At 36.7% G+C, this 144,179-nt stretch overlaps 3 protein-coding genes and 1 pseudogene across 4 annotated transcripts; 2 read left to right on the top strand and 2 right to left on the bottom strand.

Annotated features, from left to right (window-relative positions):
- Window positions 1-74,051: 74,051 nt before the first annotated feature.
- On the bottom strand, window positions 74,052-112,455 carry LOC134804957 (alpha-1,2-mannosyltransferase ALG9). Of its 2 annotated transcripts, XR_010146214.1 has the most exons (10): window positions 112,199-112,455; window positions 111,539-111,705; window positions 111,059-111,245; window positions 109,785-109,984; window positions 102,730-103,007; window positions 101,841-101,998; window positions 100,698-100,882; window positions 78,276-78,506; window positions 74,269-77,889; window positions 74,052-74,099 (listed from the first exon to the last, which is right to left on the bottom strand). XR_010146214.1 is itself a non-coding variant. In XM_063778251.1 (9 exons), exons 1-9 carry the CDS (start codon window positions 112,294-112,296, stop codon window positions 77,597-77,599), a joined length of 1,797 nt encoding a protein of 598 aa, XP_063634321.1. In that variant the 5' UTR covers window positions 112,297-112,455; the 3' UTR covers window positions 74,115-77,596. The 2 variants fall into 2 exon arrangements, 1 of the variants encoding a protein (XP_063634321.1); XM_063778251.1 differs by lacking the exon at window positions 74,052-74,099 and having other exon boundaries at window positions 74,115-77,889.
- LOC134805081 (putative nuclease HARBI1) lies at window positions 86,048-92,472 on the top strand (annotated as a pseudogene).
- A 7,799-nt stretch (window positions 112,456-120,254) lies between the features above and the next one.
- Window positions 120,255-126,287, top strand: LOC134804896 (pre-rRNA-processing protein TSR2 homolog). The gene is made up of 4 exons (XM_063778209.1): window positions 120,255-120,403; window positions 120,501-120,636; window positions 125,525-125,664; window positions 126,093-126,287. Exons 1-4 carry the CDS (start codon window positions 120,299-120,301, stop codon window positions 126,264-126,266), a joined length of 555 nt encoding a protein of 184 aa, XP_063634279.1. The 5' UTR covers window positions 120,255-120,298; the 3' UTR covers window positions 126,267-126,287.
- Window positions 126,288-128,100: 1,813 nt separating this feature from the next.
- On the bottom strand, window positions 128,101-137,672 carry LOC134804877 (uncharacterized). The gene is made up of 4 exons (XM_063778184.1): window positions 137,483-137,672; window positions 135,867-136,048; window positions 128,451-128,608; window positions 128,101-128,372 (listed from the first exon to the last, which is right to left on the bottom strand). Exons 1-4 carry the CDS (start codon window positions 137,649-137,651, stop codon window positions 128,177-128,179), a joined length of 705 nt encoding a protein of 234 aa, XP_063634254.1. The 5' UTR covers window positions 137,652-137,672; the 3' UTR covers window positions 128,101-128,176.
- Window positions 137,673-144,179: the final 6,507 nt, after the last annotated feature.

Below are 144,179 nucleotides of genomic sequence, written 5' to 3'. Positions count from 1 at the left end.
AAATTAAATAATCGGTTAATCCGATCAATCAAGAGATAAGCGGGGGGAGCGCCTGTACACCCGCTCTCCGCCCCGCCCGTGCCCCTCTCGCGGCGTGTGCCACCGTGCGAGCGAGCAGTCGAGTCTCAGTAGCATGCAGTTGCGTTAAGCTCATTCAATTACTTATTCCTCTGGAAAAACCTGGTGTGTACAAAGTTGAGTGCAGATGTGGTAGTTCGCACATTGGGCAGACCAAACGCACTATTGCCTGCAGAATTAAAGAACACATCGCTGCGGTCAAGAACAATGACGCTCGCAAGTCAGCTATTGCCCAGCGTCTCCTTGAGTCGGGTACAATAATCACTGGATTGAGTTGCATAGTCCCAAGGTCATTTCGACACCACTATATACCAAGATTGGTAAGAGAAGCCATTGAAATTCACAAATATAAAAATTTCAATCGTGAAGATCGGGTTTTAAACTGTCAAATGTGTGGAATCTTGTGATTTGTTTGTCTAAAAATAACCAGTGAAATCCGAATCAAACTCGCGTAGTGACACTGTGAGTGTAGTGTACTTTCAAAATGTTTAAATTAATAAATAACATCTTATTATAATATTTTTTTGTTTTATTTATTTACCCCCTTTTCATAAAACTTTACGGGCCTGATTTAGTTTAATTATGTTTTATCCCTTTCTTTGTTGTTATATTTTATTAACTACTTATTCGTTTAAATTTGATAAATTTCCTTTGTGCTAGTTTTTATACGCGCCGTGCTGAATAAATGCTGGTCCTCGTACTCGTATTATACTCAAGGCATTAGTCTTAAATACTAAGTAGGTAATACAGATTACAGATTTATTTCAGATTTTTTTGAGGATCGGCCTAGACCGGTATGGCTTCACATTTCACAAGCACGCCTCCTCCCGTGTTTGTAAAGCTAAACCGGTCTAGGCCGATCGCCAAAAAGATCTGAAATAAATGTATATCTTAGTATTTAAAACTAATGCCTTGAGTATAATAACGAGGACCATCAGCATTATTCAGCACGGCGCGTATAAAAACTAGAGATCTGAAAGAAATGTATTAGCATGTATTAGTAAATGAGACAAAGTAAGTCATAGTACAATTGAACAAGAATGGTATTGTACTAAACAAGCTTCATAGTTGAAATGATTAAACAATTAAGATTCAAATTGAACAATATCTTAGTTCAGGCTAATAACATGCATAAGTCGGTGTAATCATGTTCTTAGTTGATCTTATTTGGGTCAAATAGTTAATACAGTAATTCTTCATGTTAACATTGATTTATATCTTAGTTGAAATGATTAAACAATAGACTCAAATTGACCAATATCTTAGTTCAGGCTAATAAGGTGCATAAGTCGGTGTAATCATGTTCTTAGTTGAACTTATTTGGGTCAAATAGTTAATACAGTAATTCTTCATGTTAACATTGATTTACTTCTTAGTTAAACTAACTTGTTTGTTTTAGTTGGTACAGTTACGTATCATGATTATAATTATCAAGCCCTTAGTTAGTATAATTATTTTTCATGTAAATATTGAACAAGATCTTAATTGGTTCAGTTACATAACAATAGTAATAGCAATCAGAATGACCTTGTTTGATGTGTCTAAGTTCTTGTTAGGCTCGTATGGAATCAAGATGCTTGATTACGACTATCAAGATATTGATTGGGCCAACCAAATTTTTTTTAGAGTGCAGTCCATCCGTCCGACCGTCCGTCCATCAGTCGGTCCGTCCGCCTTTCTGTCAAGTCAAGACCCTTTATACTCAGGTCTACAGATTCTTGAAGCTGTGAAAAATCAAACTTCTAGGTTAACGTAAAATAAATACGGCCGTTTATGCTGAACAAAACGTATATTTTTTTACTCTCAAGGGAATCAAAATTTATAGGGTAGGTACTTCCCGTTGACCTAGAACTATAAAATTTGGCACGTAACATTGTCTTACACTACAAGTACAGGCAAAAATCTGAAATCTAGAAATCTTACACAAATCTTGCAAAATTACCCATAAAGAATGACTCACGCTAGACCGGGCTGGGGCCGGACCGAATCTTCAAGCGCTTCATTTTCTATGGAAAGAACCACATGATCACCGATCAGCCGTCATAGAAAATGACACGTCGGACGCCTCGGCACGGGCCCGTCCCGATCTAGCGTGAGTCATCCTTAAATGATCATATGGAGTCGACTTGTTGGCACTGCGAGCTTATTTATACTATGTTCTGACCCTTTTTTAGGTCTACTGTCTTGAAAGTTGCTTGAAATATACCTAAATGGCCATTTTTAATAGATTTGACCTGTAAAAAGAGACGGCTTACTATCCATAGGCGATTGTTCTCCTGTTATTCTACATTAAAACTCCAGATTATTTCTCAGCTTCTTGCTTGTTGTTAAGTTATTTTTTGTATAAAATCAACTGCGGAATGGAATATCGAGACAAACCTTCCTGGTTTAACGATACTTTTGTAATTAGGTTTAGATATTGTGTTCTAATTACCTAAATAAATGAAAAAAAAAACGGGGATTTAAACTTAACTTTGTTTTCTATTAGACCTCAGTGCCCAAAAGAATAAGTTAGAGTCAAGTTTTCGTATTTATGGGACTTAGGTACCTACATTTGCTCGGTTTTTACTTTACACAATTCTTTTTCAGTGAGGCTTTGTACCTGACTTAATAGATATAGGGTCCGAGGAAAGCCAATACGTCTCGTTTAAACGCGAACAGTATTAACGGCTCTGCCCTCCCTTCAACAAGGATATACAGAGCCATTACATTAGCCGGGCCGTTTACAGAGCAAGTTAAAAAGAAAATGTTGTGGTACATATAAATCCCTGTTTACCACGGTGCGGCGCGCTGAGCAGGGCACATCCTATGGCTTGATAAGCTACTAAAAAAGGGAACCTTTCCAAATTATCTTAGAAAGCATCTTAGAAAGTATAAAACACATGATATATATTTTTGGAAATAAAAATAAAATACTCAAATATTTAGGGCCACTCTTTCACACGACCAAGCCCCAAAACTAAGCAAAGCTTGGACTATGGGTGACAATATGCACACTTATATAGATAAATACATACTAAGATACAGGAACAAAATTAAACATTCGTGATAAATAACAGTAGGTATAGGGCGTGGTTAACTACTATTTTGTAATCTAACTAGACTACAAGTAGTTATGATGACTTGTAATCTAACTACAATAATCAACCACTCGTCACTATTTCTTTAATATATGACATTTATTTCAGTTTACAATAATCAAGTTACATAAAGTAATCGTTATTGTGATTGCTGTAATCGAGTAGTGATTACTTTAGTTCTAAGAAAATCTTGTTTTGTGACTAAAACGATTATTTAAAATTTAGATATAAAAATAACTTTAAAAATTTGAATAATCACAGGAATTTACAGGTATAATAATTAGGTACTAAACAATTCGTCCAAGCAAAATTATACAAATGATTTTGATTATGACTTTGTCACTTGTCAGATTATTTTTTTTTTTTATTTTACTTTATTAGGTACACTAAACAGACATCGTACAATATCATGGGTAAGTAATACAATTGCACATTATGGCTTAAATCTAGCACGAGATCCAAAACAAGTGTACACAGCATGTTTTACAATTGAGCGGAAATATTACAAACTAATTAACACCATATTCCTATAGCTACAGTGAAAAATATCAGAGAAGAAATAACTATCTAAACATTACAATATAACGAGTAACGAACTTTACATTATAAAGACTATTAAACATCACTGAAACAAACTTAGAGGATTAAGGCAGATGTCATCAGTTAAGTGGGAGAAGAGGGGAAGAGGACGCCAGCCAAGCACTTCCTAAACCTAGCGATGTGAGGGTCAAAAATATCAATATCAGTATCAGTGCCCCTACCGCGATGATCCCCGGCTATTAAATCGTTATATTGGCGGCACATTCTTGTGATTGGATTATAGAATGAAGTGTTGTTTTTGTACACTCTAAGTGCGAAAAGTTTAGTGTTACGACCTCTAAATCTAGGCGTGTTAAAGGTAATGGATGATAATAGTGCAGGAGAGTCAATTTTTGAGTGTACAATTTTATATAAATTCAAAAAGTCAAACATCTTACGACGAGCCTCTAGTGTGGGGATATTGAACTTGATTAGTCGACTAGTATACGATCTGTATGTACGTCCCAGTTTAAATCTACACGCAAGAACTTTCAAAAATTGCTTCTGTACCGCTTCTATAGCGATGCTATGTACAGAGTAATGCGGGGTCCATATAGGGGAACCATACTCCAGTACACTCCTCACCAGGCTGAAAAACAATACAAGCATACTATCTGGGTTCCTGAAGCCCTTGGTTATTCTGCAGATAAAACCCAACAATTGCCTGCCCCTACTAGCTATATAATCATAGTGTGGCCGAAAACTTAGTTGATCATCAAACAGTATTCCAAGATCCTTGACGACTGATTTCCTGTCAAGACTCTGTCCCGATAGCTCATAGTCATAAATGAGTTTACACTTCTTATTCGAGAATGAGATTACATGACATTTGCTAACATTTAGATACATATGATTTCGATGACACCAGTCTGATATCTGTGTAAGATCTTTTTGTAACATTAAACAGTCGCTCATATCATTAATAGATTTAAAAATTTTAAGATCGTCTGCATACAGTAAGCAGGGGCATGTTAAACAATCAGCAAGATCGTTTATAAATAGGACAAACAACAACGGGCCCAGGTGAGACCCTTGAGGAACGCCCGAAGTTATGGGGAGCTCAGGAGAAAGGAACCCGTTGATGGCGACTAGCTGACTTCTGTTTTGAAGGTAAGAATGAACCCAGCGAAGAAGGCTACCATGAATGCCATAATAGGCCTCAATCTTGTGACAGAGAATATTATGATCAACCTTATCAAACGCCTTCGAAAAGTCTGTGTATATGGAGTCTACCTGACCTCGTGTTGCGAAAACGTTGCACAAATAGTGCTTATACTCTAAAAGGTTAGTAACTGTGGACCTACTACTAACGAAACCATGCTGCTGATCAGCTAAGAATGGCTTGACATGGTTAAACAGGAATGTGTGTACCATAGATTCAAGTAGTTTAGCTATACAGGACAATATGCTTATAGGCCTGTAGTTTTCACAAGACGAATTGTCACCAGATTTGAATATCGGCACTATATGCGCGATCTTCCATGGATTAGGGAATACACCAGTGCAAAGGGATTTATTAAATAAAATATAGAGAGGAGCACTCAACTCCTCACCACACTCCCTGATAAACGAGGCAGGTATCCCGTCCGGACCGGCTCCCTTACCAACATCTAGAGATTTAATTTTTTTCAATATGTCAGTTCGGCTAATAGAGATGTCTGACAGGATGGGTCTATTCAAATCAAGGGGAAGAGAAGTCAAACCGGCTAAGTCAGCAGGGCTGTGATGTTCGAAGACAGAACCAAAGTACTCAGAAAAAAGATTACAAATGCCCTGACCATCGGAGGACGTACTATGGCCATATTTCATGGTCTGCGGAATAGATGTACTACCCTTTTTAGATTTAACAAGACGCCAAAATGATTTAATATCAACCTTAAGACCATTCTCAACTGATAACAAAAACGATTTATGACATTGTTCGATAAGGCTCTTACATCTAGCACGTAACAGGGAGAAGGAATCATAATCTCTAGGATTACCATACAACTTGTATAGTTTGGGGTCATCCATTAATTACATCACACGTTTAGGGGGTGGGAGGGGGTCAAGAAAATGTGACATTGTGACTTGGGGGAGGGGGGAGACACAAACTTTGTGACGTCACTTTAAATTCATCACTTCATCAGTAACCGAAAATTTATTTAAATTATTTTATTCGCTGTACATTTAAATAACAAGTTTTTAAAACGATAATCGTTTTTATTCGTATAATTTTCTTTCCTAAGCAGTTTTGGGTTATAAAATTACTAATATTTATATCGTCAAAAATATTTTGATAAAATATTAATAATACTTAGGTACTTACTTAATTCGATTTGGCGATTTCGTAGAAAAAATGTGACGTCACACTAGGGGGGAGGGGTTTGCCAAATGTGAGCAAATGTGACAAGGAGGGGGGGAGGGGTCAAAAAACCTAGAAATTCGTGTGACGTAATTAATGGATCACCCCTTTATGATATTTGTTTTTTTCTTTAAGACTACGCTTTAATGATTTAGTGTACCACGAAGGAAATTTTGCAACATTTTTTATTCTTAGCAGTGGCGTATGCTTCTTTATAATTAGATTTAATTTTTTATAGAATACACGAACACACTCATTGACGTCGTCTGAGCACAATAATGCTGACCAGTCAGTCGAACCTAGCTCCATCTTGATCTCCCTAAAATTGCATTTATTAAAGTTAAGGCGCTCAACATGACAAGTATCCATAACCTTTCCATGTGCAGTGAAATTTACATCAATCACAATAGAAGGATGATGCACATCCAGCCTACTCATTGGTGCAGCACCATAAACCTTGACTAAATCAACATTGGATAAAACAAGATCCAAAAATCTATTATTATGATTAGGCACATTGTTATATTGTGACAAACAGCACAGTGATATAGTTTCAAAAAGTAGTTTTGCTTTAGCATCTAATGGATCTTGTCACTGATCTTGTGGTATAAAATTACTAGAGTTGTTTGATCGTACCCATGTGATGCAGGGAGTATTGAAATCGCCTATAAAAATAAATTTGTCACCGGCCTTAGCATTTAAGAAAATATTTTGAATGTTATGGTAAAAAAGTTGTAGTTCATTAATGGGCAGGTCAGGTGGCAAATAGCAGACACACACATGCCAATAGTCCCCCCTGGCATCATTTGGTAAAATACTTAGCCAAACATCCTCCACCCTACTCTCCCAAGAAACCTGACGGATGACATTATAATGTTTTTTAACAGCTATTAAGACACCTCCACCTTCTGTTTTATTTATACAAGTACTATCACGATCTCTCCTGTACAGCTTATAGCGCATATCAAATACTTCAGCATCAAAGACACCTTTATTTAAGTTTGTCTCAGAAAGACATACAAAGTCATAGTTAGAATTTAATATAGAGACATAAAATTCTGGCAGCTTTGACCTAATTCTGTTAACATTTTGATAATAAAAATAGGGCATGTCTAAAGAAGCATATCCATAACTATGAAAAACAAAGAAAGAAAGTAAGTTAAGAAAAGTAAGTGGTTAGTTACAATTTTACTGTATGTATTGCAACCAGTCCAAACTTACTGGGAGGGACATTAATTAAAGTCAACAAAGGAAAAGGTAAAAAACCACATTAAATATCTAGAGATGCACAGCCAAATTAATCGAATTATAATTTTAGGTAAGTATGTACTTATATTATATGTTAAACAGAGATTGATTACAACGGCACAACAGCTCGTTAACCACAGTCAGAAAACAAAGAATAAACCCCTGGTATGTAATAGAAGGAACATGTTTAATTATTGTGACTAGGTACTTGAGGAAACAGTTCACATTACTATGGGTATTGTAAATAACAAGTTAAATGTAATTATTTATCCAGTAAGGTAAATACCTAAAATTAGATTTTCACACCCTAAATTACAATAAATTGTCTCATGAACACACTTTCATATTTATGATCAGCGAATATTACACTCTGAGAAGAAAAAGATATAATTATATTATGCTAGAAATAACAACAATAAACACACATCATACTCATAGACCTGCATGACAATCACATGGCTACATGAAATTCAGTTATTATTATAGCCCTATCAAATAATTGTACATAATCACCTAAAGCTAAAAATGTCTACACAGCATGTAATATGTAGGTACTGATAGTTATCATGACATATTCCAAAAAAAAAAAACACACACACTAGTAACAAGTTGGCACTAATCCTGAGACTCTGAAAAAACAACATTTATAAACGTTAAGGACACATGTACTGTACCTTAGCACACTAATGCTCAGTTCAGGCAACATCAATAATTTAAAAACAAAAAGATAATACAATGAAAACAGTTTTAATAGACAACAGGAAAATTCACATTGTGCGATAGGTACTTACTCTCCATTATCTGACAAAAAATATATGTATTTGTATTATTGCATTTATGTTTGCTCATTTACAATGTAGACCCTATAACAACATACCTTATTCCCAGTGAGCACCATTACTCAATAGTTTATTCATATATTCATTGTTACATAGCATCAATCAGACCACAAAGAACAGCTAAATAATAACTTAAGTATCAAAATTAAGAAAAAAGTCATTAGTCAGTGTAAGGCTAGGTATATACTGGGTAAGCAGGTCAACTGAGTAGAAGTAGCAAAAAAATAATAATAATAATAATATTGTTATAGGTAAGTATTATCAAGTATTGAGTAGAACTTAAATCTAATTTTAGCATTATAAACAACTAACTGTTAACTATATAAGCATTGCTTGATCCAACTCAACAAAATCAATTCAAATAGGTACCAGGCAGTTTTACCACCAAGAGCAAGGCTTCACGAGCAATGGGGACAAACTAAGAGTGACAGTATACTCAAAAACATTTGTAGATGTAAATCATACCTGCTTATCACTACTGTCAAAGTTATTAAATGACTTTTCATCCCTAATATGTACAGCATTACTGTTGTCACATTTTCTAATGTAAACCTGGCTGTTCCTGACCCACACATATTTGAATCCCCTGTCTTTAGCAAAGCTCCGGGCTGCTGCATGTAATTTTTTGCATTCTGGCGATAGGTGCTCGGCAACATAAATTCTGGAATGATCACCCTGAAGACCCATGTGAGTGGTGCCGAGTTTGACAGATGAGTTAGCTTTGTTGAATCTATGTGCAGCAGATAGCAAGGTATCACGCAGTCGGGGTGAGGCCAATGTCACAATTATGTTGCGGGGTCTGGGTGAGGAAGGATTGATTTTCGCTACACGACGGCAGGCTCGCACATCATTGTCTGCTATTTGTAAACCTAGGCTGGCGCACAGGGTGTTAAACAGTTCAAGCAAGTTTTCATGACGACCCTCAGGTACCGCCTGAATTTCCACATTTAAGTTCCTTGACATATGTTCCATAGTTTTGAGGCGAGACTGAAGGGCCGCCATGTCATTTTGTAGCGACTGGTATTTATTTTCGAGGCACTTGAATTCTTTCACCTTAGCAGTCAATGAGGCCTGCAAGTCGCTTTGACATGCAGATATGTGATCTGTGGTTACCGTAAATTCGTTCTTTAATGTCTGAACAGATTTGTTAACCACAAAGGTAAGCATTTCTTTAAAGTCGGCCCGGAAGGACTCACGCAAATTGATCATTAAAGTAGAAGATGGCGCAAGTTTCTGGTCGAGCAGGCGGCTGATACTGTCAAGGGTGACGGCTTGGGCATTATTATTTGTTTTATCACTCATAGCGCCATTCGAGGGGCTCAGATTGCCTGGTCTGCGTCTCGTGACGTTCGTACAGGAAGGGCACTGAAGGGAGGCCAGTGACCCTTTGCTCAACGAGGAGGCCATTTCTTGCGGAACATTGAGGCACTCGCAGCAAAACGACGAATGGCAAGCATTGCATTTGAGGGACCGGGACCCATCAATCTTAACGAAGCAGCCGGCACAGCTCATTTTGCACTTTGCACCTCCCAGAAGTCCGGACTGTGGTACTGACAGGACTTTAGCACGACATAAAAGTCACCAAGTACCGTTAGGGCACGCGAACAATTACAACGATCACTGACACAAAGCGAAGAGATATTATTATGTAATTCACGAAAGATTAACACTTTTATAACGTGTGATAACTAATAATCGTCAATTTATAGTCGAAAAGCTTATTTATTTAATTAAAATGTAAGCTATAGATAATCCGCTTGCGCTCGCGGCAAGTGTTGCCAGCCGAAAAAAAGATTTGATTTATATATGGAGTGTAGGAGTACACTCTACCTTCCATAGATTTATATATCCTTGCCAAATTGCAGCTTTACGGAACCCTAAAAAGACCGTGTCACGTTTATCAATTTTACAAATGAAAAGGTTAGCTGGTACCAGTAAGTAACAGCCAGGAATAAGGCCACGACCAATAAAAATTTAGCCGAAATTTAAGTACCTACATATAAAAATACCGTTACGCTTTTAAGCTTTCTCTTATATTTGTTGATCTAGTTGAAGTTAATAAAAGAGGTTGGGCACTTCCCTGCGTAGAAAATGGGTCGAAGGATGGTGTAGCGCGTCAGCACAGTAGGCACCTCCCACGCTCGGGCTGATGACGGAGCTGTATTTATACCAGAAGAACTAAGCCATGTTGTGTTATGCGCCTTAGTCCTCGTCCTCATACATACGCAATAGTAAAATGCTTCCCGAAAGGAAAAACTTCGGACGAAGGGAAAGGCCAGATTAAAGTAATTATCTCTTTGAAGGAAGTGAAAATAAATAAAATAATGAAGATCAATCAGACTTACTCGCGACAAAAAGCGGTTTTCCCAATTTATCGACCGACGTAATAGTTATTTGTTTTACAAGAGGGCAAAGTTGTTGTTTAACCGCTCGTGCTAATATTGATACCCGAGCAAGCGAAAGAATCCAAAATTGAACCACGAGCGTAGCGAGTGGTTCGAAAAATGGAATCTTGAGCGGTGCGAGGGTTTCAAAACACGAGATTAAACGAAATTTGCCCCCGAGTGAAACACAAAATTTTTCACCACACCAACCCAAAGAAAATAAACTGTAAAGATCAAATCCAAGTGAATGTTATTTAATATTTATCATTCAAAATCATGATTTAAAAGTCAATTCTACCAGCAAACATAAGAAAACAACTCGAAATTAGCATTTGATTACTTTGCCTCACATGTGAATAAAATGCTACTTTACTATCAGTTTTTGAACAATCAAGAGAGCCTTTATCAGTTGGTCTGGTGAAAAAACTTTTGTTATCATTACAACATCGTTAGGTACTCGAACACCGATGGGCAAAATTAATTTTAATCGGTGAAAAACCTCGAAAATATAAACAAAATATTTTTTACTTGAATCGTTCGTCGCTTTTATTTTCTTTGGCATTAGTCAAACCGGTCAAACCCAACCGGCGACATTAAGAGTCCGCAGCAAGCTCGGTTCTACATACAAACGTAGTTACGCTCCCATTTTAAAACTACTAACTAGATTGCTCTGAAATTTTGTACCTACTTACATTAGGATAAAGTATATCTATGCCTGTAATTAATTTACGAGTAACTATGTAGCTTCAGATACCATAGTTAAAAAAATACAGCGCATTTAAGAATTTCATAAAAAAATATTTTTGCTCTATTTCGTTTGTTTTATAAGCTGGAGTTACATATATAAACTAATTACAGGCATAGACATACCTCATGTTCATGTAATTGTGAGTGCAAAATTACATTACAAACCAACACGTAGTTTTAAAATGAGGACAAAACTACGTTTGTATGGGAAGATGAAATTCGGCCAAGCTTGCTGCGGACTCTTAAACTTGCAAAGGTTTCTACTGAAGCGTAATGCTGCAGACCATATAATAGAATAACATTACTTAGGCTGTATTGTGAGTTTATTGATAAAATAATTCGATAAAGAATTATTACCACCAGTTTGACACTGACATATTCGCTAGCGTGTGCGTAACTTACTTTCGCTCATCGCATCTCGCTCGTACTAGCATATTAGTGCGAGCGAGATGTATAGACATATCAGTTAGACACAGCTAAGGCAGTCGTGATAAGGTTACTGTTCTGAGCCGAGACAGCTATGTCGGTTTGCCCTCTAGTTTTCTTGGCAAGTTTTCGTTGCAAGAAAACAAGTCACCTCTTTAATCGTAATATACATACTTTAATTTCGTAAATTTACCGACACTTAAGTATTATTATAGTTTATACCCTCACTCATTCAGCCTCAACACAAGCCTCACTTATTTACCTTGTATAATAGTATTATGTTAGGTACTTAATATTATCCAGTCCGATCGCCTCAACAACTTATTTAAAGGTGTTTAGAGGACGAAAATTTAATAAAAAACCTGCAAAATTCTTTCCGTTCTAAGCCAAAGTCCCTTAGAAAACTTTCACAATTAAGGCTTGTAGCTGGTTTGGGCTTTAGCGTGGCTTTTATTAAATTTTATTCGCAATATTTTGCTTGCGTATTTTTCTCGTCAAACTTTGGCGGTAAACAATAAACAGGTTAAATTAATTTAACTTTCGTCGAACACGAGTTAGTATAATTAAGAAATAAAACTTGGCTGCCGTCACGATAATACTGAGGGCCTCTCTTTATCTCAAGACATGTTATACTCGTAACTAATATTGAAGCTGAATTGTGACAAATGTACAAGTTGCCTTTAATCGCACCTGGGCAAGCGGAAAATGTGCACGTGCTAACGAGCTCCCACTCACCACAAGAGACACAATATAAAAATCCACGCGAACAAAGTCGTGGACAACTGCTAGTTGATTTATATCCATGCCAAATTGCAGCTTTCTAGCACTAACATCACAGAGCAAAGCCGCGGACGGATAGACACACGGACATGGCAACCCTAAAAATGGAGTTGTTTATATAAACATTCATGTTTTTTCGTAATGTACTTAACAACGTAAAATGCAAGAAAAAAATACTCCAATGCGAGATAAATTACAGCATCTATCTTATCATTCATAGGAAAACTTATTTGGGAAACTTCGTATGCTCGCAGCTTGATATATTTCACGTTCTCGTCCATTACGAGTAGATCATTCGTTTTCTCAAAATAATAGTTTAACTTGCCGCGAATTTCCATTTTAAATAACGTATGATTCTTCGCCCATAAATCCCATCTATAGGTAATGCTATAATCGTTGTTTTATGCATTTTTAACCCAGTTACGTAGCTGCATTCTCTTAGGATTTGCCATAGTATTTTTTTCTCTATGGATTTGCGGAGACGATGGGAGCTTTTCTATAACGCCTGTTGATGCCCATGTTTTTAAGATACTTACGTTTTAACAATTTTGCCGTCACATTTGAATTTCCTCCTGAGCTCTCTATAAGATTTTGCAGATTGGCCGGCAGATAACTGGCTTAAGCGGGGAATATTTCCCTGAATCAGGCTTAATTAGCAGCTTTCTTAGTTGTATGTAGGTATATGTAAAAGTACCTAGGTATACATTAAATAGCACAAATGATTTGAGCATCCTTGATTTACACGAAAATTATACCAAACTTGACCACATAACAAACCTTAGCCTTGAAGGCAGAATTTTGCATCAACAATTCGATCGGCACTCCTTCCCGAACAGTCAGAGTCCAAAGGACCAACTCGGCAAAAGGAAGTTCCATCAATATAATAGGGATGATGACATTGATGACACATGTTGAGTTTTATAACAAAATCTAGTAAAATAGATAGCAAATGAGCAATTTATCAGTGATAAATTATCACAGTAATGTGAATATTAAAATAATATATAGAAATACTACAAAAATACAGGACCTGAATGTTTTCAAAATTTAATTATTTTAACTTCAAAAAAAGTAATAAATAGGGATACCATTCGATTCCTTACATTTTATCCAAAAAAATATTGTATAGCAACTAACACATAAACGCAATATTTTACCGAAAAAACGCATTTTTCTTGTTTTGTCCATACGTCAAGATGGACTCTCAGTGACCTTGACGTCACGTTCACTTATCGTTTTGTTAGGAGCGTTTCGCGAGTGAAGTATGACTGTCGGACTTTGATTATCATTTCTGACTTTTGTATTGCTTTAATGCAATGGGTCCGATATAGACATTTGATCCTAAAAACAAACCTGATCGATTGATATCATAAATGAAAAGGCCATAGTCGGTTTTCCATAGTAAGTTGGCCCTTAAATCAATTTGAAGTGAAGGATATTTTTGCTGAGTATCAACATCCTACTAGTGACAGTTTTTGACTTATGATTTTTTATTTTTTTTTCTTTAATGTATTGTTTTTCGGGATGTATTCAAGCGATTTGCTTAAATTTTTTAAATAGTGTTCTTTATTTAGGTATGCATCGATACTCAAAAAACGAATACCAGTTGTCATATAAAAAAGAAGAAAAAAAAGGTTAAAAAAAATAAAACATTTTTTTATGTCGCGGTGAAGTAGTGACACCTCTAATTTTTTTTTTTAGTTGTAGGCCAGTCATTGGCTTGCTACTTGCCTAAATATCAAAATTTTCCAAACGGTACTTCCTGTCAAAAATTAGCAATGTGTGTGGTCAAGTTCTGTACTCAATCGGTGTTTTTCAATGTAATAGACAAACTCTTCGATTATGGTTGCGTTTTCTCATCAGGTTGTCGTATTTAAGAGTAAAATGCTAATGACAACTTGATGTCATTTTGATGCAAGCTGTTTTTCTATTTAATTATTTATCGCCGTTTATGATTTTAACTAGCGTAATTCATAATATTTAACTTCAATGAATCTGTTTCATGAAATATTATTACAAAAATCGCGTATTTCTGGAATATGTATCAAATAAAGTCAATGTAAACACCAATTATTTATTTAATTAAAATAACAAACATAACATTTGCACACCTCCGGCAAAAAAAAAACGGATAATGGTTGTACATCTGATGTCCAAAACTGTAGCCTCGAAGTAGATAAGGCCATATCAAATTGATGGCTATTGCCGCAACTGGTGCAATTTTCAACTAAAAGTATATTTTCTTCATCGTCAACATATGCATTTATGTCAGGAAGTGAGTCAATAATATTTTTATTACAACATCCTTCGGAAGTTGTGAAGACATCAATGGTATGTTATTGGCAATTTTTAAGAGCTTAAACAAAAATATACATTATCGCATCGGTTGTTGTATGTTATGAAAAAATAGAAACATTTCCTTGAGTTTTACCTTATCTGATAGAAAATCTCTGTCGTCGTTTAAACATAAATTATAAAAATCTTGCAATTCTTGGACAATGACTTGAGTTGCTAAATTATATAATGTTTTTACTTTATGCTTACGACGCCACACTTGTTCAAATCGCCACATTTTATTTTTTACAAATATTGCAAATCACAGCTTCGCTAATGCTCAGGAATTTGGTCCAAAGGAATTAAACAAATGATACTTGACATTTAACTTATTCTTATTTTCTATGAGATTGTAAAATACTTTTAATAAAGAGGCTGTACAGGTGCCGTAAGATATAAAATAAGAGAGGATTTAAAGCTATGGATAATACTTTTATTAGAAAAATATTAAGTAGTATCTTTATGTAATGTGGTGAGATTTTAGTCATCATCGCTATGTTCATTAATGGTTACAGTTAGTTCCATATTTTTGAACATATTGGTTAAGATCATCGATGGCTTTGGCAGTGTCGACAAAAAACGTCCATATGCTAGGTAGTATATTACGGCTGCGACATGAGAACAACATCCGACAGTACGCAGGCCATTAGCACATTCGCAGTAGTAGTGTTGAATACCATTAACTTTCACCACCGTATGGTGTGTACTGCAAAAAGCATTTGTACATTTTTCTGGCTACGTGTCTTGATTGAACCTGGATTTTTAATATGTTGGTGTTTTCTTTCACGTACTGCATATTAATTGAGCCGTCATCGTTCACCATTTCCGCTAAATATGATATATAGCTTGTCCCAACTGATACGTTCCCCTAAACAATAATTTCATGTAATTTTCTGTTAATCGTGGAAAATCTATTATCTCATCAGACATTACAGGTTTGAATGGAAGTTTTTTCCGAACCCATCCATTTTCTTCGACTTTTCGGGCTAGAATGTTGTCTAAACCCCTTTTCTCATACATCATTATTAATATTTCTTCAGAATTATTTTGGTCTGAAGTTAATCTTTTGCCAAAAAGGTTATTTAAATATGAAGCAATCCGGTAATAACTCTTGACTTTAGGTAACATTTTGTTGTCTAGTATGTGATCAAGAAGTCTGATTTTTTTTAAGAATCCCATGTATAGCTTCTACAACCCAACGTACCTTGGTTATGAATCGAGAGTTATTAGCTTCTTCTGTTTTTAATTCATGGCATGCATGTATCGTATCGTGGCATCATAACTTTATAACCTTTTGCTTCTAAATACCCGACCACATCACGGAATCCTCTGTCGACAACAAATATGTCACCTGGCCGCAATAATTTGCTTAGACCATTTGGGTCGCTTAGAACGATCTCCATTATTTTAGCATCATTTAAATTAGCTTCAAATGGCCCAAACATGTCTATAATATAACCATTAGTCGTGCACACTGTGAAAGGTTTACATAGCGGTACCTTTTTCTGACCTGAGTATAATTTTCTTTGATACTTGTTGTTCGAACTCTTTTGATGGCGTGCGTAGGTTCCATCACAAATCAAAATCAATTGCTCTTCTACTCTATAAAGAGTCCTTGCAAATTCTGAAGTTTCATTTGTTATAAGCCATTCTTTTGTGTGTGCGTTTACACCAAACTGTGTTGGTAAAATATTTCTTTCAAACAAATCAATTACCCTCGTTGACCATTCACATACGACTTGTTCTCGAGGGAGTTGAAGCATGGTACTAATTAGTGTGTTAGAATTACCTGTTCGTAATTTGACTAAAAAAACAAGAAGTTCTGCTGTAATTGAACAATTATTTAACGATGTCAAATTTGATTCCAATTCTGTTATATCTGCCCAACTTAATCCAGTAAGAAATCCAAGTCTCTTTTCAGACAGAGTTTTGGTTTTAATTTTCTGAAGCACGTTCATATTACATTCTTCTGATATAGCATCGAAAAAATTAACAATTTCTTTGGAATTTATTGTGGACGTACTCAAAGAAACCTGAATATTATGCAAGTCAATCTCAGAAAAGCGATTATTTTTTTGAATGTGGTTCGAACAACATTTGTTATTAGGCGGTATATAAATTGTTCTTTCAACATATGCCTGTATCCTTGCTTCCTGTTTGATGACTTGCAAATGGTTTGTACCTCCACAAACACAACAATAACCATGCGTTGCTACGGTTCTCTGGATCGGTAACTCCACCACATCATCAGTATTATCAGATGTCAAAACTTTAGGTGGTTCATACGAGCAATCACTGTTGTCGCTTTCCGTGTCCCGTTCATGGTGACGTACGATTTTATTGCGTATTGCTTTAACTCTGCATGATGAGCATATTACATCGTCAACCGACATAGATGTTGTCAATAATACACTGAACAAGTTTGCTTCACTAAGAGACCTGAGTATTTTTTTCTTACCCTTATCTTTTCTTAAATATTTGCTGCAGCTCTTGCACTTTTTATTGATATTTCCATGAAACGGATTCATTGCATGAAATATTATCGAATTACGCTCTAGTTAAAACTATTAAATATTATTAATAAACTCCTGGCATCTAGGTGACATTAAGTTGTCATTGGCATAATCGAAGAGTTTGTATACTACATTGAAAAACACCGATTGAGTACAGAACTTGACCACAGAGACACACATTGCTAATTTTTGATAGGAAGTACCGTTTGGAAAATTTTGATATTTAGGCAGGCCAACGTCCGGCTTACAACTAGAAAAAAAAATTAGAGGTGTCACTACTTCACCACGACATAAAAAGAAATGTTTTATATTTTTTTACCTTTTTTCTTTTTTTTTATATAACAACTGATATTCATTTTTTGAGTAAGTATATCTATTTAAAAAAATTAAGCAAATCGCTTGAATACATCCCGAAAAACAATACATTAAAGAAAAATTTAATAAAATCATAAGTCAAAAAGGATAGTAGGATGTTGATACTCAGCAAAAATTTCTTCACCATAAGAGGTACTCACAAAAAAAACCCGAATCAAATTGGTTTAAGGGCCAACTTACTATGGAAAACCGACTATGGCCTTTGTCATCTAGCCTATTAAGTGCACACACAGACTACTACAACTACTACTGTTATAGCATTCATTTATAGCCCTCTATAGCCCGCTGCACAGACACCGATCATATGAGAAATCGTATACAAGGAATGCGCTATCACTTCCTTTAAGGCAGTGACAATCAGTGGCGTCACTAAAAGGTACCTTTTTCTTGTTTATCCAGCTAACGATAATCCACCAAACAAATCATGATTCATAATAAGAATAAAATATCCACGGTAGTCAGGCAGTGGGGACAATGCCCGCCCTTTCATAAGACCGCGTCCATCACCAGGGATAAAAATAATACTTCATAATAATTTTCATCATCTTCCGTCTTCTAAGTCGGTTGGTGTGCGGGCGCGCGTGTCGCGACTGCATAAACAACAGTCGCGGAGATGGAACCAAATTCTGGGAGCGTATTTAGAAAAATAAAACCTAATGTTCAGATTTTATTATTTTTACATATTAAATTAATCAAATTTAAATAAAAATAAATTATTTATAATAGATTTTAATTTATTAACGCATGAATTATTATTTTACTTTTATTTTAATCAATTATTATTTATGGAAATGAATTAATTATTATTTATACAATTTTATTCATCAACTTTATATTTACAGTAATCGTCTTATTCTACTTTACTATTGTAAAGTATTATAATTAATAGGTATAAATAATCAAATAATTATAATAGGTAAGTATTGTATGTATCACTTTATTCGTACGGACTGTACTCGCGACCGGTCCATTGATTGACGTCATGGAAGGATCGAGAAGCGGCTGCGCGCGCGCTTGTCCCCTCCCGTTGACCACTGGCCATCGAGTCCGCGCCACCTCGCCGTCGTATACGGTTGTGCCGTTGCGCACACGGGGGAACCCGTGTCGTCTAGCGCGCGGTACTAATATATTTTATTAAGGTGTGCGCGGACACCTTTCTTTGAAATTTAATTAATGATTCGCGACGTATTCGTACTTTAAAGATTCCCCGCACCCACGTATTGGGTGCGTCGTGATCCTTTGCGTCGTTCTATTTTAAAAATCGCCGTCGGCCGACCTAGCAACAGCGCACCTTCACCACCATCTCGACGGCAGGGTTGGAGCCATAGCCGTTCGCCCGCCGTCGCCCCTGCTCCTCTTCAGTGCTGACGAGTGTCACCCACCTGCTGCGGACCCTCGACCAGCCAGGGCAGTACCGGATCTCGGGCGTAAATCTAGACGGGCCTTGACCACCCACGACCCTATTTAAAATTTAGTTTCTTTTTAATAAATAATTTATTTTTGCTAACGAGTTGGTAGTACTTATTTACTTCCCCTACCAACAAGGGACGTAGTCTCCCCTTTAACGTTACATTGGCGGTTACATTTAACGTAACGTTACAATGTGTTTTGAACTATAAGGTGTCGACATATTTAACCTTTTCGACGCCGTGTCAAACACAAAAGCTGTCACGCGGACGCCACGTCACCGAAGTGTCAAAACTGAAATTGAACTTTATGCATATGCACGTAGGTCTATGTTGCTCTGTGGTTTGTGACCGATTAATCAGTCTTAGGCGTTGAACCTGCGATGCTGATATATCGGTCATTGGCGTCCAAAAGGTTAAGTATAGTGTTTGACAAACTTATTCCAAGTTGATTTCCTGCCTGTCACGTCTAGGGTTAGACCAAGAAAAGTCTGCAGCGATTTTGATAGCCCGCGCAGTACAAGTGTCATCTTAAACGTCAAACTTCTATGAAATTATGACGTATAAATAACACTTGCACTGCGTGGGCTATCAAAATCGCTGCAGACTTTTCTTGGTCTAACTCTATTACAAGTAAACAATAGGACAGTGCCACAACCTGCTTCATTTATTTTACTCATAATAAAATTAGAAAATATAGTCTGACAAATTTGTCAGTAAATAAGAACAAAAAAACTATACTCATCCTTTTCTTTTGGGTGCTAGTACTAGTGTAAGACAAAGATAGTATGATTCTCTCTATGTTTGAAATGAGACAGTCCTTTGACAAACTATAACTATCATTTATATTATACATTTTAGAGATAACTATCGAGTGTCTGAAAAACATACCGATGAAAGTTATCAGCAAAATACTAAAATATAAATTAAATTTTAATAAGTACCTAGTTACTTAAATAATTTTGTCATAAACGCTGTTTCTCAATCCAATACCATGTTGTTATTGAAGGACTGATTGTGCGGATAGCTCCTGGTCTTCTAACTCTGCGTTGTGATCTCTGCCCCATTAATCTGGCTATGCGTGCAATATTTCTTACCAACAGATGTTTAACTCACTACCTACAATGAGATATATTAGGTACTTCCTCTGCTTAGAGCAAGAAAAAATCTTAGCGGCTTGTCTTTATTTAGAGATGAGTAAGTAAATGTCTGTAATAGAATCGTGCAACTTATTTATCAAACGCAAGAGGTTTACAGAACAAGATTAATTAAGATGGACAAAGCTAATTTTGCAGAGATCGATAAAAAAGTAGGTAGGGTCTGTGCGGAAAGAGAAGAGTCGTGAAATGTAGGGGAGCCCATACATTCTACGACTCTTCTCTTTCCGCACTGACTCTATTTTTGTAAATCAGTAGGGGAGCGTGGGGCTTGTTGTATTAACAGGCCTCTAGCTACTATAGGTAAACTATACACGACAAAATACCAACTTTAAGGTTATAACAGAGCTATGCTAACGAATAGCCACCGCACACGGGTTGTGGCAAATAGGTGCAAACATCATTCGGACTTTGTTGTTGATTTTTGACCGACTACTTGGTTTGTCATGGGCGGTACTATCATTTAGATTGCAGCGGTCGGCAACCTTTTCGCAGTCAAGGGCCACATAGTAGTTAAAGGAGATGACGCGGGCCGTACTTTGTTAATATTTTTGACTTTATGAGACATTGTTGTTTGTCACTATTACATACAAAATAGCCAAGGCGCCTCTCGGGCCGCAAGTGACAGTTTCGCGAGCCGCATGCGGCCCGCGGGCCGCAGGTTGCCGACCGCAGATTTAGAGTCTCAAGCAAACAAACAAAACCAAGTATTTGGTCAACAACAAAGTCGGAATTTTATTATGGCGTGCTATGGGCCACTAGTTGCCTGAAATAAAGCTTTCATTCATTCGAGAGTAAGACAGGTATTGCTATCGCAGTACATAAGTTTTTGGTATTGCTTCATAAATATAAAATACACAATGGGTTGTTATCAAAGTGGGCACAATGAGACCAACTACGTACCTACTACCTTGTGATTAAGAACGACGTATTCCATAGGTACGTAGTTGAGATGTTAACCTTAGTCCCATTAAATGGCCCAAATACCTAATCTGCGATTAAACATTACTTTTTATAGCTAAGAACAAAGATCGTTAACAAAAATAAAACCATTTTTTTAATTAAGAGAGTATTTACTATGTTCTAAGTGTATTCTAAAACATTGTTTGCACAATATCTAATAAATAAAAATATATTTCATTGTGGACACTGTGGGTCACTTTTTTTTAAGTGAACATATTGCCCAAAATCAAACTCCATCTTTTTTGAATATAGTATACCTAAATCATGGTGACAAATATTCAATTCAATTTATTTGTTATCAGACATACTTAGTCCATAGAATTAAGTATGTTAGTAACAAACAAACCCTTATTTTCCTACGTTAGCCTAATACTTAGTGACAAGTAGGTATATAAGTAGGTACGAACATACACATTTTCTTTCTCCTTCATGTGAATGTCACATGGATGGAGTCTAGAAAAAATGTATAAGTAAGTTCATACTTAATTCCATTGAATTCCAGTGCCTCCAGACCCTTCCGTCGCTAAAGATCATATTCGCAAAACATGATAATCTCAAAACATCATAATCGCGAAACACCATAATCGCAAAACATCATAATCGCAAAACATGATAATCTCAAAACATGACAATCTCAAAACATGATAATCTCAAATATATCTGGCCCCACCACACCACAGCGACAATTGTCGCAATTACTAAATTTTATGTTATATAATATAAATAAAATATAATATAATATAAATCTATCTAATAATTATACATTATACATTAAATATTAGGTCGCCAACCCATCTGCCAAGCGTGGTGACTATGGCACGTTGTTGGGGGAGGCCTATGTCCAGCAGTCGACGTTTTATGGCTGAAACGATGATGATGATGATATAATTATATGATTTAGGAATTAAGAAAATATATCATATATGTCACAATTACTAAAAATATTTCCTCTTTAATACTAAGCTATTCAACAGGCTGGCTATACTTCCTTCTATTTATGAAATAATAAATATAAGTCATTATTTACTTGTAACAGTTGTGACGGTGAGTAAAAAAATGGATAAAAGTGAAATCAAGTTCATAAAAAGCCAAAAAAATAAAACTCCTATTGCACGGAGGCTATAGGTATAATTTTTACTTAAAAAACAAGTCAGGTACGTCAAATTGGCGATGTTCTAAGCAGCAAGTTTGCCGTACATCTTTAACTTTAAATAATAAAAATCAAATTGCACGACCTGCAAAGCATACTTGTGGCCCTCCTGATTATACGCGAAATCGAATAAGTGCAATTGTCGACACCTGCAAAAAACAGGTCTGCGAAAATTTTGAGTCGGTACGAAAAAATTATGAGACGAATATTCACAGTCATAACTTAGAAGACCATGAAATTCCAAAATTTTAATCGGTGAAAGACGGTCTTCATAGAGCCCGAAACAGATATTTAAAAATTGTAAATTCCAAAGGGACAGACTCGAAACATATCAAATTGCCACAAAATTTAGTGGAAGAATTCTTTCTGTATGACGAATGCGATTCATCTGACAGAATACTCATTTTTTCAACCCTGCCTCGGAAAGACATAAAAGAGTATTTTCAAGAAATAAATACCTTTTACGGTGATGGTACATTTAAAGTCGTCCCTGCACCATTTTATCAAATGTACACGCTGCATGCGGACGTTGCTCGAAACGAAGACACAGTCAATTTTATACCGTTAATTTATGGTCTCCTTCCAAATAAGAAACAAACCACATATAGAAGGTTCTTTACGATACTTAAAGAACAGTTCGGTTTAAATTTGGTTTCTTATAAATGTGATTATGAATTGGCTGTAGTGAAAGCTGTAAAGAAAGTGTTTCCGTCTATACATGTCACCGGATGTTACTACCATTTCTGTAATGCTGTTTTCAATATGAGCGAACAATTGAAAATTGATGATAATGCAGAATGCTGCAAAATCACAGAATTTTGCACTTTCTTACCTTTGTTGCCTCCAAAATTGATTCCCGATGCCTTTTTTTCCATTATTGAAATGGCTCCGCCTTTAGCCAATAAATTCCTGGACTATTTCAATAGGCAATGGATGAGAAATATCACAACCGACATTTTAAGTTGTTATAATCAAAAAAACAGAACTACCAACGCTATCGAGGGCTGGCATCACCGCATAAACACAAAAATTCAAGCAAAACCATCTTTATTTCTGTTTATATCACTGCTTAAAAAAGAAGCCAAGATTCAAAAAAATAAATTGAACAGAAACGCTCTTCACTTTCCCGACACCAAAAGAAGTAGGAAAACAATACAGAAAAATATACAAATACACAATATAGTCGCGGATTACGTAAAGCGTAAAATAAGCATTCAAGTTTGCCTGAAACGTTTGTTGTTATTAAGACACCTTTAATAATTGAACTTTAATAATAAACGTGTTAGTAGCGTCTACGTAGCAAAATGTGCATTTAACATAACGTAACGTCTAGTACCTAACGTCAATTTGCCACATAGACGATTTGGTAGTTACCCATAAAATGGAGACATTGTTTTATATATGAAGCTGTATTATTTTAAGTTATGTCTTTATCGAGTTTATAATTATGAGATTAAATTGCTTAAAAAAATTACTGCCTCATTTTTATTTTCACCACGCCAATGCAACTTAAAAACCTGGTATACTATGGTCGATAGCTGTAAAGCAATATCTTAAGTTATACTGTACTAGCTATGGTCAATCTTGGAAATTGGATTCTCCATATCATTCCCGTGATGTTTTGCTAATATGATGTTTCGCGATTATGATGTTTCGCGATTATGATGTTTCGCGATTATGATGTTTCGCGATTATGATGTTTCGCGATTATGATGTTTCGCGATTATGATGTTTCGCGATTATGATGTTTTGCTATTATCATGTTTTGAGAATATGATCTTTAGCGACGGAAGGCTCCAGACTGTACTGTCCCGGATACTGTGACAACAGATTCATGAGACTGCTGGTGCCCTGGAGCACGCGGCGCATCAGGTAAAGCGGTTCTCTTGCGTATTATTGACATAAAGCTGTCCACGCGTGTTCAGTGCTTCAGCAAACATACCCGATGCGCTGCAAAATTATGGTACAGTAACGGTTGTTATACCTACTAGACGCGCAGAGCATATCGTAGATGTATTTTGGTACAAATCTATGTAAGTATATGTATTTATTAAGGGTTAAAGAAAAGGTGCACATAACTTGAAATAACTTTAAATAAAAAGGAAAATACCAGTGATATGTATTTATTAGCGGGTGCCACTGTCGTACAAGCCCTCCAGAAACCCACGTTAATAGTATTTGCAATATTTCCACCATTGCACGATGTAGGTACCTACATCCACTACATACTACATACATGCATACTACATAGTGGATTTATTTACATTTATCAACTGAACTTGGCTCGAGTTTATGAAATAAACTAACTAGAAACACAATAAACAACTACGGTCACATATTTACCAGATAAAACGATCGCTCAGCTTCTAGCTAGCAGCATATGACCAAAGCCACTCTATTAAAAGTTGCGCCGCGTCGAGAGCCAAGCGCACACACTGGCTTATTTTGCATACGAACTGTTGTGGGCAAGTTTAATGAATTGGTCACGAAAGGTTTAAGTGTCTGGACCATGGAGTTAAAATAATTATTGGTCTGGACATTTAGATACAATTTAGGAAGAATATCAATAAGTATTTAACGTTAATATTTATTTAGTTTAGTCTATTCATTGTTACACAGCGAAGATAGACATATAGAAAATGTAATTTAAAAAAAAAACAAATTCGCATTCTTCTTCTTTAATAAAAATAAATAGTTTTGGTATCACCTGTTTTAGTTTTTAGGGTTCCGTACAGGGTAAAACGGGACCCTATTACTAAGACTTCGCTGTCCGTCCGTCCGTCCGTCCGTCCGTCCGTCCGTCTGTCACCAGGCTGTATCTCACGAACCGTGATAGCTAGACAGTTGAAATTTTCACAGATGATGTATTTCTGTTGCCGCTATAACAACAAATACTAAAAACAGAATAAAATAAAGATTTAAATGGGGCTCCCATACAACAAACGTGATTTTTGACCAAAGTTAAGCAACGTCGGGAGTGGTCAGTACTTGGATGGGTCACCGTTTTTTTTTTTCGTTTTTTTTTTGCATTATGGTACGGAACCCTTCGTGCGCGAGTCCGACTCGCACTTGCCCGGTTTTTATAATCAAATGTTGAAATCGGAAATCTGCCGCTGGACATCCTGTATATTGATTCTGATTGATTGTACCTTATCGACTTTTCTCTCCTCTTGTTTCTCTAAGCTGTTCTCGAAATCTCTAAAACAAGATTATGCTAAGAGTAGGTATGTACATTTTAAGTACCTATATAAGTAAACTTGTATGTTTTTACTTTCTCAAAACAGTAGATTCGATATTTCTATTATTTGAATTCTCCTCCAAATTAAAATACACTTCAGTCGTTCTTAATTCCTTCCCGACACTTCAATTATATCTCGAATAAATTAGGAGCAGGCGAATGTGAAATGAAAATCGAATAATCGTTGCTCCAATAAAGGAATCCAATTTCTATTCTGTGGAATTAATAAGTACGTGATCCGGCGGCGAGGCGCGGCGGGGTTGGCGCAGGTGCTTGAGGTACAGGTTGTATACATACGCTACGCTCATTTTCACATTATTGCCGATAATTGATTTTTACTGCCACTCCGTTTTGGTACCTACTGTACCTATGCTAGAAATTCATTTCGCCGTAATTACAAAATACGGCTCTGTATTTTTATACTAAGAGAATAAATCAAGGTTATCAAACATACTATGTAAAAAAAAACACAGATTTCGCACTACTCGCAACTATCGGATAACATTGAAAATGAACAACAAAAATAAAAAGTAGGTACTTAGTATCTATACAGCCCTCTACTCTACTCGTCCATTGAAATCGGAGTTACTTTTTATTTAATTTTGTTTCATAGCCCCTAGATCCTGTCCTGGACCCTAGCTAAGGTCTAAAAGAATGTTTGAGTGGCAGAGAACGCCTTATGTCCGCTTCTGTATATTAATTTTGTATCGTGCATAAAAGTTTAAATAAATAATTTTTGTTCTGATTCTTGGACTGTAAATGAGTTATTGCGATGTATATGACATTCATACATACTTGATTTCAAATTACAATTTCTATAACACCCATGAAACACCCTGTTTCTGTGGAGCGTCGAAAACTGGAATAGTATTTGATCTCGAAATGGAAATGGGAGTCGTGTTGAGCGGAAACGTCGCGAAATCAAACCCTGCCGACCCGACTAGAATTGGGTTCTAAAAATGATACTTGCAACATAGGTATTTAATATATTCTATGAGTCTCACAAAAACACTACAAAACAATAAGTTTATTTGATTTTTATCACATTTTTTTATTTTGTTAAACAAACCACTACATTATTACGATTATTGTCTTACCTTTATTCGTCTTTATTCTCTAGGTTAGTTTTTTAGAACATGAATATAAAAGTAAAATATAAAATAAGATACAAAAACAATACAAAATATACCTATACATATAAAGTTATAAATACATTATAAACAATCTAAGCTAGGGTGCCGCCTAGGGTTGCCAACAGTACTATATTATATAGTAATGTACTATATTTTGGCTCTCTGTACTATATACTTTTGGAAAAATATATAGTACGCTAAAATACTATATTTCCGATTAAACGTATATTACACTCATGTTTAGTATTTTATCTAAAAGTACTATATTTTTTTGAAATGTACTATATTTTTGATGCCTTATTCTGGAAAATACTATATTCCACCAAAAAAAAGTTGGCAACCCTCTGTCGCCAGCAGCAGGGCAGGGCCTAAGCTGCCGGTGGTCAGAGCCGCAGGCTGAGGAACCGACTCTACCTACCGTGTCCAAGCTACTACTGCGCCAACCGCGGAACACTATATTTCTTCCGGCATTAATGACTATTCCAGTATTAAATTAAACGGACTTAATTAAAATCAAGACTCGGGCCTGCAAATTGCATTAATTTCCGCCAATAATGCACTATTATTTTGACTTAAAACAAACTGGTTAAATTGTTCCAACAATATAATTAATGGAGTTAAGCACATCCAAATTGCGAAGTACTACTTACTAATTTTACTACAAATAAAATATACTTTATTTTTATAACTAGATAATTCTCATAGTCATTACTCGTCGTAGACCAACCCAACATTTAAGTCATAATAAGAGTGCGCTAACGGTGTTATTAAGTAAAATTAATGCAGCAAAGTTCCTTCAGTCTACGGATGTACAGTAGGTAATAAAACTACATACACCAGACAGTTAGGTATGTCTTCTAGTTCGCCGTTACATAGAAGTTATATAGTACCTAAATAGTTTTGTTCTTTATATACTACTAGCTGAGGAACCCGGCTTCGCTCCGGGAGCTGACATGAGAATTGTGTGGTGGTTGTAATAAAAGGATAAACTTTAAAATATATTTTGGTTTAGTACAATACCTATACCTACCTACTTCTATGTACATTTTTTTTATTTCCAACTCGAGAGCAACCTACGCATAACTATGCGTAGGTTGCTCTCCGTGACCGTGAGAAAAGCATAGGGAATATAATAACTGGAAGTGTTTGTAGAAAATCTCCTGAGAGTATGAAGGCTTCGAATAGTCCACAATGTTCTAGAATATTCCACAACATTTGAGTGTGTTCTGGAATACTCCACAATGAACTGGGATCCTGGATTCTAGGCTATATTTACGAATATTCGATAACATTCCACAATATTCCGGAATATACTCGAACATTCGAACCTAACAACTGTCTTGCTTTAAATATATACCCCTGCCAATGGGTAGCTCCAACTCTATAAAAAAAAGGCTTCGAATGGTCCAGAATACTCCACATTTGAAAGTGTTCCGGAATGTTCCACAATGATCTAGAATGTTCTCGAATACTCGACAACATTCCAGAATGTTCTGTAGCTACCCATACAAAAAAGGCTTCGAATGGGCCACAATGTTTAGAATATTCCACAACATTCGAGAGTGTTTTGGAATATTCCATAATGATCTGGAATGTTCTCAAACATTCGACAACATTCCAGAAAGTTCTGAAATGTTGTAGAATGATCTCGAATACTCTCGAATGCTCTTGACTGTTCTAGAAATGTCTAGAGGGTAAAATTATCTTCAAAAGCACGCCTTTCAGGTAAAAACGGGAATCTTCTGCGTGGAAAGACAAAAAAGGCTTCAAATAGGCCACAATGTTCTAGAACATTCCACGACATTTGAGTGTGTTCTGGAACGTTCCTCAATGATCTGGTATCCTGGATTCTAGGCTATTTCCGAATATTCGACATCATTCCAGAATATTCCGGAATGTTCTTGAACATTCGAACCTCACGACGTTACCACAATAGGTAGTTATGATCCTACAAAAAACCTTCAAAGGGTCCAGAATATTCCATAACATTCGAAAGTATTCTGGAATATTCCACAGTGATCTGGAATGTTCTCGAATATTCGACAACATTTTAGAATGTTCTGAAATGCTGTGGGATCCTCTCCAATATTTTCGAATGTTCTGGACTGTTTTAGAAAAGTCTAGCCTCCGAGACCCGAGACGACTTCGAATGTTCCAGAATATTCCACAACATTCGAAAGTGTATTGGAATATTTCACAATGATATAAAATGTTCTCGAATATTCGACAACATTCCAGAATGCTGTGGAATGCTCTCGAATGCTCTCGAATGGTCTGGAATGTTCCAGAAATGTCTAGCCTCCGAGACGCCATCGAATGTTCCAGAATATTCCACAATATTCGAAAGTGTTCTGGAATGTTCAGAATGATCTCGAATGTCCTCGAATATTCGCCAACATTCCAGAATGTTCTGATATGCTGTGGAATGCTCTCGAATACACTCGAATGTTCTAGAAATATACTCCGAGACCCGAGACACCTCACCAGATACAAATTTTTGTAGATATATATTTCACGATCTATTCTGAACTTTCCTTCATTAAGTTAAGGTTCAAAATTTAAAAACAAAAACAACTGCTTCTGGGTCTCAGAGGGCGAAACTTTCAGCCCTTATATCTTCAAAAGCACACCCTTCAGGTAAAAACGGGAAACTTCTTCATGGACGGGGGATAGAGGGCTACCACCCCATATAGCTTCCTTGATAGTATTGGGACTCATTTCTGAGTTTTAGCGGCACGCACATTGTACACTTTCTTTTATTATATATGTTACTGTAAAAGCCCGAAGTACGGCAAAACCTAGGTTTTACCGGTAAATCGTAGTTTTTACCGATGCCGATCGGTAAAAGCCCGAAATGTTAAATCTTACTAGTTTACTTCGGGCTTTTACCAACACCAATATGGTAAATCCTAGGTCTTACCACGGCGACCGGTAAAGTTTGAATCATGCACTGATTCTTGAGATTATTAGATGATAATTTTTAAGAAAAAAAAACACACTTCTAAGGGGTCCGATGAAAGATTATGGTAGGTGGTGCACTATGTAGAAAAGGAGGTAAAACCACCCACTTTTCTAGTAGCATTTCGTTTCTGTAAGGCTCGCAGTTCTAACCTATCCTAACCCACTTTTGTTCGGTTCTGTGAGGATCGCAGTTCAAACCTAACCTAACCCACTTACCGGCGCATGCGGTGCGGTGTACGGGGGTTTGAGCGGGAGGGGTTGAGAATCAGTGCATGATTCAAACTTTACCGGTCGCCGTGGTAAGACCTAGGATTTACCATGTCGGTGTTGGTAAAAGCCCGAAGTAAACTAGTAAGATTTAAAATTTCGGGCTTTTACCGATCGGCATCGGTAAAACATAGGTTTTACCGGTAAATCCTAGGTTTTGCCGAACTTCGGGCTTTTACAGTGACATATATATTGATTAAATAACGTAAGTATTTAATATTGCCCCTTGTCTCAAAACAGTTTAAGAGGCTTTCGTACGGTTATTAAATTACCTTTTCACCACACCAGCCAAGACTTACTTTGCACTTCAAAAACGGATAGCAAAGTTGCACTTTGCTATCAGTAATTCACATGTGAGGCAAAGTAATCAAATGCAAATTTTGAGTTGTTTTCTTGTGTTTGCTGGTAGAATCGACTTTTATAAATGATGATTTTGGATGATAAATATTTAATAACATTAATTTGAATTTGATTTGGTTTGATTTTGTTTGATATTTTATATTTAACATTTGCTTCGGGTTGGTGTGGTGAAAAATTTTGTGTTTCACTCGGGGGCAAATTTTGTTTAACCCTCGTGCTTTGAAACCCTCGCAACGCTCAAGATTCCATTTTTCGAACCACTCGCTACGCTCGTGGTTCAATTTTGGAATCTTTCGCTTGCTTAACCGCGAACCGCTCGTGCTAATATTGATACCCAATATTAGCACGAGCGGTTAAACAACAACTTTGCCCCCTTGTAAAACAAATAACTATTTTTCTTTGATATCACAACACTATGTTTTTTAACTCCGTTAATTTCAAGGGTACATTAAATTTCTGAGAGTAGGTAAAGCCTGACAACAGTTTATTTGACCCTCGCCATTTTGCGGATTTTCAATGGTACTAATTTCTTTTACTGGCAACAAGTACTCTTTGACAACGAACGTTGGATGTCATCGAATGTCACCGATGTAAACAAACTGAAAATATCTACGAATATATTCAAATATAAACGGTTTTATTACAAAAATGCCAAAAAAAATTACCAAAGATGCGAAAAAATTGTAGTGAATGCAATCAAATACTTACAGCTTAAAAAAGACGAAGGATTACATAGCATTCCAATAAACAATGTTTTGAAGTTGGTTGTTGACATGACCGGTATTGACATATTATAGTGCGGTTTTATTGAACTGGTTAGTTGTTTGGTTTAAACTTTAATATTTCATTTAAGGTTTATGTAGATCGACGATAAAAATCCTATAATCGAATTGGAGACTGAACGTTTTATAATCGAGGTTGGTGGTCCTGAAAGCGACACAACATCTGATGAAAATCAGTGAAAATCAGACTTCGTCAAGAGTCAGAAAACGAAGAATATATTAATATTGAATATTTAGAATCAGATTTTGACGAATAGTTAAATTGAAAGAACCGAATTCTCTGTAAGCAATGTTTCTGACATTATACGAGTATCAACATGAAGCCAATGCCCACTACCCCGACTATACATGACGTACGCACATTATTGCCATACGTAAGCTGTTTGCAGCGACACTATCTCAGGGTTAAATAAACTGTTGTCAGGCTATACCTACATACATATGTTAATACCGTCGGACTTGCTTCCCCTTCTTTGCTCCTCTTGCTTTCCCCTTCTTATTTCCAGACAAAGTGATTAATTTATTGTCTAGCTAGATAATTAAGTCATTATATGTCATAACCGGTCATTATGTAACCTACGTAATAATTATTTCAGAGAAAGTAATAAATCTGGTTAATATATATCCCCCACAGTTAGCATCTGCGACCCCCGCAGAAACAAACTGTTGCCAGAAAAGCAGGTTAGGTTAGGTTAGGTTAGAACTGCGACCCCCGCAGAGACAAACTGTTGCTAGAAAAGTAGGTTAGGTTAGGTTAGAACTGCGACCACCGCAGAAACAAACTGTTGCTAGAAAAGTAGGTTAGGTTAGAACTGCAACCCCTGCGGAAACAAACTGTTGCCAGAAAAGTAGGTTAGATTAGAACTGCGACCCCCGCAGAAACAAACTGTTGCTAGAAAAGTAGGTTAAGGATTTAATTTTTGACAAAGTAAGTATTGAGTTACTGAGCCTTCTATGAAATGAAAATATTAAGTTTAATAAAATGTGAAACAAAATTCTATGAATATGCAGGCTTGGAAACAAGTTTTATATAAACTTAATATTATAAGGAATAATAATATGTGACCTGAAATTTTATGACATGAATTTCGAAACATTAATTTTCTGAAATATAAAAAATCTACAAGTACGGCTTCTACAATGTAAGTGCACTGGAAGTTGATCATTGTATGAAATGATAATATGAGAAACATTTTCTATGAAGCACAATTCTACGAAAATGTAGTATATGAAACAACGAACAACCATAGTACCTACCTAACCATTATTAGGTATGTATATATCTCCTCAATTTAGACAAAGTGATAATCTTCACCAATATTGTATTATTACTTTATCCAACTCATCCAAGATATTATATAAAAGTCGAGTAGGTACCTAGTTAATTTAATTCATGGTAAGTATGTCAATTTTCGTTTAAACTGAGTAAATAGGTATTGTAATATAATCCTCATGGTGGGATAGTATATACAGTATAGTAAAATATCTGGATTTATTACTTTCATTGTAATATCTACTCTCGGCAATTTTGTCGTTTGATATCGTCCTTGTCACGTTCGATTCAAGATCACAGGGAATTTGTTAAGCAATTGTAGATTCATAGTATATCACCCGTGTGTAGTATTGATTGATTGGGATTTAAAAAAGGCTCTGGTTTCCCTTAAAACGATAACCAACATGTAAACGAGCACAAAAGATAATGCTGTATTGTAATACAGTATTCGGAGCGGAGTGCGGCGACCCTGCGTCATTAGAGCCAGCGGGGCTCAGCCGGGAATCTACAAAAAGTTTGCTTTCAAAAAACAGCGCCAGCCGTGGAGAATATTGTATTCAAATTATTTTTCTTTTTTTATAATTGTGCCACATAATGTGTTAAACGTTTTGTTCATGTGATTTGATATGTAATGTAACGTAGTCTAGGATATCGATGCTACCAATTATTATGTGTATACTCTACATCCTCTACACTGTAGAGTCGAACCAAGATAACTCAATTGTAATTACAGTGTGACAATGTCATCGTTAAAGTCAAATTTCTATGAAAATGTGTCTTCACTCTACACTACTTCACTCTGTCCTAATCGGTGCTAAGTTAGCTAAGACGGGGACTCTACATGACTTTATTTCCATAAATAAGGTCGTCTGCACATTTTTTGGTAAGGTTAATAATGGTTTTTAGGTACCTATAACTGTATTGTTATGAATCATCGCTTTTTGAATTGTAGGTACGCTACTGTCGTCTATAGACCGGGTAGTAGATTTATCACTTAAAAAAGTAAAATATTTTGCAACTACAGAATAAAAATAATAATGTGATGAGAGAGAAATAATAATTGAATTTTCTTAAAAATGGACGGCTAGGATGTCTTTTCCGGTTTGAAATTAGAATTCTAATTGCTTTGTAATTTAAGAATTAAAAATATTGCAAGTTCGATTTTCGCGACAGCAATGTTGCTTACAAATTCATTTAGCTAGGTAGGTATTTGGCGCGAGTCTAATTACAAAGACGTAGTTATAGTGTTTTAAGTACAAAATTACATAATTTTATTTCATGAGTTAACTATCGCGGTAACCGAAGACTACCTACAAAATTACACTTCTTATTAAGGTATGTTGGGGTAATACTATCACCGGGGTAAGACTATCCCTTGTATGGTATCCTCCTACTGTTTGACTTCCCCCAGCAAAAGAAACTACATATTTTAGTCTTAAAGGGCCCACAGATTACCAGTTGGCTGGACGATATCAGTCTGTCAGTTAAACGCAAAAGGTGACAGTTCCGAACAACTGACAGGCTGATATCGTCCGGCCAACTGGTAATCTGTGGGCCCCTTTACTCCACCTTAAGTACCTATACCTTATGCGAATTTACGTTACATGTTAAAGCTGACAGAACTAAAAAAAGAGGGAACATTAGCACTGAATTATGTGGGGAACAAAAAAGGAAAAACCGATCATACGTAGCAACCTATAAATTACTTGTATTTAATAATAATAATAATTTTGGCGTAGGGATGTGACGACCCCATCGCCCGCTGGTTTTACCAGTGCAATCAGTCAACGCTGGGCAGCTTGTGGCGAGCTGTTGGGGACTAGCGACCTCACGTACCCGAGTGCTCCTAGGGAGTTCTGTTACCCGCAAGGAGGGTGGGTGGGACAGGATTCTCTGCCTCTGGCTTGCCTTAGCCGGCCGGCCAGAGTGGAGTCGTTAGAGCTATAAGCTCCAGGGGAGGAAGTGAAATATGCATAAGACGCGAGTTGGCACAGTGGCTGTTAATAGCCACTGGGTAGAAAGCGGCGCACACCTCTCGACACCCCTGAGCCGCTCACACCGGTGTTGCCCTTGAGCCATCCTAGATGTCGCTTTTTGTGGAGGCCCATCTTGTGAGGGCGAGTCACCGTCTGCCGGAAATAAAATTGCATACCGTTTTATTAGGCAGGCGTCCGGTTTTTTACCCTATAGCTCAGTACTTAGTCCATCGCTTTCACCCAATATCCTAGTTCATTTTAGATACCATCAACTCTCAATAGCCCTTACACCTTGGCGGGTGCTGCCTCTGCGTGCGTCCCATGACACGGGCAAGGGCAGCATCCGCTCGGTGTACCCCTTACATTTCATTAAAGTGTCAAAAGGGCCTCTACGTGTTGGCTTCGGCTCCGCGCACGCCTCCCAAAGGTCCGGAACACCATTGTTCCGTGATGGGAAAGACATACATAATAATTTTAACAATTTATTTTTATTTTTGCAACTTTGACAAGAGCCTCCGTTTAATATTATCACTCAAGCCTGCACATTTGCAACTGGGTGTACTATTCCAAGCCGTTGTCAATAATAATAATAAAAATAGAAACTGCTCCTTGCCATTTTATGATCGCGAAACAAACGCTTTCATTTCAGCAGGTTTTCGCTCGCTGTCGAAACTTATTTGCATAAGTAAAACTGGGAAATGGACCGAAAAATGTTCGGGATCCAACTGATTCATTTGTAGCACCACCGTCGCCAGCTTTAGTAATCCTATTGTAAATTTGCTCCTTATTAATTCAATTCTGATCAGTCATATTGAGCGAGTTTTAAAATTCTTTCTTCGTGACTTGGGAATAAGTTATTTTGTCGCTGAATAACTTACTTCTGGTATTTGACTCTTAATGCGCTATTTTTAATTAGCATGTAGTTTCATTGTTTCAACAAAATAATATATGTTAAGTACGATCTAACTCCTAATGATATAGTTACATACGTACATATGGCTACAAGAACAGACGATGATGATCCACTTAATATAAATGACCAAATATACCATTTTCTCTATTCTGCTCCCACTTGTACTTACACTAATTCAGGTTTTAGGGTGAGACACATTCAGAGATTGCTTAGAAAAAACCGGCCAAGCGCGAGTCGGATTCGCGTCCCACGGGTTTCGTAATCACACTTTTTTTAATAATATCGCCTCACGCCTGTCCTGTGTCATATAGGTTTTCTAGTAGGTAATAGTAATGAACTATGTAGGTACCATCTACTTTTTTTTAATTTTGGGCACAGTAAGTAGTTTCGGCAAAAATTAGGTATAATAAAAATATATTTGAAATTCTCTCAACAAGCTCTTTCATTGATATGTCTTAATGTATAGTTACCAGAACTTTTTAAATTCTCTTCAGTGATTAGGTTACAGCTCACAGCGTATGTGTACCAAATTTCAACTTAAGCAATTCGGAGCAAATAGGTTCGGAACCCTAAAAATGGAAAAAATTAAATGAAGGGGGAACAGTTGTAGTACTTGTAGTTAACTGTTAGAATGGTCAAAAGAGGTTTGGCGCCAGAGTACTGGCCGCATTTTGTATTCTGTAATTTCATATTAAATCGTATTTGAAAATACTATTCTATCAAGTGTCATGCTGCGTAACTGTCTGTGTTTTTTGTTCTTTGTTGATGTTTTAATTTTACATAATAAATTAGTACTAATTTATTATTTAATATCTATTTTATTCACAAGGGACTCTGCGTTACAAGTAGTGATAATATTATGTGTAATAATATCAGGTTAAGGGCCGTCGCGCAACCATAACTGCGTTATGCCCATAGTGTGAATAATTTAGAAGATAGTGTTGGCAAAATGAGTGAAAATGCAACTTCGAGTAGTAGCAACAGTGGAAATGCAACTTCGAGTAGTAGCATCAGTGGTTTGCCATCTATAGAAAAACTGGATGGTAATTCCAATTACGCAACATGGAAGTTTATGATGGAACTGTATTTGGTCCACGAGGATTTGTGGGAATACACGAGTGCTACTCCTGCAGCCACCGACGTTTCAGGTACGAAACGGGACCAAAGAGCGCGTGCAAAGATTTGTCTTATGGTCCGACCCCATTGTCTAGTGCATGTCCGTAAAGCAAAATCTGCTAAGGAAGCTTGGGAAGCATTAAAGAATGCATTTGAAGACAAAGGTCTGAACAATCGCTGCCGCCTATTGTCAAAGCTAGTGAGCTTGAGGCTGGAACAATTCTCGTCGGTTCGAGATTATGTGACATCTGTCATGGCGACGTCACAAGAGCTGTTAGATTTAGGGAAGGAGATTGATGATGAGCTACTAGCAGCTTTACTTCTTCAAGGCCTTACCCCAGAGTTTCAACCGATGAGGTTGGCCATAGAGAACAGCAACATTAGCTTAACTACCGATTATGTGAAAACCAAGCTGTTTCAAATGGAAGATACCTTCGCAGCAGGCTCCAGCGAGAAACAACCAACATCTGCGCTGCTAACAAAGAAGCATAAGGGCAAGAGTGCACCTAAATGGAAGACCAAAGGAAAGGTCAAATGCTTCATTTGTGAAGGACCTCATAAGGCACAGGAATGTCCAGAGAATCCGAAAACGAGGAAGGAGGCACTGCAAGCCTATGCGTTTGGTACAGCGATGAATCCACACGCAGATGACTGGATCATAGACTCGGGAGCGTCTTCAAATATGACTCATCGGAAATCTTGGTTCAAAAACTTAAAAGACTCTAAGAAACCCTTGAGAGTGACATGTGCAAATGGTAATGAGGTACTTGGCGAAAGTGAAGGTACGGTAGTTTGTGAATCTATAGATTTGACTATAAGCAATGTAACTTATGTCCCTGAATTAGCCTCTAATTTATTGAGAGTCGCGAAAAAGGGACACGTGGTAGTATTTACTGAAAAAGGGTGTGACATCTTTAAGAGTGATGAATGCGAGATTAGAGGTAAGGCTGTAGTGAAAGGTGTGGAAGAACGAGGCATTTATAAAATAAAGTGCTGTTCACAGGGTTCTGCGCTTTCATCTGCAACTGCAAGTGACCAGCTGATGCAGTGGCATCGGAGGATGGGGCATCTTGGTATGAAAAACCTCAAATTACTCAGAGATAAGATGGCAACAGGGGTAAGTTTTCCTAACACTTTATCTAAACTTGAGTGTATACCCTGCATCATGGGAAAACAGACAAAACAACCCTTTATAAAAAAAAATAAAGCGACGCGAAGCACTGAGGTGCTAGGTCTGGTACATTCAGACGTCTGCGGACCTATGGAGGTTCCTTCAGTCAGTAAGGCCCGATATTTTTTAACGTTTATTGATGATTTCACTCGAAAAACTTTTGTATATTTTCTAAAACAAAAAAGTGAAGTGTTTGAAAAATTTATGGAGTTTAAAGAGTTTGCTGAGAATCAAAGTGGGAAGAAACTGAAGATCCTTCGCACAGATAACGGCTCAGAGTTTGTCAATAAACAGATGGACAACTACTTGAAAAAGTTCGGGATACAGCATCAACTGACAGTTGACTACACGCCAGAACAAAATGGCGTCGCCGAGCGCGCAAACAGGACGATATGCGAAAAAGCAAGAAGCATGCTGCATGACTCCGGTTTGGCTAAACGTTTTTGGGCAGAAGCAGTCCGTCATGCCGTTTTCTTAAAAAACAGGTCACCAACGCTAGCGGTGAAGAATATGACACCTGAAGAAAAGTGGTCACGGCGGAAATGTGACCTCAGCAATGTGAAAATCTTCGGATGTAAAGCATTTATGCATATCCCTAAACAAAAAAGGAGAAAGTGGGATCCCAAAAGTAAAGAACTGATCTATATAGGCTTCTGTGACAACTCCAAAGCTTATAGATTAGTGAACCCCACTACAGGCGAACTGCATAAGGCAAGAGATGTGATATTCTTCGAAAATGAAATACATCATCAGCGTTCGGAAACAAATAAGCATCCGGAGGAGATACTTAATATGTCTGAAGAAAGTGTCAAGGCGACACCCCATCAGAACATCGTTGAACCTGAGAAAAGGCTAGCAACGTCACATGAGTGTGATGAAATAGAAATTCCCCTTGGAGTGGAAAATGAGGTTCCTAGAATTCAAGGCGGTACACCTAGAGAGGATGTCGAAATTCCTAGAGTGGAGGACGTCATTCCTAGAGAGGAAAGACCGGAAAGTGGTATCAACAGTCCTAGAGTCGAACATGAGCCAAACATAGAATCTGATCTGGCTGAGTCGGACTGTGGATCATTTTTAAGTATCGATGAAGAACCTCAGGAGGAACAGGAACGGAGGTACCCCCTTCGAACAAGGAAACCAACTGAGTTTCCGGATTATGTACTGTATCAAGCCATAGAATCGGAACAGGAACCCAGAACGATTCGGGAAGCACTGTCAAGAGATGACAGCAAAGAGTGGAAAGTCGCCATTCAGGAGGAGTTGAATGCGATAAAGAAAAATAAGACATGGGTCTTAGTCAAACGACCAGAGCGATGCAACGTCGTTGATTCAAAGTGGATCTTTAAAATCAAAGACGAGGGGGAGGGAAGAAAAAGGTACAAGGCTCGGCTCGTGGCTCGTGGTTTCAGCCAGAGTTATGGCATTGATTATGAGGAAACCTTCTCCCCGGTCGTTAGACACAGCTCGCTAAGGACGCTTCTGGCATTGGCAGCTGATTATCGCCTTCACATTGACCAGATGGATGTCAAAACGGCATTCCTAAATGGAGACTTATCTGAAACCGTGTATATGAAGCAACCAGAAGGTTTTGAAGAAGGGAGTTCGGACTACGTATGCTTACTCAAACGTTCCCTGTACGGGTTAAAACAAGCCCCTAGAGCATGGAACACGAAACTGAACAATGAGTTGCTACAATTAGGTTTTACGAGGTCTAAGAACGAACCATGCGTTTATATAAAATCTAGTAACAAAAAGATTACTATACTCGCAGTGTATGTGGATGACATTCTTATCTTGTGGAATGATAAAAAGGAGCTGAACTCTGTCAAAACCGATCTCATGAAAAAGTTTGAGATGAAGGATCTTGGTCGTGCGAAATTTATCTTGGGAATTCGGATTACCCAAACTGATACTTCGATCAAAATCGACCAAGAGAGTTATGTGGATAAAATATTGAAAACCTTTGGTATGGTTGACTGCAAGATCGCATCAACGCCTGCAGTGCCTGGACAAAAGCTTGAGAAGCCAGGAGAAACACACAAAACTGATGAGGGCATACCATATCAGAATCTCATAGGGTCACTTATGTATCTGGCGGTCTGCACGAGGCCGGACATAGCACATACTGTGACTTATCTAAGCCAATTTAACACGTGCTATACTGACGAGCACTGGATCGCAGCGAAGCGAGTGCTTAGATACCTAAAGGGTACAAAGAGTCAAGGACTCAAGTACAAAAAGTCGGACAAGATGAAAGGCCTAGTCGGTTATGCGGATGCTAGCCATGCTACATCCTACGACAGGAAATCGTTTACTGGTTTGGTCTTCCTATGGAAAGGAGGAGCTGTTTGCTGGGAGAGCAAAAAACAGAAAACGATTGCCCTTTCAACTGCGGAAGCCGAGTATGTTGCCATCTCAGAAGCAGCCAGAGAGGCAATATTTATAAAACGATTTGTTGCTGAGATCACTGGAGAACGAGAAAAGCAGTTAACTATCTTCAGTGATAGCCAGTCAGCAGTTGCCATCGCGCAGAATCCTGTGCACCATCAACGCACAAAGCACATTGATGTGCGCCACCACTATGTGAGAGAAGCGGTTGAGAATGGGCATATCCAGTTAGTGTACTTGGAGACAGAACGAATGGTGGCGGACGTACTTACGAAAGCCTTATTGAAGGGTAAGTTTGTGTTGTGTGCAAGAGGCATGGGTCTAGACCTCTAGAGGTATGAAATTAAGGAGGAGTGTTAGAATGGTCAAAAGAGGTTTGGCGCCAGAGTACTGGCCGCATTTTGTATTCTGTAATTTCATATTAAATCGTATTTGAAAATACTATTCTATCAAGTGTCATGCTGCGTAACTGTCTGTGTTTTTTGTTCTTTGTTGATGTTTTAATTTTACATAATAAATTAGTACTAATTTATTATTTAATATCTATTTTATTCACAAGGGACTCTGCGTTACAAGTAGTGATAATATTATGTGTAATAATATCATTAACATACATCTAATCGCGTAAAAATATTTTTATCCAAAGAGGAAAATCAGGACTAAGTATGTTTGTATCGAGAAGCGGTCGTCCCCTTTCGTCTTAATATATTACTTTGATCATCATCATTCTAGCCTTCAGTCGCCCACTGCTGAGTATAGGCCTCTCTTCGTGTACGCCTACGCCTCTTATTCCGGTCCTGGGCCAGTCTCATCCAAAAGTGCCCTGCGATTTTCCGAATGTCATCCACCCAACGAGCCAACGGACGTCAGGCGCTTCTTTCGTAGTGATTTACCTAATTCTCTTTTCTTCTTTCATCCGAAAGCGTCAACATTTTAGTCCACCTGCCATCACTCTGCCTAGCAACATGTCCCGCCCAACTCCATTTAAGCTTGGTAATGACTTCATCCATATTATTACTTTAGGTCTCTTTATACAGGGTGTCCCATAATATAAGTGACACGTCACAGTGACACAAGTTTTACAAGACGGTGCCAAGCGTGCAGACGAGCTGGGGTAAAACAATTCAAGCACCCATTGTAAAATAAAATTATTTTAATAAATTGATTAAACTACAACCTGCAGTATTTTATTTTCTTTGAACCTTTATCAAATCAATGATATCCTTAAAAAGGGAGATAACCATTTTCCATCTCTTTCTTTTAGGCATTTGGCAAATACTAAATAGGCGTTTTTTATTTCTGTATCCAGAATTAGATATCTTAACATAAATCGTTATTTTTACCAAGTAGCAACGGATTGCAAATCTCCTAGTTTTAACTTATTTTTTATGAGGCTTTCGAAAGATGATAATAATTCCTATTTTATTGCAGGAAGGTACATGTGTCATACCATTTTTGAATCTGCATAAGATGCTCAATAGCTTGACGTTACTTTTTTTCACGACAGGTGGTCAAAGTCGAAACTAACGTTTCGCAAAAAAATTAATTCAAGATTAAACCAGTACTTTTTTGCATTTTACATTGTTTATTGATAAAATACCTATTCTGTTATCTTAGTTAACTATTCATGATGCCGTACACATAAAAAAAAATAACTTCGAGACCTTTCCGAGTGCACACTGGCACTAACAATGTTAAAAACGGTCAAAATTCATGAAAAACGTTAATTTGGCAATAACTCGAAAACCGTGCTACTTTTACTGAGGTCATGTTAAGTTGGTTTGGGTCCTCTTGGCCTGGTCTACCTCCAGTGTTGCTGTGACGTGTCACTTATGGGACATCCTGTATGTACTTAATGTTTCAGTCTTTATTGTATTTTTAATTCTATTCTTTGTTGTTATTTTGAAATATTTCTTAAAAACTTTAGTAGGTAAGTGCTTAATATTAAAATATAACTAATTTGCTACATACCTACACCCTGTCAGGGTTCATGTTTCACATATATGTTACTTTGTAGTTACTTACTCGTAATATGTTTTACATGAATGCAATAAAGAAATATTTCTTTTATGATTATAAACATACCGAATTTATTTACACCATAGCTACCTATTTTATAGAAAACACATTTCATGTCTTCATAGAGTATGCACAAAGGGCACCCAGTCTTAATTACACCATAAGATACGAGTAGGTAGGTAATATATGCGCGGGGTGTTTGCCTTACCATTTGCATAAGGCAACAAATGCCGCGACTGTATACATATTACTTACTCAAATTAGGTACTAATACCGCGTTTAGTTGAGTTATTTCTTTTTATGCTTATGGGAATTCAACTTTGTATACCTAATACGAGGACTGCCTTTTAAGTTCTGTAGTTTGTAAAATCTAAAGACAATTTAAACCTCAAGTACTATTTATTGTTTCTTTAAGAACTTGCTGTGATATTTAATACACTTTTTCATTTGGTCGATTCAGTTTTGAAACCACTTATTCCACTCCGTATTGTATACGTCAACCACCTCTTCTTGTGTTCGGTACCATTAACCACGAAGACATTGCTTGATTTTAGGGAAAGTAAAGAAATCATTAGGGCTCAAGTCAGGGCTGTACGGCGGGTGGTCGAGAATTTCGACATTTTGCTCTAGTAAAATCGCAATTGTTTGCCGGAAGGAGTGTGAGCTTGCATTGTCATAGCTCAGTACCATACGATGTTTTCGGTTGATTTTTCGGAATTCTTAAACTGTAATATCCTCGTCAGGGTTAACTGTTTTGTGATCTTCTAACACGATGGTGGCAACGTGTCCACTTTTGGCGACAAACGAGGCGACTATTTTTTTAAGTACTACTAGAGCGTACCTATGACTTATTTGGTCGGTTTCGGCTCGTTTTAGAACACTCAGACAGTGGATTGCTGTTTGGAATCTGGATCATAAGCATAAATCCAAGATTGATCACCACTCACAATGTCATAAACGAATTTTGTATCTCCTTGATCGAATTGCTGTAGAGTTTTGCGGCACCACATAGTGCGAGCCGTTTTTCGGTCGGCAGTAAGCAAATGTGGTGTCCTTGAGGGTGATAGCGATTGTTGCACATGGCGATTTATTGTAAAGTGGATTACCCTAAAATCCGCTGTGTGTCATATGTCGTGCTACGTTACTTTGGCAACAAATCGCTATGTGAAACTTCACACATGACGATTTTAAGTGAACCAAATTTAAGTCGCTATGTAGCAAAATTCTGGTTAAATAATTAATATTGTAAAAATTTACGAAAAAAACTGTTCTTCACAACCATTGATCTATTAGAAAAAAATACAGGTGCAACAATTATATTTACAAACAGGAAAATAAGCAGTTCTATTTGTCTCCTGAAAAGTAGCTTAAAAATACATGGCGATTTTTTTATTCGCACCGAAGATATGTGATTTAGTAAGTAGATGGTTTTATTTTGAGACAAATATGTATACCTACAGGTACATGTCATATATACATATTTAAAGCCTTCAAGACGGCTGAAGAGAAGCAATGATTAAAAATAAAACGATTATTTATAAACTATTGAATAAGATACAAAAAAATTCACAGATTTCGTGCCTCACACGACTATCGAGCACATTGGAAATGAATCTACGGAATTCGAAAAAATATTGTCGCTGAGCGACGAGAAAGTCTGGATAAGGAAAAAGTTACAAAATAAAACTACAACGTTGAATGATAATTATTTTATTCTTAGACTAACACAAGTATCCTGGACATAACGCATGTGAACAAACAATTTGAAAAATTTCCACACGCGTATCCAAGTTTGAATAATTGTCGCCGTGGCGCATAAGTATAGGTACATATTTCATTTTTCGATTAATAAGCAGGATATATTAATGTTCAAAGTACAAGAAAATTATTACACGGCAAATCCGTAGTCAACTCGAGAAGTGGTGATCGGCAGCGGCCCATTTGCTGCAAGATATGAAATTTTCTTGACAGCAGTTTGACGCGACGAGAGATGACCATAACAGCGTTTGTGTATGTTGCACCAAACCTGAGTTCCAATAGGTACTACCAGGGTTCAGCATCAGCTATCTTGGGTAATGCTCATCATGACGAATCGGGTGTCCAAAACAGCGTGTGCCTATGTTGCAACAAACCTGAGTTCCTTTAGGTACAGCCAGGGTTCAGCATCAGCTCTATCTTGGGTACTACTGTCCTAAGTGCTCATCGAGACGAGTCCGATGACCAAAACAGCGTGTGTTTATGTTGTATTAAACCCGAGCTCCACTAGGTACTGCCAGGGTTCAGCATCAGCTATCTGCTAGCAGCCGCCAGCAACATGCTGAGGTGAGACCATTTCGTGGCACTTTTTCTTTTTTATGTTTCTCTGTATAAGTTTTTATTTTCTCCCTCTCCCTCTCCCTCTCCCTCTCCCTCTCCCTCTCCCTCTCCCTCTCCCTCTCCCTCTCCCTCTCCCTCTCCCTCTCCCTCTCCCTCTCCCTCTCCCTCTCCCTCTCCCTCTCCCTCTCCCTCTCCCTCTCCCTCTCCCTCTCCCTCTCCCTCTCCCTCTCCCTCTCCCTCTCCCTCTCCCTCTCCCTCTCCCCCTCCCCCTCCCCTCGCCTCTATCTCTATTTCTATTTCCACCACAAGAATGCATAGATTGTCGAATAGTGCGTTATCTACGCCCGTCTCAAACAGGATAGATAGAGTTAGACCAAGAAAAATCTGCAGCGATTTTGAAAGCCCACGCAGTGCAAGTGTTATTCTGCCGTCATAATCCCGATAATTCACAACAAACACCGATAACGAACTCTGCGAAACATGAAGTCATAAATGTCCTGTGAAAAATGTCGTTCTGACTTTTTGACTATTTTAAGGTTAGGCTACAGGGCAAACCCTTAACCCGATCGTCTTTGTTTTAGGCTCAAATTGTAGCTGACTAAATTGTCCAGAGCCGTTTTTCTCAAATTTTTGATATCATTCTTCGTTTCCAAATTATCGAGCACCAAAATCAAAAATTCGGAAAAAATTGAATTTTATTTTCACTATTTCGACCATAACTTTTTTTGTTTTTGACTTTCTCGAATAATTATTTTTGCACCTTACAGCTCTCGTGATTATGCGTCTCTTGAGCCTATTTTTTAATATCATATCTTCACAACTTTCCGAGATATAAGGGGATCGCACTTTTTCGTGAAATCGGACCGTATACTGGAGCGAACGAAAAGACATTTCCAATGTCAAAATGTTACTACTAATAAAATGGGTTTTAGGGTTCCGTACCCAAAGAGTAAAAACGGAACCCTATTACTAAGACTCCGCTGTCCGTCCGTCCGTCTGTCACCAGGCTGTATCTCATGAACCATGATAGCTAGGCAGTTGAAATTTTCAGACGATGTATTTCTGTTGTAAATACTAAAAACATAATAAAATAAAGATTTAAGTGGGGCTCCCATACAACAAACGTGATTTTTGACCGAATTTAAGCAACGTCGGGCGGGGTCAGTACTTGGATGGGTGACCGTTTTTATAGATAATGGTACCTACGGAACCCTTCGTGTGTGTGCGAGTCCGACTCGCACTTGGCCGGTTTTTTTTGTCTTTTATTCTATGCGAATTCACCTTTTATAGCATCACACACATCTTATAAAACAAAGTCCCCCGCCGCGTCTGTCTGCCCACAATAAACTTAAAAACTACTGAACATATTTTCATGCGGTATTCACCTATCAATAGAGTGATTCTTGAGGAAGGTTTAGGTGTATAATTTCAAATAATTTGTTGAGGTTTACCCGTGCGAAGCCGGGGCGGGTCGCTAGTACCTCAATAAAATTGAAGCAATGAACCGCGAGAAAAATCATTGTTTAAGGCTCTGTGATATAGATGTATTCTGTTCACATGGAAATCTGAACATAAAGTCGTTTTGCATAAGGAAAATAGTTTGAAGACTTCTATCCTCGAACATGCAATAAATTTGTGTAAGACGGTAGCGTGGAATGAAGACATTAAAGCAAGCTGCGCGGCGCGTGCCGGCCGCCTGCTAATGAGTCTGTCTAGTAACTGCGTCGAGTCGCCGCTGTCACTCGTTCAAACATTCAAGATTTAAATACAAGGAGCAGATAAACGTAAACAGTGCAAAATTTTCCTCACATTTTCACTGGTTCCAAATATGATAAATTACAGATCTCTAAAAGATCGAGAACAAAGCAGGTAAACAGGATACAACTGTTTTGTCAACACCTTTATAGTCTCGTCATTCTTCTTTCCTTCATTTCTGGAAATGAAGACGAATAGAATGTAATCATAAATACTAATACTGTTGATAGTGGTAGTGGTCGCCACAGTGGTAGGTATAACTACTATTAGACTAGATGCTTGCGTAAAAAAAACTTGTGAATTGTGATCCACATCGTGTATAAATATATATCTGGAAATAAGTTGAGCTTTAATAAATGTTTGCATGTTCTTTTTTATGAGTTTATTTACAACTAGGGTGACTGCTACAGTTATTGGCCTGTATATAATAATTGGCCACTCTTAATAATAAGGTTTCAATTGGCTTGTATCTTTCTTTTAAGGAGTGGCCAATTACTATAGAGGTACTGGCCAATAAGTCACCCTAGCACTTTTTCAAAATTACTGATGGGGGATGGGGATAGTGGGAAAAAACCGGGCTAGAGCAATCGGTTTCGCTTATCATTTTATAAAACAATTTTGGGCATTTACTTGTGTGATGAGCACAAATATTTATTCCTGAGTCATGGGTGTTTTCTATGTATTCATGTATTTGTATATTACATATATATATCGTTGTCTGAGAACACAAGCCTTCTTGGGCTTACTATGGGGCTTAGTCGATTTGTGTAAAGATGTCCTATAATATTATCAACAAAGGCAAAGGTCACAACTTACAGAAAGCATTAAATAGTTTTGTGTAGGAGCATTAATAATTATAAAACATAATATGGCTACATAAATTAAATACGAGTATTACCTAGACAAGTCAAGCTATTGTAACTATTCTAACAAGAACTACGAGATCTACTATCTGAGATTTCTTACTGTTTTTGTGCTTGTCGTTAGTTTAGAAATGAAACCACATATAAATATAATAAATAAAAAACTAAAATTCATACATTAAATTAAAATTCAACGTGCCGTATGTAAAACTAAACTGTTATTGGGGTTTGAAAGTCTGTTTTATCCCAACTCCCATTTTACGGTACCTAATTAATTTATTATATATAAATGTACCTAGTCGCTTTAAATGTCGAATAAACTAATTATATGTGACTGTTGTGGCATTAATAAAAACTGTTTTTCCTTAACAGATTTGAAGATTAATATAAAAGTAACAACTTAAGAAAATAACAACATGTCTGAGAAAGAAATATTTCTCATCATATTTACATTAATTGGACGTAAGTAATTCTTGTGCCGTATCTTTATTATTTTACAGCAGCGACCGTGTCTATTTGTAACATACATACCTATAGTTCATATAGAATTGGTACGCACTAGAAAATTTATATGTAGGTAATGTATGTAGGATGCGAGGATTGGAACGTAAGGAGTGAACGAGTGTGTGTGAAAGTGATAGCAAGTGTTTGTGTTCGCCCTACCCACATGTATTTAGCTTTTAAATATGTATAAATAAAAAGAAACTGCTATGTAAATAATTACGATTTTTTTTCGTAATGGACCCCCATCATCTTCTGCACTACACTTTTGTCGACATTTTTGGCGTGTTGATTTCATGTAGAGTCCTACGAATTGATATCCTGAATAATTTTACTAGTCTCGTTTTTTTTTATGATTTTGCCGTAGTTCTCGATAGATCGAAATTGGGGACAATTCGGAGGATTCATCTCGCGGGGTATGTAATCAACTTGATTATTAGCATACCATGCCAAAACTTTTTTGATTAGTGGCAACTGGCTAAATCCAGCCTAAATTTCACGTCACCGTTATGGGATTCTAATAAATGGCAAAACTCATTTCTCTGTTCGACTCCATTGTTGACGATGTAATAAAACCTTTCGTCTTTCGGCCGCAACTTCAAATTTCTTGCCTTATCATATGTTTATTGCATACTTGTCAAGTTTTACAAACTTATATTTTTCGGGTACATTTTTGTCAACTATCGCCCATATAAAACTTCGAACCGAGTAATTGATTAAAATCAAGTTTTCCATACGTCTTGTCGTCCAACAACAAGCAATAACCTTCGTATTTTGTCAAAACTCGGTGGTACAATAGTTGAGCTCGTGTTTTAGCTTGTCAGTTCTGTTTAACGGTCCGATTTGGCTGTTTAATTGCTCGATAGCTCTTAATAGCTACCTCTGAGGCGAATCATCTTTTTTATAGCACTACGACATTTTGTGAATTTTCGGATGAATTGTAACCAGACAGTCTTGGATTTTCTTTGACTGACTTTAGGACTTTTTTTTCCAAAATCTTATTACTTGTGCCAGATCTCCGATTAGTTTGTATCTTCCTGTCGGCGGATAGAGTCTCCTTGTAGCGTTTTATGACCCTACAAACACTAGTTTTGCATCTTAAGTGACTTAGCTGTCTTCGTCCCAGACCGATAAATATTTTCGAGGTAGGTATTAGTGCACAATCAATCTCCTTTTCTCAATTTCCGTTGTCGAAAACTTTAAATGCATAAAGCTAGAAAAATAATATTTTCACCATGAATACTTTGAAGGTTGGTGATTGAACTGTAATTGTCTATTTTTTTACCGCCATGAAAAAAAATTTAAACCACAGCAAATTAAGTGCCAATTCTATATGAACTAAGCTTTACTCGTACCTACGTAACATTTTTTAAAATACGTAAAATGTTTTTAACCTTGTATTTATTCCTATATGTTTTACAGAGTCATTTTGTCAGTACCTCAATCAACTAACTATAAATGATAAATCTACTATTTGCGAAGGATCGAGAGACGCTAAATTAGTAGAAAATTTTTTCAACTTAATTTTCGCCGAATTTCACAACACGCCGCCACTATGCACATGTGTGCAAATGTGCATCGACCAACCGGTTTACTGTTATCCAAGCGGATGCATGCGAACAATTTCTAAGAAACCTATAAGCACATACATCCAAAAAGAGGATAGACGAGTAACATTAGTATTGAAAGATAAAAATGCTGCTTTCTTTTCAAATTTGTTTGAAGACAAAGACCATGTCAACACCGGTATGTTTTTATTATTGGTAAACAAGTAGATAATCATCTAAGAACGATTCCAACCGAACGGGCGGAGTCGGCGCACAATTCACAGTTTATACTACCGCAAGCCGGTCGGGTTCCATCGCTTCTGCCATACATAAACTACAGTCCAACCGGTCGGTGGGAATCTTACACAAGAAACATGTAGGGCGGATCAAATATTTCTGTTTGTTATTCTGCCCCGCTAGCAAGAAGGCATTATTAGGAAGTTTGTTAGTAATGGCAACATAATTATGTAAGTATGAGAAAAGTTGATCAATCCATTTAGAATTTTTATATAGTATGGCAAACCAACATTGTCAGTAAGAAAAAGGCGGAAAAATTTTAAATGCAGGCGCGAACGTAAGATCTTCCGTGCAATTAAAATTTCGCGTTATTTTTCTACTGCGAAATGGGTTTGCCGAGCTATATCATATAATAATTACTTAAGGTGCGTTGGGGCAAGATGAAAATAATTTCTAATGAGATTAGCAGAGTTGCATCGGAAGCTAGATAGTTTTCAGAACCTTAATAACTCAACACTCAACAGACTACCGTGTGAACCGTCCTTGGAATGTTGCCAGCTCTAAAAATATTACACTTGATTCGGAGTTCTGGAGGACTTTTATCTTACCCTTACCCCGTTAATAAACTTAATCCAACGCACCTTACCGTTCAACCTTCACGTGCATTTGTTAGTAACTGAATTGGTAGTGGTCCGAGAGCTGGTAGAATAGGTATTTGAAGCAAGCTGAAAATTTGTCTTCTCCGTACCCCAACTCAGAACTGCAGACCTAGCTGGGAGGTAGCGGGTCTGAATCAACCCTTATACATTTAAAGTCGTAAATAATGTTTTTGGGGCAATCTGTAACAACCTGTAATTTTTACAAGTTAAAATAGGGTGTAGGCTAATCAAATTAGGTCCAAAAAAGCGTTTGGAGGAATTAATTCCCAGCAAGCTCGAAATCGTTTTAATACCTTCATTTGGTCCTAAATGCGTGTAATCTGAGTTTGCTCAATCCTAGGAGGTCTGCATATATTTTGGGAGCCAGTGTGAGGGGGCAGCTGATGGAGCCTCACATGGGATGATGGTAAATCAAAGGCAGGATACCAGGGCGATGATGGGTATTTATTATTTAAATAAAAAGGCACCTGTAGCAATACAGGTCAAGGGTTAGCCCTGCGATGCAGTTACACATATGTACAAAAACACTTTCGTATATTACTTAGATATAACTAAAAACTTACAATTAATGTGCCTTTAGGATGTGGGTATAAATCTGGAGTTGCGCTTGGGTATAGGTAATCGTGCACACTATTCACTGCACTTTATTTATATCACGTTTACATTAAAATTAAATATAGAAAGTACAGTCCGTTAAAATAAAAATATGTTCATCGATCGAAGTTTTGGATCGAACTGAAAATAAAAATCAAGGAATGGAATTTGAAGAAGGATTTGAATTTAAAAAGGGAATTTAGAATTTGGATGTGCCAGTAGCAATAGGAAAGGTGGTAGTGTAACATTTCGTTACACGCACCGTTACACTACCGGGGTCGCCCTGGAAGGGAAAATCCTAGGGAGATGCATTTTTCCTTGGATTGTCAAACCACTCAATGTAGAAGGAACCTACCATCAATTGCAATGGCACTACCAGCAAGATTTTGTGGATCAGACATTGGTGAAAAGGAGTTTAGTTTATTAACCTTTTGGCCGCCGGACCTAGTCCGCAAAGACGCTCACTCACACGCCAGAGCAAATTTTAAGTAAACAACGAATAAAAAGTTTAGGGATTGCAAATAGTGATATCGATATTTATAATTTATGGTAAAAATCTTTTCAATTTAGCTTTGTTCTTATCCAGCTTTAATTTATTTCCAAATTGCCAAAATTAAACATATGTTTTACACCCGAAATTGTTTAAAATACAGGGATTTATCATAAAAAATCCACAGATCTCGTGCCTCTCACGACCTTCGGGTACATTGAAAATGAATTAAAAAAAATCAGTTTTTCACATTTATATTTATTAAAAATTCTTAACAAATAAAATTATACGATACTCGAAAAGAAAAATAGTAAAGAAGTAACTACCACGTATGTGCTCCTAAATAACACAAGAAAAATTGTAAAGAAATATACGATGCACTATAAGTGTACAAATTATTTTAGATAGCAAATTGTATAGATATAATAAAAAACAAAAAAAAACAGAGCCACATAGATGTAACAAAACTACCACACGTGGGCTCCTAAATGACACACTTAAACTTACTTATATTTTTATTCGAAATCACTTTTTTATTTATTGAAAAATCTTTACAATTAAAATTCAAAGATACTCAAAATAAGGAAAGAAATATATAATATGCGCTATAAGTGTACAAATTATTTGAGTTTAAGCAATAGTTATTTGTACAACAAGAGATCAAAGTTTGATATTTCTTCGAGTGCTTATTTTGAGTCCCGTGCAAGCAAAATATTCTATAATGTAATTTAGTATCTTGAGCGTAGAAAGGGACTCAAAAGCACACGAGATGTATATAACTTTGATCTCGTGTTGTACACACCAATTTTCACTTCAGAAGTGGTGAGAACGTAAATATTAGACATCCTGAACCTGAAAAATTTAGGCAATCCTTCTTCATCACACAGTAGAACACGAGATCAAAGTTATTTACATCTCGTGCGCTTTTGAGTCCCTTACTACGCTCAAGATTCTATAATAGATACACTCGCTACGCTCGTGAATCTATTATAGAATCTTTTACTTGCACGGGACTCAAAATAAGCACTCGAAGAAATATCAAACTTTGCTCTCTTGGTGTACAAATAAATATTTCACGTTTTTTTTGTGTGTGCAAAATTAGTTACGGACCACGTTAGGTCCCTAAGACGCCACACGGGTTAAATCGAATATCGGTTTTTTTATTAATTAAAGAAAAGATAGTTGTGTTAGAAAGATAGGTATACCTTTCAACTTTACAACTATCTTTTCTTTCATTAATCCTGTAAAAATTAAATCTGCAGAAATTGTTTTGTTGTGAGTTTTGCAGAGTAAAGTAACGCAAGTCTTATCGTTTGTTTACATTGGGGAATATTTTGTTGTTATAATCAGGCAAGAATTCTTATCACTGGGGTTTCAAGTTGCAGTTATCAATGACTGTAATGTTGTTGTATTTCGAGGTAACTTTAAGTGCTTCATTCATAGTATTCATACCCACTTATATGGGTATGGGCGGTGTGAATATGAAAAGTAATAACGCGAGTATTTTTTGAATTTGGCTGAATAAGGTTGAATGACTTTAGATTTGAAACAAATACCGGATTATATCGCGTATAGTATTTAGGTTGTCCACGTATGAATTCTGAGCTGTTGCAATTATTATTAAATTTAGCGCGTTACCGATGCTCGTTTTATGTTGACGCAAATTGCAATGCACACCACTAACGCATTTTGAGAGTGCATTGGATTCTAAGAATTTGTGACTGCCCTTTTTTTGAGCGATCTTTCAAAGTGATTCGACGTAGTGTAGTCAAGGGGTTATTGCTTGCACGTGTAGGGGCGCTCGGTCTGTGCTTTTTTCCCTTGCCTGCCCGACAACAAAAAAATTGTGCTCCTGTGTGTTGCGCCAACAATGCTGAGTCAAATAAACTTACAACTTAGTTACAGAAGCTATCATAGATTCGTAGATAATTGTTGTTAGTTATCTTTGATTTCGAACATCACTACATTTTAATTCTTCCATCAATTGCGAACGAATGTTCCTTCCTTGTTTTCTAAGGCGAACCCTCTTGACGTCTGACGTCTATCCGAATTTTCTAGACGTATGTACCTATAAACTAAATTGTTTTAGACACTAGTCCCACTAAACAGATCTCACACATAATTGAATCACCACTCTCCAACACCACTAATCACTGATCACCAACACAGTAAACAAATGTTGAAATCACTCTTACCTGCACTGCACTCACGAGCACACTTAGCGCCACTTGCACCATTCCACTAGCCCGGGGTTAACCGGTTAAACTTGGAGTTACCATGGTTACCCGTACAATTTGACACTGGGTAAACGGTTTAACCGATTAACCCCGGGATAGTGGAATGGTGCAAGTGGGCCTTACATATTAAACCATCTAAATAATTTTTCGCGCACACCTCATGCGGTATCCTGACATATCGCTACATAAAGGATAAGCCATAGCCTAGACCGTAAGAGATAGAGAGGTCCGGTTTTTTCAAAATGTAGCCTAACTTAATACCCCTAGGGCATTTTTTGCATTTTTTCGATATCGCTTTTCTTTTTCATAAATTGACGGTTTAGTGCGAAAAGACACCGAAAAAAAGGAGTAATTTTTCTACATTTTTGAGATTTCCGAAAAGAGTTTTTAGTTTTTTCAAAATATTTTTTCACCATATTGTAGCCCTTGTTTTAAGACAAATCTTTTGAGACCTGAATCATTCACGAGCCCTAAAACTCACGAGACCAGGGCGATGTCTCACTCTGGCTGAAATTGGAGGGCTATACTGATGCGATCGAAAAAACATTTTCAATGTTAAAACAACCAGTAAACAATGTCGATTCAAGACGTAATATCGCCGCACTAGGCTGTACGAGAAGTCTTTTATACAATACAACGGTGCTCATGGATTGACCGGAGTGCAGACCGACAAGGACCGTTTCCGCGCGGATTAAGTAATAATAGTCTCTAGGTCAACGGCGTAAGCGCTTGTCGGTACGTAAACTTTATTAGCGTAACGTTAAAGCCGCGCATCATGTGTCGATAACGTCAATTGTACCGGAACTGTTTTGGTGAAAATTACACGTGGGTTGAATTTTCAATGAGTGAAGAAATTATTCCGGAATTAGAATAATTCATTATAATTTCACTTTGGTATACATTAATCTACTAAACTCTTATCAAATTAACGTTCAACGACTTGTTATAAAAAAAATCACATTACTTTCAATGTTATAACAAAAAACTAAAGTCTGATAAATAGGTATGTCCATCTGTACCACTCTTGTGCGAAGCGGTCGCTGCGGTGTATCCCTTCCCACTACGCTATCATCTCAAAATAATAGTACATTGTAGGAGGACGGAAAACCGCCAAAAGATGGACGAGTGAGTTTGAGGGCCGACACGTTAGTGGAGGCCCTCAAATAATACGAGTCCATCTTTAGCGTTTCCGGCCGAGGCATTACATAGTGTTTTTCACGACTACTGCGACGAAATAAGAAAACATTTGCATAACTATAAGTACTAGCCCGCGATTTCTCTGGTAGCAAATTACTAGCCACTGCCTGTGCTGTCTCTTGAATTTCGGTAGGCGTCAGCGTAAGAATATCATTTTATTCATTAGAAGAACTCATTTTTATAGCGAGCGTAGATACGTGTTTCTTGTATTTTTTAGTCCAACACAATTTACACTATCCAATTCAGTGAGTATTTTCCGATCCCGCCTTTTTTACTTTTTTTATCACTTTTAAGAGGCGTTTTTCTGTTGTTTGCTTCAAACCGACTCTAAACTTAGAAGCGTTTTTGCTAAAAAACCACAAACAGCTACAAAAGTAAAAAACGCCTTAAGCGTGAATCGAATGAACTGACTGAATGAATGAATGGTTTTGACATTTCTTTTTTTTTAAACAAGGAATTGGTCCTATAAATAACCTAATTTTATTATTGAAGGAAAAAGTTGCGCCAAAAAAGACCTTTTATTGATTTTTATGTTTTAAATTATACTCATTGCTGTAGCGAACCGTCATCAATGACAGATGATGATAACAATGAAACATTGTAGTAGTGGTGGTTCAGGTGCTACAGCTATTGCCTATTTTCCAACTTGGTTTTAGACCATCTATTGCCACATTTCCGAACAGTGGCGTGAAAAATTATATTTTTTATCTCTTCTGAATTAGTCCACTATCCATTAGGGCAAATTTACTTGTCTGACCCTACTTTTTACAGCTAAAGAAGCTGCCTGAACTTTACATATAATTATGCCTATCTGACTCTCGTTTTACGTATTCTAGTAAGTAGTTACCTACTCGTTACCAACAATTGGCGATTAACAAGTGTTCAAATACTTAAATAAAAACATGTTTCTATATTTTATATTTACTTACTGACTTTATATTTACTTTGAAAATTCCCATATCGTGTTAACATTCCCATCCCTAGCTGTCTTTTATACAAGACAACGGCGACGAGGGACATGAAAAACGTTGAGATATGGAGTATTTTTTTTAAATGCCTTATTATAAAAGAATACTTAGCTGAATATATCTGTTTAAAAAGCAAATAAATGAAAAAACACAGACCTAAAATATGAACAAAAGTGTAAAAGAAATTGCAATTCTTATTATTTTCACATTAACTGAGTGGGTGAAATTGTGTCTTGTATACAAGACGACGGCGCCAGACAAATTCAAAACGGTGGCCATTTTTTACTAGTTGCTTAAAAAATAGTTGACAGTTAGTTGCAAAATGTATGAACGCCTCCTGGGATTGCGCAAACCTGTTTTACACGCATTTAGGGCCAAATAATGTTATATTAAAACGAGTTCAACCTTGTTGCGTAATATAATTTAAAAAAATGTACCTACGCGTTTTGGCCTAATGCACAAAACACGTTATTACATTTTAATTGGCTACTGCCTATGCTCAAAAAGCCATGTTTATTTAACAGAGTAAGTATAGCCCGGACCCCACTTTACGTGTAAGATAAGTCCAATGAAACTGATGATTCTTTGCTGAATAACTCTTGAACCATTAACGTTTTTAAAATAATTTTACTATTTATAGGAATACAAGAAGATGGAGCTGAAAACAATTATTTACCAAGCATACTTGAAGACAGTTATAAGAGCTCATTTCAATATAAAAAGACGCCTAAAGTTGAACTTAGATATAATTTTCGACAACACGTAAATACTAAAAAGTCTGTAATGTCTAATATTGGAAATGCCGTTGTTTCGAAAACAAGATGGCCACATCGCGAAAATATTTTCATTGAAAAGGCCAAAGCCAAAGTTAACTCAGCAAAGTTTAAGTCGTCAGAATATGCTACCCCTTTCACTAACTCACCTACAAGTATAAAAAAAACAGTAAAACAAAGAAGATAATAACTCAGAGGAAAATCATCCATGAATTTTCATGAATCACAATATACAAACTAACTACCTACAGCAAAACCTCTTATAATCAAATAATTTTATGCCAAATTCGTTCGTCTTTCTTTTTAGTGAAACGAAATCAACCCCGCCGGTTAACTTGAAAATATCGAAGTAAGATATATTGCTATCTCCTCTAAACGTATGAGTTTGAAGTCCCGTCGGAAAATTAGTTGATAATGTTGCAGGTTCGATGCTGAAATAAAAAATTGTATTAAAAGTTATGTATGGTTTGCCTATTCTAAAGACTGTGATTTTATATAACTATCGCCCAGAGCATGGTATAATAATATACTCCGCCTGGTACTCCATTCCCGTCTTTTCTAGGTCACCTAACTGACACGGGCCTACGTCATCATGCGACAGCGCTATATGATAATATGCGATAGCGCTATATATAGCGGCCATGTTGTTGTGACGTAGGCCCGTGTCACTCTGGGAATGGAAGACCATGTTTTATTAGACTATGGCCCAGAGAATAGAGGTAACGCTGCCAGCCTCTTGAACCATTCCTCACGAAGGCGACTTGGGGAGCATTTGTGACACTACATTTTGTATGGTTAGCTCAGTTTTACGTTTTTAGGATTGTCTCGAATATAGTATAGTTTTGTTCTATGGCAAGGAAGTCATTGATGTAGCATCAATATACATGACAGGCATCCAGCCAATAAGAAACAAATTGAAGCTGATGGTGTTGCTACTTGAAATTAAATCCTAAATTGATGGAATAATATTTAAATATTTAAATCAAAAACTTAATTTATAAATACAAAATAGGTTGAAATATGTTTAAATAATTAAATATGATTTATTTCTTTGGGTTATACTTACATATAAAATTATTCCATGAATTTCATTAGTTACTGTTATTTTGATTGTGTCATCCCAGGGATAGTTAGGCTTGAGATGATTTCCTGGTTGGTTTTCGCCCTGGATGGTCATGCTCTGGTAGCATCGATCTGATGCTTGGTTATGCAGTAGCCGCTGCATCCATGAGCTAGGAAGCTCATCCTGTAGTTATTTTGCCACAAACATCTGCTGGTTTAAACAATGTGGTTGGGAGGGCGAGTCAGATGAGTCCACTCTAGGAATTTCCAGCTGCTGATTGGGTGTTATTACGAATGTAAATTCGGTTATTATATCGGAGTATGGAAGTCTGTCCATATTCCTAAAACTTCAAGTGTCTCTGGTGAGCAGTTCGCCATGAGAATTTCGCTCTTCTGCTGGGTGGAGGAGACGAAACCTTCAAACTGAGGCCTTAGTCCTTCTGTGGTGCTCTGCGGTGTCGGGTCAGACTCCTGCTGCTGCAAATCGGCTCCGGCACAGCGGAGGTTGACACGTCGGGCTTGAACTGGCAGTAACATTGTTATGAGGTTGGTGTACGCTTTCCTTCCATCCTAGAAGCATTTTCCAAATTTAAAGTTAGAGAATTTAGTACAATCGTATGTGATGGCAAATGATAATTTAGGGACTAACAAATTTAGATAGGTCTACTTGTAAATCATTGTAGAACCATTTATGGCACGACCCAGCTTCTACCGTCTGAGACCATAGTATAAGGTGCTTAATGCTAGCTTAATAAATGATTTACTTGTAGAACAACTTCCCCAGTGTGAGAATAGAAATAAATTATGTGTCACAAAAACTAACATTTCATTTTGTATCCTTTAGTAAACCCCTGAATTGCTGATGGAAATAAGTGTTAGCACCTGCTTGAGCTTTTGGTAAGATTTAGATTGGTTAATTTAGTAACTTTAATTGTCCGTGGGTTTCCTCTGGGTAAAGCCCCAGCCGGGCTAGGAAAATTCACGTGACACATTTTTTATTGATACGTTTATTATAAGTTTTATACAACGTAGGCTCGTGTAAACCGACAGATTTTAACCACGCATTCCTGAGGTCATGAGGAGGAAAAAATGTTACATGACTTTTGGTAAAATACATCATAATTTTTGCACACTACACGTTATATATTTTTACATAGTGGCGAAAGAGGAACATTACAACGAATAAAAAGTTTATTTTATTTATTTACAGACAAATTTTGCGAGTTTCCTTTAAAACTTTAATGCTGTCAGTACGAAGGCGGTTTGATAAGTCAGTGGTGACTTTTAGTAAAAAAAAACTTTTTTACAAACGAACTTTTTTATTCTAATTCTTAACTCTTTGGTTACTGGCTGTTATGTCATATGTCAGATTAGATCGGGTAATTGTTGGAAAATGGAGAAAAGTGATTTTCGTGTGCTAATTAAACATTACTTTTTACGTGGCAAGACATCAAAGAGACTGAAGACCGGTTAAAAAAATATGGGCTATCTGCTCCATCTCATGGAATGGTACACAAGTAGTTTACAGAATTTCGTTCTAGACATATCAGCACCAATGACGCAGAACGCTCTGGAAGGCCGATTGAGGTAACGACTGATGACATCGTGAATAAAGTCCACGATATTGTTTTGGATGACCGTCGAGTGAAGATACGTGAGATAGCCCAGGCTGTACCGCATTTCATCTGAACGAGTTTTTCATATCTTACATAATATTTTAAGTATGAAGAAACTTTCCGCAAGATGGGTGCCGCGTTTGCTGACAGCCGACCAAAAACGACATCGCGTAAGAACTGCCGAGCAATACTTAGCCAAATTGAAGCGTAATCCTAATGAATTTTTTCGTCGTTTCGTGACGGTGGACAAAACATGGATTCACCATTATACGCCAGAGACGAAAAATCTGTCAAAACTGTGCACTTCTTCTAGCGAACGGGTCCCGAAGAAAGCGCAAACCGTTAATTCGGCAGGAAAGGTAATGGCCACTGTCTTTTGGGACAGCTAAGGGGTTATTTATATCGATTACTTGGAGAAAGGTAAAACAATTACTGGCGTTTATTATGCTGCTTTGTTGGAAAAATTAACACAGAAATTTTGAAAAAACGGTCACATCTGTCAACAAAGAAAAAAATACTGTTCATCATCATCATGATAATGCCCCTGCACACTCGTCGGCAGTCGCAACAGTAAAATTAGTAGAATAGGCCTGTTGCAAGTAACAAAGAATCATGGAAATAATGGTTTCAAAGAAACTTATTTGTTAATATGTTTCTAAAAAATGGCTCAATCTCAGTATAAACTGAAGGATTATTAAGATATTCAATAAAATAAAAGTGCAAAATTATCCAATCGGCCATTATTACTGAAACGCCAATCAGAAGCGTTCCAAACAGTGACGTCATCAATCCATAACATATTTCTTAGAGCAACATAGACAACCTCATTGACCGAAATCTATACGTCCTCACCAAAGAGTTCGAAAGGTGCAAAAAATATATTATTTCGCCACTAAACATTTATTACGTCCAATAAATATTATTACACGATATAAAATAAATATCTATTTGTTATTATTTAAATAAAATGCTAAATAATACGATATTTCAACAACAAAGTTTTTTAATTATAAAAAATTAGAATTAAAATTAGAAAAAATTAAAAATTAAAAAGTAAGACCGGCGCTCGGTGATTTTCACTCAAAATTTACATGTATCTAAATAATTCATCTTAAACTGCAACCGTGTGAGAGTTTTTGTGTAAAATGAGTTATTGTGATAAATTTTTGTAATGTATTTATCATCCCTAATCGTAATATATGGTGCTGAATTAACAATATCATTCGGATTCAAGGGGAATTCGTAACTGTAAGTATGTAAACAATGTTTACCACCCTACCACCAACTAAATGATGACGTCACAAATGGCAAGCGAGGCGTTTTCGCGCGAAGTTTAAACTAGCTATAATAAAATGCAATTATCTATGTTAAATCTTATGAGTATAGCTGAAATATTGTGTTTTTCGGAACCGATACAAGTGTACCGACAATAATAAAAGGGATTTAAAAAATTTGTCATCAGGCCTATTGCGTTATGAAATACTGCCGCACCCACCCTATTCTCCAGATATGGCACCGTGTGATTTTTTTTTATTCCCAAACATGAAGAAATGACTCGGTGGGAAAAGATTTTCATCGAATGAGGAAGTCATAGCTGAAACTGAAGCATATTTTTCATGGTTTACAAAAAGTATTTTTCCGAGGGGTTACAAAAACTGGAACGTTGGACGAAATGCATCGAATTAAGCGGAGATTATGTAGAAAAATAAAATAAAATTTGTGAAAGTTTTTTTTTACTAAATTTTTATCAAACCGCCCTCGTTCTTAGGAATGTCTAATCCAAGTCACATAGTGGCAGCGTCGCAGCCGAAAAGGAGTTTTTCACTGAGTTATTACATAAACAAATTTTCACCAGAATTAGTAGGTTGAGTAAGGTGATTTAGCATGCACTTTAGTCTCAGGCGATGCCGCTTGGCACGATTGTTCCTTAGGTCAAACAAAGCAGAGGGCCTACCGCGAAACACCTTCGACGTGTTGCCTCCCTGTCACACTTACGTACGAATTTACAAGTGCGACAGAGAGGCAACACGTCGAACGTGGTTGACCGGTAGGGCCCCTGATTTGCCACGGTAGCCACGAGATCGTACCGTGCATACCCCCCATAAAAGTGTATACTCACTGCACTTACTTAGCCTAGCCTACGAATACAAGTTACCAGTGGTAACTACTGGGAATTTTTTTCCCACCTTTTACCACTGGTAACTACTGGGAATAAAAATTCCCAGTAGTTACCACTAACTCGGTTTAGTGGTAACTACTGGGAATTTTTATTCCCAGTAGTTACCACCAAAATTTTGTTAGAGTTAAATACTAATAAAAGGTGGTATGGTAAAAGGTGGGAAAAAAATTCCCAGTAGTTACCACTGGTAAAAACTTGGTGGTAACTAGTGGGAATAACCCGACTTGGATTATTCATTGGGCCAACATCATAAACAAGTCTGCAAAAAATCAGAACTACCGGATTTGACGCAAACGCAAAATGTATAATTTTACTGTATTATTCCTGTTATTAGCATCTAAGGCAAGTAATATATCAATTTCGTATAATTTAGGGACGAGGAATTCATTTTTGAAATAATTATTGTACCTTTCCATACAAAAAAAATGATTATTGTACAAAAAATTAAAATGTTATGTTATTTTTTGTGACAATTTGTGATGTTACAATCACAGTGTGGCGATTTGCACTAAATAAAAAATTGGACAATGTAGCCCATGTATTCTTTATTCTGAAAAATATCACTTTATAGTAGGCATTCATACATTATTTCGTAATAAAAAAATAATTTATAGTGCGTGGCGGTAACGATTTCCATACAAATGGAACTATGCCCAAAGTCAAAGATTAAAAATGTTTACTAAAACACTGAATTTGGCATTTTGAGAGTTTCAATATAATGTTTTAATGATTTTTCCATGCGTTTTTGCCCTTTTTTGGTACAAATTTGTTGTTTTTATTTTTCTTCCATACAAACTATTTTTAATTTGTTTTTATAACTAACTTATACCTTGCACGGTACGATCTCGTGTCTACCGGGGCAAATCAGCTTTGTTTGACCTAAGGAACAATCGTGCCAAGCGGCATCGCCTGAGACTAAAGTGCATGCTGTTCCATACATTTGTGTTCCTTACTAAACCTACTAAATTGACATTATCTCTAAGGGCCGATACAGACGGACTGCAACCCGACTGCTAATTGTATGGGAACTGCACGCCGACTGCACGCCAACGTTACCGTTCAGTTCCCATACAAGTTGCAGTCCGTCTGTACCGGCTCTAAAACAAGACCGATTTCAGAAAACTTTGTAAGAAGGTATGACATTTTTTTCTCTAAAGCAGTCAAGAATAAATCTTTAAGGTGGTTCGATCTTCATACAAAATTCAATCGCATTGCATTAAGTCACTACACACTATTAGTACATAAATATTTTCGCATTTATCTACTTTCGAATATTCGTTTGCGCGAAATTAATAGGAAAACAATGTTTCATACAGAAATCATGCAATAATCATTTAACTTATGTGTGTGTCACAAATGTCGTGTACAGATACATTTGCGACGTTGCCATACCATTTCCGACGTTGCCGGGCTGACCACGGCGCGAATTTGGAGTGCCGTCATGTTTAGTGCAATTTTGTTGACAGGTACTTAATTGACCGAAGCGAGAATAAGTACCCGAAGTTCGTCAGCTTAGCTAAGAACTATCATGGTGTGTTTTGTAAACGGTCGCTTTTTTGCTTATAAACGGAAGGTGCCCGGTTCGATCCCCAGCTGGGACATAACTTTTTCAGGGTGGCCACTTTCTGGAAAACCGGGAAAACCGGGAAAAGTCAGGGAATTTCAGTAGTCATGGAAAAGTCAGGGAATTGTCAGGGAAATTTAATGGAGGTCAGGGAATAAAAATTGACTCTGTATGTACATAATAAAAAATAAACAAATTATTAATTTTACCATCTCCAAACATGATATATCTTTCCACATGAAAGCCTCGGGATGGGAGGTTGTAGCGTTTTTACTTTCTCTATACTACCTATTCTGCTATAGCCCCGCGCGACGTGAAGACTATACAATACAAGGTTTTCAGGCTCGAGTACATTCCCATGAAAAAATTGTGTTGTTGATCGCGTCACTAAAATTATATATAGGTACCCAACGTTGAAAAATATGTGCAGGGAATTAAAAACAAAAACAAAGCACCTGACAGCGCAAGCTTTACAGTAGTACCTAAATGCTGCATTTGAAGACAAAATTATTAAAGGCTAAATTGGCCTTTTTTCAATCGGTGGCGGTGCAAGTACAGCCATTTTTAAAATTTATTCAATCCGACGCACCACTTGCTCCACTTTTATACGAATCACTTTTGGCCACACTGAAAAAATCATGCAAAGAGTTGTTAAAGTGGATTTATTAGATTCTGCCACTAATATCACGTCGATGGACTTGAAAAAGGAGTCTTAATCTGATTAACCCGAAAGAAATCGACTTGGGCTTCGCTGTAAAGAATGCTCTTTGAAAAGATATCGATATCTTGCGTTTTCGTCAAGACTGTCGAAAGAGTCTGATAGAATTTTGCGTGTCATTGTGCCAAACATCCCCACTTTCATATGCTTTGACTAAGGGAATATCTTGTTTCGATCCCGTAATTGCAGCCAATGCAGCAATGCAGAGGCTCGATAAAGTGTTGGACATATTTGTCAAAACTAACCGGCTTTCAGGATATGAAGCAGATAACGCCAAAAGTGCCTTCAATGATATTTGTAAATCACCTGAATTTGAAAAATCAATGAAACAATTTTCCATCAAGAGCCCATCAACGTGCACACTAGCGCCACTGCTAAATAATCGTGATTATTTAAATTTAACGAAAGATATTAAAAAAAAGGGGCCGCTACGTACTATGTTGCTGGATTTGTCGATCTATGAATTCAAAACAAAAACGGCCGTTTTAATTTTGGACGCATAGATTGACGAATCCAGCAACATAAAAACTAGTTTGATGTATGCAAAAGGTACTTAAATACAAAATTCAGTACGTAGCGGCCCCCTTTTTTAACTATCTTTCGTGAAATTTAAATAATCACGATTATTTAGCAGTGGCGCTAGTGTGCACGTTGATGGGCTCTTAAGGATGGCCACCGACTGGATGATGTTTGGCTCGGTTTGATAAAATAGGAAAATAAAGACATGCAAACTTTAATAAATATGGTCATGGTGTTATCCCACGGCTTATAGTGAGCGTGGCTTTTCCATTAATAAGGAGATATTAGTGGAAAATCTTTCGCAAAAGTCTATAATTGCGCAAAGACGCGTTTATGACGCTATATACTACCACGGCGGTATAGACAAAATAAATATTGAAAAAAAAAAGATCCACGCGGCTACGTGCTCACTCTTTGTACACGGAGGAGCTACACGAAAAGAAGGAAAGTTTAAGTTCAGAGGTGAAAATCAGAGCAGAAAAAAGAAAAACTGCGGAAATGGTCAGAGAACTAGAAGCAAAAAAGCAAAAAATTCTCGAAGGAGCTGCCAAAGAAGCTGCGTTATTGGAAAATCAAATTACCAAGATGCAATAGATTTTGTTATTATTTTTTCAAATATATTATAAACATGATAACTGATGACTAGGTAGTTTTGTTTCAGTTATACCCAAGATTTTTAACAGACTTCAAAAAATGAGGTTTCTCAATTCGTCGCTTTTGTACCATAATACGCAAAACGTTGAAGTCTAGTACTAACTAAAACGATTAAGGCCCGTATAAAGTGTTCCCTTTAGTATTTATCCAATAAATTCAGTAGTCAGAGGTACTGTTTTAATTGGTTTTTCCTGTACAGCTTTTAACAAAAATGGTCAATAATTAAATGAATTATTGGGTAATTGTAAGAACTGTCTGATAGCAAATTACAATTTATAAATACAATGGATCAGTACAAAAACGTCACCTGACGTAGGATGTGAACCCACGACTCCCATCTAACTATGCTTTCGCTCTTACCAACTGAGCTATTCAGATGCTACTTCTTATTATTTCCGTTTTTGTATTATTTCATTGTATTTATAAATTGTAATTTGCTAGCAGATAATTCTGCAAAAACTCAAAAATGTATTCCAATTATATATTTTATATTTATTACATTTAAGATTATGGTCAGGGAAAAACTTGAAAAAACGCCTGGAAAACCGGGAAAAGTCAGGGAATTTTTGTTGTAGTAAATAGTGGTCACCCTGTTTTTGTATTTTTTTTACACCTAAATTTCGTATTGTTTTTTTTATTATGGGGATTAAGTATGGTATGGGCTAAGCGTATTCGTTATTTTTTTACAAAGAGAATTAGAAATTATACTCTACCTAATCTCTTAGATTTTTACAATCAGGACATCCTCACTGCAATAAAAAAGAAATGTATAATATTTCCTGTGGTTGAAAATAATGGATTTTTTGTCCATGAATGAAGAACACAATTACAGTTACTACCAGGTAAGTAAATTATAACTTGATTATAACTTTATTAGAATCCATATTGTTGCATCATCTTTCTTCCTATTACATCAGAGATTTTTTCCTATCATGATTCATGATATTATATTTCTTTCAGGTACAGGGACTACTACGGATAACAAATATGAAAAAAATGTACTTGTACTTGAATTTAAAATAAAAAGAAATTACTTAAATAAATGTTTTCATTTTAATTTAGGTAAGCGATTGCTTTACTTGTAGAACGAACTATTAGCGCTTTAAATAAAACCGGCCAAGTGCGAGTCGGACTGGCAAACGAAGGGTTCCGTACCATTATCTATAAAAACGGTCACCCATCCAAGTACTGACGCCGCCCGACGTTGCTTAACTTCGGTCAAAAAAACCGGGCAAGTGCGAGTCGGACTCACGCACGAAGGGTTCCGTACCATAATGAAAAAAAAAACGGAAAAAAAATGCAAATAAAAAACGGTCACCCATCCAAGTACTGACCACGCCCGACGTTGTTTAACTTTGGTCAAAAATCACGTTTGTTGTATGGGAGCCCCATTTAAATCTTTATTTTATTCTGTTTTTAGTATTTGTTGTTATAGCGGCAACAGAAATACATCATCTGTGAAAATTTCAACTGTCTAGCTATCACGGTTTTTGAGATACAGCCTGGTGACAGACAGACGGACGGACGGACATCGAAGTCTTAGTAATAGGGTCCCGTTTTACCTTTTGGGTACGGAACCCTAAAAATCACGTTTGTTGTATGGGAGCCCCATTATTTTATTCTGTTTTTAGTATTTGTTGTTATAGCGGCAACAAATACATCATCTGTGAAAATTTCAACTGTCTAGCTATCACGGTTTGTGAGATACAGCCTGGTGACAGACGGACGGACGGACGGACAGCGGAGTCTTAGTAATAGGGTCCCGTTTTACCCTTTGGGTACGGAAATCTAAAAATCACGTTTGTTGTATGGGAGCCCCATTATTTTATTCTGTTTTTAGTATTTGTTGTTATAGCGGCAACAAATACATCATCTGTGAAAATTTCAACTGTCTAGCTATCACGGTTTGTGAGATACAGCCTGGTGACAGACGGACGGACGGACGGACAGCGGAGTCTTAGTAATAGGGTCCCGTTTTACCCTTTGGGTACGGAAATCTAAAAGCTGTGAAAATCAGGTATTGAATTTATTTTTTTAAAACGTTAATATAGTAGATTGTACAACAAGGGCATAAAGTGACCCACTCTTACCCGAGGCAATTTTTTGGTCTGAGCGAAGCTCAAATATTTTAGGTTATTTATTCAAGACTAAAGAAAATTGTTCTTGGGCCGGTCGGAGGCGCGGGGCACGCCGATCAGGAGAGCGCCGGTCGGGGGCGCGCCGGCAGGGCTGGCAGTTTGTATGGTAGAATTTGGACTTTATTGCTAAGTCAATAAGGGTCGTAATAGATGATTTTACTTTATGCTCTAGAGCATAAAATGCGATTTTATGTCGTCTACGCACGACATAAAGGTGCACTTTTTGAGCATGAGAAGTGAAAAAGTAATTTATTGATAGAGTCTGTGCGGAAAGAGAAGAGTCTTGAAATGTAGGGGAGCCCATACATTCTACGACTCTTCTCTTTCCGTACAGACCCTAATACTGAATATCTGGGGGAGCGGTGGTGGCCTAGCGGATAGCGCGTGCGACTTGCAATCCGGAGGTCGCGGGTTCTAACCCCAGCTCGTACCAATGATATTTGGGAACTTTTGTACGAAATATCATTTAATACCTATTTCATCATCATCATCATTTCAGCCTATATACGTCCCACTGCTGCTGATACCTATTTACCGAAACCTATTTATATACCGATACCTATTTTTCGGTGAAAGAAAACAATGTGAGGAAACTGGACTAATCCCAATAAGTTAACTCTCTGGGTTGGACGGTCAGGGCAGTCGCTTTCGTAAAAACTAGTGCCCATGCCAATTCTGGGATTAGTTGCCAAGCGGACCCCACGCAAGGAAGAAGAGATTGAATATCTGGAAGACCGACCAAAGCTTAGAAAACATATAAAAACTCAAAAATGCGCGTTTTCTCACAGATCAGACCTAGCTAAGAGATCCAACCCCTTATAGCAAATTTCATTGAAATCGTTAGAGCCGTTTCTGATATCATCCAAATATGTAAATAAAAATATATATATAATAATTGCTCGTTTAAAGGTAAGATAACACAAAAAGACAAAAATAAACAAAAAGAAATTACCTACTCGCACCAGTCTTGAACCCCAATCCTCTTGCACGTATTTCCACGAACATACCGTAACGCCATTGCAGCATACTTACGTTGTGTGAAATTGTCTACTACAAGGATCACGGAAACACTGTTCGCATGTGTGAGTAATAGTAGGAAAAAGCGTGACAGCAACACTCCGTCGACGTAAAAGCGTGGTTTTTGCACAATGAAGTATTCAATGTTTATTTTAATAGTTCAATATTTACTTAAAGAGTGCGCTAAACATACTTTTAAGTATACAAATACCAAGACCATTCCACAAAAAAATAAAACCTGTAATCTTGCGAAAGTGGCGCCATCTAGCGAGAGTTAAGCTTTGAGTAACCTAGTCGAACCACCTTAAAATGTATCGGGTTATTCGAGCCAAAAGTTTAGTTTTGTACTTAATTTGTTAAGATATGTTGTATTTTGTTTTTGTTTTTTTCATTGTAAGTACCTACATTACCTAATTAATGATTGTTTACTTAATAAGAGTTGACCTTTTGATTTAATTGATTTCGTGTATCAGCCTTATTTGTAATAAAGCATAAAAATAACAGCGGTCCCTATTATATTTTCCAATTAAGTACCTCGAGATCCTCGAGAAATTCATCTCTAGAATTATCATCCCTCGAGAAGTAAAAAAAGTCGAGAAACCTGAAACCCTTAGTATTAAATAGATAAATTATACAAGTAAATAAACACAAGAGAAACCTCTATTCAAATACAAATCCAATTTCGAGTGGAACAAAAAGGAGGCGTTTTCCATTAACTCGTAAAGGAAAAACTTTTTCCATTTGCCCATTAAGCGGTCTTCTGGCAGCAATAACTCCATGCTCTTGTTTTTTTTTATTGTAAGTGGTATGCTCTTTAGAACATGGTTTTGAAAAACTTGTTAAAATCCTATTTTCAATCGCGACTTCTTTTCTTCTAACTTATGTATGTACGTAGTAGGTAGGATTAACTACTTAATGACTGGCACTGAGAAGTAGTCAGTGATGTTATTTTTGTAGGGACAGTTAACACTGCTGCCTGAAAATAAGGTTGAAGGTACATAATCAACCACAAACATCGATAAGCATTTTAGCACTTTAAATAAGAAATTGACGAAAGTGTAGTAGAATAAGTAAATAGTACATACATACATACATACTCGTAATAGGACATACACTCATGGACAAAATTTAGAGGCACGCAAAAAAGGTTTACCTAATAACTACTTTAGTCTTAAGTGCTGGCCCTGCCCTGTCCAGTAATTAATGGATAACCTTCTAACCACCAAGAGGGCACCTTAGGCTGGTCTAGATAATTGACTTTAAGGTTTACTAAAGGCCCCTGGTTTTCGAGATATTCGCATTTTTCTAATTTTGGTTCCTTGTAGAGCTGAGCGTTTTTTTCCGTAAGTGTTTTTAAAAACACTTTCTGGTGCTGTAACGAAGTAACAGTTTGTGGCAGGAACGACAAACTGTTTTTATAAAAACGATGACAAAGAGGCGGCGACATACGATAACATAGTCGCGCATAACGGACGCAACTATCAAAGCAAAACGCAGCTCTAAAACTGTTTTATTCGTTTTCCGATGAGCAGGGACAGATATAGGTTATTGGCTAACGAAAGAGCGAGATAGAGATAAAAACGAAACGAAACGGATTGAGCTTTGTTCAGGTAGACGCTAGGCACGCTTTTTACCAGGCCATTATATTCAAAAACTTTAATGTTCGTTAGACAAATAAGCGCTTTATTTTCTAAGCATTAGGGTTTAAATTAAGGAATCTTATGCGTAAATTTAAAGCAAGTAGCGTCAATTGAACAACATTAAAAATGATTCACGACGCTTAACGAACACTCGCTAGCATCATGAATTGTGAGGCCATTTTATGTGTGACCTATCGATTTATCTTTATAAAGTACTGAAGTTAGGGGTCAAGTTATATTAGACATTAGTGAGACGATGCAAATTAGGTTTTTTTGAAATGTGAATTGCGTATTTTACGTTTTATTACTTCAATATGCGATTTCGTTTCGTTTCGTTCGACACACACAGGGAATCCAGTTATTTTAGAAACTGTTTTTGAAAACAGTTACGTGGTTAAAAAAAACTGTTACGTTTCGTTTCACGGAAAACTCGAAACGACCCAGCTTTATGAAAAGAGTTTTAAGTACCTTCTCTTTTTTGAATAATATTCTCAAATAGGCCTGCTAACCGATAGGTAATACAGTTTTTCCGAGGCCAAGGCGTAAGTTGAGAAATTAGAGTTTAATCCAAAACACTACATTGTACTCTAACATTGTCAGCAAGTTTGATTGCTCGTGGTTAAAAAAATGTATTAACGTAAGAGCGGCGAACTTTCTGAGAAATAGCTTAGGTACTTAATTGTGATTCAAAACTGGTAGGTATGACACGAGACATTTATTATTTAACAATAAAAGGCTTTGCTATTAATAATCATTAAGAGCTACAATTAGATTTAATTTTAACGCGCTCAATACCTGTTTTGTTTAGGTATAACATTTATCCGTGATGTCGCAATTGCTCTCTAAGCTTATCTTTAGAATAAAGGCGTCGTATTATTCATTAAAAAAAAGGAACCGCCAAACCACCACCATTTATGAACTACCTTAATTAGGTAAACCGGTTGAGCGATCGTTATCAACGTGCAGGTTTCATAGCAACGTAGGTACATTTTACTACAGTATTCCACATTAGTAAACCTTCTTCGACCTTTTAATAACCGTACACCATTTTTTACTGGGACTACATCAAAGAAATGGTGTATTCTAAACCAATAAATACATTGCAAGAATTGCGTGATAATGTTCAAGTTGCTGCTCGAGAAATTAGCAGTTGAAGGTACTCTCGAATGCTAAAAAGAAATTTTGTAAAAAGGTGCAGAGCATGTATTCGTGTAGAGGGCATGCAATTTGAGCATTTGTTATAAACGATATTAAGTACCTAACGATTTTATGAAACTTTGTTCACACTCTTGCCGACGATATAAGTAGAACTGCTAACAAATTCCGTATACCCCTCAGGTTTTCATAAAAAATAATGTAAACAAATTCGTCTCACTGTGGAAAAAATATCACAAATCTGTAAGGACTCCCCTCAAGCTGCCTACACCGCCCTCACTAAAGTAATTCAATTGCAATGGTCATACTTACTACGTGTCCTAAAACACTCCCACGAATTCTTTGAACCACTAACACATGCCCTACGCACGATATTCCTTCCAACGCTCTAAGCGACGTGTCCCCAATTTATTCCGACCTATTCTCCCTACCTATATATAAATAAAAGCGGATTGGCTATTTGCGACCCTTTTAATTCTACTAATTTAAACTCGTAGTTCGCCCCGAACTGAGAACTCGCGTTTGGCATAAATTATATAGAGCGATTTTGTTGCACCTACTTACTCGTATAGTGCGACATAAAATAGTAGAAAATAAAGGATCAAAAATCGCGTGGATGTGGAGCCCTTAACTGATAGATTTAAGTCACCATATAGATTAAAATAAACTGTATCTGTGGTAAGCCGAAATATTTCCTGTCAAATGTCAAATAGGTACCTATATTATGTTTATTTTTATCTTGCTAATTATTTCAAAATGGTAAATTTAAAAACGATACTATAAAAGTGTAAGCCGAGCACTTTCATTTGATACCAAACTCGACCATACTTTCTTGCAAATAAAATGACCAGAATAGCAAGCCCCCTCACAAACAGCTTTTTGGCCTTCTAAGCTCTTCTAGCTCAAAAACCTCTTGATCGAGCCTGCTCATAATTTAATGACTAAAATATAATGCCCTCGACTACATGTTTACCCAATTTCATTTAAATTAGAATAAATTTACTTTAGTTATTGAGTATCAAACTATCTTCTGACAGTTCAGCTTAAAAACATCGAAATACCGGGACGTGCCGCTAGCCAGCCGTGTGTTCAAAGTTAAATGTAAGAACTTCGTTCGATTCGCTCGCTCGTTCGATTATGAAATTTCGGAAAAGCTGCTCAGCTCTCACGGAACGGAGCCCTTATTGAAAAAAAAAAGATAGTTCTATCAGATCACTATACATTCATAAAAGTTGGCCGCAAATAAAAAAGAAGACCTTGATAAAAAACTTCTAGAAACTACCCTAGCAAAACATACACCTAATAAAAAACGCGCAATTGAAAGATCCATCGCAGCCAAGATGAAAACGAAGTCCACAAATTGGCTCTTTGTCATTCCAACAATAAAAGATCACTTCGATCTAACTATATTAGAATTCAGAGATGCGCTATCAATACGCTACACGCTTCGTGCGACGGTTGTGCCAACGGCAGATTCAACATAGACCACGCGCTCTGCTGTAAAACCGGAGGCCTAATCACATAGTGAGATTAGATACTTATTTTGTGAATTTTGCCAACACGCGTGGGGCAACGTAACAAAAGAACCAATAATCTATGAAAATGACTGCGGCCTACGTGCAGATCTTGTCGCGGCGTTTGGGATGCGCAGATGGAGGCGTTGTTTGATATCCGTGTCGTCGACACTGACGCCACTTGTAACATCTGTTGACAGCGTCTATTCACCCCAAATGTCCTCCTTTATCAAACATGGCAGAAACTATATCTCAACGGTGGAACCGCTCACTAAGCACCATACTGGGCTGGCTGAGATGCAGGATCAGTATCGCCATTAAACGCGCCACCAGCATGTGCATCCGAGGCACACGCTACCGCTTTAAGTCCACTGCCAGGTGGCTTGGGTTCGACGACGGTGCCGCCCTTTCATATATCGATTGAAACTCCTTTTCTACTCTAAATTTTTCAGTGTGTATTATTATTATACTTATACTAAATTTGGCTACATACATACATTATAGTTTTATGAAACTTTGTTGTTTTATTTAGCAGATAGATCATCGCCTGTTTCTTTCAGATGTACCTACATAACCTTATGCAGTGCCGGATTAAGATATTTTGATGCCCTAAGCCTAAATAAGCCCTAATTGACATCATCATCTTGACGTTGGGGGTAATTTCAGAACTTAATTAAACGCGATTAAGTCCCGTTTTCGTAAATAATAATGTGTAACAATATAAAAGTTTTAATGAATGTTTTTAAAGGCTATATCTAACGCTGAGCTTTTCATAAGGCTGAAGGCGCGGAGCGTCCGATTGGCGCTTACGAATGAGGCCTAAGTTTGAGCTGCAAGAAAGCAGAGCTTGGAATTAACCAACGAGGCCGAAGGCCGCGAGCTCCGCATAAGGCTGGACGTCCGGAGCCTCCGATCGCGGCGCGTTATCATAATACAACCAATGGCGAATTTTGCAACTCGCTGTACCATCAGCCACAAAAGTGCTTGACGACTTTATCTATGAATTATTTCATAATTTCTCAATGCAATTCCGCAGCTTAGGTACCTACTGTAAATGCAACGACGTTTTTAATACATTTACCAGAAAATCACAATCAAATAATATTGGTTAAATAAGTTACAGTTACCAACCCTTACGATTTTTTCTTGAGAAGTAAATGATTTGCCCAATTTGGCACATACATAAAGACCGTATTGTTAATTATAGGGACAACTTTACTTAGCCGTTTTTTTTTTTGGTATTATATTTTTAATTCAAAATTACGCATGTGTTTAATTAGTGCTTTAATAAGGAACACATTTCGTCCTGGGACCTCGACGTAAAGCATATGGTTTGGACAAAATTTACCCAATCCTCTCGAGTAACAATTACAACTGCTGACAAATACTACAAGAAAATTTGCGGTTTGCGAACAAGACAATATCACACAAAAAAAAATCGTTACACATGATTCGTATAGCGAAACATCTGGACTTAGTCTAAGCATCTCTTTTCGTTAAAAAAAAAGTTTAGGATCTGTGCATGGTGGCCTTTTAGAGAATATGGCATGCTACTTACGACAACTATGACTTTGACATCTAATATAACTATCACGGAGCGTTTCTATCGACCCGTTCTAGCGATAGATCAACGCCATGAATGTCCGTTAGGCTTTGGTTTTAAGCTTATTCTTCTAGCTGTCTCCGTCATTACGCTTGCATCGGAAATTGAAGGGATTCCAAAACGTGGGGTGAAAAACCGTTTTTATGTGAAAATAAAAATTCACCACATTTATTCCGCAGCTGCTCAATTGAACAGTCATGAAGAGGACACTTAGATAACATGTTTTGGCAGCCTATTAACCTGTTGTTACTTTAAATCGTACCAAAGAGTCGGTGAAATAGTCTCAAATTCAGCTCGATAGGCTTGTCCGGACTGTATTTGCTATACGGTATTAAAAGCACCATAAAGTCCCTAAAATAAAATAAATGTCAAACCTTCTTAAATCAAACTCTTAGAACATAGTAATACAAAATAATACACATGCCAACAGTTAGACCAGGTTTAATCTGTCCCTATACTTAACAATACAGTCTTTATATTATTTTTAGCGATGATTATTAGCATACATCGTTATCGCGGGATCATCAACGATTTGACAGTAGTGAAAGATTATGACAAATAAATAATAACAGAAGTGACATTCCTATTGAGTTACGTTCTTATGTACCTATCGGCTCAAAATGTAGCAGAATCGAATTTAAATAAAAGTGTGGTCATCTATTACTAAAATCACATAAAATACTTTAAGAAGTAAATACTGATATAAAAAATTAAATACATTGGTAACTTGGTTTTCAAGTTGACATGTTGACTTATAGGTAGGCATTTACATAGTGAAATACGAGTTTAATTGACCTTTTCCTGCGAAAACTTCATGCTAGATATGAAGAACATCTTAGAGGTTTAAAATGTGTAGGCAGAATATACCACTTTTACAAAACGGACGTTCAGTTACATGTGTTCTGTGACAGGCTTGTTTTTGCTCCCGCGATAACGATGTATGATTATTAGGTAGGTACAAAAATATAACAATAACAATTACATTCTGAGCGAACATAGCGGCCGATGTATCTATTTTACATTTTAATTTTTCTTTATTTCGATTCACGACAGCCAACTTGGCAATGTTAGGTAATCTCGTTTAGCCAAAAAGGAAATCAAAAACTTATTTATTGAAATATAATATATAATGGTACTTTTATAACTTTTTATTTAAATAATAACAAATAAATGTATAGTTTGTCATGTAAAATTGATTTTTGTATACACGTAACAATTGTCAAATGTCGAAATAAAAAATAATGCACCTACCTAAAGTTTTTAACATTCAAACTCTTTGGTGTTGATGTACCTTTATGGACAAGAAATAAATTTAAAATAAAACCGGCCAAATGCAAGTCGGACTCGCGCACGAAGGGTTGCGTACCATTGCGCAAAAAACGGCAAAAAATCACGTTTGTTGTATGGAAGCCCCACTTAAATATTTATTTTATTTTGTTTTTAGTATTTGTTGTTATAGGGACAACAGAAATACATCATCTGTGAAAATTTCAACTGTCTACGAGGGGCGTTCAATATATAATGAGAATGATATGCAAACTCTTTAAATATTAGGAAAGTAAATACTGGCCAGTAAAGCTAATTTACCTAGCTGATTGCCATGAAAAAAAAAACGAAACTGTTTTTTGTTTAAAAAAAAATACGGCTATTTCTTTGCGATGCTATTGAGTACGTTAGCGAAAATGAAAAAAATTGAACTGCTCGCCGTTATCAAATACTTGTTTGAATTTTTTTTCTACGGACCAAGTCAATTTAGATTTAGGGGACACTTTAAGGTCTAATGCTCCTCCGTATTCGATAGTCGCACGTTGGTGCGCCGAATTTAGACGTGGAAGAACATCGACCATGAATGACCCCCGCTCTGGACGCCCTACTACAGCAGTAACTGAAGAAATTGTGAAAAAAGTCGAAAACTTAGTTTTGGCGGATCGTCGTGTCACGGTTCGTTTTATTGCTGAAAATGTAAAGATTTCAACGGGGAGCGTGCATAATATTTTACATGAACGCTTGGGTATGAAAAAGGTATCAGCGCGTTGGGTACCCAGAATGCTTACTGACACGCAAAAATAAACTAGAGTCGAGATTTGTCAAGAAGCTTTGGACCTGATACAGCTAGACCGGGAATTTTTTTTGGCGTGATTTATAACAATAGACGAAACATGGCTCCATCATTACGACCCTGAAACGAAACTGCAGTCTATGACATGGAAAAGGCCATCATCTCCAACTCCGAAGAAATTCAAGGTAGGGCCATCTGCCGGTAAGGTCATGGGCTCTGTTTTTTGGGATGATAAAGGGGTCGTAATGATTGAGTATCTCGAGCATGGAGCCACTATTACGGGCACTTTATATGCCAAACAAATAGCAACATTGCGCAATGAGATCCGTGAAAAACGGCGAGGTAAACTCTCGAAAATTGTGTTGCTCCATCAGGACAATGCACCGGCACATAAGTCCGCCGTTGCAATGGCTGCAATACGTGATGCTGGGTTCGATATTCTTAAGCATCCTCCGTATTCACCAGACCTCGCTCCTAGTGATTTCTACCTATTTCCGAGATTGAAGGAATACCTAAGAGGCAAGAAATTTGAAGACCACGACGCGGTAGTCGCTGCAGTACAAGATTTTTTAAATACTCAAGATAAAACCTTTTTTAAAAATGGAATTTTAAGTTTAGAAAAAAGATATACTAAGTGTATTATGCTAAAAGGTAACTATGTCGAAAAATAAAATAACATTTAATAAAAGTTGTATATAACATACTCATTCTCACTATTTATTGAACGCCCCTCGTAGCTATCACGGTTCATGAGTTACAGCCTGGGGCCTATTTCTCGTACGTTACAAGTTCACAAGTCTACAAGCTTACATTTAAAATTACATTGTACAAGTGTGTTTTAATTCTGTTTCTCGTAGGAATGATTACTACAAGTGCTACAAAGCGGCTGTCTAAAGTTAGAAAATAGGTTTGTTTACTATGCAAAAAGGAAATGCAATGGCCATTATAAATGTTATCTTAATGTTAATGTCACTATTATGCATCATAATCTTAATAAGAGGAAAATAAAATGGCTGACTTGTGTTTTCGGAATATACAAGCGTATAATAATACAAGTAGTAATGAAAAGCGTTTCTCAAAATTATCAATTACAAGTGTAAAATCAAACTCAGTTTCGTCAGTCACTCTATGAATGTTTACAAGCTTCAGGGTGGGTCAGTTTTTTTTTATAATACGGGTGAATTCGTTACAAAATTATTATGTTATTGGTCATTTACTGGTTCTTTCCCAATTATAATAATTTCATACGAATGAGTTTACTGTTTTTTTTTTGGAGAATAAAAGCTAAATTTAAATAATATTACTGATTTTAACGAAGTGCATTCAAAACTTACACGTTTGAGATCTTAAAAATGCAATATGTTCATTTATTTATTAATCGATTTTTACCAAAAACGCATATTAGCAGTTTATAGAGACTCCTCATTATTTCGTGATAAGTCACAAGCTACAAGTATAAAGTACAGCTTTTGAGAAACGAAATTACTATTTTAGTATATAATATCTACTAGTGTTTGTCAACTTGTGAAACAACAACACTTGTGAAAACTCTTTTATCCCCGCTCTTGTAACAATTATACATTTACGTGAAACGGAAACTTGTAAAAAATATTGAAATACAAGCGTTACCATAGATACACACTTGTATTACAAGACTTGTAACGTACGAGAAATAGGCCCCTGGTGACAGACAGACGGACAGCGGAGTCTTAGTAATAGGGTCTCGTTTTTACCCTTCGGGTACGGAACCCTAAAAAATGGAATAGTAAAAAGTACTAGTTCGCAAAAGGAGCAAAACAGAACTTAGCTAACGCTAAACAGTTATATACCACTTTTTGGGCACCTGTATTAAAAAAGTAGCTTTAAAATTACAACAATGACAGCAATTGATTTTTGTACCATTTTTCCTGTTAGCAGAGAAGAAACATAATTTAAATAAGTAATGACTGGTCAAAATAACCAGTTTCACTTGTTAAGGCTTAGTACCCATAACTAAAGCTAACTTAAATATCATGACTAGTTTAACTGTCAATAATCTTATTTTTTAACAAGTATAATGACGAGTAAACATTGTGTTTATTCGATAAAAACGGAACATAGAATGCCCTAAAAATTGTATGGGATCTCTCAGCATCCAAAATAGGAAGACTTGCAACGATTTCCCAGGACGTTGAGTTACGGTGGTACGCTGGTTGCAAGGCACTAGGCTGTCCAATGTCCGTATCAACCAAATAATGGCATTCCGAAGGCATGAGGTACGTGCGGTTGTCACCTTTATTCAAATCGTTGAAATGTGGTTGAACGAGACGGGTGGCTGGAAATAAAACAGGAGTATTAAATTTTTGTAGCATACGTATGGCAATATGGCATACTTATTTGTTTTTCATAACACTGGCTTCATTCTCTAATCTTCCTTCCTCTAAAAACTTAACAAAAAGGGATGTCTCCGTAGATTGAACAATTAAACCGTGGCAGTTCTTTTTAAAGCGCATTGAAGCACTACTTCCAAAAGTATTCCAGGATGGCAGATACTTTTGGTGCGTTGTTTCATCCGTTACTATTGAAGCTGACTGAACCCGCAAAAAAGTATGAGTTCTCCAGAATGTATTTGATCATCAAATGTTGTCAGGCAGCTCAATCGTTCCCTGTATACGAAAGGCCACTGAATGATCTATCCCTAGTAAATAGAAAAAATAATACCATTAGGTGATGAAGCATAAGGTGCCGGTAGCTGTCCATTAAATTCGCTGGCTACAAAACGAATCCGGTACTCGGGAGGCAGGTGAAAACTGGATGGCGATCGGTACCAGTCTTTACCAAAACAAACATACTTGTTTTGGTAAAGGCCTGTGTCATTCGTGACGGGCAGATGATGCAGAATGTTCATTGGTGCGTTGTAGTTATTGAAAAGCGCCATTATCCGCGAAACACCTGTCAAAGTTTAAGATGATTAGTTCATAAGTAACACATAATTGACATTAATAGTAAGTAAGTAGGTATTTTGTCTTGCCTGTCGGTCTATCAGGTATCTACAGGTACAAACAACCAAACAAACAACAATGATATGTATTTTGGACTAATCCATTCAGCCATTTTCAATTTAGAGCACTTGAAAGTCAACTGTAGATTATGAAATTTTTGAACGTGTAAGTAATTTGTTAGACCAAGTATTTAAACTGTTACAGTAGTTATATATTTGTGATTTCATTTCGTACATCACATGATATACCTATTTAAAAGAAAATAAAAATAAAGTTTGTACTGCCGACTTTATGAAATCACAGCAACTACCCCCACCACTTTCTCGGTATTACACTGAATGCATCGATAGCATATTCACCCATATCCGAGACGAGAAAAACTAAGCTAAAGCCTGTGCGGCCGGCGTACTAAATAGAGAGCGCACACGTCCGACCATCGGCAAAGTCGATACCAAAGAGAGAGGATAAATGAGCAGGGACATAGACTAAAACGACGTTAACTGTCATACACACATGCGTAGATTGGTTGGTATTGTGTTAGTAGGTACAAGAATATCTGGGAGACCGAGCTATACTCGGAAAACATATAAAAACTCAAAAATACGCGTTTTCCCATAGATAAGACCTAGCTAGATCGATTTTTCGCCCCCAAAAATCCCCATATAGCAAATTTCATCGAAATCGTTAGAGCCGTTTCCGAGAAGCCCGAAATATATAAATAAATTTATTTAAATTTTAAATGCTCGTTTATAGGTATAAGATTCAATTTTCTAACAGCATTACGTATATTTTTTACATGGGAGGCAAACGAGCAGACGAATCGCCTGATGGTCAGCTAAGCGGTTACCGTCGTTCATGGGCAACACCAGAAGCCATATGAGCTGTCATAGTTATTATTGTACACTTTATTACTTAGAGGATATAACCAACGGAGACGCCATGTCTAAAATTTTCGGTACAAAATAGTCTGCCGTTTTTTGCGGGGGAGGGGCATATCAAATGTATAGGTACGTCATGTCAGATAAACGTCAGTCCATACATATGGTTGACATGTCGTTGACCATTGGCCGCCTATTTTCGACAGAGGGGAACGCCTGTTAATGGCGGCTCCATTGTTGATTACTCCGAGCTTTATTATAACTGGAATTTTCATGATCCATTTTTTTCTGATGACTAAGCCGTACCGAAGCGCTGATGAATTAATTAATATAATTAACCGAATGGTTTGCTAGCAAACGCAGTTTTCTTATATATAAATACGCCCTATCATATAAGTGGATGAAAGTGACCATAGTAATAAGGTGCTTAAATACCTAAGACGTGAAAAGACGTCACAACAATGGATGGATTAAACATACTTTAAATTAATTTCCTTTAAAACAATACTTCCTTTAATAAAGTATCAGAATTTCACATTTTTTGTCGTCATTTGCGAAAAATATGATAAATCTTAATTCCGGAACCAGATCCGGATTTCCGGAATTGGGACCCAATATCGAAAATCAGTTCCGGAATTGAGAACAGGAACTTCACAACCACGAAAGTTTTATTGTTGAATTTGATTGTAAAAAACGGTTAGGTCCTTCGAGGATTTCCTACCATCATACGTTATAATATAATAACCATATATTAGGGAGACACAATATGTCAGTTTCCTAAGGAAATCCCTACCTTCCTCAATTTACCAAACAGCGATAGCTTTACGCGATGGTCATTCTTTACAACGCACATCTGCAACTTTATTAGCTGATTCTGGAGCTAATTTAATATCACTAAAACGCCACGGAGAGTGAAAATCTAACAGAGTCGCCGGGGCTATAGAGAAGAGTCTAAAACAAGCAAAAGAGAGAATATAAACGAACCTAATCAAATAAACGAAAATATCCAATACAGTAATGCTCAAAACCAGCCACCCACCTCCTCCCGGCCTAAATACAGAAAATTCATTTCTAATCCATTCACAACAACCTAATACATCTAAGCATTTCTAAGTCGTGAGTACCTAAGTCAAATATTGGAAACGAGGATGTTAAGTATAAATTAACGTTTACATAACGAAAATGTATCTGATCATTAATTATAAATTGAGTATTAGGGTGACGTCTATAGTTATTGGCCACTAGATAGTAATTGGCCACTCTTAACAATTGATTCATAAGGAGTGGTCAATATGACGATGCACAGTGTTCGATTTCCCTCAAAAAATTTCCCTATGCTGTTAATTGCATAAATCAATCAAGGAATGCATTTGAAATGCAAGACTAGAACACCCAGAAGTTTATTTCAAATACTTTTTTTTATAAAAAATAAATTATATTTCATGAGCTTGACATCGAAAAATTACTAAATAAATTCTACAAAAGTATCTGATGAAGAAGTCGCTTTTTAATCAATGTAGTTTGATAAAGAAGCCTTTGGCGCATATTTTCTAGTTCTTAGTTTTGGAATTTACCCTCTGCTTACCGAGTTATTCATATAAATACAGATTTTTTATTTCATTTTTTTTCTCCTGAAGAACTCAAAAGTGCGACTTGTAACTAGAACTGAAAGATGGCTCTTAACTAGGTCTACCACTGGTAAAAAAATCACTTTCCACTATCGCGGCGTTTGGGAGTTACGTATAAAGGTCAAATTATACTTTTTAGGATTGTTACTTAAAGGTCAAACAAATATGAAAGGTCGGAGTAATTAAAAAATCTGATTAAATTAAATTAAGGAACAACGTAAGAAACTTTATTTATATTTATTTATTTAACCTTTATTGCACAATACAAGAAATTACAAATGGCAGACTTGCCAAAAGGCATTCTCTACCAGTCAACCATTGGGCCACGCAGAAACTTTTAAGTGCAGTGCACTTTGTTAAACAATAAAGTCATTAAATTCAGAAAAGAACGAAAGAAATTCAGAAGCCAAGTTATAGTTTCTTTTCGCAAGTTGGTCTCAGATTTTATGTATTTTGTGGCTCATACAAATCATTTACATTTTCGAGAACTAACGTGCAGTCGTCAACATGGGATGGATTTTCATCACCGTCTATTAACGAAGATCCATCATTAGCTAGATCTTCATCATCGACTTCAGCCTCTTGTAAGTTTTCTTCATGAATCGGCTTCAGAAGTTCACGAACTGCTTCTGGTAGACTAATCCTACTGGACGATTTTTGGCGTTGTCTGTAGTGTGCCATAGACACGAACGGATCTGATGATTCTAGTGCACGGTGAAAGAGATCTATCATAGTTTTTCTCCTGTTCATTTTCCGGCAATGGTGTTCCCTATCTGACCGCCAAAATTTATTGCGCGATTCAGCCGGTTGCTCTGAGAGCATACCAACAGGAAGAGAACATGAATCTATGATCTCTTCGCCGTGTACTAGAATTTTGTGTACCGTTACAGTCATCGGATGCCATTCATATGACGACTTCTTCACATACCTTTCCGCGAGCGTACGGCAAAAAGTGCCGAACTTTTTTGCATCGATAGGATACTCGCAAGATATGGCGAGAAGTATAATATGTAATCCGTCGATTAACCACGCATCAAGACCTAATATCTCAGTAAATATGGCACGATATTTATCGGATAGTGCTGTCCGGGCTGAATTTCCATCATTAGTTGTACCTGAATTAGGTTTTACTACGTCCACCAATATCTTTTTTCTTATTTCAGATTGAATAAGTTTTTTTCGTTCTTCAACAATTTGGCCTTCCCTGCTACTTTTCTTGATTCGCCATTTTCGAACTGAAGGGTCGTTTTTATAACTCAGATGTAATAGAAACTCTAAAATTCGAATCCACGCATGAAGTGGATTGATACTGTGTCGCATATTTTCTTTTATAGTTTCTTTTGTGTATGACGTTTTCAAATCATTTAACTGACTCGCAGTAAGCTTGCAAAAGAGACATCTTAACTGTGAAAGCGTTCTAGTAATAGCGTTGAGAACTTAGCCATTTTGATAATGATGGATAAAATTGTTTTTTACGATTAGTCGATTTTTAATTAATCACTAGCACTGGTGCACTTTTGCCCCCGTCAATCCAGTGTTCCTGTATTTTTATTTATGTACCTGGAGTATGTCTAAACAATATACAGTTTTGTAATAGAGGAAAATTTTGAATTAATTCTGACTAAAAATTAAAGGTCAAGTTGAGGGTCAACCCTAACACTGTATTTTTAAATTCGATAACTCCCAAACGCCGCGATAGTGGAACGTGATTTTTTTACCAGTGGTTGACCTAGTTAAGAGCAATCTGTCAGTGCTAGTCACAAGTCGCACTTTTGAGTTATTTAGGAGAAAAAAATAAAATAAAAAATCTCTATTTATATGAGTTACTCGGTAACCAGAGGGTAAATTCCAAAACTAAGAACTAGAAAATATGCGCCAAAGGCTTCTTTATCGAACTACATTGATTAAAAAGCGACTTCTTCATCAGATACTTTTGTAGAATTTATTTAGTAATTTTTCGATGTCAAGGTCATGAAATATAATTTATTTTTTATTAAAAAAGTATTGGAAATAGACTTCTGGGTGTTCTAGTCTTGCATTTCAAATGCATTCCTTGATTGATTTATGCAATTAACAGCATAGGGAAATTTTTTGAGGGAAATCGAACACTGCGATGATGTAAAGCAGTGGTTCCTAACCTTTTCAGTCCGGTCACCCCTATGACTAACTAGGGAACCTGATTTTACCCCTCCTCCCAATGGTAATAAAAAATAAAGGTGTACGTTTGTTGTATTGTTATATTGGGTTAGCTTATTACCCCCGTAAAATACCAGTTTTACCCCTACGGGGGTAATTACCCCCGGGTTAGGAACCACTGATGTAAAGACATTAAAAAATAATGAAAAAAAAAACTTCAACTTCAGATAGCAATGTCTTGCCTACCACAAGAACGGTGCAGAGGACCTTAAGAAAGGGTCTAGCAGGCTAAGCGAACAAGAAGTGCCCCCAACGACGGATTTGGTTATTCTTTCAGGTGGTGTACTGGCAGGTCCTAAGAACACTCTATGCTTAATATCAGTCCTCGATCTTCTTTTGTTTTCGTGTTATTCAGGATAATGTAAAATAATCAGTGTATCATTGAAAGTGTCATATTTTGTAAACTGTTCAAGTTAGATTAACCAAACAAAATTATATTTGACAACAATAAAATAGACTACATAATGCATATTTTTAACCTGCATCATGTCCTTATATATCATTATAAAAAAAAATTAAAAAAAATCTTCTCATTTTTTTTTACTTTTCGCCGAGGTACACCTACTAAAAACACACAGGGCCGGATTAACCCTAAGTCAAAGTAGGCAACTGCCTAGGGGCCCCGCCTCGGCTAGGGGGCCCCGGCGGCTCAGCGCGCACCAAATAAAATTTTGTTCCATACGCTCAAAATTCATGGGTAATTTTTTTATTCTTATAATAATGAGTAAGCTTTGTTATTGCTTTTTTTAACCATTCTTTAAATTACCTACCCAGTTTAGTACCTGTTGTAAAGTTATAATAATAGGGGCTTTCAAGAAAAATGGTCCACTTTTTTCGAACAACCAACAACTTTTGGGTTATTTCGATTCAGAATCACGAGGACTATTGATTAAAACAAAGAAAGAAGACGAACGTGTCCCCAGTTTTTCATAGGAATGCTCGACCTTCAGCCTCACTTTTTACCTCAATTTACCAATGGTTTGTGTTCCACATCTCCTACTTCAGCTTAGCCTTTGGCCTCGCTGCGCGAAACTCGGACTGCGGTCTTGCTTTTTAATACAAAGGACATTGGTTCGTGTTTGTGCTCAACTATTTATCCTGAAGCCTGATGATGATGAAGCACGGCTTTGACTTCGCATGAAAGCTCGCCTCACTGGGGCACTTCGGACTTTTAGTCCCAGATGAAGATCGATACATTCGATACCCGGCCTTTAACACGCTTTGACAATTTGCGATATTGTTACCAAAAATTTCGCGCTCGCTGCGCTCGCGTATATTTTTGCTACTTTACTTGACCCTGTATTATCTACATGTTAGCTTGACTGGTGAACGAATAGAGTTAGACCAAGAAAAGTCTGCAATGATTTTCATAGCATACGCAGTGCAAGTGTTATTTATACTTACGTCATAATTTCATAGAAGTTTTGACGTTTAAAATAACACTTACACTGCGAGTGCTATCAAAATTGTTGCAGGCTTAACTTGGTCTAACTCTAGTAATTTTAACATATGGAAATTATTTATTATTAGGTTGATTCTAATCATGTGGCTCGGCGTTAGGTCTTATGGTCGGACAATCGCTGTTCAGCCTCGCAAAATATTAACTATTGAGAAAATCAACTTTGCGGCAATAGTTTAACTTAGCCTTTAGCCTCGCTTAAAATTTGCCATTAGAGGTACATCTTTGCTCACATCTTTGGTATTCCACTGGGAATTGGCCTTAAGCCGCATACTTGACGCGACGCGGACAAAAACCGATAGTATAAATGTCCACGCAATAAGAGCGAAAAAGACTTCGTTCGATTTGGATCGGCTCGGCTGACGCCTGAAGATTGAAATTAAAAACGCAAACTTATTTCCCTGTACTGAATATGCTGTGTGCAGAATTGACTGTAGGAGGCCCCGAGCCTCACACTGCCTAGGGGCCCCGACATGCTTAATCCGGCCCTGAAAACACATATAAAAATATTTGCATAAATCATCGTGCGTCATGTCAAAAAAAAACATTATCGAACAAGTAGTTACTAGCATATACCTAGTCGGTTACTAAGTTCTGTTACAAGGGTTCCAAGATTCGGACTTTTGACAATTAATGTCATAATTGGCGAAAATATTCGAACAATTAATTTAATTCTTTATTATTTGGTTAAAATGGCATTCCGTTAGCTAACGACTATGTCAATATGATATTAATTTACGGTGAGTGTCACCAAAATGCTAACCTCGCGTTAAGAACGTACAGAGAAAGATTCGGAGCAAATAGACCATGTCCTACTAACACTCGTACTAACTATAACAAGAGCCTTAGAAAGAATTCGAAACAATCGGCGAGTGGACCCAAGAACTGACCGTGAAGGCGTAATTGTTCGTCAATTACCGGTTGGACAAGAAAATCTAATCCTTGAACATTTTAGACGTGTTCCAACATCTAGTTTACGACGAGCAGAACGTCTGTTTAACATCCACCGAAATGATGTACAGTCACCTGCAATAATATGTTACTCTTCGAAGGCCGCAAAAATATGTGACACGCTCTTATGGTTCTACAAATAACATCGTGTCAGATATTTTTGCGGCCTTCGAAGAGTAACATATTATTGCAGGTGACTGTACATTCGGTCTTGAAACGGGAAAAATGGCACCCTTTTAAGGTTTGTAAGGTGCAAGCACTCCTGCCTCGCGATAAACCAGTAAGGTTTGAGTATTGTCGATGGCTGCAGGAAAAATCGTGGCAACTCCTGGATTTCTTAATGATGTGGTTTGGACGGATGAAAGCACATTTACGCGAAATGGCATGTGGAACCGTCACAATTACCACCATTGGAGTTTACGAAACCCACATACGTGCCGTGAGTCTGCTCATCAATACCGGTTTTCATTGAATGTTTGGGCCGGTATTCATGGTCATAACATTATCGGCCTAATATTTATTGACGGAACGCTAAATCGTGGTCGATTTTTGGAGTTATTAAACGGGCCTGTTTCCGATTACTTGGACGGCATCTGTCTTGACAGATTCCGCTGCGTGTGGTTCCAGCTAGATGGAGCACCGGCACATTCAGTTGTAGAGGCAAGAAACCGTTTAAATCAGATGTTTGAAGACCGGTGGATAGGGCGATTTGGACGAGCGAGGTGCGGGCGAGGTGTTCAAAATTATCTTGACGCGCTCTTATTCTCTTAACAATAAAGTCGCGTCAAGATCATTTTGCACACCTCGCCCGCTTAGCACCTATTGCTGCTCACTGCAGTTACCTACTTAGGTGCATAAGTACATAGCTAGTCGCTTCACTTCAATCAAACTCAGATAAATTGAACCTAACTAAGTACAGTAACCTGCAATAATATTTTACTCTTCGAAGGCCGCAAATATATTTGTGACACGCTCTTATTATGGCTCTACAAATAAGCTCGTGTCAGATATTTTTGCGGCCTTCTTTGTGTAACATATTATTGCAGGTGACTGTACCACACCAAACCTAATACCTTAAACTGAAATTTTAAAAATCTTAAAATTGATTCTTGTCACATGGCAGGTGTCAGTCAACACAGACACACACATACAAACGCATTGCGTTGCCAGTGCAACAGTGACACATAACGTCAGGACGTGATGCTGATGTGTCACACACACTAATACGCTTTTGTCAATAACACTAGCAATGATTAATACAGGAATGTTTCTTTTTGTTGTCGATTATTGAAAATAACTTTTGTATGAAATTTTTTATTTTTTATCTATTGTTCTAATTAAAAAAAAATTAACGTTAGAGCATTCCTGAGAAGTAACCCTACGTGGCATTTCAGGCTTTGTCCAATGGCTATGGCTAAGGTCACCCTGTAGAATTGCTTCATATCTAGTAAATCTTTTTGGTAAACCGTTAACGACTGACATTCACAATGTCTAATGATTTTGATTTATGAACAAATGAAATCGAAAAACTATTCCGAAAACCGTATAGCACCGGAAGTAGAATAAAAAGGCTGGATGCGAAAGAAACTACCCTTTCAAATGTTCACGTCCAATGACATTACCGATTTCCCTCAGTTATCGGAGCCTGAACTATAGTTATTTGTACAACAAGAGATCAAAGTTTGATATTTCTTCGAGTGCTTATTTTGAGTCCCGTGCAAGCGAAAGATTCTATAATAGATTCACGAGCGTAGCGAGTGAATCTAATTTAGAATCTTGAGCTTAGTAAGGGATTCAAAAGCGCACGAGATGTAAATAACTTTGATCTCGTGTAGTACACAAAATTTTTACCCTAAGCAGTGAGAACATACCTAGAGGGACAGAGATAATAGAACCCAAGTATATCGAACTTGTATTAGACCCCGCATGTTGAAATGACATTTCACTATAAAGGTCACTTGAATGTCATTTTGTCTCACTCAGTGAGCAAAATCGCATTTTGCTCACTGTTGTTAAGAAGCAAAGTACCCTTGTTCGAGCTGCTGAGGTGAAAAAGCTATTGTTCACCGGTAGCTACCAGTTAGGGCAAGCTATTTCATATTTAGCTGAGCTCTTGGATGGAAACGGTACTTTGAAAATGGCATACGTTAAAGAATAAACGACGATATTAAAAATACAGGTACAGTCACGACACATGTCTAAAAAGTTGTACAGATGTTTTATGTATGATTAGTATTTAGTACCTATAATACATCTCAATACATCTTTTCTTCATGACCAGGCCCCTATTTCACCACGCTGACAGGTGCGACAGTTCTCGACATCGCTGTTACTGACGCCTCTATAGGCTACGGTAACCGCTTACCATCGGACGGGCAGTGTACTTGTTTGCCACCAAACATTTTAATTAAAAATAAACTCCATTATATTGCCAATAAATAGGTACTTATTTTGCGAAGCTAATGACAAATTGACACAATATTAAAATAAAAGAATTTTGAGTAATTCTTGACAGGACATTGAGTTCTGTCGGAATTTCGTGACAATTGTCGTGTTTCTTGTAAACAAGCACTATAAAATAGCTTTAACGGAAGCTCATTAAATTGCACGATTAAATTTTGGCAAAAATAATATTTTGCGATGAGAAATCGTTTAAATCGAGTGACCACGGTCGTTTACATCTGTGGCGGTATAAATTATATAAAGTATATGATTTATTTTTTTACAGAATTTGCCTTTAAAGATAGTCCAAACGTTGGAAAGGGATGGTTATCGCTTAACCGTGGTACCATCCCTTTGGGAGAGTAATAATATTATTATATTACGGTGGCCCTCAAAAAACAAAACATTTTAAGACTTATAAAAGATGAGTTATCGAAGCCCGGTACCGACTGGGAAAAAAATGAAATGCAATGTGAAAAGAAAACAACTATCATCGTACGCACAGGCCGAAATAGAACTTGACTTGAATACATGGAGCGGCAAAGCGAAACCGATCTCAATGAGCTGCAGCGCGGAGAAACTCCACATAGCAATTTTTCAAGCTCTCAGTTTTGAGATAACTCAAAAACGGCTAAACTGATCATGTTTGCTATAGTTTTCAGTGTCTATCTTAAGCTCTATTTCTACGAGCTTTTTCATATTTTTTGGACCCATATTCACTTCATCTAAAATGTTTGTTGAAGTTCCCTATTCGTTTTTATGGATCTATCCAACAATACCCCACACTGTAGAGTTGAAACGAAAAAAAAAATCCATCCCCACCTTACGTGTAGAGCTATCATATTTTTTTTTTTAGATTTTATTGTACGACTTTGTTGGATTTTTTGATTTATTATTTGATTTATTCATGCCAACTTGTAGCTTCCTAGCACTAACGATCACGGAGCAAAGCCTCGGACAGAGAGACAGACGGACATAGCCAAACTATAAGGGTTCCTAGTTGACAACGGAACCCTAAAAAGCATAAACATTTTTTTCGACACATGGATGGACCCAAAATCAATTTACTTTGGTAGGTGGACCCGCTACAAACAAATAAACCGCACGAATAATGCTATCGAAGGTTGGCACAGCAAAGTTAATAACCTGCTGAAACCGAAACCAAATATAATTCAACTTCTGGTAATATTACGAGTACAAATATTGATCAGAAAAGACATCGACAATTTAAGAAACAATGAGTTTTTTAGAAGAAAACCCGATGTCATTGAAGTTAATGACAAAATTGAAGAAGTAATAGGTAATAAACTTTGAAAAGCAAAAGATCATTTACTACTGTACCTACGTACAGTCGAGGACATAAATATGTATACATTTCTTCACCTTAACCCATTGAAATAAGGTGAAAAAATGTATACATATTTATGTCCTCGACTGTACATACTGTACTGTACATTTCATAGTAGAATTAGTAAGAGCGGACCTGATGAAAGACAAAAGAGGCGCCGGCTTGGCACCAGAGCTGCAGGTTTTGACTGCTAGAAGGTGTTGGGGACGCAAAGAAGTATCTTTCTTAACTATTAGCTGCTATAAAACATAATATGCTAAAAACATTTTATGCTCACAAAATCATAATTATCAGGCCCAAGATGATGCTGCAGAGCTGCACGGGCTTTTGCAGCCGACGGTGAGCAGGGAGTGTGCGGCAGTGGCGCAAGCACTGGCCAAGCACTTTGCTCACTACATCAAAATGCCCTGTACTGCAGCTGACAGGGAAGAAGTGTGTCGGCGGTTCTTCGCTTTGCGGGTATTTCCCACCATCATTGGGTGTATGTATTGACTGCACACATGTACGGATTAAAGAACACGGGGCAACGATGCGCGGTATTACATAAATAGAAAGGGGTATTATTCCCTAAACATCCAGGTGAATACCTGTAATGCTTATATAGCTACTATATAATACCTACCTACTTGTTACAAAATGCTTATTTACTTGGCATTCTATTTTGTAATGTAATCAGTAATCACCTACCTACCTACATAACACAATATTGGTAAATTGATAATACTAGGGTGCCCCTTAATACGCCTAACATTAAATGTCATACTTAATATAATTTGCATAACAGATTTGGCATAACATAATTGTTCATAACATTCAACAGGCATAATAAGAAAAAAGGATAATACTTATTGCGCATAATAAATAATAATGAATACGCATAATTGAAATATGCCTAACATTATTAACTATAACTTTAACTGTCACAAAATGAATTAGCATAATTTTATAAAGCGAGCGAATTAGATGGATCAGGGCAAAACCAACTCGGTTAGGTTAGGTTCAGAAGGCTAGCCTTCGCCTTAGTCTTCGATGTTTATTAGAATAGAAAATTCTATTCTATTAGGTTTTTTTTTCTAATAGTCCTATAATATAAAATAATTATCTCCTCAGATCTAATTAAATAAATAAAACAATATATATATACTTTTTTTGTAAATTGTGTGTATTTGCAGCAATCAAATAAACGCTTTATCTATAAGGCTTGTTCACGGAAAAAAGTAGACACCTAAAGTTGAGTCTTCTTATATAGAAACTTTTTGCAATGCTACTACCTGCCATTCCAAAATAAGTATGATCAAGTTTAAGAAAAAAATATATTAGTTGTCATTGAGTAAATAAAATCAAAATACCGAGAATAAATGAAAATATTCGTCAACTAATTATAGTCGCCTATTGTACAGAAAAGGGTATTTCGATGCGATAACTGGTAAAACGATATAAAATATCCAAAGACGATGTGCGAAAAGTTATAAATAAGTTTGGGCAGTTTAATATGCTAGGTGATCTGCCAGGTCACGGCCGCAAAAAAGACTGCGTTAAGCCAAAATTAGACGCGGCAATAGTTGACTTGTTCTGCCAAAATCCATCGACCTCTACCTGAGACGTAGCCAAAAAGCTTAAGACTTCGGTTGGAAACGTGCAAAATGCTAAAAATAGAAATAATTTACAGACCAGTAAGAAACAAAAAATCCCAAAAAAACCCCTGCCCAGCTCGAAAGAGCGAAAGCTCGAGCTAAAACTTTGAACAAATTTTTAACTCAAAATCGCGCCGATGCATTTTAATGGATGACGAAACCTATGTGTAAAAAAAGATATGAGAATCTTACCGGGGCCTCAGTTTTATACATGTGTTGATGGCGAGGATATTTCGGAAGAACATAAGTCCGTGGCTTTTGAAAAATTCGCCCCTTATATCTTAGTAAGTATGGCAAGCTATTTGCTCATGCGGGCTTGAGAGTTCGAGCTTTTTGACTACCGGCACAATCAACGGAGATGTCTACCGACAGGAGTGCGTTACGATGCGAATTTTGCCCTTATATAGGAAACTTGCACATCCTCCAATATTTTGGGCCTATTTAGCATCAGTTCAAAAGATTTATTTACATTTTTCTATGGCTACTTTATTTCTTAAACAAGCCTTACAATCAAAATTACATTTGTCAGTACCTAAGTATAACTTGTAAATAGAACCTATACCTATAAATCCGTTCGATAGAAAAACCATCCGTTCGTCCAAACTAAACTTAAATTGGCTGCAATTGCTTCCAAATACCGCTTTATGGTGACAACAATATTTTTCTTCCTTTTACATTTATACCAATTAATAATTATGCAAAGTAACGTTATGCTTATTACATTTATCCCAAGTTATCATTATTACAATTTACGTTATGCGCATTAACATTATGCGTATTTTGTTATGCGGAATAATGTTAGGCGATTTAAAAGTTATGCGTAATATATGTTATGCCAATTTGTGTTTGGAGTATTACGTTATGCGAATTAATATAGACCCATAATACTAATTATATTTTTCATTATTACCAGCTCACATGTGATGCCGACCTGCGCATCAACTATACTGTATTGTTGCAAGATGGCGCGGCAGCACCCACTAAGCCCGTATTTTTCATGAGTCCTCGCTCGAAGAGCGGTTTGAGGCGGGCGAGTTCAGGAGTAAGAGGCTCCTAGGCGATTCCGGCTACAAATTGGAGCCCTACCTGACGCCCATCTTGAGGCTTCAAACCGCTGCTGAACAGCGATATAACGAAGCCCAAATCGCAACGCACAACACCGTCGAGCGCTGATTCGGCGTCTGGAAGGCGCGGTTTCGGTGTTTGCTGCAGGGCATGTCTGTAGATCTCAGAAACGTGAAGACTACAGTCATCGCCCTGGCAGTGCTTCACAATTTTGCCATCGAACAAAATGACCCGCTTCTAGGTAAAAATGTCGTCTTTATTACCTTTATTTACCAACGTTTCGACACAGGTTTCACTGGTCGTGGCCGCGGCTAACTGATGTCCCAGCAAAATGTCAAAACAGAGATTTGTGTAACTACCCGACGAAAAGTATATGAAAAAGTTTGGGGTAGACATCACATTTTCAAACCACCCATTACACCTATGTTCGTGATTTTTTGTTGACGTTTTAGACCTATGTTCGTGATTTTTTTCTATCGAGCAAAAGTCAAAAAGGCTTCAAGATTGCTAATTAAATTTATGGCAGCCGTATTGTGATCCAAAAAGAGCTACGGCTTTTTAAAAATTCCGTTTTCTGAACCCACTGCAACTTAAGTCATTCTTCAGTTTAAAAAATTTGAAGTTCGGGTTACCGAAATGGCCGAATAGTTCAATCATTAGTATCATTACATGGCGGAGATAACATGCGCCGAAGCGTTTTTTGTAGTTGGCTTAGAGTAAGGGCGTTGGCCGATCGTCGTTTCCTACGCCTTATTTTATGGTCAGATAAATTTCTTTTCTTTCTTTTTATGTACCTACAACAGACGAAACAATCACTATTCGGCAACAGAAAATCCCCTTCATAGTTACGACAGCCATAACCAGCTTCGAATTTCTTTTAACTGCTGGTGCGGTTAAATGGGCAATCGCGTAGTAATGATAAGATTTTATCAAGGCACACTAAACTCCGAAATTTATAACTGTAATATTGGAAAGTCTTGAATATCAATTGGACGAAATGCCGCTTGCTCTTCGAACAAGAATTTTCTTTCAACAAGATGGAGCACCTCCCTCCACACAACAGCCGCAATACTCGAAAGAATTATACCAGATATTCGGCACTCAGTGGATAGGGACACACGGACCCATACAATGGCCACCTCGTAGCCCTGACCTTAAAAACGAAGTGTACACGCCACAAAAATACGCCAATGTCGAAGAATTACAAAATGCGATTCATACCATTTTGACTGGCATTCATCCTCTGTTAGCCGCAACAACGAAGGAAGTGAAAAAATAGAGCTGAACTGTGTGTTCAACGAGACGGCTACCACTTTGAACACCTAATTTCTAAAAACGTTTTCTCCAATGGTAAATGTATGGAAAAAGTATTGGTTTAATTTGTGGCTCTTTAGTACATTACCTTAAGTTGACCCCTAGGAAACTATTGATATATACTGGTTAGGAATGGAATCGATTGGCATAAAAAATAACATGTGAAAAATATAAGTTTCCATTTTCATGCAAATTGTATTTGGAAAAAGCTTTCCAAGATTTGTGGGTTTTCTAGCCGGAAAATGTTTCTGGTCCCATACAACGGCATCAAAAAAAGTTTGTAAAAATGACCTTTTACTCGCACCCTGTATGTTTTTTCCAAGATATATACGCCAATCTTCATTAATTTAAAATCGAGAGAAGCTCTTCTAAGACCGTTTTCGCGTAGCAGGAAGGGATCTGGTAGCTGCCCTCACTCACCCACAAAGAAAATCCACCCTGTATAACACCAACAAATAAAATGCTGGTCATGGAAATAGCAAAACACACTCTTAGGTCTTTTTTGTATGATTCATGAGGTACAACCATTAGAGCCGGCGAGCCTTACAAAATGAACGCATCTTGATCACGATAGCAATCTAAAAAACCTGGCCAAGTGTGAGACGGACTCAGAATTTTATACAAAGCATTTATTTTTTTGTCGTAGGATCAATTCATGCTTGGCCTTATTATAGGTTTTCCTGTGATTTACGGGTGTAGACCTATATTTTATGTTTTTTTTTCTAAATTTTAGGCCTCGGATTAGTTTCGGATCTATATATATATAAGGGGGAGGGAACATCGACTTACATAAATGAGTACCGAATTTCAACTCGGTCCGTCCAGTAGTTTCGCAACAAATCGGTTGTGATAGAAGGACAGACAGACAGAGACAAGAGTGATCCTATAAGGATTTCGCCTTTTCCGTTGAGGTATGGAACCTTAAAAACACTTTAACCTTAGTAACCCAAACAGGCATAGACATACATAAATACTTTGTTGCTAGAAATCTGTAAACAAAGCCGCATTATTTCGCAGCTTCTTTTATATTGGCCCAAAAATGGAGAAATAGAAACATGTTAAAAGATAGTGTAGTTCACCAGAGTTGAAATCTGTTTAGTAGCTGCTCTCTTTTTTTTTGTTAATAGTACATTACTACAGAGGCCGGGACGAAAGGGGTTGCCGGCCGAAGACATATAGACGGCCGAGCGAAGCGAGGCCGGATAGGTCTGAGCGCGGGCAACCCCATTTCCCGCCGAGGTATGTATAGTGCTTTTCTCAAACATGCAATGAAATAAATAAAATAAAAAATCCACGAAACCCAAGTTTTATTTATAGAAAAAACTAAAAGTAAACTACACCCAAAATATAACCAACACGTACCTATATCATTATCACGCGTATGTTTTACACGAGTCGTGTATTTTTACTACCCGTATATTTTCATGTATCTTTGATTTTTTCGCCTTGTATCCGTCTACATAGGTACATAGTCTTTCACGTTGATATCATGTTTCACATACATCGTTGCTTTATGCATGGAGTAAATAAGTATAATTTCCACAGTGTTGACGAATTCGTAGTTACATTCATTTAAAATATGCCACAAAACTGTTTCTAATAAACTGTAAGCCATTTTTCTTAGTTTCTCAAATAATAAAATTGCCATAAGCAACCATATACATACTTCGTCTTTGACTTGGCGGCAGAGGCAGCAAGTTATTAAAATAAATTCTGCTTACGCTGCCAATTCCAACACCTACGATTACAATTAATATTAATTTCATTATTTCGTCGGAACTCATATTAAGGTCAAAAAATCAACAACGCACCATAAATCCAATAAAACAGAATGAATATTTTTCAACTTTACCTCCATAACAATTTAAAAAATATTACTACGCGTGTTTGAGTAGACCTTTTTACCGCTAAAGTTTAGATGAAATATTTTAAATGTTTTTATTTGTGTAGTTAAATTTATAATTTAAAATTATAAAATTATAGAATGTATTATTTATTAAGTTCATGTTGATTTTATACAAATAAAACTGCAAATTATAGCAAACATTGTTTATTGATTTTTTTTTATAGGCGTAGTGGCAGAGTCTCATTACGAACCATAAAGCAAATACTGCCTCTAGTTTTTTTTAATGGATGAATGCCACGATGCTGTGTCACAAATATCTGTGAAATGAAAATTAAAAAAGAGGACTTTGCCGGCCTAGGCCTGCAAGATGTGTATGAAATTCCATTAACGACCTTTTGTCCTAGCCGCACCTGAAACGTCATACTTCGCAGCCTATTATAAGGAACATAACATCAATATTTCATTGCATGTTTGAGAAAAGATAATTTAAACTATAGAAGTTCAACAGCCAAATGCTACATTGAATAAAAAGTTTCTTCAAAATATTATGCTTAAATATCGTGCACTTAATAGTACATTACGATACAAGTGTTCTGTGTGTGTTGTGTTGTAAAGTGAAAAGTAGGAAATTCGCAACGAGTGGCGATAAATTGAAACAAGACCGAAGGGAGTGTTTTAAATAGACACGAGTTGCGAATTACCTTTTCGCACGTGTATTGTACAACGTTCTACAGTACTTATGACCCTTTAAATTTTTGACATAGGCACGTACGAGGGGCGACTGAAAAGTTGTAAGCCTAAGATATTTCTAGGTTGCATATGTGTTAATAGCACTGGCCACTAAAAAGACAATTTAAAAAGTTAAAAATAAATAAAAACAATAGTCATATCAAGCATGGTATGGTCAAGCAGATCTTGTCAGTAGAAAAAGGCGGCAAATTTAAAAAATGTAGGCGCGAAGGGATATCGTCTCATATAAAATTTGAATTTCGCGCCTTTTTCTACTGATAAGATTTGCTTGAACATCTATATTTCTTTTATTATGTCTCGAAATATTCAACGATAAAGTTTATCATGTGTGAATTATCAATAGAGCAGGATCTCTAGAAGAGTATCGTATGCATAATTGTTAGACCGCAGTTTGACTTCTGATCCTTGTAGTAAGGCTCCTAGGCTACAAGATACCTGATGTTGCCGGGCTGAAAAGTGGTACCGTTCCTCCCACCACCCCCTTGAAAATTCCCTGTAAAATGTTCATAGAGTCTGGCTAGCCAAAAATTGTTGACAGATATTTCGTTGTTGTATCACCAATTGTCTATTATTTAAAAAAAAGCTAAAAGTCAGTTGTCAATTTATGTCATTCATTCAAATTATTTGCGGTTTATAATGGGTTTATTTTAAATAATATTAATAATGTCTATACTGAGTGAAGTTCGCAAACTATTATTTAAGCTCGTAAATAATTACGACAATGTGCGAAGTCGACGTGTAGCGTTATATAACGAAAAACTGCAATGTTTACAACTCCTAAACAAATGTAAACAAATTAGGAGGTTGGTGCTCTATAAATATTTTGATACTTAGCATTTAGCATATTTGGCATAGTACTTATGTATTTTTTTTGGTGATGGATTAATGTTACGCCTTGTAACAAACAATGGTATTTGGTGAGAATGTGTTAACATATGTGAATATGTGTTTATTGTTGACTCTACTTTACATAGTGGTAGAAATTATGTGAGCTGACTTTTAGTGCACGTCAACGTATATTTAACTTATATCCTTAGGTACCTTACGTGTGCATAGAAAATCAAAAAAATTTCTAGGATCAAAACTATAATTCCTACTACACAAAGTGTGCCCAGCCCAAGATTTTTTGAATTTCCCGCCAAACATTTGTGTAATATTTCAGTAGCCAGACTCTAGTCTTCGAGATTCTAATGGTTTTAATTTATTTTTAATAACTCATTCGTGTTAAAATAAGCAGCTATAACATATACCGTGATGTCCGTGATATATAGAATAGTTTGACGGAGCTGTTTTTGACGGCCGAGGCTTTGCGAGTACTAGTAAAATAATTTTCACATTTCAGGGAAGTTAAATCTATATTGGATAGTTTTTATTGAATATACAGCTAGCAAAATGATGATAAAAACCATACAGATCAACCTTTTCGTAAGTTTTTCTTTAAGTATTTCAAATAATTTCTTCTGGTCCACTACTGTTTATACGACGTTATTATAATATAATAAAATAGTCAAAAATGGGTGGAGCGCTCTTTTTTTACTGATAATATTATAAACACAATTTATGAGAGAAATTTCACTACTTATGAAGTGGTAATAATATAATTGTCACGATAATTATGATGCTAAAACTCACTTTAAGTAAGTAATTATTTAATTTATTGTTTGTATTTAATAAGTAACTGAATTAGAAATGAACTTGTTATTTAAAATTTACCGGCTGAAGAAGAAAAAACAACATGACGGGATATAGTCAAAAGTTTTGTTGTGTGAAATGTATGCGTGTTTTAATGTCATTAGTGAAAAAAATTGGCACTCGAAATAGTGAATTTAAAAAGAAAGAGACCCAATGACTTGGCGTGTTTGTTTTGTGATTCATCAGGACATTTAGTGATCGATCCGCAACCCGAGACGTATGTGACCATAAAAAATGCAGCAAGTCGTCGTCAAGATAAAGTAAGTTTAAAATTCGATGAGCTTTTCGACCCTGAAACCAATGTACAATGCTTTTCAAGGCACAGAAACTGTATGGCGAGCTACACAAGCGAGGAAAAAGTGCGTCGTCGAGAAATAGCATTGTATACAGAAGAACAAGGCAAAGAATCGAGTACTATACTTTGTCGCGATGCCCGCCGATCTTTGAGAAAAATTGAAGGTAATTTGACAAATGATATATGTTTAATGTGCGGTCAGAAATCAAAAATGTTCTACCTGCACTGCACTCCCTAACTGGCTGTGATACCACCAGTCGCATTAGTACTAAAAAAACAGATGCTAAGTGCCGCGACTCTTTATTTCGTGCAGGATGCCCTTATGGCTTTGGGTAATGGATTGTTAACTAGACAGCAATTTCAGAATTTGGAAAAAGTTTGCACGTACCTAATTTCTAAACAGCAAATAACAGCTGATGAACTCCAACATCAATTTATATCCCAAAACATAGGTTTTAGCATAAATTTGTCGCGAATAATATGTACCTCAGATGCACTATTCCTGCATTGTTTAAGAGTTTCAGTACAGGTCTGGACATCTGCTTCAGAACCCATAATTGAAAATATTGATTTTCTCCAATTTGGTTACGAGGAACATAATGTGTACTTGAACCCAAAGAAAATGACGACAAAATCTTTACCAGAATCGCTACTTAAGACATTTAAATACAAAACTCAGTGCCGCACTATGTCGTGCAGCTGTAAAAAACGGTCAAATATTTGTATATCACTATGTAAGTGTGTAAATAACAATTGTAAAAACTTGTAATGATTTACGTTAGTTTATTATAGTTGGTAAAAAAGTACATTAAAACTTACAAAAAGGTTAATTTGTATGGTTTTTATCATCATTTTGTTACCTGTATATTCAATTAAAACTATCCAATATAGATTTAACTTCCCTGTAGTGTGAAAATTATTTTACTAGTCCATCTTTGAACTACTCCTAAAACTTATTACTTGACGACCTCGCTAAGCCTCGGCCGTCAAAAACAGCTCCGTCAAACTATTCTATATATCACGGTATATGTTATAGCAGCTTATTTTAACACGAATAAGTTAGGTACTTAAAATAAATTAAAACCATTAGAATCTCGAAGTCGAAGACTATGAACATTTTAAAGGGGATTTTCAAGGGGGTGGTGGGGGGAACGGCACCACATTTCAGCCCGGCAACATCAGGTTTCTTGTAGCCTAGGAGCCCTACTACAAGGATCAGAAGTCAAACTGCGGTCTAACAATTATGCATACGACACTTTCTAGAGATCCTCGTCTACAACGCATAACTATTACAAAAATTGAGCACCGTGCCGTAATTAAGTTCCTGACGAAAAGTCAGAAATCACCGGAAAGTATTTTTGAGGAAATGGCTATAATTTACGGTGGACCTTCTTATGCCAGTGTTAAAAAGTGGAGTCGACTTTTTAAACTTGGACGGGAGACGATCGAAGATGACCCTCGCTCACGGCGGCCAATATCGGCATTATCGGCTATGACTGAACAAAATTTTGAAAAAGTAAAAAAAATAGTTTTAGAGGATCGGAGAATTAAGGTTTGGCAAATATCTGAAACCTTAGGTATTAGTAAGAAAAGGGTTGGAGAAATATTGGATCAACATTTGCACATGACAAAAAAGTTAGTGCGCGTTGGGTGCCGAAAATGTTAACAGCTTTCGATAAAGAACGTCGTGTTCAATCTTGTCAAGCATTTTTAGAATTCTGCGAAGATGGTTTAGATGAAGTTTGTTCTCGTATAGTTACTGTTGATGGAACATGGATCAGACAGAATGATCCGGAGTCTAAATCTGAATCTATGCAATGGATCGAAAAGGGTGAAAGGCCGCCGAAGAAATTTAAAGTTCAAAGATCGGCGTCTAAGCTCATGGCCACGGTGTTTTGGGACTGCGATGGCATCATTTTAATTGATTATTTGGCAAAAGGCTCTACAATAAATGCAGTTTATTATGCCGAGCTATTAAAAAAGGTGCGACAAGCCATAGTCGAGAAACGAAGGGGCAAACTAAGCAAAGGCATTTTGTTTTTGCAAGACAACGCACCCGTTCACACCGCTCGTATTGCCAAGCTTGCTCTGAAGGAAACCGGCTTCGAAGAAATTGACCACCCACCCTACAGTCCAGATCTGGCCCCTGGCGATTATTTTCTATTCAGTAATTTGAAGAAAGATTTAAGGGGAAAGCGATTCGGAAGTAATGAAGAAATGAAGGCAGCTGTACAGGAGCATTTTGATAGCCAAAATGAAAATTATTTTTTTAACGGTCTAAAAGCACTGTATAAAAAATGTAATAAGTGCATTGAATTAGAGGGAGATTATATTAAAAAATAAAAATAGTATTTTTTTTTTCAATTGTTTTTTTCTATCTTAGGCTTAGAACTTTTCAGACGCCCCTCGTATTGTCCTTAATCCCGCCCTACGGCGGTAAAGTAGCACTATATGTACTGTAAATCACATTTACTCATTCATTCATTCACTACCATTTTTGCATTAGTACTACTTATTCAATATTGTTAATGTATTTTCTATTGTTAGTAATTAAATTACAGTCAATTTCCATATTGTGAGTAGGTACTCGTAAAACCGAACTTATTAACTTTCTTGTACAAAAAACAAAGAAAAATGACTCACTGACAATCCCGGCTACGGAAACAGATATTGCCATGAGCGCACCGGTGTACACGAGGTAGTGACGTTTTTCCCTCATTCTCCGCCATCTGAACAGTTCAGTGCCTACCGCAAATGTCATCTTTTGCAAACAATCCACACCGATAGCTCCGGCCAGCACGATCATGTTGTAAACTGGGTACAAAAATCTGAAAGTAAATAATGAAACACGTTTATACAATAATAAATTAGCCCAACTTTATTTTTATTTATATACAGTAGCGGCAAAAAAAATCTATCATACTGACAATTGTAATCAATTATTGTTATCATCATCACGAGTATCACGACACGACCATATATAGGTACTACATCCTAATGCACGTGGCAACGTAGGCAGCCACGTTAGCACCATGCGGATTGCGGACTTCACAAACACCCATTAATGTAGGTTTTAAATATTGAATTTCTTATTTCTCAAAAGCTTAACTTGCGAATAATAAAACCAAGATGGATCGATTGTTCGTCTTCGTTAGCCTCTGGTTTGAAAATGAAATCTTTACTTTACAATCTGTGGCTTTCAAACGTGTTATAAATAAGTAGATCACTGAATTATCCGCTAGGGCAGTGGTGGGCAAACTTTCTTCATGGGGGGCCAGAAAGATTAGGAAATTTAAGTGGAGGGCCAGAATTGTAGCCAAAATTTATTTTGATTTGCGATAATCGTGGGCCAATGCCAATTGCCATATACTAATTATTTCATAGGACCGGCGGCGGGCCGGATAAAATCCATTCGCGGGCCGCAGATGGCCCGCGGGCCGTACTTTGCCCACCACTGCGCTAGGGGCTATTCATAGATTACGTCATTTCAAATTAGGGGGGGGGGGGGTCTGGACATCGGATGATGGTAGCATGACGTAGGAGGAAACGGGGTCATTCGAAGCATGATTTTAGGGGGGGGAGGGGGGGGTCAAAAAACGTCAAAAAACGATGACGTAATTTATGGCCAGCCCCCAGTACATGCCCAGATTTGAACTTATGCCAACATACCATACCGGAAAGCCTATGTTATACATATACATATATAGCGCTAAGACCGTAGGTTAGTGGTAAATGTGTTAAACAAACCAAACCTAAATAAAATGTTTTCCTAATGGAATTACCAACCTTTCCTCTTTATGTGGCTGTAGCATGAATACTATCAGCCACAGCGCGAGCGGCATCAGCCCCAGCCAGTAAGGGGAGCAGAACGGGGCCCGGGCAGTCGAGCGAGCCGAGATTGCGGTGCACGCCAACAACAGCAGAGGACTCGATAAAGCTAGTATCTGAAATCATTATTCAAAATTATTAGGAATGGACTCGAAAATGACTAGGACTAAACTCTCGCTTTTATATCCCAAACACTAAACTGACAGTTCGATTGCTCGATCTACCTGATTTTCGACAAAATGACAGTTGGATTGGGCACATTGTGTAGCAAAGTGGCTATTAGAACTGTAATTTTAGTATCTGGAATATTAAACAAAGCTAATATTTGAACCAACATACTCAAAATACAACTAAAGCCTGACAAGATTCTGATTGGCCCCGAGATAGTCTGTGCGGAAAGAGAAAAGTCATAGAATTGTTCACTCATAATCCTTTCTAATATACAAGTGATCACTGATCAACAACATGCGCTATCTTAAACAAGCCTAAATCCATAAAACTTCCGTACGACTCCAAGGTAGGTATTAAAATTACTGTACATATGTTTAAACATTCAGGTACATATTAAAATAATATTTAACGGGTTACTCGCGTAATTGTAGTTGAATAATCGCTACAATATTAAAAAACAAACCGGCCAAGAGCATATATGATGGGCCATGCTCAGTAGGTATAGGGTTCCGCAGTTACCCGTCCATCACAATAGGCAACCTTAACCGGGGGCTATTATTGTACGGCCAAAAGCATGCAGCTAACTAACGCATTTTTCTCCCTTGCAATACAATTTGTTATATAATATTATATCTTAGTTTGTATTAAGTGTAACATTTTTAAACAATTTACTCACCCATACAACATTGAAATTAAGAAATCCGTTAACAAAATAGTAGGTCCAAGGCTCGACTCCATATAAATCTGGTCCATGTTCGGTAAATATATTGTAAGCTACTATATTCCACGGCGCTATAACTAGCCGCCCGTAATGCCAAGAGTCCACTATTATCATAGGTAACAAAATTGTGACGAGCGATATGACCGACCACTTGAAGAAGGTTACATATTGTTGTTTCATGAAAATCATATCTATGGCAATCGGCAATCCAATTAAAGCTGTAAAGGGCCAACCTGTTGAAAAGATTTACGATGAATAAGTAGACCTAAACACCTTAATGGTAACATACCTACACTATTTTTGATACTGATCGTACAGAATAAAAAGTTGTAGACGTTGTAGTGATGGTTTTAAATACAAATAAAATTAACGTTCCATGTAAATTGTAAGTAGGTACATACTTATTCTAAATCGAACATTACATTTTTACCTGAGGATCTTGTATAAATATTACTATAGATATTATATCAGTAGGTATAAGGCTACGTATACGATCTTTATCAGTAATAACTCGTAATTCAGCAGGCCTATTATGGATGCCTTTATCCACGTGACAAAATAAAGACCGTCTCGTTAAGTATAGGGACAGATAAAACCTGGTCTAACTGTTGGCACAGCCCATCGACAGCCCATACTATGATAAATTAGGAACGTACTTGTTACCAACATTGGGGCATAGAAATAATCATATCGAATTAAAATGACTGCTGTTGCATTTTGGTAGCACATACCATACTTGCTTTCAACATAGACGTATTATACTTACTTTTCTTTAGGTTGGTATGATCGGTAGTAAAACGTCAATAACGTCATTTTAAATTGTCGTGAACGCTGTAATACGTGTTTATTTTTTATTGTTATTTAGACAAAATAACTTTATAGTCCCTGGTGTTCACTTAATTATACGACAAATGATGATGATGGAATTTCCTTTTGCAGAGTTGCTCCTTTTGACTCACAGATTGATTTACGAAGGGGAGCCAATCGAATTTTTGATGCAAAATTTTGACTTAACGGGGGGTGCCCCCCGAAATTTGTAAAAAATAAAGTTTTGCTACGTGGTCAAGTTTGGTATCATTTTCGTGTAGGTAACTCAAGGATGCTAAATTTGTTTCTGATATTTAATTTATACGGTTTTATATAAATATTTTATAAAAATAAAAAATGTATATTTTACTTTTTTCCGAATAAAAGCCTATATTTTTCTTATTTTAATATGCACACAAAAAATAAAAATTTCATGAAATAGCCCTACTATTTCTCGTTATAAAAGTATACATATGGCATATTTATTTTACATTAATGTGAACAAAAAAAAATGTAGGCCTACTTTCGACTACTCATTGAACAAGATACAACGATGTGAGCTACAGCTAAGCAATTTACGGCGCTTGATGATGATGAGATCCCATTTTATTATACATAGTGAGTCCTTAGAACCCTTACATCATTTTAGGAAGGAGATCCACCTTGATTTTTGATACGGTCGGGATGAAAGGTGGGGTGATTTGTGCCATACAATCATAAATTTATGCAAGCACCTGTTTAGGTTTCTGCAATAAGTTTGGTGACATTTTCGAGTAAATCAAAAGACAGAAAATATCATTTAGGTAATTAAATATTCAAAATACAAATTAATAATGTAAATATTGACTAATATTTAAATTATTTTCCCCCGTATAGCTACGTCCCTTAAATCGGATTACGTTGTGCATCGAGCATAAGCAATGTTAAAGAGTGTTTACAAATATATAGGCAGTAAAATCTTTAAAATACGAAATAATGTAACTATAAGTCCATTTCTCTTTTTTTTCTTTTAATTTACTCGATAATGACACCAAAGTTAATGTAGAAACCTAAACCGGTGCTTTCATAAATTTATGATTGTATGGGACAAATCATCCCCACCCTTTCAACCACACCGCACCAAAAATCAAGGTGGCTCCCGTTCCTAAAATGATCTAAGGGTTCTAAGGACTCACTATGCTAAAGGGTATCTCATCATCTTCAAACGCCTTAATTCTCATAGCTGTAACTCATATCTTTGTATACTATTCATTGAGCTGGTGGTCGAAAGTAGGCCTACATTTGATTTTTTTTTCTCTATACTTTTAGACATAAATATGCAATGTGTATACTTTTTATAACGAGGAATAGTAGGGCTTTTTCATGAAATTTTTATTTTTTTGTGTATATATAAAAATAAGAATAATTTTGGCATTTATAAGGAAAAAAATAAAAATAGAAATGTTTTATTTTGCATTTTTTTTTCTAATTATTTATGTGAAACCGTATAAATTAAATATCAGAAATGAATTTAGCATCCTTGATTTACCCGAAAATGATACCAAACTTGCGCACATAGCCAAACAATTTTACCTTAAGTCAAAATTTTGCACCAAAAATCCGGTTGGCTCCCCTTCCCAAATCACTCTGTGAGTCAAAAGGAGCAACTCTGCAAAAGGAAATTTCATCATTATCATTTGCCGTATATCACACTTTTTTGTCGTGAGCGCTACGGACTATTAGCTGTTATTTAAATGGGGGCCAAATCTTTAAGGAAATGTAAAGTTTGTGTGGGCGTGTAAGAAGATTGGAAGACTAACTACTGACGTATTTTTGGCCAGATTTCCACTTGATCCGAACAGGTCGGTAAACTGATGTTTGTATATTTTCATTTTTTACTTTGAGTCGTTAACAGTTACTAATGTAATGAGTTTGAATTAGTTTTAGTCGTGTACAAACCATGATTAAAACGAAAATATTCTGTGAATAAAGTATTTTTAAGTAAAAAAACTAAGTAACCTAAGACACGAATAGTGTACGACCAATTTATCGATAATATCTTTATTTCAGATGTCGATTATGGGCTTAGCGTAGCGTAGGAGGATTTGGCGTATTTGCCTACTCAAAAGCTGAATGGAAACAAGTTCATTTGTGGAAATCATTCTCCATCCAGTGCATTCAATAAAAAGGGAAACAGATTAAAAAAGAATGCGCGCGAATTCATAAGTGCATATTGTAATATGCCTACTTGAATAATAAACTATGTTATTTTTATCATGTAAAATAAAATTGTTTATATTATTTTTTTTATTAATCCACGTGATTCTCAACATGTACTGTTACAGTAGTATAGTAAATACAGCAGCACGTATCGCACATTTATCGATATCGATAAACAGTAGGTACTGGTAGTGTCGAGCCCTAACGTTGTTTTTTTTGTGTATTGACATGTATTTGGTGTGTTGGCGCAATGTACGTTGATAGTTCGGTTCAAGGCTTGTTCGAGAGTGCCGACTCTTAAAACGTAGTGATTTAATTCTCTTTGTGTTGGCATGTGTATTATTTTGTATAACTATGTTCTAAGAGTTTGATCTGGGGGTATTTTTAAGCTATATCTGATTTAAGAGGGTTTGACATATTTTTTTATTTTAGGGACTTTATGATGATTTTAATACCGTATAGCAAATATAGTCCGGACAAGCCTATCGAGCTGAATTTGAGACTATTTCACCGACTCGTTGGTACGATTTAAAGTAACAAAAGGTTAATAGGCTGCCAAAACATATTATCTAAGTGTCCTCTTCATGATTGCTCAATTGAGCAGCTGCGGAATAAATGTGGTGAATTTTTATTTTTATATAAAAACGATTTTTCACCCCACGTTTTGGAATCCCTTCAATTTCTGATGCAAGCGAAATGACGAAGACAGCTAGAAGAATAAGCTAAAAACCAAAGCCTAACGGACATTCATGGCGTTGATTCATCGCTAGAGCGGGTCGATAGAAACGCTCCGTGATAGTTATATTAGATGTCAAAGTCAGAGTTGTCGTAAGTAACATGCCATATTCTCTAAAAGGCCACCATACACAGATCCTAAACTTTTTTTGAACGAAAAGAAATGCTTAGATTATGTCCAGATGTTTCGCTATACGAATCATGTGTAATTGCTGTTTACATAGTACGATTTTTTTTGTGTGATATTGTCTTGTTCGCAAACCGCAAATTTTCTTGTAGTATTTGTCAGCAGTCGTAATTGTTACTCGAGAGGATTGGGTAAATTTTGTCCAAACCATATGCTTTACGTCGAGGTCCCAGGACGAAATATGTACCTTATTAAAGCACTAATTAAACACCTGTGTAATTCTGAAATAAAAATATAATAACAAAAAAAAAACGGCTAAATGAAGTTGTCCCCTTATTTAACGATACGGTCTTATCTGTCACTTTTTAACAGAGCGCGATTGAAAGTGACGGATACCGTTTTATCACGCTATCACGTAGACAAGAACGACCATCACATCCGTACATTAAGAGAAGCGTAGACAAAATCAGGTCACAGCAAATAAAATAGGTACCTAAGGATGAGGCATCATCCTCCATAACGTATGCGGATTAAAATTTAGACAAAGTTTTGAGTATTATTTTAGCATTATAATGGTAAAATATATTTAGTTCATTTACCGTCTATAGGTATATATACGTCAATCAACATGGTAAGTTATCGTAAATCGAGACGATTGACGTCGCGAAACTGTAGATATGTAATTTCTACAGTACCTACACATTCCCTACGTCCGAAACCGAGTATAGTGCATTGGGTGAGAGCCAAAGCTCTGTTTATAATATTTTCTTGTAAAATAATCGGCCAAGAGCATGTCGGGCCATGCTCAGTGTAGGGTTTCGTAGTTACCAATCTGTCAAAATAGGCCAAACGGGGGCCAATTAGTAAGTATCATAAGGGAGTATCTTTGCAGCGCTTTGTACTTACGTCCTTTTACTAAGAAAAGAAGATTTTTTGCAATAACTCAAAAACGTCTAGACCGATATGTTTGCTATAGTTTTCATTGAAAGTATTTATTAAGCTCTTGTTTCACGCTTACTTTCATATTTTTTGGACCCGTGGTTCAAAAGTTAGAGGAGGGGGGGACACATATTTTTTTCCTTTCGCAGCGCATAATTCCGAAAATATTAACTACATATATCAAAAATGGTTTTAGGAGACCCTTATTCGTTTTGAAAGATCTATCCAACGATACCGCACACTATTGGAACAAAGAAAAAAAAATAAAAATAAAACTTTCTTCTCTAGTTCTCTCTTCGTTTCTATTAGGTGACTACGAAACCCTAAAAAACGAATGCTAGAAAATCCTGGTTCATAGAACAGGTAGATTCCAGCTTTAGCCAGTTTTCTGAGAGAGCACGATAAAAGAAAAAAAAGGCCGGCCGATTCTCAAAATTTTATAAATAGTTTGTGCGGAAAGAGGAGAGTCGTGAAAACTATGGGATTCAATCCTTTCTACGACTCTTCTCTTTCCGCACAAATTCTAGCTTAGGAAGATATCCTAACGTGACGGCAAATCTCGTAAAAAAATATCTTAAAGACATGGGCATCGAAATACATTTAAAAAAAGTTAAGCCCACCGTCTCCGAAAATAGTAAAATAGCTCAGAAAATGCAGCTACGAAAGTTGGTCAAAAACACGCAAAGAACGACGGTTCTTGCATTATGGGATTTATGGGTGACGCTGACGAATCATATTGACATTTCATGAGAATTCGTGGCATGTAAACTACTATTTTGAGAACACAAGTCCAACGGACGAGAACGTGAAACATGTCGAACATAATACGAAGTTTCCTAAATACAATCCTAAGTAAGATAAAATAAAATGCCATGTAGGTATTATCTATGTTTACGACAACGATAGAAAAAGTACCATAAGACTGCCGTAAGCATAAGCATCTCGCATTGCAGTAAACATTGTTTTTGCATTTCGATGTTATTTATAAATATTACATTAAAAAACTTTAAAACCCCCTACGGCATACCTACAATGCCATCAAAATCTATGTATGCCAAATACCTATGCTTTACATCATTTTGGAAAAGAGCAAATACTCTTCAAACTGCTGGATCGATTAGGTACTATGAAACATAGCTAAGAACCACCGCAAGAAAATTCGCTTACACGTAAAAATCCGTTAGAGATCTACAGACAAACATTGGCGTCAAACATACCAACAGGTAACACCCCTCTTTTTGCGTCGTGGGTTAAAAAATATGAATTTATAAATATACTTATAAAAACAACGATGTTTTATTTTAATTTAATTTGACATTGAACTTGGTCCAAATTTAATTCCTCATACGTTATAGCCTCGTAAGTCCCGGCGTACTTGTACAAGTACAAATCCAATCGTGTTTGGAACTCTTATAGAATACATTAAAAGTCCCAAAACTAAATAGCAAAGTGGCCTTTTTAATTACAATTTATGCAATTACACATAAATGCCGGACAACCATGCTATAAAGACGCAGACTGATTCGTTAACGAGAAGCAATTTCGCACTTTCTGATTATTGGGCCCAATCAGCTACAGTACAGTCTTTTTTTTCCAATCCAAGCCTAATAATTAGATCCGTCGTTCTAGTTCTAGAACAGACTCTCTGTTCGGAAAGAGAAGAGTCGTGGAATGTATTGGGCCCTATACATTCCACGACTCTTCTCTTTCCGCACAGACTCTAGCAGTACAGAACACGTTATAGTTATAGTGATAACAGCGCAGACGTTAGCGTGCGGTCAGGAACGCATACTGTAATTCGCATTGCATTACAAAAACCACCTTTAGCATTTGAAAGAACTCTCAGAAGTAAGCATGAGGATATTTATTGTACCTACTAAGTACGCGGTATAATAACGATACTCGTATAATCTAAAGTAGCATGATAAATTCTCCCAATTTGTTTCAAAATTTTACTTATAGTATAGTACCCGAACTTCACGCATAGTACTGCATAGTTCTTTCTAATATAAAAGAAGTATAGGATGAAGCCATGTGAGGAGTGCGACCAGCGACTTAGGCTTACTTGCACTATTCCACTAACCTGGGGTTAACCGGTTAAACCTGAAGTTCCCATGGTCCGCTTAACCCCGGGTTAGTGGGATGGTGCAAGTGGACCTTAGTATTATACCTATCGACTTTTATTCAAGTCAGTAGCACTCACTTAGTAAGGAAGTGGCAGCCGTGAACATGACCGCGGCAGGGTACCGCCGCCGCCACCAGCACGCGAGCGCGGCCGCCGTGAGCGCGGAGCTCCACGCCGACGGCAGCATGGCGGCGCAGCTGGCGAAGCAGCCCGCCGCCGGCAGCGTGAGGCCCAGCCACACCCGCCCCACGTGCACACCGTACTCGTGGCATATCGCTCTGCAACATATCACACCATAGTCTGTTCAGGCATTTTATTTAAATAGTGTTTTGAGTCCCTTATCTTCTTCCTCGCGTTATCCCGACATTTTTGCCACGGCTCCGCTTCCTGGGGTCCGCTTGACAACTAATCCCATGATTTGACGTAGGCACTAGTTTTTACGAAAGCGACTGTCATCTGACCTTCCAACCCAGAGGGGAAACTATGCCTTATTGGGATTAGTCCAGTTTCCTCACGATGTTTTCCTTCACCGAAAAGCGACTGACAAATATCAAATGATATTTCGTACATAAGTTCCGAAAAACTCATTGGTACGAGCCGGGGTTTGAACCCGCGACCTCCGGATTGAAAGTCGCACGCTCTTACCGCTAGGCCACCAGCGCTTTTGAGTCCCTTATAATATAGAGAATATCGTAAAAAATAACATAAAAAAAAGTTTTGTATTTCTTGCAAAACAGAGTTGAAGATTTTACTGTACTCTGAACTGAACCTATGTCATCTTAAATTGTACAAATAGGGTTCTTTGTCAAATAACACTTAGTTACTTGCGGAACGGAGAAGCTTTGCTCGCGTTTTATGCTCACTTGGTCATTAATAAATTACCAATCAACGGCAGACTCGTAACAGTCGTAACTATAGTCTGTCAAGCCATTTCCGTTCTTAGAAGAAGTGGTAAATTTAAAAAAAAGTAGGCTCAAAGGGTTATTGTTCCATAGAAAATTTGAATTTGCGCCTTTTTCTACTGACAAAGTATGGTGTGTTTTACTGCCTTAATTGAAGTGCCTAATTTCAGGTGACTTTTAGCAGATTTCTAAAAACTTTAGCATATTTTGGCATATTCGAGACAATAGTCTAGCATTTTTTCAAAATCCGAGTTGGCAACACTGACAATATACATTATACAATATAAATATGTAGTTGTAGTTGTTGTAGTGTATTTGTATATCTCTTCCAGGTAACCAGTGCCGCTGGTACAACAGGTTCATAAGTCACACTAACAGTATCTGTCTTTCGCTCAGTACTACTTATATAGAAACGATAAATAGGATAGTATGAAGATTACCGGTACCCACTTGTAAAACATCAGCTCTGCAATGGCACTGAAGCTAGCAAGTACTGCTCGTAACACATAAAATATTTTTACAGGACTCATAAATACAGCTAGTATTTTTGCAGGTATGGCAAATAACCACAATGGCATATATGATCTGATAGCAAAGGCTGGACTGTATTCCCACGTCTGTAATCCATTTCCATAAACTGTAAAAACAATAACGCATAATTACACATCTATCTTTGCACAATAAACAAACCCCGTTATCAATATTGCAGCTCATTAAAAACAAGTTTAAAACATATTCCTCTTTAGTACATACAACATGCTGTGCCAACCCTGATTTTCAATGATATTATGCAACATTGATAATGGAGTTTATGTGGCCAATGTTAGGGTAAAAACAATAAGTTTGCTAAATGTTACTCAAATAAAAATAATTAATGAATTTGATACAGTTTTAATTTTAATATAATACACAAAATATAATATCACTTACCAAGATAATGCAAAGGTTCCCAATAATTGTATGTTTCATCACAGTCCGCTATATGGCCATAATATGATGAGAGTAAACGAGCTGAGAGTAACAATACTAAAACCACAGCACCTCCAGGATATGCAATACTTCTTAGATCTGAGGGAGCATTTACAACTAGTACATCTCTGTAAAACCATAAACAAAAACCAAACTTAGAAACACAATGGGGTACACTGGGCTTGGAGTGTTAACATCAAGTTTATGTAACAATGTGATAGACAGTTTCATGCACACGGTTCCTATACATTGCCACACACTATTGTATCTAAGGTTTTGATACTAAAAGGGAGGTAGCAATATATTTGGCCACACGGGGCAAGGGCTGCCATCCATTTGAGTTGTAAGATTTTTCTAGTTGTTTCCTGGTAGAGCCTGTCCGGCAAACAAGTTCAGCCTAATATACTTATTGTAACATTAGTAACACTGATTACGATGATGATGATGATGATGATGCATTCCTGTTATCCCTCATTATCCCTAATGGGGCATAGGGCTCGCAGAATCCTCCATTTGTCACGATCTTGAGCAGCTACTTCCAGCTATGTGTACTTGAGGCTGATTATGGTATAATTATATTGCCGCCAAACACAATAATGCAATTATAAGTTGAAAACATACCCCTCACTGACTTTTGACGATCTCTTTCCTTTAAAACTAGTGGTTCTTTTAGCGCCATTTTTATTAAGAATAGTTCGTTGGCGTACGGATAATGGCATTGAAATGATTAGAAATCACTGACAAAGACTAATTATAATGATTTTTTAGCAACCAAAACTCATCTTCATTATAAGATAAATCGTAAAAAAATCATCCGTATGTATTTTATAACAAGCACATGATATGATGGTTTTGCAGAAGCTGACTGAGCTGACAGGAGGCTGGCTGCTGGCTGACAGACCGCTGCCTTTTTTTTTTTTTTTTTAAGTGGATACACAGTTTGGTCGACACAGTGACCAGCGACTGCTTTTGGTATGAAGATGGTATGAAGCTCGTATGAAGAGATTGGTGTCGTGGCCGAAAGGGCCGCGGCACCATAAAATTACACGGTTTGGTCGCAATAGTGACCAGCGACTGCCTTTTTTTTGTGAAAATATTGGTGTCGTGGCCGAAAGGGCCACGGGGCCACGTCACCACCAAGAACGAAAAGGAAAGGAAATTTACAGATAGATTTACGCATGATCTAATAAAACATGGTCTTCTATTCCCAGAGTGACACGGGCCTACGTCACAATAACATTGCCACTTTATTTCAACATAACATGTTACCCATGTAACATGTACATTATACCTATGGTTAATAAGTTAAAATATTTCTTTATAATATTATAATTTTCATTTATATGTATTTTATCTTAAATTTTACAATAACACGTCATTTTTAATTATTCGTTAGCAATATCTTCCGATTCACGAAAGAAATTTCACACGTTCGGGTAATTCTGTTTACATTACTGGCAACACAGGATTGCGCTGTCACGTTTGACAATTCGGATCTAGATAACTTCATGCCCTGACCGTCATCCTTGTCGAACGCGTGTTAATTGTTATTTCCTTCTCGCTCAGTGTCAGCAGTCGCAGTGTTTTCCAAACTTTTCACGTCGTAAGCTTGGTAATTAATGTATAACTGTGAATTAGTTTTTCAAACGTTTGTATTGTATAGATAAATAAAGTTTAATTTAATACATTAGATTTCTTTTATTTTACTATGTTTCTACATGAATAACTTAAAATTAATGCCGTTAAAATAATTTTCACCGTTGGTTAAAATTCTCCCACATTTTAAAGTTTGAGAACCTGTAAACAGCATGATGACGTAGGCCCGTGTCAGTTAGGTCATACGCGAATCTCGGAATAGAGTACCAGGCGGAGTATATTATACCATGGATTTACGTACAATTTATTATAATATAGTTTAGACTGCTGCGAGTGTGCAAATGCGAGTGACAGATATGTTTTTTTTTAAATACTTAGTTCATTAAGTCTTCATTTGCAAAACTATCAAACATTTTTAACCGCCTTTTTTGGCAATTCGAGACAACAATAACAACCAACATTGTTCGATTTGTATCATTTGCAAGCAAAAAGGGTACTTTTTGTCGGTTGTCAATAAGGCGCTATTTCCATAAGGCCCCGTTCGCACGGCAGCTTTTTCAACGCGCGTTAAAAAAGCGTTTGAATGACACAAATGGATAACCATGTATGTATTCACACGAAGGCGGTTTTTAAGCGCGGCGCTTTTTTATCGAGCACTGTTCGATTTTCGGCGTTGAGCGTTGGCGTCAAACTGAATAGACCATACGGAAATCCGTGTATCTGTTCTCACAAGCGTTGAAAAAGCGCCGGCGCTGCTGTCAGTTGGCTGTCAAGTGTCAATTTTTGGTGTCAATCGTCAAGATTATTATTAGTTTCACCTTAAAAATGTCAACTTATGCTTACAAATTCCTGAAATATTCAAGCTATATTAGTAGTAATAGCAAAAAAGTATGGCTTTTCTGAGATGCGTACGTGGCAGTACGACTCACAAGTGATTTTTAAGCGTTCATATGAACACAAATATTGGAAACGGTAAAAAAGCGCCAACGTCGGGTTTTAACGCAACGCTTTTTAAGCTGTCGTGCGAATGGGGCCTTATAGTCTGTTCGAGAAACTGAAAACGGTGAAAAATAGAGATACTACTCCTAAAAATACGCGTGATACCTCATTAAGGCCCCAGTACACAATGGGCCATCGCCGGCCACTCCAAGGGACGCAGCCATGCGATAGAATGAGATAGCAATATCACTTGCTCCCTCTAACGCATAAATGCGTCCCTCGGAGTGGCCGGCAATGGCCCATTGTGTACTGGGGCCTTTAGATTCGTCATGATGCCCTATGATCTTTTATACTAGATATGCCATACACTAACATATCAAGCGAAAAAAATGATGCCAACCAATGCTGCCAACGTCACGGCAGCATTAGTTACAATTTGTTTACAACTTCATACGCAAATGCGTAAAAGAGACGGCACAATTAAAAGAATACCTAAGTAAAAAAGAGACGGCTAGTGTTTGTCACTTGCGCGTTATCGATAGTGTGTAAGCTTCCATCGCACATAATTATTATTAATAGCGGTGCGGTGGGCATGCACGTCGCACCAACTGACAGGTAATAATAATACTGGTGCGCTCCGCACCAATTTCCCTAGTGTGTAAGCTGCATCGCACCGTTTGACAGCTGTCATTTTCAAATTATAACAGTGGAATAATAATACTGGTGCGCTCCGTACCAATTTCCCTAGTGTGTAAGCTCCATCGCACCGATTGACAGCTGTCATTTTCAAATTATGACAGTGGACGGCAATGTAGCCAGCCGATGAAATAACAAAAATGCGGAAGCAGTGCTTTAAAAAGACACACTTTTTTTAAGATTTTCATGGAAAAAGCTGCATTATATTACCTCACGCCCTTCATCTACCTCTAAAAAAGCGGAACCACATTAATTGAAATTCAATCTTAAAGGATTCCATTGCAAAAAATCATTGAAAAACACGGAAACATGGGACACTTGGCAACACTGGCGCACGTGTGCGGCAGTCTGTAAGCTAGGATCGCACCGTTTTGACGGTTCGGTGCTATAATGTGGAAGCCCAAGCCAGTACGAGCTATTCCTAGAACCGCTCCAAGGTCGCGGTGCGGTGCGATAGTCTGTTAACGCTTTAAGTTATTCTTTTAATTTTAACTCGATACATTCACGCGTTCCCGACGAGATAAAAGGTCTTAGTAGACAGACGGACGGACCTTTTTTTTCCTTTTGAGGTACGGAACTCTAAAAATGATATGATATGATATGATATAAGGGCTTCTATAAATAATTAATACCCCATATCATTTTGTATTATATTATATCAATAGGTACTTATATTAAATTCCTCAAGCGAATATATTCTTGTTTCCTACATTTCAATACATGAGTGTTTAACATTACGTAGGTTTAATCTATTACAAGGGAACCATCTATAAATAAATAAATAAATATTATAAGGACATGTTTTTTACACAAATTGACTAAGCCCCACGGTAAGCTCAAGAAGGCTTGTGTTGTGGGTACTCAGACAACGATATATATAATATGTATATAAATACTTAAATACATAGAAAATAACCATGACTCAGGAACAAATATCTGTATCATCATACAAATAAATGCCCTTACCAGGATTCGAACCTGGGACCATCGGCTTCATAGGCAGGGTCACTACCCACTAGGCCAGACCGGTCGTCAAATCTATATCTTGATGTATCCAAAACTTCTCATATTTTTATATCGTTTAATACAGATTTTATGTCTACCGTTCTCCAATTCTCCCTCAATTGCTCAAAGGTTAACTGGAAGAGATCCCTGAAAGGGATACGTTCGCCTTTGTACTATAAAACTTTGTGTGTTTTTTCATGTCTTATCTTATGTTTCTTTTTGTACAATAAAGTGTTTTACTACTACTAGTACTACTACTACTACATCTCATTAAAATGTCAAAAGGGCCTCACGTGTTGGCTTAAACTCCGAGCAAGCCTTACAAATGTCCAGAGCACCTATAGCTTCTTGACCGGTAGACATGAATATGGGCGTAGCGATGTGACAACCCCATCGCTTGCTGATGGACCAGTAGAATCAGTCAATGCAGGGCAGCTTGTGGAGAGCTGTTGGGAAGAAACATTCCCACGGCTCCTAGGAAGTGGGAAGTTCTGCCACCCGATAGAAGGGTGGATAAAAAGGGCCATCTGCCTCTGTCTTGTTTTAGCCGGTCGTCCAGAGTGGAAAGCGACATCGATTTTGACATTTGAAACGATAAGGCAGTGTTGGCGCAACATAAGTACTCGTACGAAGACCGGTTGACGACACATGACGTCACACACATACGTCACGGCTCCCCGTTCCGCGTACCTACATTAGACTGCACCTTACAGCCGAAGCGGCTACACATATTTCATATAGATTTCCAAAAACCTAAACGTTATACTTGTACCTAGTTATTAAGTTAATAAATCAAGAAGATAGTACTATCCTGAAGTTCTCATTATTTACCACAAGAGCTTAAATTGAGGAGTACATCGAACAGGCAGTAATATCGCGCTGCAATACTGCTGCCGATTGCAATATTACTGCAGACTACATTACTGTCGCAAATGTCATAAACCCTGGCAGTGACATCGATTTTGTCATTTGAAACAGTAAGGCAGTACTATCGCCCTACAATACTGCTGCCAACAGCGATATTACTGCCGACTGCATTACTACCGCAAATATAAAAATCCTGGCAGCGCCTGTCATTTGCGCGCTGCAATACTGCTACCGACTGCAATATTACTGCAGACTACATTACTGTCGCAAATGTCATAAACCCTGGCAGTGACATCGATTTTGTCATTTGAAACAGTAAGGCAGTAATATCGCGCTGCAATACTGCTGCCGACTGCGATATTACTGCCGACTGCATTACTACCGCAAATGTCAAAAACCCTGGCAGCGACATTGATTTTGGCATTTGAAACAGTAAGGCAGTACTTAGCCCTGCAATACTGCTGCCAACAGCGATATTACTGCCGACTGCATTACTACCGCAAATATCAAAAATCCTGGCAGCGATATCGATTTCGACATTTGCGTGCTAGAATACTGCTGCTGACTGCAATATTACTCCCGACTACATTATTGCCTCGAATGTCAAAAACCCTGGCAGCGAAATCGATTTTGGCATTTGAAACAGTAAGACAGTAATATCGCGCTGCAATACTGCTGCCGACTGCGATATTACTGCCAACTGCATTACTGCCGCAATTTCGAAATCAATCACGTGTGATTTTAACCGCCATAGTAGTAAAAGCAATTATCGATTCAATAAAAAAATATATAGTCACGTATTAAATTTCACCCATAATTAATTATGATTACCTACAAATGGGGTATTTGACTGTTCTTATAAATTATTTTACACCATGCAAGAAATAAAGCACCAGAAGATTAATAGAGAAACGTAGATAGCAGTTATTTTTAGTCACAATTTCTATTTTAAAACCCGATAACAACTATAAAGAGTAGGTAATTTGCTTTTGACGTCACATGCTAGTGTTTCATATAAATTCCATAGTAGCAAATCGTTTTGACAGTTCGAAAAAAGAAACTCATTTGACTAGTATAGTCAAATACCCAATTATATTGAGCCACAACAAAAAAACCCAGCGCATTTTACCTTTAACTTTGACACTACTAACGCCATCTGTTAGAGAAATAAATAACTAACATTAGTGCAACAGATGGCGTTAGTAGTAATACACATTATTTACCCTTTTATTTATTTTTTATGTTAATATAATGATATTTTTATGCTTGATAACACATCTAGACATGAATATAAATTATTATGTTAAATCTAAAACCTAACAGTGCGATAGTTTTTCCGTAAAGTGTACCACAAGAATGCATAGATTGTCGAATAGTGATAGGGCTCGCTTCGCTCGCCCTAATTATAATTGTCATTGTTACTTTTGTTATGTATGTTTTTTTTAATAGAATAATAATTGTACACATTGAGACTTTTTTCTTTACCCGAGACACTGTGGGTTACTTAGGCGGGGTATAAAATACCCAATTAAGTTTAATTGGTTAATGGTAATGAAACGTTCCCAAACACCTTTTTTCCCAAATTTACATAAAATTATATAGAATGAATTTTTAAATTAAAGTTTACTACTAGTCAAATCAATTTCTTCAATAGTAAAGTAAGAAACATTATGACAAAAAGCAAACTCAATAACAACAAAATCCTTTATTTTACTAACAATTTTATGTTATAATAATTGTTATTGTGTGAGAAAATGAAATGCCTGACAATAAATACTAATTTTGTAGTAATCTTTGTATAAACAGCAATATACCTATTTATTTAATTGACGCGACCTGGACAATAATATGGCGAATAATAATGTTTAATTTGCCAATTGTTGTACTTAATTACTTACAATAAATAATGCGTTCAAGTAAAAAACTGTAATATTAAAGTTGAAATTTATATTTCTCTTATTTGTACGACAAGCACCAAACAATGAATGCAACTTACCATGACGCGTCTGCTATGATAATCTATGTACGCAGTTAGTGCGTCCTTGTCATTCTCGCTGATAAGAACATAAACTTATCTCTTTCTGTCAGCCGGTGAAAATGGCGGCTGGGTTTATTTAATTCAAGATTAAACCGAAGAAAAACGTATTATTTCAGCTTTTACTTACCAATGATATGTGACGCCATCAATTTTTTTGCGCTTCCGCGGATAATTTGAGCATTTCAACATAACGCAGGTCGGCATTTTGTTGCTTAATACACGTTATTTGTGGAAAAGTATTAACCGGTGTACACCTTCGCGCTTGCGTCAGGCAGACTGAGACAAACTCGTACACATGACACGAGGTGAGTGCTTCAATTTTGGAACGTGTATAACACATCTTTGTATAAAAGATCATAGATGATGCCTAGAAAAATGTATTCGAAGCGTGTATTAGCACACAAAACTTATCAAAAGTTATACTTAAGCAAAAAAAAGGAGGAAATAAGTAGATATATTTTATTTCCCCAATATCTCAAAAAGTATTCATATTTAAGAAACGAAAATAAATATTATTAAAGAGGAGGATATTTTCAATAAAACATTCCATACTTGCAGAACTATATCTCCATTATTTATACTTTTTATTCACCGCTGAACACACATTTAATGTTACGTAATCGCTTTTTCACGCCGCGCACGTTTCCAGAAAATGAGGCGCGGAGGGCTGTGTTCAGCGTTGAATTTAAGATAGTTTCATAACTATAAAGTAGTAGATAGTTTCATAAGTAGTACTATTGAACTAGATTCATATTTAGTTCAGTAGTACTACTTTAGTTTTTAGTTGAAAACGTCACATTTTATGGCTCCTCTTCACGTTGGGCCAACGCCAACGCCAACGAGGGACGCATTTATGCGTTAGAGGGATCAAGTGATATTGCCATCTCATTCTACCGCATGGCTGCGTCCGTCGTTGGCGTTGGCGTTGGCCCAACGTGAAGAGGAGCCATTATGTTTGAGCCGTGGATATAAGTTTTAGCTGATTGCCGAATGGGGTTGGCCAGTCGAAGTTTTTAGCAGATGGCGCAGCTTGCTCTGTCAATCCCTAGAATTGTGACAAATTTTTGTTTTTTTAATACCCTGGATGCCAGCTCTTTAAGCCAAATCTCATAAGCCTCCTCCACACTCGTGCGCGAATCGCGGCGCAAAGCCGCGAACGCGAGTGTGGAGTCCTGAACGCAGACCTGCGAAATCGACTCCACACTCGCGTTCGCGGCTTCGCCCGCGATTCACGCGCATAGTCTGGAGGGGGCTATAGAGTCTGTGCGGAAAGAAAAGAGTCGTGGAATGTATTGGGCCCCATACATTCCACGACTCTTCTCTTTCCGCACAAACTCTAGAAAAAGGGGTAAGATATGATGGCGCCATCTATGCAAACCTTTGACAGTTGCCAACCCCATTGCCAATGCTCTAAATTAAAAAAAAAACAACTTGTTGTCAAGTCAACTGTCAGTGTCAGATCAACTTTCAATTCATGTTATTGATGTCTTATCTTTCTATTATTATTTTGATTAGATACTATACAATACAGTTCTAATAAAATATATTTTATCATATGAATCTTATTGAATTTTTCTAATATGTTGTATGACCAGTTTAAACCACTTGTAGATCTCGTATTGAACAATTGGACAGCATTACAGTTGGCAGTAGAACAGGGCATGGGTGCACCGGGTGGTGAAAAGGTTTTTTACTTAATTGATTACGTGATATTAACATATATTTTGGAAAATTACATTTGTAATAAAATTATTTTTATTTAATTCATGACATCTATTTCAGACTGCCCAACTCATGTCAGTTTACGTCGCCCGATACTGCGTCGAAAACATAGTAGATATTGAAAATGTGACTGAAGTGTTGGAAGACTTGATGGACGAAGAGTTTGAAACTGTCTGCCATGATAATTCACCCAAAGGTATTGATTTAGCACTGAGTTTATTTTATAACGTTTCATTAATCTATACCTACTTATCTTGGACTTATTCGACTAAACGAACTTGTTACTTATGCAAGTAAGTAACACAGCCCATACCTATTAAATGCAAAAAATAATAATAGTAATTTACAATCATGTCTTGTTTTTATTTTTATTCTTAAAATGTCATCAAATATAATCTGCAAAATATTTTAATTGAGACAACACAACACTCTTAAAACAATAGTGTTGGGATATACTTTATACTGGTATTGTCAAGACCCAAGGGTCGTCCCATTCGTTTTTCGTCAAGTTCTTAAATTAGTCCTATTCTGCTTTCGTCACTCATTCTACATTGAAAGCCACCGACGATTGCGATGAATGTAGAATGAGTGACAGAAGCAGAATAGGACTAATTTAAGAACTTGACGATAAACGAATGGGACGACCCAAGACAATACCTTTATACTATTAATGTAGTAAATAAAGGTAGTGGACCCCGCAGTAATTCCTCAGCCAGAAAAAACTTTACAGTATGATAAAGTATCAATAAATAATAAGTATTGTATAAATATCCAAAGAATAATAATAATAGAATTAAAGTAAATACCTAAAGTCTCAAATCGTTAATATCTTTTTACAGAAAAATGCTCCGTTCAAACTTTCTTCACCGGACATATTCATGTAACGTATTGCAACAATATATGAAATATCCAAAAAACTATCCCAGCAGAAATACCAATATTAATAAAATATAATTTTTTGGTGTGTCTTGGACTGGAAAATTGCTCAGTCTAATTTTTTCACTGGAATGCCAGCTTATTGCCGTTTTATACCTACAAAATGAAAATCCAAAAAAATTACCATGTAACTATACTATTTTCAGAAATTGCCTTTTTACTCGCTGTGGAAAATTTCTCTATCCATTTTATTTATTGAATTAAGTTCACAGTTTTCTTTCCATTCATCTATAAAAACATCCAAAAAAATAAAGAGCGCATTAAAAACGAAACATAACGGGAACAGTGTGTAGGGAGCGGAGTACAAGCGGGGTGCGTGAGCGGTACCGGCCGCCGCCCGCGCGCGCGCCGCGCCTCGCCCTATACTACCCGGCGGTGGCGGCTTGCTGCTTTTCTATACTAAAAAACGTAATTCAAGACCAAAAAAACTTACTACAATGTTGCCACTGCTGCAATATTTTTTTTGTAAAATATACTTGGTCAAGCAAATCTTGTCAGTAGAAAAAGGCGGCAAATTTAAAAAATGTAGCGAAGGATTATCGTCCCATAGTTTTTTTTTATCGTTTCAACCTTATTTATTTATTTATTAAAAACTTACACATAAGTTAACAGTATAGCACCAAAGCACTTATGCGGTATATACATTTAAGATTCAAAATTGGAAGAACAAACATTGCAACATTAACATCTAGGTCCTTATAATAGTGAGATCAGGGATTAACATTATATATCTATGTGTGTAGGGTGTCGTTGGACAGGCCTTTTAAAATAAATAGGGGTCTTTAAACAACATTTCTTGATAAAGTGAATCATTACTCTGAGGTTGCATTGTAATGATTTGATTCTCTTTGAAGCCATTAAGTGCAGGCTGCGGGTCACGCGGTCGGGTCGTACTAGAAGCACAAGGACGCTAATCTGCACTAAACTGCTAAAGGAAGACGGTACATTATTGCGTAACCGCGGGATGGATTTATCTTCGCTTCCAAAATTTCGGTGTCCTGGATGATATTTCTTTTGGATATTTTGGATTTAAGTGCATACGTGACTACTCAGTATATATTTAAAAAGAAATCAGGCTGAGAAATTTTCCACTCTCAGTTTTTAATAGTTCTAAAATACATAAATTTGGGTATGCATTGTTTTTGGATTTTCTTACCCTCTACGCTAAATTATATTCTAAGATCATATAAGAAGAAAAAATTGACAGAGCAATTTTCCGATGAAAATGAGCACCAAAAAAAGGAATTATCATAAAAAAATATTCTCATGTTTGACAAAAGTTTTTGATTTTTTTCTAGTATCACATGCTGATACAAATAACTTATTTGGTAAAATAATTTTGGACGGAGGAATTACTCGGTTCAATATATAAACAGATTTGTATTTTTACGTATAAAAACCTAACTTAGGAGTGTTTTTTTTTTTGGATATTTCATATGTTAGTTTCGGCTCATACTATACAATAACCAAGCAAAATTTCATCGACTGAGGAATTAATGCATGGGTCTCCATACAACATCTTGCTTCGTTTACTCCACTATATATGGAACAGAGTTTATATTACAGAGAATATGGAAATAACTCTTCAAGTGTCATTTATAATTATAATTTGATATGAATTCCTAAGTTCTCACGTTGTTCCTTGATTAACTGTGCATAATAGTAGTTTATGCAACCGACACATAATGAGAGGCCTTGAGTGTGGTTCTTATTTATTTTTAATGAATCGGATTGGATCACATGGACATTTAGAATCATGCCTAGACATGTACAGGTGCATATAATATGTTTTGTACTATAGTGATAGAACATAATATATTTTTTAAATTTAATTGGTGGTAGAATTCACATCCTATGCCTCCTGTATAAAAAAAAATAGGATACAGGATTATGAACAGAATGTCCCTATAATATTTATTTATGCCTACATTCTACACATACCATAAAGTAATACTTTTCAATACAAGTAATTTAACTGACAGATTGCAATGCTAGAGTAGGAAAAGTATGTACCCATTCATGGCCAAGAACCGCCGAGCGTACACAATACGCCAGGCCACCATACAAACCGTTTTTAGCTAAAACGTATGACTCAGCTTATGGGTCTCGAGCCTGGCGCGAACGGTAAATAAATCGCCGCTTATGAAGCCGGCCAGTTGGACAGCATTATGCAACATTTTTACTAACCACCGATTTTCTGTGCCTATCAAAAAAGAAACTAATTATTGCAGTTTGTAGGAGTGAATATTTTTACTTTCTACAAGCTTTTAGTGTCTGAACAAGCTAAGTTGGCAGCAATTTTTATAGCCCAGCCTGTGCAAGTGTTAAGTTAAACGTCATAATTTCATATAAGTTTGATATTTAAATTACACTTAGGTACTCAGCCTGTGCTATCAAAATCGCTGCCAACTTAGCTTGGTCTGATTCTATTTAACTTGCCGTGTTTTTTGTTGTTGTTTTTTGGGGCAAATCTTGGAAGTTAAATTAGACCCGTTTCCCGATATCCCGATCCAGTTCATAGCACAGTCGGTCAGGTTAGGCGGGTTCAAATTCCGGTAATCCATAGCCATGGTCACAAAATACGAAATCACTAAACAGCACAGGAGGAGTATAAAGTCGCCAACGAATAAATCGTGACTAATAATATTTTCCATGTTACTCCAAAATACATCTCTAATAGGGGGGATGGGATGAATCACATCTTGAACTCTTGTGACAAATACCACATGAAAGATAATACCGCCGCCGCCGCTCGGGTGCATTCCTTGTTTATTGTCCAAGTGTGTCCAATAAGCTTACACCTGGTCGGTCATGTATCTTTGTTTTGGTAAACGCCATTATATTAGTAACAATAGACAACTTAAAATGTATTATAGTACTTACTTTCTAATCTGCCGTAGAAACCACGATGCTGGAAAAAACTTGTAAATATTTGTCACAAACTATTTGTAATACAATACATATTAGTTAGTGGTGACTGTTTCAACCGCCTTGTTCTATATTGAAACGAAAAAAATTAACATCATTGTTAGTAGGTAATTGCCTAAGATACAATACAACAATCACCAAATATTATGACATAAAAGTACAGTGGGAGAAAATCCTCGTTGCCTTACCCCTCATACAAAACAAAATATTATTATACTACGGCTTGGTTCCTACAAATTGTTGCTTACCATCATCCAAACAGTAATCAGTTGTAAAATGGTACAATATCAAACAGCTTCAACATGAAATAAGCTTTAAAACCAGCCAATAAAGTTTATTTTAGCCTGCTACGGAAACATTAGTAGTTTTTACAAGTAGCGCCAGGCCACGGTGACCCATACCTTGAGCCCTGTCAATAACTTCTGAAATATATATATTTTTGTATTTTTTAAATATAGATCTTTCTGTTTGCTTGCATCGCATTATGTATCTAGAATTTCAGTATATTTACTATATTGCACTGATAGTAAATCAAACTTGAATATTCGAGACCCTGTTTTCATTAAAAAAAAACGTGTTTATAATTTTGTATCCTAATATGCCTTATAGAAATGGTTGTTAGCTTATATGATACTTACGTTATTACATCAAATTACGTTTCGTTTAAGTTTAAATCAGAATTTATTCAGGACTCACATGTGAGTCACTGGCCCTGCGGAACTGTTTGAGCATGACCCATACGCTGAGTCGCTGGCCCTGAATGGGTTAAATAAACAAAATATAATAACCAATGATCGGCAATTTGGATCTCACTGGGGGTAAAATAAAAGACAATGTTAATTATCTTAAATGTTTTTACTCGTAGTAGGCAAATGTATTTCAATACTATTTAAATAGCAATGTTGTGAACAACTCATTTGATATTGTGAGTTTACTGGCATTTCCATACAAACATTATTTCCGTAGGGTAGCAATCAAATCACTGTTCACTGATAGTGATAGTAACATAGATTGTGTGAATTTTGATCATTGTGCACCTATCAGGTGATAAAAAAGGGAATACATGGTAGAGTCTGTGCGGAAAGAGAAGAGTTGTGGAATGTATGGGGCCTAAAACATGCCACGACTCTTCTCTTTCTGAACAGACTCTAGTTGTTGTTAATCATATTTCCCTTGTAAACTTGGATTTGTAATAAAAGAACATGTTATTATAATTACAGAAGTGGCAACATTACTCCTGCAGTACCTGGCACTGCTCAAAGAGGGTAGACAAGAAGAACTGCAAGCAAGAGTTGCTGCTATGCCTACCTGTCCAAAATGGCTAAATCAGCCAGCTTGTTGTAAATCTATTCCACCGCAGGTGAGAAAAGGATCATTTTAACTAAGTATTTTAATGGTTGTCCACTATCACATTCGGCAACTGTTATGATAGACTATGTACCGTTATTATCAATAAATAATTACGTGAGGGGTTTTGTGGATTACCCCCCCCCCCCCCCTGGTGAGATTTCATGAAATTTCTCTTGACACTCTCCCACCCCCCTAAATTTTGAGTATAAATGCGTTTGATTTATTTTAACAAAACGCAATTTATACAACCACTTTATCTGATTCTCTCAAATATTTACACCACTTATTGCCCGAAAAAAAAATAGGTATATGATATTCAGTTGGCCCAGACTGTGCAAGTCATAATTTCATAGAAGTTTGACGTTTAAAATAACACATGCACAGTCTGGGCTCGTCTCAATGGCATGGAATGTTTCACAAAACACTTACTTTTTATAGAGTCACGGTAATCCGGATGATGACACTACTAGTAGCAGTGATGAAGATAACCTTTCAAACAGACCATTGAATGGCAAAGGATCTTTAGTAAACTACAACACCGACCGTGAACCAGTGGATAAAGAGAAAGAGCCAGATCGGGCTGTAGCGAGAACCAGAAGAAAAAAAGAGTAAGCAGGAAACTATCTTGGATGTTAAGTTTGAATAATATAAAACAATGGCTAGTCTTCTGTAGAAATTAAATTAATTTATTTTTATTTAGTGTAAGTTTAGGTGGGGCTATAAAACCCGAGGGCACAAAGGTATTTTCATTACCCCCTTATTCATAAACGCGCTACAAACCTCAATTAGCTAATAAACGTTTGTCTTTATCGGTTATTTTGACTTATGTATTTGCAGGCGTGGCTCACTCCGCGATTTCGTCGCTTTGCTACAGGTAGCTAAAAGTACATCCGTTCCGCCCCAATTTTGGGGAAAGCCATAAGCCGCGCGTGGCGCTGTCGCCACCTAGCGGCCATATCTGTGCTGATCATAACAGACGCGTTTTGTTAGAGAGTGAGTCTTCTGTACCTAGTACTATTATTTATTCTGTGGTATTTGTAAGAAAGGGATAAAACATAATTTAATTAAAGCAGCCCTGTAAAGTTTTATGAATAAGGGGGTTAGTCTTTACTCCTAAATCATAAAAGATAGAATAATTTGGTATTGAAGTGCGCCCTTAGCTCATGCAACTCCTTCTGGGTTATCCGCAGATGGTCTAGAACGCAAAATGACTAGTGTGTTGTTTTGCCTAAATCGCAATTAGTCTACATCGCAAACGGTCTAGAACGCAAAATGCCCACATTATTTTTTCCGTTTTATCTCAACTTTATAGCGATATCGACGGAGCCCCGCTTCCGCGGGGCTCCTATTCTGTGCTGTTTGGCCTTCGCCCATTTGAAGATACCTAACGAACCTACCTACCTATGTAAAATGTGGTGATATAAAAAGTGGGCATTTTGCGTTCTAGACCGTTTGCGATGTAGACTAATTGCGATTTAGGCAAAACAACACACTAGTCATTTTGCGTTCTAGACCATCTGCGGATAACCCACTCAATATGGCTACGGATTTAGAAATTCGATCTTATAGCTCCACCGTATACTAACGAATACATGTAGGTAATATAATAGCTTAGGTACTGGACCACTATTAAACCTAGAGACCGGTCACCTATTCCTATTTGCAGAAGTCTTGACTCATCAAACAGGGTAACAGCAATTTCAGTGTTTTATGTAGAATATAGAATACTTTACTTTATGAAAATTTATTATACATTTAAGTAACATTGAATTAGTACTGAATAACAAACGGTTTAATTGATTTATTGAAGCATTTATTATATTTAGCACATGTTTCGAATGCGTCGGGCATTCACCTTTAGGTTTCTAACACTAGCTGTATAGCTAATAGGATAACTTAAGATTTTTTTCTATATGTTACAATACGTTTTGAGTACCTAACTATGTATTATAATTTTATATGATTCAGCATGTATGTAATCGAGTAGGTACAGTATTTTAACTAGTACTTTTATAAAAAATAATAAGCGCCAGAATAGGCCAATTTGCCCAGAAGTTTACCTAACAATGTTGTTCTATAAATAAGTATAAACCAGTATAAACTGTATAAATAATAGCTTCCAGTATAAATCTAAAACATAAAAATATGAAGTTGTCTTATAGTATTATAAAATTTATAAAGATAGCTTTTCATAGAAAGTCATTAATTAAATTGTCTGAATAAAGCAATTTCACAGAATTATTCTTTTGTTTTTATATAGATCAATTACTAAAATAGGAACCAATAAAAACTAAGTTTTGGTCACGATATGGATGAAATCAATTAGGTAACTAAATAATGAATTTTATTTTTTAGGAACAATAGGTACCTACTTAAGTTAAAAGTTGAACATTCATTCTCAAAAAAACATACATTAGACGAGGATAGTAGTCTTACAGCATTTTGTTAACTACTACTTCTGCTGCTTTCCTAGATTTGTTAATGAAAATAAAGATACCTATAGTAGTTCTGTTGATACAATTTTAGAAATATTTTTTAGACATTATTTTAATAGACCTCTCGTCGCCTTTGGGATACGGCAAACCATTTTCTGCGAGTTCGCCGAGGGTAACTTCTAAGTCTGTTCTAAAGCCACACTGTGCTGCCAACTTCTGCGAGGCGTTGCCAGTAAACAATGTTGACGTGGCTGTCAATCCAAATTTTTGGCACATTGGTAATCTAGAAAAAGAAAACGTCATATAAGCTTCATGCAGTGACAAATCCAAAAAAGAGGGTAACTCGCAAGATCTCACTTACCTTGCAGCCAGTACCTTAGCGCCCAGTTTGTGCCCTCTGTTTTCCCTTGTTACGAGCAAGCCGAGGCCATACAAGAACTTGTCGACTCCCAAATCTTTAAAGGCGTCGTATTTTCCATCTAGGTATGTTAGTGTTTTAAAGAGATCATCAAACTTACCCTTTTCTATCTGAAACATACATTTAAATAATCAAAACGGTATCCAGTACCAAGAAGGCATATGACTAGAGTCTGGCTAGCCAAATTTTGTTGACAGATATTTCCTTGTTGTATCACCAATTGTCTATGATTAAAAAAAAAGTTAAAAGTCTGTTGTCAATTTATGTCATTCATTCAAATTGTTCGCGGTTTATAAGGCGTTTAGTTTAAATAATATTAATAATGAGTAATGACTATACCGAGTGAGGTCCGCAAACTACTATTTAAGCTCGTAAATAATTACGACAATGTGCGATGTCGCCGTGAAGGGTTGTATAACGAAAAACTGCAATGTTTACAAGTCGGAAACAATTTAGTAGGTTAGTGCTCTATTAATATTTTGATACTTTAGTACTAGTTCTAACATTTGCCTAAAACTTTGATTAAGTACGTAAATTAATTAATACCTGAATCTCATAAACAGGACACGTGTGTAAAGTAACGGATAAACTAGAAGTTCTGGGAAATATCAATAAAATCTAAACATTGGAACGTAAACATATGTGTTTGTCGTTGACTGTACTTTAAATAGTGGTAAAAATTATGGTGAGCTGACTTTGAGTGCACGTCAAATGTCAACGTATATTTAACTTATTTCCTTAGGTAGGTACCTTACGTGTGCACAGAAAATCAAAAATATTTTCTAGTATCAAAAGTATAATTCCTACTACACAAAGTGTGACCAGCCCAAGATTTTTTGAATTTCCCGCCAAAAATTAGTGTAATATTTCAGTAGCCAGACCAAGGCCTGTTCACTTCCTAAGAAAGTTATGTCCCCTTATAATTGCGCATGTGTGCGCCTGAAGCTTCTATGTGTGCAGTAATCAAAATAAAAACATTTTTCTACAGCAACATTGCTCCCAACTAAGATTTAAAATTTCACGATTTTTTTTACATTATCAATCATAAAACGGAACTTAAAACACTTAAAACTTAATTACACGCTATTAAGTTTTATAATGAATATTTGCTTCCAACTGTCTTTATCAATGTTCATAAAATATATGGAGGGTAGGTACGTCTACCCACCATAATAAGAAGTTTACACACTATCTTCAACAGCCGTTGCTCCGCATTTAGCACATTTTCTATGTGCAAGTGCATTGCTGTAATCCATGTAGGTACAGACTTACAGAGTCTTAAGAAGTAGTACCGCTACGTTGTATTTATTATCAAAGATTTAATAAATAAAATTTTCGTTATGAACTTTAACCACAGCAGTTGGACAGTCATTGACAAATATATTTGAGTGAAATTCACAGCTTTAGTGGGTTCAGAAGGAACCGCGTCATAACGCATCTGGAAAGCGTATTAATTAACCGTGAAGAAATGTATGAATACAAGTTGGAAATCTGTGTAAAATGCCGTGTGTAAAGTGTAGTGTATCTGTGTGTGTAAAGTGTAATAGGTATAGGCATGCCTAAAGTTATTTGTATTATACTGAAAACTTTGTGAATGCGCTTTATTAATGTCTATTTTTTATTAAGTTTTCAGGGTTTAATTTTCAGTGTATACTGTGTGTTATCAGTAACATGGGGCTTTAAATCCAGGGCTCGATTCTACTCGCTAAACTGAGCTACTTTTACTATGGCACTAACCCCGAAATCCCGAAATTTTTTTTTACTTTTTCATACATTTTGGCTGATCAGATGTCGACGTTTTCTATGGAAAAGCCAAAAATTTTTCCCCGATTTTAGGGTTGGTCCCATAGTAAAAGTAGCTCAGTTTAGCGAGTAAAATCAAGCCCTGGATTTAACGCCCCATGGTCAGACAAACCATGTATTTCTATATGTAATACATTTTTTTTAATAAATAAAATAATACATGTTATAAACATAAATATGCCTTTTATTTAAATCAATTGATAATACCACAAACAAGGGCTAATATTTGCATCTTTCATATATTTCGTGATATGAAGATAACAAATATGTTTATCAACAGAATTACTACCTACCAATACCCGCCAGGCTAAACCGGTTGTCAACTTTAGTTCTTGGTACACAACGACGGCGCCAATAGTATAAACGTATAAATAAACGGTTGGGGACATTTTTTTGTATGGAGTTACCGTTCTTCTCCTAGGGGATCATCCATTAATTACGTCACACGAATTTCTAGGTTTTTTTACCCCCCCCCCCCCCCCCCCCCCTCCTGGTCACACTTGGTCACATTTTGCAAACCCCTCCCCCCCCTGGTGTGACGTCACATTTTAGGCAATTTTGTTTTCAACGAAATCGACAATATTAACTCGGCATTATTTTTTTATTAAAAAAATATTTTTGATATACAGGGTGTCCCATAAGTGACACGTCACAGTGACACTAGAGGTAGACCAGGCCAAGAGGAACCAAACCAACTTAACATGACCCAGTAAAAGTGGCACGGTTTTCGAGTTATTGCCAAATTCAGGTTTTTCATGAATTTTGACCGTTTTTAACATTGTTAGTACCAGTGTGCACTCGGAAAGGTCTCGTAGTTTTTTTTTATGTGTACGGCATCACGAATAGTTAATTAAGATAACAGAATAGGTATTTTATCTATAGACAATGTAAAATGCAAAAAAGTACTGGTTTAATCTTGAATGAAATTCACAGCGAAACATTAATTTCAACTTTGGCCACCTGTCGTGAAAAAAAATTACTAGAAAAGTAATGAGCAAATAACGTCAAAATATTGAACATGTTATGCAGATTCAAAAATGGTATAACACATGTACCTTCCTGCAATAAAATATGATTTATTAATAATCTTTCGAAAGCCTCATAAAAAATAAGTGAAAACTTGGAAATCTGCAATCCGTTGCTACTTATTAAAAATAACGATTTAAGTTAAGATATCTCATTCTGGACACAGAAATAAAAAAACGCCTATTCAGTATTTGCCGAATGCCTAAAAGAAAGAGATGGAAAATGCTTATCTCCCTTTTTAAGGATATCATTGAGTTGATAAAGGTTCAAAGAAAATAATACAGGTTGAAGTTTGAAAGGGTAGATTGTAATAATTTTACAATAGGTGCTCGAATTGCTTTTCTTCGGCTCGTATGCACGTTTGGCACCGTCTTGTAAAACTTCAAGTTAATTTTCTTAAATTAATTTCGGATATGTTTCGTGATGCCTCGAACATACGCCGCCGTAGTTCCTCTTGGGACCTTATTGGCTTGAAGTAAACTTTATCTTTAGCCAGCCTCAAACAAACTTGAGCACCTTAGTGAAGCACCTGCACCGACTCCAAAAATAACAGATTGTAAATATGTATATAAATACGCAGATTTGTGTGATTGATTTCAGAAGTATGTATATACATAGTTCATAGGTATTCACTTGCGTTATTGAAGACAAAATAATTATTTTTTTCTTTTCAGTGCGCTATTGTTTTTGTTGGTCGATTCGTTTCGTGTTAGTGCCGGTTTTTTTATTTCCTTTTAGTTTTTTTTCGGCGGTTATTTTTTTTGTTAAAAAGTTTTTAGTTTATAATTTTCTGTGGCTATAATTTATACAAATTATTACATGCTTAATTTTTGATTACCTTTAAAATAGCTACCTACCTTGCTTTAGCTATCAACTGTTATATTAATAATCCTACTTTAACTTTTATTTTGTTCTGTAATATAAATAAATTACCCCTATTTTCCCACCCTTAGGGTAGGAATTTTTTCCAATTTTTTCTTATTATTACGACTACTCTGTAAAAAGTTATGCGTGGTCATACGTTACAATCGGTGAGTGAAAAAATCAATCATCCCCTATTTTCCTACCCTTAAGGTTGATTTTTTTTTCAAATTTATATGGGACCAACTTCGGGGTATACCCTTTCCAATAAAAAAATAATTATCAAAATCGAACATCTCTGTAAAAAGTTATGCGTGGTCATACATAAAAAAAAAATATATACGCGTCGACTTGAGAACCTCCTCCGTTTTTTTCGTCGGTTGAAAATACCTATTCTGTTATCTTAATTAACTATTCATGATGCCGTACACATAAAAAAAACTAACTTCGAGATTTTTCCGAGTGCACACTGGCACTAACAATGTTAAAAACAGTCAAAATTCATGAAAAACCTTAATTTGGCAATAACTCGAAAACCGTCCCACTTTTACTGGGGTCATGTTAAGTTGGTTTGGGTCCTCTTGGCTTGGTCTACCTCCAGTGTCACCGTGACGTGTCACTTATGGGACACCCTGTATAAATATTAGTAATTTTATAACACAACGAAAGTTACATCCAAAATCTCATTATTTAACTGTACAGCGATTAAAAAATATATATTATATAAATTAATTTTCGGTTACTGATGTAGTTAAAGTGACATCACAATGTTTGTGACTCCCCCCTCCCCCATGTCACAACATGTCACATTTTCTTGAGCCCCTCCCTCCCCTAAACGTGTGACGTAATTAATGGATGACCCCTAGTGAGTATTATATTCTTTGAGCCAGACTCTAGGTAATCCGAAGTAATTAAATACTCATAGGTACGGGCCCATAAGCATTTCCGTTTCCGGAGCGGGTTGGGGTGTAGCCTTCGAGCAACACGGAAGGGAGGCGGCATTCGCACTATTTCCCCTCTGCCGAGGTACAATATTAGCGCGTCAATCTAATCTAGCGCGGGTAATAAAACTAGTTGCACTTGGATTTTTCACTAGACCGAGTCCAGACGCGCGCGTGAACACTGCTGCACAAAAATGCCTGTTTGCTCGGTTTTTTGTTATAAAAAGAGGTCGGGGACATCAAATTTACAAAAAGAAAGTGTTACATTTCACATGTAATATTTTTTTTTACATATCATACGTTTAATTACATTCAAACACAATTATTATATTTTAGTCTCATGTAATTGTTGGATTTATCGATTTTGCTCGCTCAGTACAAATTGCGGATCGGTCGCGACCTTCGAGCAACACCGGCTTCCGACACATCGGAAGGGAGGGGCCCAAGCGATATCTCACCGTACAAATCTTTCTGCCATTTTTCGCGGGGGGAAAGGTGCACACAGTCGCACTTCTCACACACTTACATACAAAATCCAATCTGTAATGACGACACAAATACATAGAAAATGACACACGTCAAAGACAAATCTTGCAAACCTCGATCTCTTTTTGTGTACGGACGAGTGACAAGTGTCACAACACGCACACTAACACATTTTCGTTGAAGTATGTTATTGTATTCTGAGAGATGAGAAGTCGGATTTGTCGCTCGACCGATCCGCAATTTGTACTGAGCGAGCAAAATCGATAAATCCAACAATTACATGAGACTAAAATATAATAATTGTGTTTGAATGTAATTAAACGTATGATATGTAAAAAAAAATATTACATGTGAAATGTAACACTTTCTTTTTGTAAATTTGATGTCCCCGACCTCTTTTTATAACAAAAAACCGAGCAAACAGGCATTTTTGTGCAGCAGTGTTCACGCGCGCGTCTGGACTCGGTCTAGTGAAAAATCCAAGTGCAACTAGTTTTATTACCCGCGCTAGATTAGATTGACGCGCTAATCTTGTACCTCGGCAGAGGGGAAATAGTGCGAATGCCGCCTCCCTTCCGTGTTGCTCGAAGGTCGCGACAAATCCGACTTCTCATCTCTCAGAATACAATAACATACTTCAACGAAAATGTGTTAGTGTGCGTGTTGTGACACTTGTCACTCGTCCGCACACAAAAAGAGATCGAGGTTTGCAAGATTTGTCTTTGACGTGTGTCATTTTCTATGTATTTGTGTCGTCATTACAGATTGGATTTTGTATGTAAGCGTGTGAGAAGTGCGACTGTGTGCACCTTTCCCCCCGCGAAAAATGGCAGAAAGATTTGTACGGTGAGATATCGCTTGGGCCCCTCCCTTCCGATGTGTCGGAAGCCGGTGTTGCTCGAAGGGTGTAGCGTGTCACGGACGGCACGCGGTTTTATAACCGTGTAGGTCAGCGCAGTATGAGAAACTTTATTTTAAGAAGTGAGCGAGAAAACCTTTTTCACCTCAGTAGCTCGAACAAGTTAAAAAACAGTACCATAAGAGTAGGAATATGAATCGGGAAAGGGAACGGGAATGTGAATTCAACCGCGAACACGAACAGGAACGAAAGTTGGAGGGGAACTGTACGTCGGTTTATGTTTATTATTATAACGTAATTTATAAATGTATTTAGGGGGACTAATATTTTGTATTTTTTCCTTCTAATATATTCTCACTGCTGAGGTGAAAAGTGGTAATATGTGCCACACGAGATATAGTTTTTACAACTCGTGTCTTATATAGAGACGCCAGGCTCGCGATTCTATTGTAGAATCTTACGCTTTTCATATTCAGCACTCACAGCAAAACTAACTTTGCTCTCTAGTTGCACAAATAACTATTCAGACAGAAATTGTTTGTCTATATTAGTAGGTAGGTACATCGTAAATGACACATTGGTATTACTTCATATTTCCGATTTTCCGGTGTTCATACTTTTTGATACTACCTACTTAGACCACTAGACCTACGTAACGTACGCTCGTTTATGCGTACTAGTGGTCCCACATGACGGCCGATATAAGTAGGTACACGAGTCGGGACAAATAGTAATGATAATGATTTAAGTAGGTATATAATATTAATAACATCTGTGCCCGGCGGGGACAGAGGTTAGACTACTTATAGTGCATTATATTTATAAATTAGACTTTTAATTGCGATATTTATATACGTCCACACCATACTATTTTCAAAAACGAAGGCGGAAAATTACGAAATCCCATGAACAAAATGCTTTTAGGTATATTCAGCATTCAGCAGCAGAAGTAGCTACTTCTGTTGCTGAATAAGCGGACTGTTAGGGAGTAAGATCTGTTGGAAGTGTAACGCTGGCCATCATATAATTTGAATTTTAAATATGTCAAGGCCTGTCGTGTTCGTTCTTTTTGTCACTCGACAATAATTTTCTGTATGATATAGTGTAATAATTATACAATTAATATATATATTAAATGTTACACTTAATTCCGATTGTGTTATTGACTCCGCTTAAAAATAACAAGATGTCATGTTGAACACCTTATCCACTTAGCAACTTTGGCTGATGACTGTAGTTAGTAGGAATGAAGGTACAGAAATGAGACAAGGCCAAGAAAATGATGACAAAGGTACCGCCGAACCCTCAACCATGCGTGGTTGACATGCACTTTACTGGCTTTTTATTCATGTACCTGTATGGGAATTGTGGGAAAATACTTACATTTCCAGTTATTGTGTCATTTGTGTCTTTATCGTCGACGCATTTGACAACGCAAACATTAAACGCCGCCAACGACCTGTTGTTATCAACCGTTTTGTAGCAAGCCAGGCTCATGCGTTGCGATAAACAATCTCGCCAAAAATCACCCATCTTCTGTAAAGCATCTGGATCTTCGTGCATTCCTGGGAAAATAGCTAGGTACAGTCACCAGCAATAATATGTTACACAACATAGTCCGCAAAAATATCTGACACCATCTTATTTATAGAGCCATAAGAGCGTGTCACATATTTTTGCGGCCTTCGAAGAGTAACATATTATTGCTGGTGACTGTACATGTATAATATTTCAGTCATTATCAGTAAAAAAAGTACTGAGGGTGATGGTAGCATGACAAAAACGAAGGTTTGCGAGAAAATACGATGGCAAAGGATTTTTCACACCATCTACACTACACTATTATTGACACGCACAAGTGTTGCTAACCTTAGTCAAACATGCTTATCATTTCATATTACTTCAGTATCTACCTGATCCATTAAATCCGTAATTAATTAATTGCGAAACTTGTAAATCTGGATATTATTTATGGTCTAAGATACCTATATTATTTGCGCCAATGAATGTTATCGCTAATGGCTCTTTTACAATAGGGTAATAAAACAAGTAACACCCCGTTTTGCTTAAAGTATACTTTTCTACATTTTAATTTCTAAGTTATCCTAGTATTCCAATTTTTCAATTCGTATATGGCTGGGACGTGTGGCAAAGCACTTCACATCTCTTTTGCCCTATTGTATTAAAGATAAAGTTTTATGTTATGATATGACCAATCGGTGCAAATTATATTTCGTCAATAGGTACCTACCTACCTATGTTACTTAATACGGAATGACATTATGATGTGTACAATACAATACAAATACTCTTTATTGCACACCTCAATAAAAGAAAACAGAAACACAAGCATAGGTAAATAACAGGCGGTCTTATCGATAAAAAGCGATCTCTTCTACACAATCTTTAGGTAGTGCTACCTAAAGGTTGTCTAGAAGAGATGCAGAAATTAATAAATTTACTTACACATGTCAGTAGGTATTGCAAATGCAATGAAAGAAACCTATCACATAATACACAGAAAACAGACAAATTTCCATGCAAATAAAAAAAACATAGGTAGGTATACATACTTACATATACCTACACATACATAAATAAATACATGTATTAACAGTGCCAGCCGTAAAGAAAGAGTAATCACTAATTAGATAAAAGTATCAAGGAAGAGATAACTTTTGACCTACTTTGAACGTTCTCTAATAATTTGATAGACCAAGTACCTAGTGAAAATGTTACAGTATATTATATATTTGTGATCTACTCATAAAGCCCTTTCATTTGGTATGTTAAAAAGAAAAAAAAAGTTTGTACTGCCGACTTTATGGCGTCACAGCAACTTCCCCCACCACTTTCGCGCTTGTCATCTCATATATTTGTGTTCAGAACATTACTGAATGCATTAATACCATAAGTATTCACCCATATCTGAGACGACATGAACGAAAAGTAACCTAAAGCCTGTTCGGCCACCCTACTAAATAATTTGCAATGGTTACCGAGGGTAGAGATCAATCTCTCATCCGGGCAAAATTGTTCTATCAAGAGCCGAACAGCACGTTCGTCATCTTGTGGTGGAAGGTCTTCAATAGTCCATACGATTCCGTTGGCTTCCCATTTATCCCACAAGAGAGGACAGCTACAGTCCCATACTCTTTGGAATACCATAGTCAATTATGATACTCTTATCTGAAAAGTAATGACTTAATGTAAGCAGATCTACAACAGCTGGGTCATTCTAAGTTAAGAGGTACTTTGGACGGCAAGGGCAAAAAAATACATTTTTTATTTAAATTATTAGGTAAAAACTTATTCATATCTTCAAACCGAATGTGTTCTTCGTTGTCACTTAATATTATTTTAAAAGTATTCGTAATTTAGTCACAATGTCAGGACAAACACGAAAAATATCTCTCCCCTGGTCTGTCCCCACCAGGGGAGAGATATTTTTCGTGTATAACCGATATAATTTGTTAATCAGGAATTATAAATCTATTTAATTTAAATTATTATTTTGATGTCGTTATTAACATGGACTATGATAACTAAGTTACAGTACCTAGAAAATAAAATCACTTACATTCTTATTTTTCGTCAAAAAAATTAACACCAAAATTTGTCCTCCGTGTTTCGCGTCTCGTCCCCTGGCTTTTTTGTTTCGTTTAAAATTCGAAATTGTTATTTAGTCTATGGGAGTTGTGACCTTGAGTACAGTGTATTTGAGGTGAAGTTAGCAGCAAGCGTCGTAAGAACCGTTTGCGCGGCCATTTTGTCATTTTGTCGGCCGCGCCACTCGATGGGTGCAGTAGTGTTGAGTGAACGTAGTCTTTCCTCTGGTGAGTTTTATTTCGTTTATATTTGTTCAAATACTAAAATATATTTAAATGTTTATGGTAAATAGTGCATAAATTGTTACGTTTGCTTGTAAATTGTGTACGATAGACAGTGTTGCGGTAATTTTCGATTGATCACGAAAAAGTCTCTCCCCTGCCATATTTCCCCTGTCCTTTTTGGTGCCAGGGGAGATACTCAAAGGCCAGGGAAATACTAGTACACCAGATTTGAGTATATTTATTTAGAAATTTAATTCAGGCAACAAGGCCCATATTACAAATACCTTACAGATTAACATACATATGTATTTTATAAACTTAAAACTAAACACTATTTAGTCGACAAAACGGCGTGGCTCCGTAGCATCGGCTGCTCTTGTGTCGGATTCGGCAGTTTGCCCCGGAACCTCCGAAACACGACACCTTTCGGCCAGAAGTCGACGCACTCGATGGTTCCCTGCAGCGGTCGCGGCACGCGCACCACAAAAGAGATAATACTTGTTATTAAGGGATAATACTTGTTCTTTTGTATGAAAGGTATGTTTGAATTATGTCCATGTTTGTTTTACAGTATAATATGTTCCTTTTACAGAAAAATGGCACCTAGAAAAAAACTTACTCATGAAGAACGGCTTGAGAAAAAACCTATAGCAGAACGATTAAGATACCAACGAATAAAAAATGATCCTGACAAACACGCACTGCAAACAGTTAAAGAACATGAAAAATATTAAAAAAAAAAAAAAAAAAGGAACTATTAAGACTGTAACCCAAATGACACCCAGAAAACAGCGGGCAGCTAGAAAAATTTGGAGAGAAAAAGCAAAAATTAGAAGACGACGTTTAGCACTTCAAGACTTAAGAAATGCTCCTATAACACCACCTAGTTCGGATAATGAAGAGCCACCACCTCCACCGCCGGGCCCTCAAAATATTAACAGGCGAGCTCGGGCAGCATACCTAAAGTAAATTCGAGCGAGATATTCAAGAAACCTGAAAATAAACAAGCAAGCAGCTGAAATTGCCAGTCTTCGGTCTAAGGTAGAACGCTACAAAAAACAAATACAACGAATCAAAAAATCACCACAGTGCTCACTAACACCAAAGTAAATTCACTTGTAAAATCTGTTGCAAATGCACGCGAAAAGGAAGAAATAAAGAAAAAGCTGCTATTCGGTGAAGTCATTACTCAACAATTGAACGAAAATTTTTCAAATCTTAATACCGATAAAGAAAAAAAAAGCCTTCAGGAGAATGATAAGCGGAAAGATAGTAAAAAAATACAATGTTTTACAAACAGAAATTAAAACGAAACCTTTGAGTAAAGTAAGCAAAAAATTAAGACTGATAGACCTAAATCGTGGCTCAAGAAAGAAATGTGAGAATTTGAAAAAAAAAATATAGCTAACTTTATGGAAGAGGATTCAACCAGCCGAATGTGTGCAGGAAAAAAAGACTTTATAACTAGAAAGGGCGAGCGTAAGCAAAAGCGAGTAATGCTGGACACTTTACTCAACTTACACAAACGTTTTGTGGAAAAGACACGCATAAAAATTTCTTACCCATCAATGTTCTGCAACCTTCGACCATTTTGGGTCATCCAGCCACGCTGTGATAGTCGTAATACTTGCATGTGTGTTACACATAGCAATATGGATTTGACTCTGAAGTCACTATACAACGCTAAAATAATATCTGCTTCGAACAACGTGGATCTTCTAAATCAAATTTGCTGCAACAGATTCAACGAAAAATGTTTGTCGAGGGAGTGCAAGACGTGTCTAAATAAAGGTCTCCATTACAAGGAATTTGATAACTCTGTTCCACTGTTTTACAGTAAGTGGCAAAATCTACGCCAAGATATTGTCGATACAAAAACTAAAAAAAATACGAACTGTAACGAAATGCGTCAAAAGCACACTACAGATCGAACCACGAGCTTTGATTTTGGACTTGGAGTCTAAGATGGGAAAGTTTTTGAATCACGAACTAAATATAGTGCACCAATATCGAGCTCTAAAAACGAAAAAAGAGAGCCCTACAGAGTTAGACACAATTATACACGTTGATTTCAGTGAAAACTACCAGACGAAATACGCCGAAGAAGTGCAATCTTTCCATTTTGGAGGATCGAGACAGCAAATAAGTATGCACACTGTTGTAGTCTACACTAAAGATGTTGGTCAAGAGCTAAAAATCGAGTGTTACTGCACGTTAAGGTTTTAGCTACAATGCTAGAAGAGTTTTATCCTAACCTTCAAAATTTCTCATGGAATTTTCATGAAGCAGGCCATGGAAAAGGGGCTCCCGATGGAGTGGGTGCGACTTGCAAGAGTACTGCAGATAGACTTGTAGCAAGTGGATCTGACATTTCGTCATTAGATGACTTAGCCAAGGCAATTGAGAAAACCTGCCCGAATATTAAAGTTTTCACCATAGATGATGCAGACATCTCGCAAAAAACGGAAAAACTAGGATCTACTGATAATATTAAAACTTTTTCGGGCACATTAAAGGTTCACCAAGTTACAGGATGCGTATTTAAACCTAATTGCTTGGCATTGAAAAGTTTAAGCTGCTTCTGTGACTCTGAGTTATGCAGTAATTTTAAATTGGGCACTTTGGATTATCCACAAATTAATCCTAAACCTCGTCTGCGTGTTGATGACGTATATGGGGCTAGTGATTCAGATTCAGAAGACGAACCACTAATAACATTAGCATCAAAGAAACGAACGAAAAAGCCACAAGAATCAGTGCAGAGTTCTGGGTTTACCACATCTAAAAAGAAGAGACTTCTCAAAGATGACCCTAAGCCCTCAACATCTGGAAAAAAAACATTATGTAACGGAGAATTTGTTCTGGTTAAACTTCAAGATAGAAAAACAGAGTATCGTTACGTTGCAATGTGCACAGGCGTTGAAGAAGATGATGAAGTTCAAGTTGTATTTTGTGAAATCTGTGATAATACTGGAAAGAACTTCAAAATTAATGACAAAGATATTTCCTTTATCACCTGGGATCAGATTATAAAAGAATTACCTGCGCCTAACTTAAAAATGAAAGGATAGCGTATTTTTTAATACTTTTAATGAAACTATAGATGTCTTTGAACGCGGATTTTAGAGTTTATGTTGTTTTTGGTAGTTACCTTCCTTTAACATTCAAAATGTTTTTATATTGTAAGCACTAGGAATGTTTGTTAGTGTTACTTTAAGAGTGAGAGGTTCTCGTTTCTTTTTATTTACACATTATAACATTTAATGATTATTTTCATGGACAGGAAAAGTGAGAAATTTCTGTGATTTATTTTAATATTAGGAAGATACCTACTTGAAAATTTGTTTTAAATACATTTTATAAAGAAAGACTGCCTAGAAATGAAAGTCTGATTAACTATTAGTAATATAAGTAAAATATATAATAATAAATAAAGGTTTTTCATAAAAACAACCATGTTTTCTTATATCTATATCTCTACCCTGCCTGCAAAGTGTCTCCCCTGTTCATCTTGTCTCTACCCTGTACAGAGTATTTCCCCTGGTGTCACATAAAACGAGATAAAATTAACAAATTGACTGATTACTTTGTAAACATATTAAAATAAGCAGTTTCTATGAAAATAGTAGTATAATTACCTCTTAACTTAGAATGACCCAGCTATTAAACCGCAAATAAATTTACTTCATCTAAAACGATACATTTTTACAAAAACCTTAATAGGCCGCCAAACAAAGGAAAAACGGGGGAAATAATATATGTAGTCGCGTATTTTGGCATAGTGTGTGTGGGTGGCGGTGAAGCTAACGGGTACGGCGGGGTTTAAAGGTCCCTTTTTATAGTTTTCCGTAAATAATTCGTAAACAGGAGCCCATAGCAAAAAATTGTCTTATACGTAAATAATCTGTATAAAATGTCCTACAAAATAGATATACAGGGTGTCCTAAAAATTGCACGTCAAACTGACACTGGAGGTAGGAGTAGGAGTAGGACTGACACTAAGAGGATCATCAAAACCAGCTTAACATGACCTCAGTAAAAGTTGCACGGTTTTAAAATTATTATAACCGATTTTGGTTTTTATTAATTTTGTTCTTTTTTATCACTGATGGTTGAGTGACGGTGCCGGTATTATTTCGGAAAGCCCTCTAAGTTAATTTGAGAGTTAACATTCACGAGGCCTCGAGGTATGGAGCCTTTTTTTATGACATGACTAAAATACACATCTTTAATACATATTTTTATGCCTTTAAAACATGGTGTCTCTACCGGAGTCACATTCTTTATCTCCAATGCCTGCGTGTCATTTTTAACATTTTCATCTAATGGTTGGACTATACTATAACGAATCTGGACGTTCTGCGTCTCATTGCGTCGCTAATGATATCACATCTAACCCCCTTATTCATAAACGTTTACTAAAGTTAATAAGCCGATAATAATCGTTTGTCCCTTTCCATCATACCAATACGTCGGAAAGGGACAAACGATTATTATCGGCTTGTCAACTTTAGTAAACGTTTATGAATAAGGGGGTAAGTATCTACTCGTATACACCTTATAAACTAAAGACGCTTTTGCGTTTAAACTCAAAAACTACTGAACAGGTGTTCATGCGGTTTCACCTATCAATAGAGTGATTCTTAAGGAAGGACCAATAAGTAGGTATGTTCGTGACTAGGCGCTGTTTAGGTATTTTAATAATTCGGAATGCTTAATCCTGTAAGCTAGTTGCGTATGAGCGTGTCCTCAAGTTAGTGGCATTGTTTCAGCCCGTATAATGATACACTATAGCTGACGTGGCGCCATGGAAGTCTTTTGGTCAGTTCATGGAGCTCAGTGGCCCGATTCTGAATTATTTTTTTAAGATTTTGTGCAACCCGGCGATGCCGGGGCGGGCGGGTCGCTAGTAATATACAATTTTCTCATGCTATTTTCGATGTTAATGAAACAATTTTATTTTGCAAAAACTTCTTGGAGGAAAAAGGCGTAAGTAACCTCATTATATTAATTAATAGGTACCAAAGACATATGTAACTTCGTATAAGATGAATAAAGTCTAAGGAAAAAACGTGCCTCGGAAATCAAGAAAAAGTCATTCTCGGATAGATGGCGCACACACCTTTGGCCTATGCTCGGCTAGATGGCGTGACGACACCGTTTCATATTTAACAATTTTAACACATAGATATCAGTGAATGACCGTGGGTCAAAATTATATAAAAATAATAAAATCATGTATCCATATATATATAGGTACATTTTTTTGATAATTTTATACGTTTTCATTTTGAGTTTTAGTCGTGTGTCGATAGATGGCAGTAAATTTACTGTGACTACTAAATTTACTATGACAGGACCCCTCTATACTATCTATTCTCTTTGTAGGTACTTACCTATATAATTGAAATTAACACAGAATGTATAAATTAACACAGGTATTTCAATTGACGCTACAACAGCAAACAATAAAAATTATAGACTCGCGCACCAAGAGTTCCGTACAAACTTACTACTTATGTATGTACAGTCACCTGCAATAATATGTTACACAACAAAGGCCGCAAAAAAATCTTAAACGAACTTATTGTAGAGCTATAAGAGCGTGTCACATATTTTTGCGCCCTTCGGAGAATAACCTATTATTGCAGGTGATTGTACATAGTTCGAAGTTCGATACAATTATGTTGATTCCAGGTCAACGGGAACGTATATACAGACGGAGAACCTAAGCACGAAAAAATAATAATTTAGCTGTAGGTACCTACAATAAATTTTGAGGAGGTTTGACCCGTTTAGTAAGTTAAGTACCTACTTACTTAACACATTTACTTAGCTCCAGTTGCACCATCCCACTAACCCG

This window comes from Cydia splendana, chromosome Z (genome assembly GCF_910591565.1).
Source record: "Cydia splendana chromosome Z, ilCydSple1.2, whole genome shotgun sequence".
Taxonomy (NCBI): Eukaryota; Metazoa; Arthropoda; class Insecta; order Lepidoptera; family Tortricidae; genus Cydia; species Cydia splendana.
The sequence above is the reverse complement of the archived record's forward strand: the minus strand, read 5'-3'. Positions and strand labels throughout refer to the sequence as shown.

Bases quoted from the DNA above. Each gene is read 5' to 3' on its own strand.
- LOC134804957 (XM_063778251.1), bottom strand. From the start codon at position 112,296: ATGCCATTATCCGTACGCCAACGAACTATTCTTAATAAAAATGGCGCT. The intron at 111,706-112,198 runs GTATGTTTTCAA...ATGGTTTTACAG, and splicing joins TCGTCAAAAGTCAGTGAGGG to AGATGTACTAGTTGTAAATG. The intron at 101,999-102,729 runs GTGAGTAAATTG...TAATGATTTCAG, and splicing joins TTAATTTCAATGTTGTATGG to ATACTAGCTTTATCGAGTCC.
- LOC134804896 (XM_063778209.1), top strand. From the start codon at position 120,299: ATGTTGTATGACCAGTTTAAACCACTTGTAGATCTCGTATTGAACAAT. The intron at 120,637-125,524 runs GTATTGATTTAG...TTATAATTACAG, and splicing joins CCATGATAATTCACCCAAAG to AAGTGGCAACATTACTCCTG. The intron at 125,665-126,092 runs GTGAGAAAAGGA...TACTTTTTATAG, and splicing joins GTAAATCTATTCCACCGCAG to AGTCACGGTAATCCGGATGA.
- LOC134804877 (XM_063778184.1), bottom strand. From the start codon at position 137,651: ATGGTATTCCAAAGAGTATGGGACTGTAGCTGTCCTCTCTTGTGGGAT. The intron at 128,609-135,866 runs GTAAGTATTTTC...CAGATAGAAAAG, and splicing joins ATGACACAATAACTGGAAAT to GGTAAGTTTGATGATCTCTT. The intron at 128,373-128,450 runs GTAAGTGAGATC...TTCTTTTTCTAG, and splicing joins GCTAAGGTACTGGCTGCAAG to ATTACCAATGTGCCAAAAAT.